General features: G+C 40.9%; 6 protein-coding genes, 1 long non-coding RNA gene and 1 pseudogene across 7 annotated transcripts; all 8 read right to left on the bottom strand.

Annotated features, from left to right (window-relative positions):
- Window positions 1-2175: 2175 nt before the first annotated feature.
- LOC132709873 (vomeronasal type-2 receptor 26-like) lies at window positions 2176-15756 on the bottom strand. The gene is made up of 6 exons (XM_060684862.2): window positions 15662-15756; window positions 12406-12697; window positions 10919-11782; window positions 9384-9611; window positions 4283-4409; window positions 2176-3217 (listed from the first exon to the last, which is right to left on the bottom strand). Exons 1-6 carry the CDS (start codon window positions 15739-15741, stop codon window positions 2316-2318), a joined length of 2493 nt encoding a protein of 830 aa, XP_060540845.2. The 5' UTR covers window positions 15742-15756; the 3' UTR covers window positions 2176-2315.
- A 2824-nt stretch (window positions 15757-18580) lies between these two features.
- Window positions 18581-34093, bottom strand: LOC132709831 (vomeronasal type-2 receptor 26-like). Its single transcript, XM_060684828.2, has 6 exons — window positions 33733-34093; window positions 30523-30814; window positions 28945-29808; window positions 23418-23645; window positions 20855-20981; window positions 18581-19648 (listed from the first exon to the last, which is right to left on the bottom strand). The coding sequence occupies exons 1-6, from the start codon at window positions 33972-33974 to the stop codon at window positions 18747-18749; spliced, it is 2655 nt and encodes an 884-aa protein (XP_060540811.2). The 5' UTR covers window positions 33975-34093; the 3' UTR covers window positions 18581-18746.
- Window positions 34094-36781: 2688 nt separating this feature from the next.
- On the bottom strand, window positions 36782-51371 carry LOC132709875 (vomeronasal type-2 receptor 26-like). The gene is made up of 6 exons (XM_087893225.1): window positions 51157-51371; window positions 47664-47955; window positions 46310-47173; window positions 44418-44645; window positions 40207-40333; window positions 36782-37841 (listed from the first exon to the last, which is right to left on the bottom strand). Exons 1-6 carry the CDS (start codon window positions 51369-51371, stop codon window positions 36940-36942), a joined length of 2628 nt encoding a protein of 875 aa, XP_087749351.1. The 3' UTR covers window positions 36782-36939.
- Window positions 51372-56248: 4877 nt separating this feature from the next.
- On the bottom strand, window positions 56249-60419 carry LOC132709876 (vomeronasal type-2 receptor 26-like). The gene is made up of 4 exons (XM_060684865.2): window positions 60357-60419; window positions 59344-59580; window positions 57781-57907; window positions 56249-57150 (listed from the first exon to the last, which is right to left on the bottom strand). The coding sequence occupies exons 1-4, from the start codon at window positions 60417-60419 to the stop codon at window positions 56249-56251; spliced, it is 1329 nt and encodes a 442-aa protein (XP_060540848.2).
- Window positions 60420-60525: 106 nt separating this feature from the next.
- On the bottom strand, window positions 60526-63389 carry LOC132709845 (uncharacterized). The gene is made up of 2 exons (XR_009620804.2): window positions 63343-63389; window positions 60526-61139 (listed from the first exon to the last, which is right to left on the bottom strand). It is a non-coding gene; the product is annotated as an uncharacterized LOC132709845 (long non-coding RNA).
- Window positions 63390-84293: 20904 nt separating this feature from the next.
- On the bottom strand, window positions 84294-93594 carry LOC132709834 (vomeronasal type-2 receptor 26-like). Its single transcript, XM_060684831.2, has 4 exons — window positions 92806-93594; window positions 90558-90785; window positions 90048-90174; window positions 84294-85192 (listed from the first exon to the last, which is right to left on the bottom strand). Exons 1-4 carry the CDS (start codon window positions 93592-93594, stop codon window positions 84294-84296), a joined length of 2043 nt encoding a protein of 680 aa, XP_060540814.2.
- LOC148113644 (uncharacterized) lies at window positions 87111-88652 on the bottom strand (annotated as a pseudogene).
- A 7468-nt stretch (window positions 93595-101062) lies between the features above and the next one.
- On the bottom strand, window positions 101063-121772 carry LOC148113643 (vomeronasal type-2 receptor 26-like). Its single transcript, XM_087893223.1, has 3 exons — window positions 121482-121772; window positions 119464-119653; window positions 101063-101964 (listed from the first exon to the last, which is right to left on the bottom strand). The coding sequence occupies exons 1-3, from the start codon at window positions 121770-121772 to the stop codon at window positions 101063-101065; spliced, it is 1383 nt and encodes a 460-aa protein (XP_087749349.1).
- Between the last annotated feature and the right edge of the window lie 8353 nt (window positions 121773-130125).

The following is a 130125-nucleotide window of genomic DNA, read 5'->3' as shown; positions in this document are numbered from 1 at the left end:
CTTTCGGCATCTGTACAGTCTGGTTCATTTCAACTGCCATTTTAATCCGCCTCTCATTGGGACCATGATCATTTTTGAGAAAAAATAGATTGGTTCCCACTTAAAAAGGAGATAAATGCAAGTCGATGTGTGTCAGCTGAGCCTGCTAACATTCTAACTTCAGATGGATATCAGTAGATTAAAAAGGAAGAGATTTGAAAAATTAACTCTTCAGAAACCCACTTACATCAGGTCCCTCCTCCCAGTTTTGAATATCAGAGGCATAATAGACATGTTCAGACTTATTTTCCCCTGAGAAATAGTTGAACAATAGGTTGGCTGTAACAAAATCGCTTTGACTAAATCCAGAGAAAGATAATTCAGAGAATAATTCTTTGAATGCTGGGTTTGGAATTCTAAATAACTTTTTTTTGCTAATAATTGTATTTTCTTTTTTCCTTCAAGTTTGGAAGGTAGTGTGGCATATTGAGTTAGCAAGTATGCTATGCCACCCATCTATGCCCATCTAGTTTTGCTGACCCAACTGCAACCACCCAGCCATACCCACCTAGCGGCTGTGAGTTGCCCCCTTCTTTCAAGAAGAGTTGGAAAGGAGGTTACGTACATGGATAGGGGTTTCCAACAAATCCTTTGGACAGCCCTTCATGTTCAATCATTGCTTGGTGACGCAATGCTAAGAAAGCAGAATTTCAGTCTAACTATGGCCACAGTCAGAAGTTTGATCCTGGTTGACTCAAGATTGACCCATCCTTCCCTCCTTCCAAGGCTGATAAAATGAAGGCTCAGATAGTTGGGGGCAAAATGCTGACGCTGCAAACCACCCTTAGAGTAATGTAACACACTATGGAGTGGCTATAATAGCCTTTGGTATTGCTATACCGGTGACTCTCTAACACAAATCAACTCCGGTGTCATTTTCTTTATTCTGATTAACTCTTAAATGGGACTCATGGCTCTTGCCTGTCATGTCAGATGATTTCAGTGTGCTTTTGTGCATGTACATCACTTTCTCTGGAGTTTTTCTATGCCACTTTCAGCCTTCTGCTTCTCATGATATGGCTACACCTTGGGCCTTATAACAACTATTACCGTATTTTTCGGACTATAAGACATACTTTTTTGTCTCCAAAAAGGGGGCAAAAATGTCTGTGTGTCTCATAGACTGAATATTGCTGAAGCCCTGCCCACCTGCTGGCCATTTTTTGGCCTCTGCATGCCCCAATTTGGGCCTTTTTTTGGTCGGTTTTCAGGGCTTTTTTCTGCCCATTTCCCCCCCAAAAAGGGCCAAAAAAAGCCTTGAAAATGGGACATAAAAGCCCCAAAAATGGGCCAAAAAAGGTCAAACCTTTGCTCAAGCAGAAAACCCTGCTAGACAAATGTTTGTCCAAACTCTTCTTAAAAACCTCCAGTGTTGGAGCAACACAATTTTTGGAGATGAGTTATTCTATTGATCAATCATTCTAACTGTCAGGAAATCACTCCTTAGTTCTACCTTGGTCCTCTCCTTGATTAGTTTCCATTCATTGTATCCTCTCCTGCCTTCAGGTGCTTTGGCATATAGGATGATGCCCAGCTTCTTTGTAGCAGCCCCTTAGATATTGGAACACTGCTATCTTGTCACCCCTTGCTCTGTCAAAATAGTTGCCTTTGTCGGTAATTTGGTATGCAGAGGATGGGGAGCTCTGAAGCAAAGCGATCTGACTCCATCATTATGTCGAGTTTTGTTGACCAGAAATATCTTCTGGAGAATGAGCACAACCCTTAGAATGCATTGATGCCAATAAAAGGAAAAACTGGAGAAAAACCAGGAGAAACATTGGAAGACGCATTTTGTAAAGCAAGCTTAGAGAGCCATATTCACAGGAAGGCTGAAAGATCTTCCCAGGTCATCTGAGAATGTCCAGACAGGACTTACCTTGGTGTTATTGATAAAGCAAATCCACAAACATGTGAAAAATGCCTTAGAACCTTTAAAGTCAGAATGCCAAGCTTTTTATAAGACTGGACTGCCTCAGGGGAGAGGTTCCAATGCTTTGTATATCCCTCTTGATAAAGAAGCTAAATATTATTAGGCAAACAGAATTGATGATAATTGATGTTTGAATCCCCAAATCTTGCCCATACTAATAAACATTGCACCAGAAAGGAAAGATATCAAATATTGTAACACTTTATTCTTATTATTTTCACCATAAATCTTGGTAAAGAAGTTGAATAATATTAGGAAATATAAATGACTTTACAATGAATTTTTGATCCCAAAATCTTACACATACTAATCAACATTGTACCAGAAAGTAAAGGAATTGAATTTTTCAGTTCTTTCTTCTTACTAGCTGATCCCTAGTATTCATCTCTGGTCTGAACAGAATGATGTAGCATTTAGGGAAAAAGATACAGCCCAGTAATCCTGCACTAGAAGCTAAAATGGAGAAGATCTCCACAGCCAACAAGGCTTTTCCTGTGGAGCTCAGGTAAGTTGGAACAAATAGCACCCAAACACTGCAAAATACTAGCATGCTAAAGGTAATGAATTTGGCTTCATTGAAGCTGTCCGGTAATCTGCGAGCACAGAAGGCCACAAAGAAGCTGGCAAGAGCCAGGAAGCCCATGTAGCCTAGGACACAGGAGAACATGACCGTAGAGCCTTCGTTACATTCATTGATGATGGCCTCGGTCACAGAATGCATGTTCAACTGTGGGAATGGAGGGAATGATCCTAGCCAGAGGGCGCAAAGGCCAACTTGGATGAGAGAGAAGAAAAGGACAATGGAAATTGCCATCCTTTTTCCCAGCCACTTCTTCATGTTGGAGCCTGGCCTGGTGGCCATGAAGGCTACAACCACAGTGAGGGTTTTGGCCAAGATGCAAGAAACAGCCACGGAGAAGATGATGCCAAAAGCTGGTTGTCGGAGAAGGCAAGTGACTTCACTGGGTCGACCAATGAACAGGAGAGGACACAGGAAGCAGAAGTGGAGGGAGATAAGGAGAATGTAGGTGAGGTCCCGGTTGTTGGCTTTGACCAGAGGGGTATCTTTGTGCTTAAGAAATATTCCTAATATGAGAGCAGTGATCACCGACAATGAAATAGAAATGGAGGCCAAAGTAAACCCTAGAAGGTCCTTGTAAGAAAGGTATGTTACAATTTTGTGAATGCAGTCATCTTTTCCTTTGGTTGGGTATTGGTCTTCTGGACATTTGAGGCATTTTTCCATATCTTTAAGACAGATAGAAAGGAAGGAAGGAAGAAGGAAATATTTCTGGTTAATTTGTGTATAGCATTTTGTCTCCCAAGGAGAGTTGTAACATCATGAGTTTGTTTGTGTCTGTGTGTATCTTTATATACAGCTATAGGTAGATAGATGGATAGATAGATAGATAGATAGATAGATAGATAGATAGATAGATAGATGGTGGGCTGCAACTGGTTTTTAAACAACCAGTTCTGTGAGCGCGTGCCTAAGACCCTTGTGCGCAGCATTCAAAATACAGCAATTTGAAGCTCAGCTGTTTACATTTTAAGGCAGCCCTGGTAAGTAGAACAGTGGAGGTGCGGAAATCAGCTATGCCGCGCAAATCAGCTGAACCAGAAAGAAGGAAATATAGGACAGGATAGGGCAGGGATGGGTGGGTGGGGCCAGCTGATCATCGGAACTACTGGTTCACCTGAACCAGTCCGAACCGGCAGCATCCTACCACTGGATGGATGGATAGATAGATAGATAGATAGATAGATAGATAGATAGATAGATGGATGTCAATTTGACCTCATGATTATGACATTCTGCAAGGAACCACAAGATTGTGAGTTCTACTCCCACCTTAGTGAAAAAGTCAGCGGGGTGACCTTCACTCAGAGCCACCAAACGTAACATGGACTGATTTGTATTTCACATAAGTCCCAAAGACCCAAAGGTACTTTTTCAAGAGGCAACTGGACTTTCTAATTTTTCTTTGAAGACGCTTTGCTTCTCCTCCAAGAAGCTTCTTCAGCTTCTTGAATGAAAAGTGAAACGCCTTGGATGACAAGTGAGTACCATATGATGGGGTGAGCTCCTGTCATTGCCCCATCTTATGCCAACCTAGCATTCGAAAGCATGCAAATGTGAGCAGATAAATAGGTACCACTTTTGTGGGAAAGTACAAGAACTCCTTGACATCATGCTGTCTTTGTTCTCAAGAGATGTTAGTTTCAGAGTTCTGGTTAGTTAACTGATGCAGCAGTTTATATTACTGCTGTTAGATGAGAAACAAGAGACTGTTATAGTAATGGATAATGTACCTGTTTTGTTTGAAATCTCCCCTTCAGGGCAAGGAACACAGTCATAGCAACAAAATTTTTCCCCTTCCTTCTTTTTCTTGTGTTTTCCACAATGGCACTGTTCATTACACACTGAAAGGGGACAGACCTAATATAAGTAGGAAAAAAAACTGGAATGAGAGCGATGCATTCAGATATCTCTATGTACAGGTGGTCTTTGACTTACAGCAGTTCATTTAGTGACTATTCAGAGTTTACAGCAGGATTGAAAAAAGTGACTTCCAGCCGTTTTTCACACTTACAACCTTTGCAAATCCCTGTAATCATGTGATCAAAATTCAGATCCTTGGCAACTGGTTCATATTTATGAGAATTTGGGGAAGGGGTGTTCCCATTTGCTCTAGCTCTACCTAGTTGGGCCAGGAGGGGGGAGTTCCCCTCGTTGAATGTGCCCACCAGGTTTCCTCGCATTCCATCAGCTGAGGTTACAAGGCAGGGGCGGGGGAGTAGTGGTTATTATTAAAGAAGGTCTGAGACCAAGGGAGGCCACTATTCCTCAGACAGCCGGCTGTGAGTCCCTCCTTGTGAAGTGGGGCCACGGGGTTCAGATGGGTTTGCTGATCATGTACCTGGCTCCCTGCCACATGGCAGCAGCCCTGCCCAAGCTACTCAACGTCATCGCCACGGTGGTGGTTGATATCCCCAGGCTTACGGTCATGGGAGATTTCAACCTGCCGCCCGTGGGTGAGATGTCTGAGGTGGCTCTGGAGTTCATGGCTTCCATGACAGCCATGGACCTGACCCAGTTAATTCATGGCCCTACCCACACGGGGGGAAACACGCTGAATCTGGTTTTTGTCTCTGGACAGTGGCTGAGTGATCTTGAGATATGGGATATAGTTACCGAGCACTTGTCATGGTCAGATCACTCTCTCCTTCATCTCGACATTCAAACCGCTGCACCCCACCGCAGAGAGGCAGAGCCGGTAAGATGGTTCCGCCCCAGGCGCCTGATGGCACCTGATAGGTTCCAGATGGGGTTTGGGCCATTTCCTGAGGCTCTGGCACATGCCTCAACTGGAGACCTAATGGCCACCTGGGATAGGGCGGCCGCTGGAGCTCTGGATTGGGTCGTGCCTTTGCGGCCTCTGACCCGGCGCCGATCTCATTTGGCTCCTTGGTTCACTGAGGAGCTGAGGGACTTGAAACGCCAGAAAAGATGCCTAGAGAGTAGTTGGAGGGCCAGTCTTTCTGAATCGGACCGGACACTGGTAAGATCTCATATTAGGAATTACCTAGTGGCGATAAAAGCAGCGAAATGTAGTTATTTTGCTGCTCTTATTGCGTCATCAGATAACTGCCCGGCCGCCCTGTTTAGGGTGACCCACTCCCTGCTCCACTAGGAAGCATGGGAGGACCCCTTGGAGGGTAGAGCCGAGGATTTTGTTCAGTATCTGTATGACAAATTCACTCAGATCCGGGAAGATCTGGACTCCGACTGGGTAGTCTCAGGGGAGGGACTGGGGCAGGTCTTGAGAATGTTATCTGGGATGAGTTTGATCCTGTGACCCCTGAGGACGTGGACAGGATTCTGGGCAGACTGAATGCGACCACTTGTTTATTGGACCCGTGTCCCTCCTGGTTAGTGCTGGCTTCCCGGGAGGTGACGCGAGGCTGGCTCCAGGGGATTATAAATGCTTCGCTGGGTGAGGGTGACTTCCCCGCTGCCTTGAAAGAGGCCGTGGTCAGGCCTCTCCTCAAGAAGCCTTCCCTGGACCCGGCAATGTTGGTTAATTACTGTCCGCTCTCCAACCTTCATTTTGTGGTGAAGGTTGTCGAGAGTGTGGTTGCGCAACAGCTTCCCCAGCACCTGGATGAAACCACGTATCAGGATCCGTTCCAGTCGGGCTTCAGGCCCGGGTACAGCACGGAAACGGCATTGGTCACATTGGTAGATGATCTCTGGAGAGCTCGGGACAGGGGGTGTTCCTCTGTCCTGGTCCTGTTAGACCTCTCAGCGGCTTTTGATACCATCAACCATGGTATCATGCTGCACTGGTTGGAAGAGTTAGGGGTGGGGGGCACTGTACTACGGTGGTTCACCTCCTTTCTCTCTGGCCAGTTGCAGTCTGTGTTGGCAGGGGGGCAGAGGTCGACCGCGAGGCCCCTCATATGTGGGGTGCCACAAGGGTCAGTCCTCTCGCCCCTTTTGTTCAACATTTATGTAAAGCCGCTGGGCAAGATCATCCGTGGTTTCGGGGTGAAGTACGCTGATGACACCCAGATGTACATCTCCACCCCGGACCACCCCCAACGATGCCCTTGAAGTGATGTCCCAGTGTCTGGAGGCCGTGTGGATCTGGATGGGGAGGAACAGGCTCAGGCTCAACCCATCCAAGACCGAGTGGCTGTGGTTTCCGATGTTCCGATATAGTCAGTTGACGCCATCACTGACTATTGGGGGCGAATCACTGGCCCCCACGGAGAGGACTCACAACTTGGGCATCCTCCTGGATTCACGGCTGTCTTTAGAAGAGCACTTGACGGCCATGACCGGGAGGATCTTTCATCAGGTTCGCCTGATTCGCCAGTTGCGTCCCTTTCTGGATTGGGACTCCCTACACACAGTCACTCATGCCCTCGTCACCTCCCGCCTGGACTATTGTAATGCTCTCTACATGGGGCTCCCCTTGAGGAGCACCTGGAGGCTCCAACTGGTGCAGAGTGCGGCCACATGGGTGGTTATGGGAGCAACATGGTGCTCCCGTGTGACACCTCTCCTGCGCGAGCTGCACTGGCTCCCGGTGGTCTTCCGGGTGCGCTTCAAGGTTTTGGTTACCACCTTTAGAGCGCTCCATGGCTTAGGACCTGGTTATTTACGCGACTGCCTACTACCACAAACAGCCTCCCACCGGCCGGTACACTCTCATAGAGGGGCTCCTCCAGGTGCCATCAGCCAAACAATGTCAACTGGCAGCCCCCAGGGGGAGGGCCTTATCTATGGGGGCACCTACTATCTGGAACGAGCTCCCCCCGGAGATACGGTGGATCCCGGATCTGCGCACTTTCTGCCGTGCTCTTAAGACTCTCCTATTCCAGCAGGCCGGCCTGGCCTAATTTTCTCCCCTTTCTTTTAAATTCTTTTAAATTTTTTAAACTGAAATTTTAATTTGTTTTTAAATTATTGGGAATTTTAATTGTCTCAGGCGAAATTATTTAATTTGGTTTTAATTATGTTTTTTAACTTTTGTATTTATGTGTTTTATTTTGTGCCTGTTCACCACCCTGAGTCCTTCAGGAGTAGGGTGGTATACAAATCTAATTAATAATAATAATAATAATAATAATAATAATAATAATAATAATAATAATAGAACTTCTTTTGTCTGGTTTAGGTGACATTTTTCCTTAACGACTTAGTTATTTGCCAAAATGTGCTTGTTCATAAGGCAACTGTCAATGCAGGAGCCATTTTTGAATGTCTTCAGGGTTGCCACAGTGAGGCTGGATGGAACTGTGGGAAAGAGAGGGGGAAGGGAGGGGGAGTATAGATAACTGAGGGGAACATGTAGCCAAAATAACATTCTTTCTTCTGGGAACCAAGGACAGTCTCAAAAGCACCTGGAGAGGCATGGAATGGAGACATCCAGAATGGGGAGACAGATCTGATTGGGGAATGTGATGGTTGTGTATGATGGGGGGGGGGAGAACTTTGGACTTTGAACTGGGTGGGGAAAACATCGGGAACTTCAGAGTCGGGTTTTACCAGCTGTGCCAATATGACATGCCTAATAAATCTCCACTTTGAGGAAACCTCTGGCTATGGAATTTTGATTTCATTTGGGCTTTTACTTGAAACCCTGACAGCAACTGGACTTTGTTTTTGTTTGAAGACATTTCGCTTCTCATTCAAGAAGCTTCTTTAAATCTTCAGTTAGAATTGAAGAGGTTTCTTGGATGAGAAGCAAAACATCTGCCTTTTGAAAAAGCACCTTTGGGACAACCATATCCTGGATGGAAGAATAGAATAGAATAGAATAGAATAGAATAGAATAGAATAGAATAGAATAGAATAGAATAGAATAGAATAGAATAGAATAGAATAGAATAGAATAGAATAGAATAGAATAGAATAGAATAAGAGAGTTGGAAGGGACCTTGGAGGAAACCCTACACCACTTCAGACAAACGGTTATCCAACATCTTCTTAAAATTTCCCAGTGTTGGGGCATTCACAACTTCTGCATGGATGACATGTGAATCTCCATAAAGACTTAGTAACTCCTTATCTATCTCCTGACGGAATCTTTTAGACAACATTCCCGGCTATCCAGCTTCTTTACATGCCTGCTTCATCTTTAGGTATGGCAGCTTCAGTCTAGTCTTACAAACTGTATGGTGATTTGCTTTACAACCTTAACAAAAATGTTGTCAAGTCAGTCACACACAACTCAACAGCTTCTTTGCTTAACAGTGGAAAATCTGGTACCAAATATGGTCATAGGTCAAGAGCTACCTGTATACAGAAATCATAATATTTTGAAAAGTAGTATTTGCAAGAATCTAGGTCCCAAGCCTATAGGATAAACAAAGCATCACATTTTTCATTTGTACTTTAATTGAAGTACAAGTCAGATTTAGAGCCTGAAAAACAGCTTATGTACATAAGCGTATGATGTACACTGAAGGTGGCATTTAATTTTGTTGTACGAGGTGCAATGACAATAAAGTAAACTTAAACTTAGAGAGGATTCTGCAGATGCTAATAAAAACAGATAGGTTGAGATTTCACTAGAAAGAAAATAAGAGGGACTGATGTTCAGCCTTATGGCATATTTGGTCTGAGTGTCCAGGTTTTGTAGTAAGGATAATAACAGTCCTATTATTTGGGGTGATGTGTATGAAAGCCACGGAGAAACCAAAATTGGGAACTGGGGAAAAGAGAAAGGACAGGCAAGGAAGCAAGTGGAATGATATGGAGAAGTGAAGGAACTCTTGCCTGAGGTCCTTCAAACATGGCAATGTTACCTATGCTAAATCCAGACCTGATTTGATGTGAAATCAATGTCGGTGATCCAACTGGAGAACATGGGCTCTCTCAAAAAACCACAAGAATACATACCTGATTGAAAGCTCTAGGCCACAAAATCCTATTGTCACTGATGACAAATTCATCTTCTTGGGGTCCATTTGGATCTATCCATCCAATTTTCACCCTCTCGAAGGACCTGTTTGGAAAAATGACTATGTGCACAACGTCAAATCCACCTCTCATTTCCTTTTGCTCATTGAAGGACACTGCGTCACCAGCAGAATTGTTGAAAGAAATCCTTTGAAGATAGGGATGGAGCTAAAGGAAAGCCAAGAGGGAAAAAAAAGAAAAGCTTACAATATTTATTATTTATTTATTATTAAAATTTATATGCCGCCCTTCTCCCATAGGACTCGGGGCGGCTCACACAATAAAAACCACAACAATAAAATATTAAAAACCAATCCGAATTTAAAATCCCCAAAGCTAAAAGCCTCATAAATGAAGCCTATCTTCATTTAGAAGAAAGAAAACAAAAGGGATGAATATTCATTAGATTTCATTTCTGCTTGCAGTTAGAATGACATAATTCTACTTCCCTAATTCCAGTCATTAATTCTGATTAAGAAATATTATGACCTTACAGACCTCAAATGAGCCTCAGGCTAATTTCTTCTCCATCACTTACCTAGAATAGAATAGAATAGAATAGAATAGAATAGAATAGAATAGAATAGAATAGAATAGAATAGAATAGAATAGAATAGAATAGAATAGAATAGAATAGAATAGAATTCTTTATTGGCCAAGTGTGATTGGACACACAAGGAATTTGTCTTTGGTGCATATACTCTCAGTGTACATAAAGAAAAAGTAAAATATATTCATCAAGCATAATAAAATACAACACTTAATAATAACACAATAAGTAATCAAATCATATTAGGAAACAATAAAAACAATATAAGTTGTAAAGATACAAGAAACATGGATATAGCCATAAGTGCGAAGAAATAGGTACTAGTAAGGATGAGGATAGGAAGAAGAGTAATACAGTCCTAGTAGTTAATTTGACAGTATTGTGGGAATTAGTTGTTTAGCAGAGTGATGGCATTTGGGAAAAAGTTGTCCTTGTGCCTTGTTGTTCTGCTGTATAGAGTCCTATAGCATTGTTTTGAGGGTAGAAGTTGAAACAATTTATGTCCAGCATGCGAAGAGTCTATAGATATTTTCACAGCCCCCTTTTTGACTCATGCAGTAAACAGGTCCTCAATGGAAGACAGGTTGGTAGTAATTGTTTTTTCTTCAGTTCTAATTATCCTCTGAAGTCTATTTCTGTCTTGTTGGGTTGCAGACCCAAACCAGACAGTTTTAGAGGTGCAGATGACAAACTCAGTAATTCCTCTGTAGAACTGAATCAGCAGCTCTTTGGGAAGTTATGAGCTTTCAAAAAGTTGCCTGTTCTCCGAATTACTCAAAATTTCCACTACCGGTTCTCCAGAACCTGTCAGAACCTGATGGATTTCATCCCTGGTCTGTGGCTAAGGGCTACTCATGGAAATACTTGAAGAGAAAAACCCAATCTGAACATGGGCATAAAAGAGTTCCATTGTTTTTACAATTACCTGCCAAGGTTGTAGCTCAAAAGGTTCAGCAATTTTCACCTTCCTGAAGGATCTCTGATGGGACTGAGATGACAACATGGCATTCAAAGCATGTGCTGCTGCATAAACACCGTTATAGATACTGTAGCTATGTACAGTGGTTCCCATCTCAAATAGAGGTCCGGGGAGGTCCTGTAATCTCTCTTTTCCAGTACACGTTTCATTCTTCTCTATTTCCATATCAGGATTTTGAAAAGTACAGGCAAATGCTCGCTCCCAAAACTCCTTCAGGAAGCCCTGACTTTTGGTACTGGATGGTTTTATGCCCTCAAGAAACTTGCTGAACCCCGGAAGTTCTCTTGAGTGAAATGTAAAGGAAATGGCACCCTGGAAAAAATCCAGGTCCCAACTTCTTTGCAGGAAGGGTAGTGTGAAATCAATGCCACTTGTCATGACCCATACTTTCATAAATGAATCTTTTAATTTATTTCTGGGGTCTTGTATGAATAGAATGGTCCTCAGCTGGGCCAGCGTCACTGATTCACCATAGAGGAGGAATACCTTGGTTTTGTGATCAATTAAAGGTTCGTCGATATATGAGGTTATTTCAATCATTTCCTCAATGTTATCCAAACGTAGGCGCTGTGGGATTTTTTGTCTGTAAGCTGTGCAGATGCCATTCTGGAAAAGCAAAGCTTCCAGAGTCTGCAGGAACTTCTGTCCGTCATCATTGTCATGAATAAAGATCCCGATCCAGGTCCATCCAAAATGTTGGAGCAATTTAAGAATCCCCAAGTATTGTTGGGCTTCGTTGGAGACCATGGAATAGAATGAAGGGACTAGAGTGGAATCAATCTTCCCAGGGACCAGGGCACCATAGGCGAGCTACAAATATAATTATAATTTTGAAAACCAGGGGACAGCTTCATTTCTGTATGTCTGATTTGTTACCATTTTTGAAACAACTTGTCAGTTCATAGAATTGGTTTGTCAATGCACAGAGAACCATGCATTAGTTTGGGAACTGTTTCTAAAGTATTAGTGCATAATGCATTTCCAGCAATATTTTTTGGTCAGATTAACAGAGTTGGAACAGACTTCATAGGTCATCTAGGTTGAATTTCTCCTTGGTCAGTTTCCATCCATTATTCCTTGTTTGGCCTTCAGGTGGTTTGGAAAAAGAGCCTGACCCCCTCCTCTCTGGGGCAGCCCCTCAAATATTGGAAGTCTGCTATCATGCCTCCCCTGGTCCTTCTCTTCACTAGACTAGCCATGCCCAGTTCCTGCAACCATTCATCTTACGTTTTAGTTTCCAGTCCCCTAATCATCCTGGTTGCACTTCTCTGCATTTTTTTCTAGAGTCTCAACATACTTTTTATAGTGTGCTGACCAAACCTGGATGCAGTTAATTAGACTTTCAATTAGCCTTTCCTCCTTTTAGAATCACCAGGAGTTTAACGTGAGAAAAAAATATGTAATTTCCATGTTTTAAAGTGCAAAACCCCTACCTGTGGAATCTTGTAGAGACCAAGGATATCTGCCATGTAAAAAGAGGTATCAGAACCAAGTCCTCCAATGATGGCTATCAGGTTCTTCTGTCTAGTACATTTGTAGTTGAGAAGAAAGCTCCTTGATTTGAAGAGCAGATCCAAGGTGGTCCGATAAGTCATCTTTGCATCATAGTAGCTGTCGTAGATATGGAATCCAAGGGTAACATTAGGCAAGATCTGGGGATCCTCATTGATCTCCTTCACAGCAAAGGCCACGGCAAGGGCATGCTGGTAGAACTTTGTCACCATACTGAAAATAGAAGTGCATTCTTTTTCCAAACATGTGCAGAAATCACGCTTCCAATGTTTACAAAGCTACAAAACGTCCTTCGCCAGCATCCTATTCATGTTTGCAAAAACACTCTTTTACCTGATGTTTTTTCTAAGCTCAATTACATAAGCCCATCTAGTTTTTAAACTGTGATTTGCAATAAAAAACTTGAGAGATTGAAATCAGTTAAATGCAACACTATAAAAAATATTATTATTTTTTGAATTGAATTTTTAATTGTAATTGTATTTTTTTTAAAAAAAGAAAAAAAACATTGTTCACCATTCAGAATTACTTGGTAAGAGAGGTTGTTGTACATATTGAATCAATTGATCAATAAATTTAAATTTTTAGCACAGAAGTCATTAAAGAGAAAAAAATGAAGACGGGATGGAGCACAGGGGCTGCAAGGACAAAAACACAATTGTTATTTTTGCAAGAAGACAAGGAAACATTGAATAGAAAGTTCCATATGCATAGAAAATTGTAACTGACGTCAAGTTTATTGCATTATTATAAATGAATGGGGGAAAAAATCCACAGCTCAAACCAACTGGCTATAAAATATGCCAGAAAAAAGGATATATTTAATAGAGTCATGCTTTATTTTATTTTATTTTATTTGTATTTTGCAAACAACGTTATTTTGTTTTGATTCAGTGGTACACGACAAATTACTTCTAAAACTAAAATCCTATGGCATTTCTGGACTCCTACATAAATGGATAGCTGCCTTCTTGTCAAACAGACAACAAGTGGTCAAAATAGGAAGCACATGTATCCTGTACATGTTAATAGCGGTGTTCCCCAAGGCAGTGTTTTAGGTCCAACATTCTTCATACTTTACATAAATGGCCTTTGTGATCATAGTAAAAGCAACTGTGTTCTCTTCGCTGATGATGTTAAACTATTCAACACCACCGACAATGCAACTACCCTTCAAAAAGACCTTGACTATGTATCAGATTGGTCTAAAAAGTGGCAAATCTCAACCAACAAATGCTCTGTCTTGCACATTGGCAAAAATAAAAAATAAAAAATAAAATACAAATTAGATGGACATGACCTTGTAGATGACCCTCACTCTGTCAAGGACCTTGGAGTACTCATTTCTAATGATCTAAGTGCCCGAGCCAACTGTAACAACATTGCCAAAAAGGCATTAAGAGTTGTTAACCTAATCTTGCGTAGTTTCTTCTCTCGTAATGTTGTACTACTAACTAGAGCATACAAAACATTTGCTAGACCAAGTCTAGAATACAGTTCATCTGTCTGGAACCCGCACTGCACATCGGACATAAATACAATCGAGAGAGTCCAGAGATATTTTACGAGAAGAGTCCTCTATTCCTCTAACCGCAATAAAATACCTTATGCCACCAGACTCCAAATTTTGGGCTTAGACAATTTAGAACTACGCCGACTTCAGTCTGACCTAAGCATAGTACATAAAATTATCTGCCACAATGTCCTTCCTGTCAATGACTACTTCAGCTTCCACCACAACAATGCACGAGCAAATAATAGATACAAACTCAAGGTAAACCGTTCCAAACTCGATTGCAGAAAATATGACTTCAGTAACAGAGTGGTCAATGCCTGGAATGGACTACCTGACTCTGTGGTTTCTTCCCCAAACCCCCAAAACTTTAACCTTAAACTGTCTACTGTTGACCTCACCCCATTCCTAAGAGGTCTGTAAGGGGCGTGCATACATGCACCAGCGTGCCTACCGTCCTTGTCCTAACATTTCTTTTTACCTACTCTTTTCATGTATTCAAATTATGTTTATATTTTCACCTGTTATCTTATATATGCTTGACAAATAAACTTATGTTTATGATTATGAAACTAGATATCGTGACTGTTTTCATGAACTGAAAAATAGATACTGTCTGGTTTTATTTTCATTTTTGCTGTTTCTTAGCAATTTACTTTTCTCTGGAATCTTAGGCCAATGCTTCAAAATAAAAGGAATGCTCCTTAAGGATGGATCAATGCACTGGTTACTTAACAGTACAGCTAATACCGAGAAAGCTATTGTAATGAAACAAGCATATGAAACATTATCTCTCACAGACAAAGCTCCTCAGTTCCACCTTTCTTGACTGTCTGGCTAATATTTGCAGGTGTAGTGACCAACATACAAAAACACAGAGACACAAACAAACAAAAACATATTCTCTCAAAGGTGCATTTTTTTTCTTGCAAAAAAACAACTGGGCTGTTTATTTATTTGAATCATCATTTTCCAAGATATCAGTGGAGATTCTCAGTCATCCAGATCATAGTTTATATAGTTGTCCAGTTGCTTTTTGAAAAAGCAGCTTTGAGATTCTTCTCCAAGAAGCTTCATCAGTTATAATGATAACCAATGAACATTATGTGTAATATATAACATAACTGTTATATAACCTATAGCATTATAACTGATGAAACTTCCTGCATAAGAAGCAAAATGTCTTAGAACATAGAATAATAGAGTTGGAAGGAAACTTGTAAGTCTTCTAGACAAACCTCCTGCTTGAGTAGGAGACCCTACAGTATATCTGTCTGTGGAGATTCTCAGGCATCAGGGTCATGATTGTCCCAACGGTGCTTTTTCAAGAGGCTGGTTTTCTGGTTTTCTGGTTTTTCTTTGAAGACATTTCACTTCTCATCCAAGAAGCTCCTTCAGAGCTTCTTGGATGAGAAGCAAATCATCTTCAAAGAAAGTGAAGAATGTCCAGTTACCTCTTGAAAAAGCACCTTTGGGGGACCGTATATCATTTTAGACATCTGGTTGTCCCGTCTCTTTTTGAAAGCCTTCAGTGATAGTTTTCCATCTACTTCCTCAAATAATAATAATAATAAAAACAACCCACTTGCCTTTTGAAAGAAATTACACCTTTGAGGCAGCTATGACCTGGATTTCTGAGAATCTCCATAGGTAAAAACACTTACTCAGAAAACTCAGCTGAGACCTGTGAAGGCATTTCCTCAAATAGATCTTCACTGAACGCATACAGAAACTGAGAGATCATCCCACCAATGAGGAGGTCAGCTGGCTGGTACCACTCATGAGGAATGGGGATAAGGTCACTCTGGTGACATTTCAGACTGGCTATATCTCCCACTAAGTTAAATATCAGAGCCAAAATCACAGACTGTTTCATCGTCTGACAGAAAATCTCAGCTTCCTGCATTTGTACAGTCTAGTCCATTTCAGCTGCCATTTTCATCAGCCCCTGATTGGGACCATTGTCATTTTTGAGAAAAATAGATTGGTTACCAGTTAACAAGGAGATAAATGCAAGTTGATGTGTATCAGCTGAACCTGCTAACATTCTAACTTTAGATGGATATCAGTAGATTAAAAAGGGAGAGATTTGAAAAATTAACTCTTCAGAAACTCACTTCAGATCCCTCCTCCCAGTTTTGAATATCAGAGGCATAATAGACATGTTCAGACTTATTTTCTCTTGGGAAATAGTTGAACAATAGGTTGTCTGAAGCAAAATTTATTTGACTAAATCCAGAGAGAGATAATTCAGAGAATAATACTTTGAATGCTGGGTTTGGAATCCTAAACAACCTTTTTGTTAATAATTGTATTTTTTCCCCTCCTTCAAGCTTGGAAAGGTATGTGTGCATCGAGTTAGTTTGTGTGGCCACCTGGCCATGACACTCATCTATGCCCACCTAGTTGTAGTGAGCCACCCAGCCATGCTCATCCAACCATACCCACCTGGCGGCTTTGAGTCATCTCATTCTATAATTAGAATTATAGAATAACAGAGTTGGAAGGCACCTTGGAGGTCTTCTAGTCCAACCCCCTGCTTAGGCAGCAAACCCTACACCACTTCAGACAAATCTCTTCTTAAAAACTTACAGTGTTGGAGCATTCACAACTTCTGGAGGCAAGTTGTTCCACTGATTAATTGTTCTAACTGTCAGGAAATTTCTCCTTAATTCTAAATTGCTTCTCCTTGATTAGTTTCCACCCATGGCTTCTTCTCCTACCCTCAGGTGCTTTGGAGAATAGCTTGACTCCCTCTTCTTTGTGGCAGCCCCTGAGATATTGGAACACTGCTATCATGTCTCCCCTAGTCCTTCTTTTCATCAAACTAGACATACTCAGTTCCTGCCACCGTCCTTTATATGTTTTAGCCTCCAGTCCCCTAAACATATTTGTTGCTCTTCTCTGCACTCCTTCTAGAGTCCCAACATCTTTTTTAAATCGTGGCAACCAAAACTGGATGCAGTACTCCAAAAGTTGCCTTAAAAAGTGGTATTAACACTTCAGGTGATCTTGATTCTATCCCTCTGTTTATGCAGCCTAGAACTGTGTTGGCTTTTTGGACAGCTGCAGCAAACAACAATGATTGTTCACTAGGACTCCAAGATCCCTCTCACAGTTACTACTATTGAGCAAGGTACCACATATACTAATTGCAAGAGAGGTTGGAATAGATGGTTATGGACAGGGCTTTCCAGCAAATCCTTTGGATAACCCTACAGGCTAAGGTTTGATCCTGGTTGACTCAAGATTGACCCATCCTTCCATCCTTCCAAGGCCAGTAAAATGAGGACTCAGATTGTTTGGGGCAAAATGCTGACACTGTAAACCACCCTTAGAGTAATGTAACACACTATGGAGTGGTATATAAGCTATAATAGCCTTTGCTATTGCTCTATCAGTGACTTTCTAACACACATCAACTCAGGTGTCATTTTATTTATTCTGATTAACTCTTAAATGGGACTCATTGCTCTTGCCTGTCATGTCAGATAATTTCAGTGTGCTTTTGTGCATGTACATCACTTTCTCTGAGTTTTTCTATGCCACTTTCAGCCTTCTGCTTCTCACAATATGCCATCACTTTGTAACATCTATTACCATATTTTTCGGACTATAAGATGCACTTTTTTGTCTCCCAAAATAGGGATGGGGGTGGGGAAATGTCTGTGTGTCTTATATTCTGTCAATATTCTGTCAAATATTGCAGAAGCCCTGCCACCCGCCAGCCATTTTTTGGCCTCTGCATGCCCCGTTTTGGGGGCTTTTTTTTTTGGGACTGTTTTTGGGGATTTTTTCAATCCAGTTTTTCAAAAAAAAAAAAGGGCAAAAAAGCCTTGAAAATAGGCCAAAAAAGCCTCTAAAATGGGCTAAAAAAGCCTCAAAAATGGGTTGAAAAAAGACCCAAAATTCATCCAGAAAAAGGCTTGAAAATGGACTGAAGAAAGCCTTGAAAATGGGCAGAAAGAAGCCTTGAAAATGGGCCAAAAGCCTCAAAAATGGGCGGAAAAAAGCCTCAAAAACAGGCCAAAAAAGGCTGAAAAATGGGCTGAAAAGAGCCTCCAAAATGGGCTGAAAAGAGCCTCAAAAATGGGCCAAAAAAAGGCTGGAAAAGGCCCGAATTTGGTAATTTGGTACCCACAGGATGGGGACCTCTGAAGCAAAGCGATTTGAATGAGCACAACCCTAAGAATGCTTTGATGCCAATAAAAGGAAAAACTGGAGAAAAACCAGGAGAAACATCTGAAGAGGCATTTTGTAAAGCAAGTGTAGGCAGCCATATTCAAAGGAAGGCTCACAGATCTTCCCAGGTCATCTGAGAATGTCCAGACAGGACTTACCTTGGTGTTATTGATAAAGCAAATCCACAAACATGTGAACAATACCTTAGAACTACTTGAAGTCAGAATGCCAAGGTTTTGATAAGACTGGACTGCCTCAGAGGAGAGATTTCAATGCATTGTATATTCTTCTTGATAAAGAAGCTAAATAATATTAGGCAAACAGAATTGATGATAATTGATGTTTGAATCCCCAAATCTTACTCATACTAGTAAACATTGCACCAGAAAAAAATCTAATATTTTAACTCTTTATTCTTTTTATCTTCACTTTGATATTCAGCTCATCAATATTGATAAAGAAGTTGAATAATATTAGGAAATATAATGGCATTACAGTGACTTTTTGATCCCAAAGTCTTACACATACTTGTTATCATTGTACCAGAAAGTAAAGGAATTGAATTCTTCAGTTCTTTCTTCTTACTAGCTGATCCTTGGCATTCATCTCAGGTCTCAACAGAATGATGTAGCATTTAGGGAAAAAGATACAGCCCAGTAATCCAGCACTAGAAGCTAAAATGGAGAAGATCTCCACAGCCAACAAGGCTTTTCCCGTGGAGCTCAGGTAAGTTGGAACAAATAGCACCCAAACACTGCAAAATACCAGCATGCTAAAGGTAATGAATTTGGCTTCATTGAAGCTGTCCGGTAATCTGCGAGCACAGAAGGCCACAAAGAAGCTGGCAAGAGCCAGGAAGCCCATGTAGCCTAGGACACAGGAGAACATGACCGTAGAGCCTTCGTTACATTCATTGATGATGGCCTCGGTCACAGAATGCATGTTCAACTGTGGGAATGGAGGGAAAGATCCTAGCCAGATGGCACAAAGGCCAACTTGGATGAGAGAGAAGAAAAGGACAATGGAGGTTGCCATCCTTCTTCCCACCCACTTCTTCATGTTGGAGTCTGGCCTGGTGGCCATGAAGGCTACAACCACAGTGAGGGTTTTGGCCAAGATGCAAGAAACAGCCACAGAGAAGATGATGCCAAAGGTTGATTGTCGGAGAAGGCAGGTGACTTCACTGGGTTGACCAATGAACAGGAGAGGACACAGGAAGCAGAAGTGGAGGGAGATAAGGAGAATGTAGGTGAGGTCCCGGTTGTTGGCTTTGACCAGAGGGGTATCTCTGTGCTTAAGAAATATTCCTAATATGAGAGCAGTGATCACCGACAATGAAACAGAAATAGAGGCCAAAGTATACCCTAGAAGTTCCTTGTAAGAAAGGAATGTTACAACTTTGTGGATGCAGACATCTTTTCCTTTGTTTGGGTATTCGTCTTCTGGACATTTGAAGCATTTTTCCATATCTTTAAGACAGATGGACAGAAAGGAAGGAAGGAAGAAAGGAAGAAAGAATTCAGGTCAATTTGTGTATAGCACTTTGTCTCCCAAGCAGAGTTGGTGTAACATCCTGTATGTTTATGTGTACATGTACCTATATGTGTGTATCTATATGTGTATGTGTGTGTGTGTGTGTATATATATATATAGATAGATAGATAGATAGATAGATAGATAGATAGATAGATAGTAAGGTAAAGGTTCCGCTCGCACATATATGCTAGTTGTTCCTGACTCTCTAGGAGGCAGTGCTCATCTCCGTTTCAAAGCTGAAGAACCAGTGCTGTCCGAAGACATCTTCGTGGTCATGTGGCCAGCATGACTAAATGCCAAAGGGGCATGGAATGCTCTTTCCATCCCACCAAAGGTAGTCCCTATTTTTCTACTTGCATTTTTTACATGCTTTTGAACTGCTAGGTTGGCAGAAGCTGGGACAAGTAATGGGAGCTCACCCTGTTACATGGCACTCGGGATTCCAACTGCTGAACTGCCAACCTTTTGATTGACAAGCTGAGTGTCTTAGTCACTGAGCCACCACATCTCTTGTATATATGTGTGTGTGTGTGTGTGCGCGCGCGCGCGTGCCTGTCTGACTGTCTGTCTCTCTCTGTCTCTCTGTCTCTCTCTCTCTGTATCAATTTGACCTCATGAGTATGACATTCAGCAAGAAACCATTGTGATAATTGTGAGTTCTACTCCCACCTGAGATGGAAAGTCAGCTGGATGACCTTCACTCAGAGCCACCAAAAATAACATGGACTGCTTTGGATTTCACATAAGTAGAAGTTCCAAAGGTGCTTTTTCAAGGGGCAACTGGACGTTCTGTTTTTTCTTTGAAGACACTTTGCTTCTCATCCAAGAAGCTTCTTCAGCTCTTCTTCAGCTTCTTGAATGAAAAGTGAAACACTTTGGATGAGAAGCGAGGCCATGTGATGAGGTGAGCTCCTGTTCTTGCCCCATCCTCTGCCAACCTAGCAGTTCAAAAGCATTCAAATGTGAGCAAATAAATAAGTACCACGTTGGTGGGAAAGTAACAGAACTCCTTGACATCATGCTGCCTATGTACTCAAGAGACATCAGTTTCAGAGTTCTGGTTAGTTAACTGATGCAGCTGCTTATATTACTGCTTTAAGATAAAAAACAAGAGACTGTTATAGCAATGGATACTGTACCTGTTTTGTTTGAAATCTCCCCTTCAGGGCAAGGAACACAGTCATAGCAACAAAATTTTTCCTCTTCCTTTTTCTTCTTGTGTTTTCCAGGATGGCACTGTTCATTACACACTGAAAGGGGACAGACCTAATACAAGTAGGAAAAAAACACTGGAATGAGAATGATACATCCAGGTATTTCTATGTACAGGTGGTCCTTGACTTACAGCAGTTCATTTAGTGGCCATTCAGAGTTTATAGCAGGGTTGAAAAAAGTGACTTACGGCTGTTTTTCACACTTACAACCTTTGCAGAATCCCTGCGATCATGTGATCAAAACCCAGATCCTTGGCAATTGATTCATATTTATGAGAATTTGGGGAGGGGGTGTTCCCATCTGTTCTAGACAAACTTCTTTTGTCTGGTTTAGGTGATACTTTTCCTTTATTTCCTTAATGACTTTGTTATTTGTCCCAAGTTTGCGTGTCCATAAGGCAACTGGATTTTGCTTTTCCCTGAAGACATATTGATCCTCATCCAAGAAGCTTCTTGAGATCTTCAGTTAGAATTGAAAACATTTCTTGGATGAGAAGCAAAACATCTGCCTTTTGAAAAAGCACCTTTGGGACAACCAAATTCTGGATGACCGTGAATCTCCGTAAAGACTTAATAACTTCTTATCTATCTCCTGAAGGAATCTTTTAGACAACATTCATGCCTACCCATGCCTGCTTCATCTTTAGGTATGGCAGCTTCAGCCTAGCCTCACAAACTGTAGCGTTTCACTTTACAACCTTAAGAAAAAAATGTTATAAATTCAGTCACACAACTCAACAGCTGCTTTGCTTAACAGTGGAAAATCTGGTACCAAATATGGTCATAAGTCAAGAGCTATCTGTATACATAAATAATATTTCCAGAAAAAATGGCTGCCAGTACTATGGGCAAGAATCTAGGTCCCAAGTCTATAAGATAAACAAAGCATCACATATTGCATTTATACTTTAATTGAGGTAGAAATCAGATTTAGAGAGGATTCTGCCGATTCTAATAAAAACAGAAAGGTTGAGGTTTCCCAAGAAAGACAGTAAGAGTGACTGATGTTCAGCCTTATGGCATATTTGGTCTGACTGCCAAGGTTCTGTAGTAAAGATTATACAGTCCTATTATTTATTTTTCAGAGTATAAGATGCACTTCCCCCCCCCCCCAAAAATGAAAATTTGAGTGTGTTTTATATTCCGAATGTAGCTTTTTCGAAGTTTTTTTTCAGCCGTAATGAGGCACTAGCAAGTGAAGTGATCTTCCGTGTTTTGCCTGCTTTTCTCATTGCTGCTCCCTCCAATAATCAGCTGTGTTTTACAAGCTTTTTTTCAGCCCTAATGAGGTGGTAGCGAGTGAAGCGATCTTCTGTGTTTTGCCTGCTTTTCTCATTCCTTCTCTCTCCAATGATCTGCTGTGCTTTAGAAGCTGTTTTTTTATCCCCAACCAGGGGATAAAAAGCAAGCATGCACACTCAAAACCAGCGAACTAATGTGCTGGAGCTGACCAGACTAAGGATGCTAGCCAGAAGAATACCTGATAGGTAGAATTCCTATTTTCCTCCCCAAAAACTAAGAAGTGTCTTATATTCTAGTGCAGTGATGACTAACATTTTTGCCATCGCGTGCCAGGAGAGGGGGGGACAGGGGAGGGTCACGCGTGCACATGTCCACGCGCATGTGTACGCAACCCCCTCCCCCCCGCTCCTGGCACATGATGGCCTGGTAGGCCCGTTTTTCTTTCTTACCTTATCCCAGATCCTCTCTGTGTATCTGGGAATGGCAAAAACAGCCTTTCCCACTCCCTTGGAGGCCCTATGGAGGCTGAAAAAGCCCATTTCCCAACTCCCAGTGGGACAGGAAGTGACATTTCTTGCTGTCCCCAGCCTCCAGAACCTCTCTAGGAGTCTCTAGGAGCCTCTCTAGGAGTCTCTGGAGGCTGGGGACAGGAAAAACCGTCACTTCCTGTCCCACCGGGAGTGGGGAAATGGGCCCTTTGAGCCTCCGTAGGGCCTCCAAGGAAGTGGGAAAGGCTGTTTTCGCCATTTCCAGATACACAGAGAGGATCTGGAGCCAGGTAAGGAAAAAAAAAACCTGGCCTTCCCCACCCCCCCCCAGGTCCTCCAGAGGCAGGAAACAGCCCGTTTCCCTACTTCTGGTGAGCCCAGAAGGCCCGAAAATCAGCTGGCCGGTGCACGCATGCGCCCCAGGTCTCAGCTGACGTGCCCACTAATATGGCTCCACGTGCCACCTGTGGCACGCGTGCCATAGGTTCGCCATCACGGTTCTAGTGCATCTTATACTCTGAAAAATATGGTAATTTGTAAAAGCCATTGAGAAACCAAAATTGGGAACTGGAGAAAAGAGAAAGTACAGGCAAGGAAGCAAGTGGAATGATATGGAGAAGTGAAGGAACACTTGCCTGAGGTCCTTCAAACATGGCAATGTTACCTATGCTAAATCCAGACCTGATTTGATGTGAAATCAATGTCAGTGATCCAACTGGAGAACATGGGCTCTCTCAAGAAGCCACAAGAATACATACCTGATTGAAAGCTCTAGGCCACAAAATCATATTGTCACTGATGACAAATTCATCTTCTTGGGGTCCATTTGGATCAATCCATCCAATTTTTACCCTCTCAAAGGACCTGTTTGGAAAAATGACCATGTGCACAATGTCAAATCCACCTCTCATTTCCTTTTGCTCATTGAAGGACACTGTCTCACCAGCAGAATTGTTGAAAGAAACCCTTTGAAGGTAGGGATGGAGCTAAAGGAAAGCCAAGAGGAAAAAAAAGAAAAGCTTACAACATTTAGAAGAAAGAAAACAAAACGGATGAATATTCATTAGATTTCATTTCTGCTTGCAGTTATGGTGACATAGTTCTACTTCCCTAATTCTAGTCATTAATTCTGATCAAGGAATATTATGACCTCACAGACTTCAAATGAGTCTCATGCTAATTTCTTCTCCATCACTTATTTAGAATAGAATAGAATAGAATAGAATAGAATAGAATAGAATAGAATAGAATAGAATAGAATAGAATAGAATAGAATAGGAGGCGAAGAGAGGCGAAGAGAGGAGAAGGGAAGGGAAGGGAAGGGAAGGGAAGGGAAGGGAAGGGAAGAGAAGAGAAGAGAAGAGAAGAGAAGAGAAGAGAAGAGAAGAGAAGAGAAGAGAAGAGAAGAGAAGAGAATTCTTTATTGGCCAAGTGTGATTGAATACACAAGGAATTTGTCTTTGGTGCATATGCTTCAAATGAGCCTCAGGCTAAATTCTTCTCTATCTCTTACCTGGAATGGAATGGAATGGAATGGAATGGAATGGAATGGAATGGAATAGAATAGAATAGAATAGAATAGAATAGAATAGAATAGAATAGAATAGAATAGAATAGAATAGAATAGAATAGAATAGAATTCTTTATTGGCCAAGTGTGATTGGACACACAAAGAATTTGTCTTTGGTGGATATGCCCTCAGTGTACAAAAAGAAAAAATAAAATATATTCGTCAAGAATCATAAGATACAACACTTAGTGATAGTCATAGGATACTAATAAGTAATCAAATCATACTAGGAAACAATAAAAACAATATAAGTTGTAAAGATACAAACAACATGGATATAGCTATAAGTGGGAAGAAATAGGTCCTAGTAAGGATGAGGAGAAGAAGAATAGTCATACAGTCCTAGTAGTTAATTTGACAGTATTGTGGGAATTAGTTGTTTAGCAGAGTGATGGCATTCGGGAAAAAGCTGTCCTTCTGCCTTTTTGTTCTGGTGTGCATTATATTTGGCAGGGGAAAAAATCAAGAATCAAAATACAGTCACTGCAAGATAGTAGAGAAAGAGGAGGATTTGGACTCCCAGATTGGGAAATTTACTATACAGCAACATCACTTATATGGATCAAAGACTAGATGGGATTACGAAACAAAAGAATTTTAACATTAGAGGGATACGATTTAGAGAGAGGGTGGCATTCTTTTTTATGGGAGGGAAAAAATAGACAACATAACTATTTTCAGCGACATCTAATCAGACAGGCACTACTACAAACAGGGAAAGGGATAGAAAAGAATCACTATGATAAAATTCCAGAATGGTTATTCACAATGGAGGCACAAATTTACCCAAATGCATTAAACATTGACAAAACGAAAAGATATAAAGATTTGTTAAATAGTCAAGGGGAATTGAAAACAAGGCAGCAATTAAAAGAACAAGGTACAGACATTGATTGGTAGCCTTACATGCAAATAAAATCTAGATATAAGACAGATTTGATACACTATGGATTCCAAAGAGAAGTACATGAATTAGATAAAATCATCCAAAACAAAAGAATTTTAACATTAGAGGGATACGATTTACAGAGAGGGTGGCATTCCTTTTTATCGGAGGGAAAAAATAACTATTTTCTTTTTTTCTTCTTTTTTTGTAAAGTTTTTTTTATTTTTTAAAACATACAAACAAACATACGATGCATCTTTTCTGACCAGAATATTTTAAATTTGTACAGATTTTTGTTCATTTTTAACACAATTTTATATATTCAATTTTTCTCATATCTTTTATTTTCTCTAAATTTAAAAAAAAACCAATATTACCCTTCATCTTTATGTTTCATGCTAGTATAATTCCTTTTTTCTTTTCCCTCCTTAAAATTTGAACCCCTAAATTTAAATTCACAGAACATAATACAATCCCCAATTATTTCCTTAAGTTCTCTTATTCTACTCACCAATAATTCTTTTATTAACTATTCCAAATAATACATTTCAACAGTTAAATATATTCAATAAAGAAAAAAATAAATTAAATATCAATCTTACTTCAATACCCCTATATTTAAATTCATATAACATAATACAATTCCCAATTATTTTCTTGAATTCTCTTATTCCAATCTCAGATAGTTTTTTCTTTACTAATTATTCCGAATAGTACATTTTGACATTTTTATCAAGACCAATTAAATATATCTAAGTAATTCATAATCCAATATCATTTCAACTTTCTTTTCTTATTTAGTTAAGTTCCAAAGATATAATTAAAAATATTCCATTTGGTACAGTACCCTTCATTAATTCTTTAAAGATACAGTTCATTTCTTCATATTAACTTAAATGGTTTATTATTTACCATTCTATTACTTCAATTATTTATACATTTGTCTCTTATACTCCAGACATCATAGTTTCACTAATTAGTTAAAGAATCAATTTAATATCAATCTTACTCCAATGTCCCTAATTTAAAATTCAAATAATATAATACAATTCCCAATTATTTTCTTAAATTCTCTTATTCCAATCTCAAATAGTTTTTTTCTTTAGTAACTATTCCAAATAATACACTTCAACCTTTTTATAACATTTTATAAAGACCAGTTAAATATATCTAATTAATCCATAATCCAATACCCTAGTAGTCATTTCCTTTACCCCATATTTCTCTTCCATTTCTTTCTCCCTTCCCATCCTTATATTTTATTTTATTTTTCTTTCCCCTTCTTCTTTTTTGTATTTTAAAATCCTGAACTCTCTTTTCCCTTTTTCTTATCTTTCCACTGTTAGTCCCAATGTAATAATTTTGTTTTTTAAAATCATAAACTCTTTTATTTTGCTGTATCTTTCCCGTTATTTTCCATCCCTTTCCCCTTTTTCTTATTTTGTCACTGATAATCCCAGTGTAATCATTTAAGTTTTTTATATATTCCTTCTAGTCCACCCTCTTTTCTTTTTTTGTTTCTTTCCCCTTTTTCTATTTTTTCCATTGTTAAGCCCCATGTAATTTTTAAAGTTCTCCTTTTTATTATTGCTACCCAAACAATGATTTAATTTTCCATAATCAGTCTCCTTGTCTTTGTCTTCTTCTTTATTATCAGTCTCTTTTTCTTGCTTCTTATTCTTTTTTTTTTCAGCTTCAGTATATCCTAAGTCAATTTTCTGATCATCAAGTTTCAATTTTCCATGCATCATTTTAGTCATTTCCCTTATTTTCAGTTTTCAGTGATAAATATATTGTTATCATCATTTCCTTCAGTTCCTGCACCGTTTTATTCTTTTTAAGTTGATATTGTTCCAATTGAAGTTATGTTATAGTCCTCTTTTTTCTCTTTTCTATTTCTCTTTTCTAATTTAAAATTCAGTCCAAATATACACAGTCCAAATTGCGCATTGCATTCCAGTTTAGTTTCAATTTAAAGTCATTAACCAGTCCTTCTATTACAATTTTTTCTTTACTCTTTTAATCTTCCTCTCTTTAAAGTTTCCAAATTAAAAATAATCTTTTCGGGTTCTTAATTCTTCTGATTTTTTTTTTAAATTCTCCAATTACTTAAATCCAAAACAAACTTCTAGTTGGATTTTATCACTTTATAATATCCGCCTTAATCTTCTTCAGTCCTTCACGCCTATTATCTGCTATTATAGCTCCAGGACTTTACAGTTATTTTAAAAGTCTTTTTTTCTTTCTTTCTGCCTATGAGTTAAATATCACTCACCCAGCTTCAATATTCTGTTCAATTCTACACTCCTGCCCATTGCTTAATCTGGTTGCCCCAGTTTACTGGTGGTCGTAATGGCCACCGCCCTCCGCTGCAAAGTCAGAGAGAAAAACCCCCGACCTCTGAGGAACTTGCCTGTTCCTCTTGGTCTTCTGAGGTGCTTCTCTTTCTTCTCTGTCCCTGCAGGACAAATCTGGTCCAAAGACCCCTCTGCAGCGGTTCATCAACCCGGGATTTCACGGGGCTCATCAGAGCCCGCTAATCCCCAACTGTCTCACCGCAATGCTTCTAGTCGAATCACAACATAATTATTTTCAACGACATTTAATCAGAGAGCCACTACTACAAGCATGGCAAGGGATAAAAAAAAGAATCACTATGATAAAATTCCAGAATGGTTATCCTTAATGGAGGCACAAATTTATCCAAATGCATTAGACATTGACAAAATGAAAAGATATAAAGATTTGTTAAATAGTCAAGGGGAATTGAAAACAAGGCAGGAATTAAAAGAACAGGGTACAAACATTGGTGGCCTTACATGCAAATAAAATCTAGATATAAGACAGATTTGATACAATATGGATTCCAAAGAAAAATACATGAATTAGATAAAATCCTCCAAGGCACAGAAGATAAATTGATAAAAAAAAATTATAACTATCTATTAAGGTACAAATTGGAAGAGAAAGGTAGTTAAGGAAAATATGATAATTTGGGCAAAAAAATTTGGATATAACATTGAATTGGATAAATGGAACAAAAATTAAAAACTGACAATGTCTGTATCCTATAAAGAAAACATGTACAAAAGATTGGCAAAGATGTTTCCCAATACTTTATCAACATGCTGGAAATGCAAACAGCAAAAGGGAACATATTACCATATGTGGCAGTCCTGTCATAAAGCAAAACAATATTGGAGTAAAATCAGATCACAATTAGAAAAAATAATCAGACAACATATAGAGATGAGACCAGAAATATTTTTACTAGGAATACTCCCAGGGTCATATGAAAAAGAAATACAATATTTAATTATTCATATTATCACAGCAGCAAAAATAATCTACACCCAGAATTGGAAAAACAGTAATGTACCAACCGAAGATAATTTGATCAGAAAAGTTTTGGAATGTGCAGAAATAGATAAATTTACAAAGGAGATACAAGAAAAAGAGGAAACAGAATATTATGTAGTGTGGGAGAAATAGTATGAATGGGTGGAGGAGAGAGATAAAAGGCAAGGAAAAATTAAATAATGGTTGAAATAGGAGTAGAAGTACAATAACAAATATGAGGAAACAAAAACTGTAGAAATGAAACTGTGTACATGGGTATTTATATGTATATATGTAAATAAATTAATTAATATTAGAAGAATATGTACAAAAGATACATTAGAATAAGGGAGAAAAAATGTATGAGTAAGAATTTTTTTACTGATGCAAAACTGTTGAAAAGGAAAAATTGTTAAAGCTTTCTTTTTGTTTTGTTTTTTTAAAATGTTTAATATTTTTTTAAAAAGTGTTCCGTTGTTTTTACAATTACCTGCCAAGGTTGCAGCTCAAAAAGTTCAGCAGTTTGAACCTTCCTGAAGGATCTCAGATGGAGCTGAGAGGACAACATGGCATTCAAAGCATGTGCTGCTGCATAAACACCATTATAGATACTGTAGCTATGTACAGTGGTTCCCATCTCAAAGAGAGGCCCAGGGAGGTCCTGTAATCTCTCTTTGCCAGTACACATTTCATTCTTCTCTATTTCCATACCAGGATCTGGAAAAGTACAGTCAAATGCTCGCTCCCAAAACTCCTTCAGGAAGCCCTGACTTTTGGTACTGGATGGTTTTATGCCCTCAAGAAACTTGCTGAACCCCGGAAGTTCTCTTGAGTGAAATGTAAAGGAAATGGCACCCTGGAAAAAATCCAGGTCCCAACTTCTTTGCAAGAAAGGTAATGTGAAATCAATTCTACTTGTCATGACCCATACTTTCATAAATGAATCTTTTAATTTATTTCTGGGGTCTTGTACAAATAGAATTGTCCTCAGCTGGACCAGCGTTATTGATTCTCCATAGAGGAGGAACACCTTGGTTTTGTGATCAGTTAAAGCTACATTGTTATATGAGGTTATTTCCATCATTTCTTCAATGTTATCCAAACGGATGCGCTGTGGGATTTTTTGTCTGTAAGATGTGCAGATGCCATTCTGGAAAAGCAAAGCTTCCAGAGTTTGTAGGAACTTCTGTCCATCGTCATTGTCATGAGTGAAAATCCCGATCCAGGTCCATCCAAAATGTTGAAGCAATTTAAGAATCCCCAAGTACTGTTGGGCTTCGTTGGAGACCATGGAATAGAACAAAGGGACGAGAGTGGAATCAATCTTCCCAGGGACCAGGGCACCATAGGTGAGCTACAAATATAATTACGATTTTTAAAGCCAGCGGACAGCTTCATCTCTGTACGTCTGATTTTTCTACCATTTTTTGAATAACTTATCATTGCATAGAAAACCATGCATTAGTTTGGGAACTGTTTCTAAAGTATTAGTTCATAATGCATTTCCAGCAATATTTTTTGGTCAGATTAACAGAATTGGAAGGGACTTCATAGATCATCTAGTCCAACCCCCTGCTCAAGCAGGAGACCCTACACAATTTCTGACAAATGGCAGTCCAATCTTTTCTTGAAAGTCTGAAGTGATGAAGCTCCCACAACTTCCGAAGGCAACTTCTGTTGAATCTCTCCTTGGTCAGTTTCCATCCATTATTCCTTGTTTGGCCTTCAGGTGCTTTGGAAAATAGCCTGACCCCCTCCTCTCTGGGGCAGCCCCTCAAATATTGGAAGACTGCTATCATGCCTCCCCTGGTCCTTCTCTTCACTAGACCAGCCAGGCCCAGTTCCTGCAACCATTCATCTTACGTTTTAGTCTCCAGTCCCCTAATCATCCTGGTTGCTCTTCTCTGCACTTTTTCTAGAGTCTCAACATCTTTTTTATAGTGTGTTGACCAAACCTGGATGCAGTTAATTAGACTTTCAATTAGCCTTTCCTCCTTTTAGAATCACCAGGAGTTTAATGTGAGAAAAAAATACGTAATTTCCATATTTTATAATGCAAAACCCTTACCTGTGGAATCTTGTAGAGACCAAGGATATCTGCCATGTAAAAAGAGGTATCAGAACCAAGTCCTCCAATGATGGCTATCAGGTTCTTCTGTCTAGTACATTTGTAGTTGAGAAGAAAGCTCCTTGATTTGAAGAGCAGATCCAAAGTGGTCCGATAAGTCATCTTTGCATCATAGTAGCTGTCGTAGATATGGAATCCAAGGGTAACATTAGGCAAGATCTGGGGATCCTCATTGATCTCCTTCACAGTAAAGGCCACGGCAAGGGCATGCTGGTAGAACTTTGTCACCATACTGAAAATAGAAGTGCATTCTTTTCCAAACATGTGCAGAAATCACGCTTCCAATGTTTACAAAGCTACAAAACGTCCTCAGCCAGCATCCTATTCATGTTTGCAAAAACACTCTTTTACTTGATGTTTCTTCTAAACTCAATTACATAAGCCCACCTAGTTTTTAAACTGTGATTTGCAATAAAAAACTTGAGAGATTGGAATCAGTTAAATGCAACACTATAACAAATATTATTATTTTTTTGAATTGAATTTATAATTGTAATTGTATTTTTTTTAAAAAAGAAAAAAAGAAAAAAAAACATTGTTCACCATTCAGAATTACTTGGTAAGAGGGTTTGTTGTACATGTTGAATTAATTGATCAATAAATTTAAAAGTTTAGCATAGAAGCCATTAAAGGGGGAAAAAATGAAGAAGGTATGGAGCACAGGGGCTGCAAGGACAAAAACACAATTGTTATTTTTGCAACGTCAAGTTTATTGCATTATTATAAATGAATGGGGGAAAAAATCCACAGCTCAAATCAACTGGCTATAAAATATGCCAGAAAAAAGGATATATTTAATAGAGTCATGCTTTATTTTATTTTATTTTTTGTATTTTGCAAACAACGTTATTTTGTTTTGATTCAGTGGTACACGACAAATTACTTCTAAAACTAAAATCCTATGGCATTTCTGGACTCCTACATAAATGGATAGCTGCCTTCTTGTCAAACAGACAACAAGTGGTCAAAATAGGAAGCACTGTATCAAATCCTGTACATGTTAATAGCGGTGTTCCCCAAGGCAGTGTTTTAGGTCCAACATTCTTCATACTTTACATAAATGGCCTTTGTGATCATAGTAAAAGCAACTGTGTTCTCTTCGCTGATGATGTTAAACTATTCAACACCACCGACAATGCAACTACCCTTCAAAAAGACCTTGACTATGTATCAGATTGGTCTAAAAAGTGGCAAATCTCAACCAACAAATGCTCTGTCTTGCACATTGGCAAAAATAAAAAATAAAAACATAAAATACAAATTAGATGGACATGACCTTGTAGATGACCCTCACTCTGTCAAGGACCTTGGAGTACTCATTTCTAATGATCTAAGTGCCCGAGCCAACTGTAACAACATTGCCAAAAAGGCATTAAGAGTTGTTAACCTAATCTTGCGTAGTTTCTTCTCTCGTAATGTTGTACTACTAACTAGAGCATACAAAACATTTGCTAGACCAAGTCTAGAATACAGTTCATCTGTCTGGAACCCGCACTGCACATCGGACATAAATACAATCGAGAGAGTCCAGAGATATTTTACGAGAAGAGTCCTCTATTCCTCTAACCGCAATAAAATACCTTATGCCACCAGACTCCAAATTTTGGGCTTAGACAATTTAGAACTACGCCGACTTCAGTCTGACCTAAGCATAGTACATAAAATTATCTGCCACAATGTCCTTCCTGTCAATGACTACTTCAGCTTCCACCACAACAATGCACGAGCAAATAATAGATACAAACTCAAGGTAAACCGTTCCAAACTCGATTGCAGAAAATATGACTTCAGTAACAGAGTGGTCAATGCCTGGAATGGACTACCTGACTCTGTGGTTTCTTCCCCAAACCCCCAAAACTTTAACCTTAAACTGTCTACTGTTGACCTCACCCCATTCCTAAGAGGTCTGTAAGGGGCGTGCATACATGCACCAGCGTGCCTACCGTCCTTGTCCTAACATTTCTTTTTACCTACTCTTTTCATGTATTCAAATTATGTTTATATTTTCACCTGTTATCTTATATATGCTTGACAAATAAACTTATGTTTATGATTATGAAACTAGATATCGTGACTGTTTTCATGAACTGAAAAATAGATACTGTCTGGTTTTATTTTCATTTTTGCTGTTTCTTAGCAATTTACTTTTCTCTGGAATCTTAGGCCAATGCTTCAAAATAAAAGGAATGCTCCTTAAGGATGGATCAATGCACTGGTTACTTAACAGTACAGCTAATACCGAGAAAGCTATTGTAATGAAACAAGCATATGAAATATTATCTCTCACAGACAAAGCTCCTCAGTTCCACCTTTCTTGACTGTCTGGCTAATATTTGCAGGTGTAGTGACCAACATACAAAAACACAAACACAGACACAAACAAACAAAAACATATTCTCTCAAAGGTGCATTTTTTTCTTGCAAAAAAACAACTGGGCTGTTTCTTTATTTGAATCATCATTTTCCAAGATATCAGTGGAGATTCTCAGTCATCCAGATCATAGTTTATATAGTTGTCCAGTTGCTTTTTGAAAAAGCAGCTTTGAGATTCTTCTCCAAGAAGCTTCATCAGTTATAATGATAACCAATGAACATTATGTGTAATATATAACATAACTTATATAACCTATAGCATTATAACTGATGAAGCTTCCTGCATAAGAAGCAAAATGTCTTAGAACATAGAATAATAGAGTTGGAAGGAAACTTGTAAGTCTTCTAGACAAACCTCCTGCTTGAGTAGGAGACCCTACAGTATATCTGTCTGTGGAGATTCTCAGTCATCAGGGTCATGATTGTCCCAACGGTGCTTTTTCAAGAGGCAATTGGACTTTCTGGTTTTTCTTTGAAGACATTTCACTTCTCATCCAAGAAGCTCCTTCAGAGCTTCTTGGATGAGAAGCAAATCATCTTCAAAGAAAGTGAAGAATGTCCAGTTACCTCTTGAAAAAGCACCTTTGGGGGACCGTATATCATTTTAGACATCTGGTTGTCCCGTCTCTTTTTGAAAGCCTTCAGTGATAGTTTTCCATCTACTTCCTCAAATAATAATAATAATAAAAACAACCCACTTGCCTTTTGAAAGAAATTACACCTTTGAGGCAGCTATGACCTGGATTTCTGAGAATCTCCATAGGTAAAAACACTTACTCAGAAAACTCAGCTGAGACCTGTGAAGGCATTTCCTCAAATAGATCTTCACTGAACGCATACAGAAACTGAGAGATCATCCCACCAATGAGGAGGTCAGCTGGCTGGTACCACTCATGAGGAATGGGGATAAGATCACTCTGGTGACATTTCAGACCGGCTATATCTCCCACTAAGTTAAATATCAGAGCCAAAATCACAGATTGTTTCATCGTCTGACAGAAAATCTCAGCTTCCTGCATTTGTACAGTCTAGTCCATTTCAGCTGCCATTTTCATCAGCCCCTGATTGGGACCATTGTCATTTTTGAGGAAAATAGATTGGTTCCCACTTAACAAGGAGATAAATGCAAGTCGATGTGTATCAGCTGAGCCTGCTAACATTCTAAATTCAGATGGATATCAATAGATTAAAAAGGGAGAGATTTGAAAAATTAACACTTCAGAAACTCACTTACTTCAGGTCCCTCCTCCCAGTTTTGAATATCAGAGGCATAATAGACATGTTCAGACTTATTTTCTCCTGGGAAATAGTTGAATAATAGGTTGTCTGAAGCAAAATTTATTTGACTAAATCCGGAGAGAGATAATTCAGAGAATAATACTTTGAATGCTGGGTTTGGAATCCTAAACAACCTTTTTGTTAATAATTGTATTTTTTCCCCTCCTTCAAGCTTGGAAAGGTATGTGTGCATCGAGTTAGTTTGTGTGGCCACCTGGCCATGACACTCATCTATGCCCACCTAGTTGTAGTGAGCCACCCAGCCATGCTCACCCAACCATACCCACCTGGCGGCTTTGAGTCATCTCATTCTATAATTAGAATTATAGAATAACAGAGTTGGAAGGCACCTTGGAGGTCTTCTAGTCCAACCCCCTGCTTAGGCAGCAAACCCTACACCACTTCAGACAAATGGTTATCCAATCTCTTCTTAAAAACTTCCAGTGTTGGAGCATTCACAACTTCTGGAGGCATGTTTTCCAACAATTAATTGTTCTAACTATAAGGGAATTTCTCCTTAGTTCTAAGTTGCTTCTCTCCTTAGAGAGGAGTTTAGTTTCCACCCATTGCTTCTTGTCCTGCCTTCAGGTGCCTTGGAAAATTGATTGACTCCCTCTTCTTTGTGGCAGCCTCTCAGATATTGGAACACTGCTATCATGTCACCCCTAGTCCTTCTTTTCATCAAACTAGACGTGCCCAAGTCAGCAACCGTTCTTTATATGTTTTAGCCTCCAGTCCCCTAAACATCTTTGCTGCTCTTCTCTGCACTCTTTCTAGAGTCTCAACATCTTTTTTACATTGTGCAACCAAAACTGGATTATTTATTTATTTATTTTGTCACATTCACAGCCTTCAGGCACCAGCACATCACATCTACTGCTTCATTGAACTGACGAGGGGTGGAGATATACAACTGGGTATCATCAGCATATTGCTGATATCCCACCCCGTGTCATCGGATGATTTCACCCAGTGGTTTCATATAGATGTTAAATAGGAGGGGAGAGAGGACTGAGCCCTGAGGCACCCCACAAACGAGGAGCCTAGGGGTCGACCTCTGTCCTTCTACCAGGACCAACTGTGATTGACCAGAGAGATAGGAGGCAAACCACCACAACACGGTGCCTCCCACTCCTAGCTCCCTATCCAGAAGGATACCATGGTCAATGGTATTGAAAGCCACTGAGAGGTCAAGTAGCACCAAGATAGAGGAATGACCCCGTCTCGGGCTCACCAGAAATAATCCCTCAGCGTGACCAACGCAGTTTCCATGCTATAGCCAGGTCTGAAACCAGACTGAAAAGGGTCCAGATATTCCGTTTCATCCAATGACTGCAGGAGTTGAAGTGCCACCACCTTCTCTACAACCTTTCCCACAAAGGGTAGGTTGGAGACTGGATAGAGTGAACTATTGAATGAAAAGGGTGAACTTAAATTAAAACAAGATTTAGAGGATCAGGGATTCAAGATGGATTGGTTTTCATATATGCAAATATTTTCTAGATATCGAGAAGATCTTAAACAAGAAGGTTTTTATAATGTTTTGACTATTTTAGATAAGATATTAATGGGCTCTGATGACCATGTAATTAAAAAGTTATATGGATATTTGTTAGAGGTAAAATTGGAAGAAGAACAAGTTAAAGAATCAATGATAGCGTGGGGGAAAAATTTTGGTTATGGTATTGATTTAGAGAAATGGCAAAAATTGTGGTCACATAATTATAAAATGACAATGTCTACAGCATATAAGGAGAATTTGTATAAGATGTTTTACAGGTGGCATTTACCCCCGATAAGGATAGCCAGAATGTTCAAGAACAAATCGGAGAAGTGCTGGAAGTGTCATCAGACCCCAGGATCCTATTACCACATGTGGTGGACGTGCGTAGAAGCAAGGAGATTTTGGACTAAGATACACACGTGGTTGGAAAAAATGACAAAGAGACATATTGACTTTAAACCAGAGACATTTTTATTAGGGATCTTACCAGAGACATTTAATAAAGAATTGCAATATTTAATTGTGAATATCTTAACAGCAGCTAGAATTGCATTTGCAAAAAATTGGAAAGGAGAGAAGATAATTACTGATGAAGAAATTATTAAAAAAATGCTGGACTGTGCTGAAATGAGTAGATTGACATTTGAAATAAGAGAACAGGAAGATAAACAATATTATTTGATATGGGAGCTATTTTATCAATGGATAGATAATAAAGAATGGAGATGAAATATTACATATGAAATGAAATTTGGATAAAATGTGTAAACACTTGTTTTTTGTTAGAGGAAAGAACATTTGTCATAATTTAAATTTTGAAAATTTTGATAGCACGACATGATTTTAACCGATCGAAACACTGTCTGTGATTGTATGGAAGGATGATGTTTTTATGTTGTTTTTGTTTAAAAAAATAAAAAAAACTTTTTTTAAAAAAAATAATAATATTAGGCAAACAGAATTGATGATAATTGATGTTTGAATCCCCAAATCTTACTCATACTAATAAACATTGCACCAGAAAGATATCTAATATTTTAACTCTTTATTCTTTTTATCTTCACTTTGATATTCAGCTCATAAATATTGATAAAAAAATTGAATAATATTAGGAAATATAATGGCATTACAGTGACTTTTTGATCCCAAAGTCTTACCCATACTAGTCACCATTGTATCCGAAAGTAAAGGAACTGAATTCTTCAGTTCTTTCTTCTTACTAGCTGATCCTTGGTATTCATCTCAGGTCTCAACAGAATGATATAGCATTTAGGGAAAAAGATACATCCCAGTAATCCAGCACTAGAAGCTAAAATGGAGAAGATCTCCACAGCCAACAAGGCTTTTCCTGTGGAGCTCAGGTAAGTTGGAACAAATAGCACCCAAACACTGCAAAATACCAGCATGCTAAAGGTAATGAATTTGGCTTCATTGAAGCTGTCCGGTAATCTGCGAGCACAGAAGGCCACAAAGAAGCTGGCAAGAGCCAGGAAGCCCATGTAGCCTAGGACACAGGAGAACATGACCAGAGAGCCTTCATTACATTCATTGATGATGGCCTTGGTCACAGAATGCATGTTCAACTGTGGGAATGGAGGGGAAGATCCTAGCCAGAGGGCGCAAAGGCCAACTTGGATGAGAGAGAAGAAAAGGACAATGGAGGTTGCCATCCTTTTTCCCACCCACTTCTTCATGTTGGAATCTGGCCTGGTAGCCATGAAGGCTACAACCACAGTGAGGGTTTTGGCCAAGATGCAAGAAACAGCCATGGAGAAGATGATGCCAAAGGTTGGTTGTCGGAGAAGGCAAGTGACTTCATTGGGTTGACCAATGAACAGGAGAGGACACAGGAAGCAGAAGTGGAGGGAGATAAGGAGAATGTAGGTGAGGTCCCGGTTGTTGGCTTTGACCAGAGGGGTATCTCTGTGCTTAAGAAATATTCCTAATATCAGAGCAGTGATCAAAGACAATGAAATAGAAATGGAGGCCAAAGTATACCCTAGAAGTTCCTTGTAAGAAAGGTATGTTACAATTTTGTGGATGCAGTCATCTTTTCCTTTGGTTGGGTATTGGTCTTCTGGACATTTGAAGCATTTTTCCATATCTTTAAGACAGATAGACAGAAAGGAAGGAAAGAAAGATAGATTTCAGGTCAATTTGTGTATAGCATTTTGTCTTCCAAGCAGAGTTGTTGTAACATCCTATGTATGTTTATGTGTACCGATACATATGCATGTGTATAAATATATGCATCAATTTGACCTCATGAATATGACATTCAACAAGAAACCAAAAGATTGTGAATTCTACTCACACCTTAGACAGAAAGTCAGCTGGGGGACCTTCACTCAGGGGCACCAAAAATAACATGGAGTACTTTGGATTTCAAAGAAGTAGAAGACCCAAAAGTGCTTTTTCAAGAGGGAACTGGGCTTTCTGGTTTTTCTTTGAAGATGCTTTTTCTTCTCACCCAGGAAGCTTCTTCAGCTCTTCTTCAGCTTCTTGGATGAGAAGTGAAACACCTTAGACAGAAAGCCAACTGGATGACCTTCACTCAGAGACATCAAACATAACATGGACTGCTTTGGATTTCATATAAGTAGAAGAGTAATTAAAATATTGCCACTTCTTGAAGGATCCCATCCATTAAAGATGTGCAACTTAGAAAGCATCAATGCATTCTATATCCAAATTCTTATATGACAATATGAAAAATAAACAGCCACAAGATGTTGTTATGCCTGCAGAAAAGTCCAAATTTTTTTTACCAAGAAGTATTTGAGGTAGCTTCAAATGTGTTTTATTTTTTCTCAGCAGCCCAGCAATTAAATCACCACTGTTTTCCTCAAAGGGCTTCAAAGGGACAAATTGCCCCCTCCTCAAAAAAGGGTTGCCTGTCCTAGTGAAAACATTAGACAACATTAGCATTACTACAACTACTCAATGTCTGAAAATGAAGCCCAGCAGTGTTACCTCTTGGGGATAAACTAGCTGGATTGATAAACTTGTCTTATGACCACAATTGAGCCCAACATTTCTGTTGCTACGGGAGTCATTTCTTAAGGTAGTTTTGCTCAATTTTATGACCTTTCTAGCAGGGGGGTATCTACTTACCTTTACTTCTGTGCAAGCACAGAAACTTCCTGATGATGTTGGGGTCAGTGGGCATACCCTCCCGCTGGTTTTACTACCGGTTCGTGCGAACCGGTCCGAACCAGGGGCAACCCACCACTGCTTTCTAGCCATGGTTGACAAGTAAATCACTGCAAATGTTAAATTAGTATCACGGTTGTTTATCAATTAAGATGATTAAAGTCCTGGAGACTTTGTAAAACATATGATGAATGGTTGTAGGATTTGGGTTTAGCTAGTCTACAGAAAAGAAGGATTGGGGGGGACGATGACACATGATAGCAGTATTCCATTATTTGAGAGGCCGCCACAAAGAGGAGGGAGTCAATTTATTTTCCAAAGCATCAGAGGGCAGAACAAGAAACAATGAATGGAAATGAATCAAGGAGAGAAACAACCTGGAATTGTGGAGAAACTTCCTAATTGAGGACAATTAACCAGTGGAACATAAGTTGCCTTCAGAAATCATGGGCATTCCATCACTGGAGGTTTTTAAGAAGAGACTGGACAGTCACTTATCTGAAATGGTATAGGTTCTTCTGTTTGAGCAGGGGGCTGGATTATTGCTATAAGATTGAGAAACAAGAGAATAGAATAAAATTACAGACTTTGGAGGTCTTCTAGTCCAACCCCCTGCTTAGTCAGGAAACCCTACGCCACTTCAGACAAATGATTATACAATCTATTCTTAAAAACTTCCAGTATTGGAGCATTTACAACTTCTAGAGGCAAGTTGTTCCACTGATTAATTGTTCTAATTGTCAGGAAATTTCTCCTTAGTTCTAAGTTGCTTCTCTCCTTGATTAATTTCCATCCGTTGCTTCTTGTCCTGCTTTCAGGTGCTTTGGAGAATAGCTTGACTCCCTCTTCTTTGTGGCATCCCCTGAGATATTGGAGCACTGCTATCATGTCTCCCCTAGTCCTTCTTTTCATTAAACTAGACATACCCAGTTCCTGCAACTGTTCTTCATATTTTTTTAGCCTCCAGTCCCCTAATCATCTTTGTTGCTCTTCTCTGCACTCTTTCTAGAGTCTCAACATCTTTTTTACATCGTGGTGACCAAAACTGGATGCAATATTCCAAGTGTGGCCTTACCAAGGCCTTATAAAGTGGTATTAACACTTCATGTGATCTTGATTCTATCCGTCTGTTTATGCAGCCTAGAACTGTGTTGGCTTTTTTGGCAGCTGCTGCACACTGCTGGCTCCTATTTAAATGGTTGTCCACTAGGACTCTCTAGATCCCTCTCATAGCTACTACTATTGAGCCAGGTACCACATAGAGTATACTGTACCTGTACATTTTGTTTTTCTTGCCTAAGACTGTTATAATGTACCTGTCCTGTTTGAAATCTCCCCTTCTGGGCAAGGAACGCAATCATAGCAGCAAAATTTCTCTCCTTCCTTCTTTTTCTTTTGATTTCCAGGATGGCACTGTTCATTGCAGACTGAAAGAGGACAGACCTAATATAAATAGAAAATGAACTGGGATAAGAAAAATGCACCCCATATGTCTCTGTACAGCCCCCCCCCAATATTTGAGCAAGCCTCAGCTTGAATCTCTAAGAAAGAACAATCCTTAACTCCATTTGTTGAGAAAGGTATATTTTACTAAAGGTCAAATGGAATATAGTAATGCAAAGCCCAAACTAAAAATCACACGACAAAATCCCCATATCTAACTTTCCCTTCCTTAGGTACCTACCAGTGCTGCCCCACCAATCTCTGTTCAAATTCAAATATGATGTTTTCAGAACGGTTGCTTCAAGTGTGGTTTGGTGTGCCGTTATGTTCTGTTCCCAGCTGGTCGACCTTGAAGTTGTGTCTCAGGGAGATACAGTGAACTTTCTGTTTCCCTCAAATCTTCCCCTCTCTCATCCATTCTCCCTAGACCAGGGGTGTCAAACTCAAGGCCCGGGGGTGGTATGTGGCCCATGAGGTGCTTAGATCTGGCCTGCGGGGCCTTCCTGGAAATGGTGAAAGACTGGTCCATGGGGCCTCAGCTAGCAAAAATGGAGCTCAGGGAGGCTGTGCAAGGCCCACCTGGGCTCCATTTTTGGACACAACAGCCTCCTGAAGCCCTCTGCCAGTGTTGTGGCCTGTCAGTGGCCTGCGTGGATCGTGGCTGATCCTGACAATGAGGAGGCTGGTGTGGTGTCGTGCCAGCAGCCTGCACAGCCTGCGCTCGTGTCAGACAGCGAGGAGGCCGAAGAGGATATGATGCCAGAGGCAGAGATTCAGCCAGGGCCTTCAGAACCTCCAGAGGCTCCTTCCAGTGGAGAGAGCGAAGTGGAGGTGCCTCTCCTCAATGCTTGGGCATGCAGGGCTGCCAAAAGGCAGGAGTGGTTACTCAGGAAGAGAAGGTCTACTCGAGAGTAGGGCTTGAGGATAATTGGCCACTCCCTTAGCCTATTTAAGTCACACGCAGCTAATGCTTTCTTGCTAGAAACAACGTCTCATTACTACAGAGCATCTTGGAGAGCGAGCGATTTCTCATATCTGGTTTTCTGGGCTGGTTGCCAACCTTTGTCAGACTTTGTTCTTAATAACTTTGATAAGGATCCTTTGCACGGGAAGCCTACATTCTTGAAAGAAGTTTGTTTGGAATTAAACAGTGTTTGCGAAGCTTGGTATGTGTCACATTCTCTGGGAATCCGAAGCTGGGGCAGAACAGCCAGTGAAAAGGGAGGCCTAGGGAGACTGTGCACTCTATTTTTGCTGGCAGAGGGCTGCAGGAGGCCATCATGGTCAAAAAAAGAGCCTTGAGAAGTAACATTGTTTTGGCTATGCCACCCTGGCCACACCCCCTGGCCACATGTCCCTCCCACCCAAGATAAAACACAACCCTGATGCAGCCCTCAATGAAATAGATTTTGACACCCCTGTGCTAGAATTATGGCAGACTGGCACCAAGTGGAAGCAAAGGGCAAACATGAGGTCACAACTGACATATACAGAAGTCATCACATTTTCAGAAATAGGCTGCAGTTGTTTGACACCTGCATTTTGCATCCATACATGAAACAGGGCTCTTGCGCTCTAGGTACTGAACCTACAAGATAAATCATTGCATAATATTTGGCATTTTCATTTTAATCGTAGTCCTCACCTGGACTACAGCAATGCTCTCTACATGGGGCTCCCCTTGAAGAGCACCCGGAGGCTCCAACTGGTCCAGAATGCGGCCGTGCGGGTAGTTACAGGAGCTGCATGGCGCTCCCACATAACACCTCTCCTGCGTGAGCTGCACTGACTCCAGTGATCTTCTGGGTGCTATTCAAGGTGTTGGTTATCACCTTTAAAGCGCTCCATGGCATAGGACCTGGATATCTTCGAGACCGCCTGCTGCTACCAATGGCCTCCCATCGACCTGTGCGCTCCCACAGAGAGGGCCTCCTCAGGGTGCCATCGGCCAAACAATGTAGACTGGTGGCCCCCAGGGGGAGGGCCTTTTCTGTGGGGGCACCTGCCCTCTGGAATCAGCTGCCCCCAGAGATACGGAGAATCCAAGACCTCGGTGCCTTCCGCCGTGCCCTGAAGACCTTTCTTTTTCAGCAAGCCGGGCTGGCTTAACACATTTTTAAATGTTTTTAATAGGTTTGTTATTGTTTTTCAATTATGGGGCCAATCGTATATATATCTTTTAAACTGTATTTTAATGTTTGTATTTATGTTTTTACTTTGGCTGTGCACCGCCCTGAGTCCTCCGGGAGAAGGGCGGTATATAAATCTGATAATAAATAAATAAATGAGTAAATAAATGAGTAAATAAATAAATAAATAAATAAATAAATAAATAAATAAATAATCAAGACCCAAATGTTCTTTAGAGAAAACCCTTCACTGGACTGGAGAATACAGGGGGAATCAGGATCAGCAAGAACATGGTTTAAGTGATTCAATGACAGCCTTTGGATATCTCTGTTAGGCTTAGATAGTAGATATACAGTAGTGGCCAAAATTGTGGAAACCTTTTGGGAAAAGTGCATTTTTGAAGTTTGATAGCTAATAACACCACTTTTTTTGGGGGGGGGAGTTTCAAGATAATCCTATTCCACTGCTGGAATGGCCTAGGAACAGCCCAGACCTTAACCCAATTGAAAATCTATGGAGCCGACTAAAGAAACTTGTTAGTCAGAAGCGACCCAGCAATAAAACCCAGTTAATAGAAGCCATCATTCCATCTTGGTTTCACATCATAACAGCTGCAGATTTAAAAGACTTGGTTCACTCCACGGGAAGACATTGTAAGGCTGTAATTCATGCTAAAGGTTACCCAACTAAGAGCCTTGGTGGTACAGTGGTCTAAGGCACCCTGTTATTAAGCTGGTTATTAAGACCAGCTGCCTGCAATTACTGCAGGTTCAAATCTCGCCAAGGCTCAAGGTTGACTCAGCCTTCCATCCTTTCTAAGGTAGGTAAATTGAGGACCCAGTTGTGGGGGCAATAAGCTGACTTTGTATAAATATACAAAAGAATGAAGGCTATTGCTTAGCGCATTGTAAACCGCCCTGAGTCTCCGGAGAAGGGTGGCATATAAATCAAATAAAATAAAATAAAATAAAATAAAAAATAAAAAACTAAGTATGAACTGACCTGGTGATAATTTTTGTATATCTCATTTTTTCTATGGTGATAATTTTTGTATATCTCGTTGTTTCTACGTGTTTCCCTTTTCTTCTTTATACTGTAACTGCTATTCTAATAGCAAATCCTTCATAGAAGTTATTGCATTACATTCCTGATTAAAGGAGCCTTGGTGGCGCAATGGATTAAGTGCTGTTAAAGTAGCACTTAGCTGCCAGCTGCCTGCAATTACTGCAAGTTCAAATCTCACCAGGCTCAAGGTTGACTCAGCCTTCCATCCTTTCGAGATAGGTAAAATGAGGACCCGGATTGTGGGGGCAATAAGCTGACTTTGTATAAAAAAAGAACACCACTTGGGGCGGGGGGGGGCGAAAGCCCTACTAAGCAGGTATATACAAAAGTATGAAGACTATTGCTTATTGCATCTCCGGAAAAGGGCGACATATAAAATCGAACTAATAAATAATAAATTATCTTTCCATTGATATATAATGTTATGGTCCCCCTCCCCAAAGAAAGAAAATAGAAAATACATTTTCCCAAAAAAGTTTTCACAATTTTGGCCACTACTGTAATATAGCACTAACAATAGCACTTAGACATATATACTGCTTCACAGTGCTTTATAGCACCTTCTAAGCAGTTTACAGAGTCAGCATAGTGCCCCCAACAATCTGGGTCCTCATTTTACCAACCTGGGAAAAATGGAAGGCTGAGTCAACCGTGAGCCAGTCAGGATCGAACTGCTGGCTGTAGGCAGAGTTAACCAGCAATGCTGCATTCTATTCACTAGGCCACCATGCTACTCGTATATGATATAGTGTAATAGTATTATGATATAATATTATCATAAGGGCAAGCATTGTCTGGAAACATCTCTGCCTCTTCCTATTATTCATAAAATAAATATTATGAACCACATGGAGAAAGGAGAGTCCTTTGCGAACCCAAAGAGTTGCACCTGATTGAAGACTCTGTGCCACAAAATCATGTTCTCATTAATTCTGAATTCTTCTCCACCGGGTGCATCTGGCTCTACCCATCCAACTTTCACTCTTTCAAAAGACCTGTTTGGAAAAGTGACCATGTTCACAATGTCAAATCCGCCTCTTATTTCCTTCCGCTCATTAAAGGACACCATGTCGTTCGCTGAATTGTTGAAGGAAACCCTTTTCAGATATGGGTGGAGCTGATTGAAAAACCAAGAGTAAGAAAACATGTATTATTTAGAAAGAGGTAAAGAAAAGAAGTTAACGATGAATTAAAGATTTCATTTATTTGTTAACAGAATAACAGAATTGGAAGGGACCTTGGAGTTCTTCTAATCCAACATTTGCTCAAGCAGGAGACTCCATACCATTCCAGACAAATGACCATCCAGTCTCTTTTTAAAAACCTCCAATCATGGACTACCCACAACTGCTGGAGGCAAGCCATTCCACTGGTTAATTGTTCTCACTGTCAGGAAATTTCTTCTTAATTCTAGGTTGCTTCTCGCCTTGATTAGTTTCCAGCCGTTGTTTCTTCTCTTGCCATCTGGTGCTTTGAAGGATAGGTTCATCCCCCTCTTCTTTGTGACATCCACTCACATATTGGAATACTGCTATCATATCAACCCTAGTCCTTCTATTTACTAGACTAGACCTGCCCAACTTCTGCAACCATTCTTCATATATTTTAGTCTCTAGCTCCCTAATCTATTTGGTTGCTGTTCTCTGCACTCTTTCCAGAATTTGTTTTAAGTTATGGTGACACTAATTCCAATGATTAAGTTCTATCAAGAAATATTAGGACCTTACAGAACTCAAATGAGTTTTGGGATAAGTTTTCTTCTATCCACCCTTGCAGTCCTTGCCCATAATAATTCAAAGAACTAAGATATTTTTGAAGAAGAGTTGTTACATTTTCCATAGCTAAGCTTCTAGAAACCTCATTTGAGTCTGTCATCTGCACCTCTATAACTGTCTGGTTTGGCTCTGTAACCCAACAAGACAGACCGAGACTTCAACGGATAATTAGAACTGCAGAAAAAACAATTGCTACCAATCTGCCTTCCATTGAGGACCTGTATACTGAACGAGTAAAAAAGAGGGCTGTGAAAATATCTACAGACCCCTCACATCCTGGACATAAATTGTTTCAACTTCTACCCTCAAAACGACGCTATAGGGAACTGCACACCAGAACAACAAGACACAAGGAGAGTTTTTTCCCCGAATGCCATCACTCTGCTAACCAACTAATTCCCACAACACTGTCAAATTAACTACTATGACTGTATTACTATTCTTCTTCTCATCCTTACTAGTATTTATCGCTTCCCACTTACGGCTATATCCATGTTGCTTGTATCTTTACAACTTATATTGTTTTTATTGTTTCCTAGTACAATTTGATTGCATCTTAGCATCCTATGACTATTACTAAGTGTTGTATCTTATGATTCTTGACGAATATATTTTATTTTTTTCTTTATGTACACTGAGAGAATATGCACCAAAGACGAATTCCTTGTGCGTCTAGTCACCCTTGGCCAAAAAAAGAATTCTATTCTATTCTATTCTATTCTATTCTATTCTATTCTATTCTATTCTATTCTATTCTATTCTATTCTATTCTATTCTATTCTATTTCACTGTCATGTGTTTTAACTCTGATAGAGAAAATAGCCATATTGTTTGATCTTGCAGAATATGTTTAAGACATCAAATCTATGAAATTGTATAGATTCATCAAGTACCCATGGAAAGGACATGTATGACTGTTCATAAATTTTCAGCTAGAGATAAAGTTCAGGAAAAGTTCAATCAGTCATTGTAACAAAAACAATCCTGTTTTAGGTGCCATTATTACCAGCCACGGCTGAAGTTCTACAAGTTCAACAGAGCCGGCCCTCTTGATAGATCTCTGGAAGGATTGAGATGAGAACATGGCATGCAAAGCATGAACTGTTGCATAAACACCATTATAGATACTGTAGCTATGTCCAATGGTATGCATTTCAAACAGGTGTCCAGGCAGATCTTCCAAATTTTCTTTCCCACTACACATTTCATCATCCTTTAATGACATATCAGGATTTGGGAGAAAACAGTCAAATGCTTGCTCCCAAAAGTCCTTAAAGAAACCATCTTCTTGGGCCCAGGAAGGTTCTATCATCTGGAGAAAAGTTTTGAATCCCTGAAGTTCTCTTAAGTGAACCATAAAAGAAATGGCTCCTTGGAATAAATCAAGATCCCAACCTCTCTGAATTCCTGGGAGTATGAAATTAATCCCACTTGTCATGATCCAGACCTTTCTGAATGAGTCCTGTTCTTTATTTGCAGGGTCTTGCACGAATACAATGGCCCTCAGCCGTGCTATTGTCACAGATTCTCCATAAATGATGAATGTATTAGCTTTATGATCAGTCAATGGAACGTGGATTTGTGATGCTTTATCAATAATGGGTTCCAAGTTATCCAAACTAATTTCATGCGGGATTCGTTCTGTGTAAGCTGTGCATATTCCATGCTGGGAAAGCAATAATTCCATGGTCTGCAAGAATTTCTCTCCATTGTTATTATCAAGGGCCATGAGCCCTATCCATGTCCACCCAAAATATTGGAGCAACTGGATGATTCCAGAGTATTGGTGAGCTTCATTTGGGACCATGGAATAAAATGAAGGGACTTGGATGTCATAAAGCTTCTGAGGGACCAATGATCCATATGTGAGCTAAACCAGAATATAACAAAGGGAAAAAACAATAAGATAAAACAGTGGTGGAATATTTATCTCTACAGAGATAATATTTAAGCAGTTTGTTCATGTAGAGAGAGCTAAAGTGAATGAGTTTTTGAGGAATATTTTAAAGGCATTAGAGCATAATGCAGCATACTCCAAAGCACCTGAAGGCAGGAAAAGAAGCATTGGATGGAACCTAATCAAGGAGATAACCAACCTAGAACTAAGGAGAATTTTTTTGACAGTTAGAACAATTAATCAATGGAATGACTTGCCTCCAACATTGGAGGTTTTTAAGAAGAAACTAGACAGTGATTTGTCTAATCACTGTCTAATTTCCTGCTTGAGCCAAGGGTTGGACTAGAAGACTTCCAAAGTCCCTTCCAACTCTACTATTCTCTCATTCAGTTTCAACTGTTTTTATTTTTTAGTCCAGTCCTGTCCTTTGACTGCTTTTTGCCTACTGCAAGCAAAATCCTACCTGTGGTAACTTGTAGAGATCCAGAATGTCCGCCATATGAAAAGAGGTATCAGAACCAAGTCCTCCAATGATGGCTATCAGATTCCTTTGCCTGGCACATTTGTAGTTGGGAAGAAAGCTAATTGATTTGAAGAGCAAATCCAAGGTGGTGCGATAAGTCATCCTTGCATCATAGTAGCTGTCGTAGATATGGAACCCAAGAGTAAGGTTAGGCAAGATCTGGGCATTCTCATTGATCTCCTTCACAGCAAAGGCCAGGGCAAGGGCGTGCTGATGGAACTTTGTGACTACACTGCAAAATAAAAATAAAAATAAAAATAAAAATAAGGTTCAACTTTTTTCATTAAGCCAGAGAGAACAAATGCATTCATAATTTACAAACTTACTCTCCAAACAAATCAATCAATAACAACTTCACTGTAATGATACTCTTTTTCTCCCTGTGTTTTCTAAAAGCTGTGATATACCATTTCTCAAATCCCTCCCCCCCAAAAAATATATATTGATGATGAAGTACCATGTCTGGATTAGAAAGACAGCTACATGAACTGGTAGAAATGTTATTATTTATTTATTTCAAAAGAAAAATGTTCATCTTCTGAATCTGTGGTCAACATTCCAGGCATTTCTTATGTCAATTGTAATTTAGAACATACAGTAGAGAATGGAACAATATTCATCTTCTTATTTTATGATCAGAAATATGGATTTTTATTCAATTTTATTTTCTTTCTTTCCATCATTTATATTGACTGTTTCCCTAGGAACTATCATTAAGTGCTGTACCTTATGATTCTTGACGAATGTATCTTTTCTTTTATGTACACTGGGAGCATATGCACCAAGACAAATTCCTTGTGTGTTCAATCACAGTTGGCCAATAAAGAATTCTATTCTATTCTATTCTATTCTATTCTATTCTATTCTATTCTATTCTATTCTATTCTATTCTATTCTATTCTATTCTATTCTATTCTATTCTATTCTACTCTACTCTACTCTACTCTACTCTACTCTACTCTACTCTACTCTACTCTATTCTATTATCTATCTTTGTGTCTGTACTGAAGAAAATTGGAAGACAATTCTTTTTTAATCATTTTTTAAGCCTTCCCCCTTTTGATGCTGTCTCCCCTAATTTTTACTTTTCTATTGTTTGCTATTTTATCTTTTTGGTTTTTAATTTAATACAGTTAAAATGTAGTTACTGTCCTTTCTCTGCTAACCCCCTGCTTAGGCAGGAAACCCTACACCACTTCAGACAAATGGTTATCCAACATCTGCTTAAAAATCTCCAATGTTGGAGCATTCACAACTTCTGGAGGCAAGTTGTTCCACTGATTAATTGTTCTAACTTTCAGGAAATTTATCCTTAGTTCAAAGTTGCTCCTCTCCTTGATTAGTTTCCATCCATTGCTCCTTGTCCTGCCCTCAGGTGCTTTGGAGAACAGTTTGACTCCCCTCTTCTTCATGGCAGCCCACTTAGATATTGGAACACTGCTCTCATGTCACTCCTAGTCCTTCTTTTCATTAAACTAGACATACCCAGTTCCTGCAATGGTTCTTCATATGTTTTAGCCTCCAGTCCCCTAATCATCTTTGTTGCTCTTCTCTACACTCTTTCTAGAGTCTCCACATCTTTTTTACATCATGGCGACCAAAACTATATGCAGGATTCCAAGTGTGGCCTTACCAAGACCTTATAAAGTGGTATTAACACTTCATCTGATCTTGATTCTATCCCTCTGTTTATGCAGCCTAGAACTGTGTTGGCTTTTTTGGAAGCTGCTGCAGACTGCTGGCTCACATTTAAATAGTTGTCCACTAGGACTCCAAGATCCCTCTCACAGTTATTACTACTGAGCAAGGTACCATATATCTGTACACTGCACGAGTCAAAAAGAGGGCTGTGAAAATATCTAGAGACCCTCACATCCTGGACATAAATTGTTTCAATTTCTACCCTCAAAATGATGCTATAGAGCACTGCACACCAAAACAACTAGACACAATTTTTTCCCCGAATGCCATCACTCTGCTTAACAATTAATTTCCACAACACTATCAAATAATTTACTAAGACTGTATTACTATTATTCTTCTCTTCTTTACTAATATCTATCTCTTTCCACTTATTACTATAACCAGCATCGACTTCCCATCGCCCGATGCGTTCCCACAGAGAGGGCCTACTCAGGGTGCCGTCAGCTAGACAATGTCGGCTGGCGACCCCCATGGGTAGAGCCTTCTCTGCGGCTGTGCCCACCTTTTGGAATCAACTTCCCGTGGGTCTTCGGCTGGCCCCCGACCTTCGTACCTTCCGCCGTGAGCTTAAGACCTGGCTGTTTAAACGCCCTAGTCAGAATTGATGGGGTCTACTGTTTTAAATTGGTTTTTAGTCTGTTTTTAGTCTGTTTTAAATTGTTATTTATTGGGATTGTTTCATTTGATGTGAGCCACCCTGAGTCCTCTGGAGAGAGGGCGACATATAAATCCAATAATAATAATAATAATAATAATAATAATAATAATAATAACAACAACAACAACAACAACAACAACAACAACAACAAAACAACCATGTTTCTTCTACCTTTCAATTTATATTGTTTTTATTTGTTTCTTAGTACAATTTGATATCTTATTAGTAACCTTGACTATCACTAAGTGTTGTATCTTTTTATTCTTGATGAATGTATTTTATTCTCCTTATGTACACTGAGAGCATACACACCAAAGAAAAATTCCTTGTGTGTCCAATCACACTTGGCCAATAAAGATTTCTATTCTATTCTATTCTATTCTATTCTATTCTATTCTATTCTATTCTATTCTATTCTATTCTATTCTATTCTATTCTTTTTTTTTTAATTTGATTTATATGCCGCCCTTCTCCGGAGACTCAGGGCGGCTTACAATGCGTTAAGCAATAGCCTTCATTCTTTTGTATATTTTATACAAAGTCAGCTTCTTGCCTCCACAAACTGGGTCCTCATTTAACCTACCTTAGAAAGGATGGAAGGCTGAGTCAACCTTGAGCCTTGGAGAGATTCGAACCAGCAGAAATTGCAGGCAGCTGTGTTAATTACAGGGTGCACTAAACCCCTGTACTATCAAGGCTCTATTCTATTCTATTCTATTCTATTCTATTCTATTCTATTCTATTCTATTCTATTCTATTCTATCATATAAGAACAGAGGAGATGCATCATAAATTATTTCTTAATTGGGGGAACTTGCTTTCTTTTCTCAGAAAACTGAGTCAGTATTGCAAAATGAAAACTGTGTTTACCCGATGGTGTCATGCTCTGGCTAATTAATTACTACCCAGTTTGATATTCTAAAAATCAATAAAACAACCCAGTCTATCATTGACTTGTCTTAAACATTCCATAACTTGTTCCCTTCACATACATAATCATGATAAGTTGCCTCGTTCTTGACAGCCTGCCTAATGCCAGCCGATGCAGAGGGACGGAGAAATGTTTCTTACTCTGAAAATTCAAATTGGCGTTGAGAAGGCTCATCATCAAATGACAATTCTCTGAATCCATAGATGATCTGAGAAATCAGCCCACCGATGAGGAAGTCACCTGGCTGGTACCATTCATGAGGAACATGAAGAACATTACTTAAGCGACATTTCAGACCACCTGTTCTTCCCACCGTGATAAGAACAAAGCCCCAAAGCATTGACTGTGTCACCATCTCATAGCAAAGGTTGGCTTTCTAGATGATTTCAACTGCCAGCTTCAGTGGTTCCTAATTTTGGCCACCAAACAAGGAAACATACAAATGCATGAATACCAACGGAGAGTGTCAGCATTTCCTTTACAGATAGGTGTTTAAAGGGTGGTGGAATTTTATAGATCAAATCCTATGAACCCTGCCTCCTGTTGGCTCCTGCTCCCACTGTCACACAGCACAACCCTAATAGACAAGTTCAGACTTACTTCTTATTTTTCTACTGAGAGATTGGTGAAGAATTTGGCTGGATGAAATTACAGTGTCTTGGTGAATTCCAGGGAGAGAACTACTTCTTCAGTATTTGAATACTAAATAGCAATTTTGGTAACAAATATGCAGTAGCTGATCACAAGAATCTTCTGCTACATGGGGCAGAAGAAAAAATGTAATTCCCCAAGAGAGCAAAGTACAATAACTTTGAGTAAACAGCACAAGAAGAATTTCTGTCTTATCAAATGATTGGACATCCAGTTGTTGTTGATTAAACCATCAACTCTGAAACTATAAATTAGTTTGTGCACATAAGTATTATTAAAATAAGTATTTTGTAAACTAATACTCAAAAAAGATAAGCTTAGTCACAGTGCCAGAGAAAGCCAAAGGTGATTTTTCAAGAGGCAACTGGACTTACTTTCTTTGAAGACGTTTCCCTTCTCATCCAGGAAGCTTCTTCAGCTCTGACTGGATGGTGGGGAATGGAAGGCTTTATACTCCTTGCAGGAGTATAAATTTGCTGTCAGAGTCCCAGCACTGACATATATATAAAGAGAGGAGAAGCTTGAACTTTTGCCTACTAAATCCCTTTGAAGATTCTGTCTCCTCGGAGATGGGAGAGGGGGGAGACATTCCTGTGATCTGACGAAGAAGAGATCAGGAAAGTGACTTGGAAGATAGCCAATGAGAAGCAGAGAATTGGGGATCGGAAAGGGAGGGATTGGGGGGGGGGCAAAGGTCAGTACTGACTGCAAAAGAGCCAGGATCAGATCGTTGTGCTCAAATAAAGAGAAAATTTCCTTAAAGATCGGCAGTTTGGAAATTCATTTATTTTGAGATAGCATCGAAACCTGACATTTGCATTATTTCATTTGGTCATTTGCATTATTTTAGAAAGTCATTGAGGCCACCTGGGGTTGTATCTGTGCCATCAGAGTCACCTTAGCAGTGCAAATGGGTGCAGAACTTTCTTGGAACTGTTGAGATGAGCTGCTAAAGAAATTGAATACATAAAGTAAGGTGAGAAAAGTAAGGTTCTACATATAGGCAAGACAAACCAAATACACAGATGTAGAATAGGTGGTACCTGGCTCAATAGTAGTAACCGTGATAAGAATCTTGTGCATAATTGCTTAAATATGAGCCAACAGTGTGCTGCAACTGCCAAAAAAGGCAACACAGCCTTGGGATGCATTAACAGAGGTATAGAATCAAGTTCACATGAAGTATTTTTTTTTTGTAAAAAGTTTTTTTTATTCTTTACACAAACATACAAACAAACATACAATGCATTTTTTCTGAACAGAGTATTAGCTGGGTCACAAATTTATACAATTTTTAGTCATCTCCAATACAATTTATATATTCACTTTTTGCCATAGTGTTTATTCTCTCTAATCTTTACAAACTAATATTGCCCTTCATCCTAATCTCTAATCTTAATAAAATTCAATTTTTCCCTTTTCGTCTCTAAGTTAAACCCTTTAAATTTAAAATCTCACAACATAATGTAATTCTCAATATTTCCTTAAATTCCCTTATTATAATCACAAATATTTTTCTTTATCAACTGTTCCAAATAATACAATCCAACATCTTAATAAAGATCAGTTAAATATATAGCATTACAATCATTCATTTCTTTTCTATTATTATGTTTATGTTTATGTTTATGTTTATGTTTTATTAAATTTGTATACCGCCCTACTCCCGATGGACTCAGGGCGGTGAACAGGCACAGAATAAAATATATAAATACAAAAGTTAGAAACAATTTAAAACCAAATTAAATAATTTAGCCCAAAACAATTAAAAATCCCAATAATTTAAAACAAATTAAAATTTCAGTTTAAAAAATTAAAAAGAAAGGGGAGAAAATTAGGCCAGGCTGGCTTGCTGGAATAGGAGGGTCTTAAGAGCGTGGCGGAAAGTGCACAGATCCGGGATCCTCCATATCTCCAGGAGGAGCTCATTCCAGATAGTGGGTGCCCTCACAGAGAAGGCCCTCCCCTGGGGGCCGCCAGTCGACACTGCTTGGCTGACGGCACCAAGAGGAGCCCCTCTCTGTGAGAGTGTACCGGCCGGTGGGAGGCTGTTTGTGGTAGTAGGCGGTCTCGTAAATAACCAGGTTCTAAGCCATGGAGCACTCTAAAGGTGGTAACCAAAACCTTGAAGACCACCAGGAGCCAGTGCAGCTCATGCAGGAGAGGTGTCACACGGGAGCGCCATGTTGCTCCCATAACCACCTGCGCGGCCGCACTCTGCGCCAGTTGGAACCTCCGGGTGCTCCTCAAGGGGAGCCCCATGTAGAGAGCATTACAATAGTCCAGGCAGGAGGTGACAAGGGCATGAATGACTGTGTGTAGGGAGTCCCGATCCAGAAAGGGACGCAACTGGCGAATCAGGCGAACCTGATGAAAAATCAGGTTCAGGATTATAATCTCTTCTTTATTATAGTACCACTTTATAATAACTTGGTAAAACCAGAGGTGGTATTTAGCCAGTTTGGACCGGTAGCGGAAATCATGGGTGGTAGATTAATCTCCCTAAGTGGCTTTTATTAAATAAAAAGAAATATTGCATATAGATGTTTCAAAATCATAGGTATTGAATTATTGTGTTTTTGTGCTCTTCCGCACTCCCGTGGATGTTGGAGAATGCAATTCTGTGGAGCATGAGATTGAAGGCCCACTTTAGAAACGAGGCCTGTGAATCCTTATTCTTCTCTTTCAAAATTTAGATTCTGTAAAGTGAAGATTTGAAGTCTTGCTTCAATAGGTCAAAAAAAAATCCCCATCTATTTATTGTCACAAGATGGCAGTAGAGGTCCAACTCAAAAGACATCAAGAAAAAAAGCAAGGCCACCAGATACTTTGGAATTGTGGCTTCTACTCCAAGGGTGAGTGATTCTTCAGCTTTTACCACAAAACCAACTGTGAAAAGATGCCTGAAGACCTACACTAGTAGCCAAAATTGTGGAAACCTTTTGGGAAAAGTGTATTTTCTAACCAATAACACAACTTTTTTTTCCGAGTAGTAGTAGTACCATAAAATGGTATATCAATGGAAAGATAATTTAATCAAGAATGTAATGCGATAGCTTTTATGAAGGATTTGCTATTAGAACAGCAGTTACAGTATAAAGAAGAAAAGAGAAACACGTAGACAAAACGAGATATACAAAAATGATCACCATATCAGTTAATACTTAGTTGGGTCACCTTTAGCGTGAATTACAGCCTTACAACGTCTTCCCGTGGAGCGAACCAAGTCTTTTAGTTCTGTTATCATGTGAAACCAAGATTGAATGATGGCTTCTGTTAACTGGGTTTTATTGCTGGGTCGCTTTCTGACTAACAAGTTTCTTTAGTCGGCTTCATAGATTTTCAATTGGGTTAAGGTCTGGGCTATTCCCAGGCCATTCCAGCAGTGGAATATTATTATCTTGAAATCCAAAAAAAAAAAGTGGTGTTATTAGCCATCAAACCTCAAAAATACAGTTTTCACAGAACTAAAACACACCAAGGAAGCTCTCAGAACATCTGGCTATCTCAAGTGAGCCTTCATCAAATCTCAAAAAAGATCCTACAGGAGCTCCTCCATAACAGACCATGAAGAGAACAATAAACAACATTGTCATTCTATAAATTGCAAGAATATTAGAAAAGCTCAGGAGGATCTGAATTTTGATCATATGACCATGTGGATGGTCATAAGTCACTTTTTTCAGTGTTGTTGTAACGTCAAACAGTCACCAAATGAACTATTGTAAGTCAAGGACTATCTGTACTGTAGGTTATTGTACTGTACTGTACCAGAGATTTTCCAGTCCTAGTCCAACATGTTAATTTTCTAGGCTGTACTGGGATGCTTTCATATATTAATACATTGTTCTAGTTCATGGAAGATCCAGTTTTGACAACAAACTTACTATAACTCTTGAAGGATGAATGAAAGGAAGTGGGGAAACGAGTGAAGGATTAACCTAAACATTCTCTGGTATTCTCTCCATCTACAGTAGTGGCCAAAATTGTGGAAACCTTTTGGGAAAAGTGTATTCTTGATGTTTGATGGCTAATAACACCACTTTTGGGGGGAAGTTTTAAGATCATCCTATTCCACTGCTGGAATGGCCTGGGAATAGCCAGCTGCAGAACTAAAAGACTTAGTTCACTCCATGTAAAGCTGTAATTCATGCTAAAGGTTACCCAACTAAGTATTAACTGACATGATAATTTTTGTATATCTTGGTTTTTTTTATGATCATTTTTGTATATATCGTTTTTTCTACGTGTTTCGCTTTTCTTCTTTATACTGTAACTGCTATTCTAATAGCAAATCCTTCATAAAAGTTATTGCATTACATTCTTGATTAAATTATCTTGCCATTAATATATAACTTTATGGTACTACTCCAAAGAAAAGTGGTGCTATTAGCTAGTTTTAGAAAATACACTTTTTCCAAAAGGTTTCCACAATTTTGGCCACTAGTGTAATGCCACCAAATACCAGCAAGGACAAAAGCCACCAGCAAAGGCAAAATGCTACACAGCTCAGAGTCAATGAAAAGAACAATAGACACACAACCAATAAAAAAGTCACACATCAATAAAACAATATTGTTTTTAGTTCTTCCTCTTTGTCAGCTGTTCTTTGCTGTTCAACTCTGGTTTGATCAGAATAATATAACATTTGGGTACAAAGATGCAACCGAGTAAACCAGCACTGGAGGCCAAGATGGAGAAGATCTCCACCGCTAGCTTCTCTTTCCCTTTGGTGCTGAGGTAGGCTGGAAGGAAAGCTAACCAAATGCTGCAAAACACCAGCATGCTGAAGGTGATGAACTTGGCTTCATTGAAACTTCCTGGAAGGTTCCTGGCTAGGAAAGCCACAATGAAGCTGATGATGGACAGAAGCGCCATATACCCCAAGACAAGGGAAAACATCACAATGGGATCTTCATTGCATTCTGCAATGATTTGTTTGGTGAATGAATGTTTGTCCAGATCTGGGAATGGGGGAAAGATTGTCATCCACACAACACAAAGAACTGCTTGAATGAAGAAACAGGAGACTACAATGGAGTTGGCCAATCTTTTCCCCACCCACTTCCTCATGTTGGACCCTGGTCTTGTTGCCATGAAAGCCACCACCACTGTGATGGTTTTGGCCAAGACACAAGAAATGGCCATTGAGAAAGTCATACCAAAAGTGGGCTGTCGCAGAAGACAGGTGATCCTCCTTGGTGGACCAAGAAAAAGCAAAGAGCAGAGGAAACAAAGCAGAAGGGAGATAAGGAGAATGTAGGAGAGATCTCGGTTGTTGGCTTTGACAATTGGAGTGTCTCTGTGCTTAATGAATATGTCAAGCACAAAGAGCATGGTGAAAGAGAAAACAAGAGCAGCAGAAGCTAAGCTGATTCCAAAAGGTTCTTCATAGGAGAGAAAAGTTATGACTTTTGGGATGCATTGAGTGTGGTTTTCATTTGGATACTGTTCTTCTGAGCATTTGAAACAGTCATTCATGTCTGAAAAAAAATAACCAAATTCCAGTTCAATTCTGACACACTGAGATTTTTTTTGTACATATTTCTTCCTGAAGGCTGTTAACATGCCACCATCTTCTACTGAAATATAGGTAGTGTTAACTTGCAAAGCTTTCAAGTTGCTATGAGCAGGAGGGAGGGAGAACTGATAGAGCTGATTGATTTCCCTAACTGAAGCTACATTCCATAGATGCTTTCTTACTGCAATCAGTAGGAGAGTGTTGGGTTTCACAGCCAGCCAAAGTGGTTAATTGGAGAATGTGATTTATGACATGGCCAGGGAGGAGGGGAGAGACAGGGTCATAGGAGAATGTAAATCTATGTGGGATTAGTTCTAACTGTATCTGAATATTGTCGAAATGGTGCTCCTAATAAATGACTGTATTTCTTTTGAAGTTTGGCTCATGGCTCATGAATTAATTAGGGCATCTTTCGGAAACTTCACAGGTAGCTAATGATCATTCTATTTGTTATATAATTCACATCTGAACCCACGTAAACATTCTGATTGTGCTTGATTTGAAGGAAACACTGCATTTTTATTAGAATAACATTCTCCAATACATGATGGTCTCTCTGTGTGGAATATGTTGTCTATACAACATCATTTACCTTTCTTGTCTGAAATCTTTTCTTCTGGGCAAGGAGCACAATCATAGCAACAAAATTTCTTCCCTTCCTTCTTCTTCTTCTGATAACCTGGTTGGCAATACTCATTACACACCGAATGAGGGGCCACCTATCCAGAAAGATGAAAATAATTGAGATGTTCTGAAAACAATAGTATCTGAAGGTACTAGGAATTCAATTGCTTCTTATATTATTAAGCATTGGTTTCTACAAATTGTGGGAAGTGTTCCCAGAACATGAGTTCACACGTGAAAGGAGATGGATAATACAAACATTAAGACCATCTTTCATTCTGAAGACACACTATTATTTCCACTTGAAATGATGTAAGATGATATTTGGGGAAGTGCTTGGTGTCTACTACTTTTTCAGATTTGTTTTTGGCCATCTCATGTCATTAACAGATTATACATATTAGTAAATGTATTATGTTGATCATGAACTCTTTTGTTCAGTGTTTACATTCACTTAAACAAGACAACAAAAGCCAAATAAATATCTAAAATACTTACCGTATTTTTCAGAGTATAAGACGCACCTTTTTTCTCTTAAAAGTGGGTGAAAATTTAGGTGTGTCTTATAGACCGAATAAGGGGACACGGTGGCACAGTAGCTAAGATGCTGAGCTTGTCGATCGAAAGGTCGGCAGTTCAGCGGTTCGAATCCCTAGTGCTGCATAACGGGGTGAGCTCCCGTTATTGTCCGAGTTCTGCCAACCTAGCAGTTCGAAAGCATGTCAAAAATGCAAGTAGAAAAATAGGGACCACCTTTGGTGGAAGGTAACAGTGTTCCGTGAGCCTTTGCCATTTAGTCATGCTGGCCACATGACCACGGAGATGTCTTCGGACAGTGCTGGCTCTTCGGCTTTGAAACAAAGATGAGCACTGCCCCCTAGAGTTGGGAACGACTAGCACATATCTGCGAGGGGAACCTTTACCTTTACAGATGAAATATGGGCATTTTGGGGCTCCCAAGCCCTCTGTGCATTGTGTTTTCACCGTCCCAGGCCCTCAAAAGCACTCTGCAGTGCTCCGCATGGACCGTTTTTCCCAAAAACGGGTCTATTTTTGGCCTGCAGAGTGCTTCTGGGGCCTGGGAGGGCAAAAATGTGATGCACAGAGGGCTTGGGAGACCAAAAATGGGCATATTTTTGGCAAAAACAGGCCATGCGGAGCACTGCAGAGTGCTTCTGGGGGCCAGGGAGGGCAAATATGTGAGGCGTGGAGGCCAAAAACTATTTTTTCTTGTTTTCCTCCTGTAAATTTAAGTGCTTCTTATAGTCTGGCATCTTATAGTCTGAAATATATGGTAATAAAGAATATAATAGATGAATATTCCTATGAAGTTGTGGGATCTTAATCTTCTGAATTTGAGACCAGACAGCTACTTTCCATGGTAGTTTCAATAACAATCTGATGCATTGCAGAGGACTGGAAGAGATGATCTTTGTGGTCCTTTCCAATTGTTCAATGTTGTACTTATATGTACAATTTTCTGCGTGTCTGATTTTAAAATAAAATAAAATAAATGAAACTAGGGTCCTACATTGTACACCTGGTTAAAAGCTTTATGCCACACTATCATATCCTGGTTAAGGGAGATTTGTTTTCCTTCTGCAGACTTGGGATCAAGCTTTCCAACTTTCACCCTCTGGAAAGTATGATTGGGGAAGGTGATCAGGTTGGTGATATCAAGTTGACTTTCTACTTCTCCTTCCACATTGAAGGACACCATTTCTCCTGCTGAGTTATTAAACGAAATGTCCTGAAGAATGCTGTGGAGCTGATAGAAACAGAAATACATAAACAAAGAAAAAAAGAAATAGTTTATCTATATATATATAAGCCAAATACCACTCACTCATCACAAAATCTTCAGAACGGTAAAGCCTACAAACTTGAAATCTGGCACATATATTCCTGGTTGAACCAATTCCTATTGGTTCTAGGTGCTTGCTAAGAAAAGATTTTTCAAAATGACCATCAGATCATTAGTATTTCATATACAGTATTATATTAATACACTCTGATGCTAAGGAGTTAGACATTCCACTCCCCCTCCCCACCTGAAAAGAACTCTGTCCCAACTGCCAGTTGCCTTATATTAACCCACTCTGATGCTAAGGAGTTAGACGTTCTACTCCTCCTCCCCCCCTGAAAGGAACTCTGTCCCAACTGCCAGTTGCCTTATATTAACATGCTCTGATGCTACCCATTTGCTAAACCAGGCGTGGCCATGGCTAGCAGGTGACTCATCCGGCCTGCAGGCTGGGACATTCTATTCCCCCTCCCCCTCTGTTCCAACTGCCAGTTGCCTTATATTAACACACTCTGATGCTACGGAGTTACACATTCTACACTAAGTTTCAGGCTTTCAGTGTCATTTTTATCACATCCAATCACATAATTTCATAGTGAAGCACGGGTGTCCAGCTAGTTGTTTATATTCATGGTATTATAAAAAGCTTAATGTGGAAAACATGGGGGAAGCATTACCCGCCAAGGCTGAAGCCTTTTTCTATCCAGTGTTGCCCTAGAACTGGCTCGAGCTGAACTTACAGATTGCAAAGCATGGGCCACAGCATGAACTCCATTGTAGATACTGTAGCTGTGCCCACTCATGGTCACTTCAAAATGTGATTCAGGGATGGATTCCGAGCTCTCCTCCCTGGTACACTTTTTCTTTCCCACTTGCTCCAAAGTTGCAAAGAGACATTTGAGTGCTTGATTCCAAAAATATTCTAGTTTATTAACCTTTGGGCTTTGGTCAGGTCTGAGGAGGTAGAGAAAAGTCTGGAATTCCTTAATCTCACTGGAATGAAGCATGAAGGAAAGAGCTCCTTGGAATATTTGAATTTTAGCATCAGGCCGTTTAGTCATTAATGAGAAATCTATCTGGTCTGTCATAATCCACACCTTTCCCCCACATGCCTTTTCATTGCATCGATCATATATGTCAACTAGTAAAGAAGCCAGGTACAATATGGTTGAGGTATCTCCATAAATGATGAAGGTACTTGCTCTGCCCTCTGTAAAATGGAGGTTCAGTTTTTCAACCAGCTCAGCAAGTTTTTTCCAACTGTTTACGCTATTTAAATGCTGCTGTGGGATTATTTGGGTAAAAGCGGAGCAGATTCTATTCTGAGAGAACAGGGCCTCCAGGGAGAGCAGGAAACATTCTGCACTGTCGCCATCCTGAGTGAAGAGGCCAATCCATGTCCATCCAAAGTTCTTTAGCAGATAAATTATACCTTGAACCTGGTGATCTTCACCAAGGGCCATACGGAAGAAGGAAGGGTTGACTCCATTTCTCCTTTCAGAAGCAAAGGATCCATAGGCCAACTAAGAGGAGAGGAGACATTTCAGAAATGAGTTAGAAGAACGTTCTCCTAGTCTGTGTGAGATATTTTAGAAATAGAAATAGAATAATAGAATTGGAAGGGTCCTTGGAGGTCTTCTAGTCCAGGGGTCACCAACCCCTAAGGAGCCTTGGTGGTGCAGCGGACTGAAGTATGTTAAGTAGCACTTAGCTGCCAGCTGCCTGCAATTACTGTGAGGTCAAATCTCACCAAGCTCAAGGTTGACTCAGCCTTCCATCCTTCCGAGGTAGGTAAAATGAGGACCCGGTTTGTGGGGGCAATAAACTGACTTTGTATAAAAAAGAACACCACTTGGGGGGGGGCGAAAGCCCTACTAAGCAGGTATATACAAAAGTATGAAGGCTATTGCTTAATGCATTGTAAGACGCCCTGAGTCTCTGGAGAAGGGCGGCATATAAATCAAACCAATAAATAAATAAATAAATAAACCTTTCGGATGCCAGGAACCACTAAATTCATAATTTTAAATCCAGCAGACCACTAATATGATCTGCCTAATGAATGTCTGGGTGGGTGTGGCAAGGTGGTCATGTGACTGGGTGGGCGTGACCAACTTGATGTCACTCACGTCGAGGGGCGCCTTGCCAGCCTCTACTCACCACTCTTTACCTGCCCAACCAGGCTCCTTAGGGCCTCAACAGGAAGCAGTTGCTGGAGCTAAGCAGCCACCACGAGAAAGAATTGCCAAAACAGCTGGCTCAGTTCAAATTGGATCTGACCGAGAAGGAGGCTCAGCAGAAGCACCTCACAGAGGATACTAGCATAGGCTTTCCAAGCAGAGCAAAGACCTGCAGAAGTGCAAGGCCAGGTGCCAGCGCCTGGAGGCTCAGCAGGCTGAGATGGTCAGCCAGTTCCAGACCATGATGCAGTCTCACTGGAACAAGGCCCTCCGGCTCTTTGCCACCAGTAGTGCTTCCCTCCAGCCTTGGCCAATGCCCCACACCAGGAGGCTGAAGCAAACCCCAAGTCGGAATTTCTGCCTCCCTCTGACCTAGAAGGAGGAGACTCTCTGCAGCAACACAAACATTCATTAAACATATCTGGCCCAGGGGCCGTAGTTTGAGGACCCCTAATTTAGTGCAATATAAAAAATGCAAATATTTTTTCTACAGACCACCAAAATTTTCTTGTGGACCACCAGTTGGTGACTGCTGTTCTAGTCCAACCCCCTGCTTAGGCAAGAAACCCTACGTCACTTCAGACAAATGGTTATCCAACATCTGCTTAAAAACTTCCAGTATTGGAGCATTCACAACTTCTGGAGGCAAGTTGTTCCACCGATTAATTGTTCTAACTGTCAAGAAATTTCTCCTTAGTTCCAAGTTGCTTTTCTCGTTGATTACTTTCCACCCATTGCTTCTTGTCCTACCCTCAGGTGCTTTGGAGAATAGCTTGACTTTCTCTTCTTTGTGGCAGATATTGGGACACTGCTATCATTTTATTTATTTATTTTATTTTATTTTTCAGATTTCTATACCGCCCTTCTCCTTTCGGACTCAGGGCAGTGAACAGCCAAGATAAAACATTTGTACACAAAAGTTAAAATAGATTTAAAATAATTAAATAAAATTTGGCCCATAATTTAAAACATTTCACTTAAAATCAATATCAATTTTAAAAACCAACCATAAAATCCGGACAGCCCGGCTAACTGAAAAAGATAGGTTTTAAGGGCCTGATGAAAAGTCCGGAGGTCTGGGATCACTCGTATCTCTTGGGGGTAGATTGTTCCAGAGGTAGGTGCCACCACAGAGAAGGGTCTCCCCCTGGGGGTCGCCAGCCGACATTGTCTGGCCGACGGCACCCTGAGGAGGCCCTCTCTGTGGGAGCGAACTGGCCGGTGGGAGGCAATTGGTGGCAGAAGGCGGTCCCGTAAGTACCCCGGCCTAAGCCATGGAGCGCTTTAAAGGTGATCACCAACACCTTGAAGCGCACCCGGAAGTCCACCGGAAGCCAATGCAGCTCCTGCAGGAGAGGAGTCACATGGGAGCGCTGTCATCATGTCTCCTCTAGTACTTCTTTTCATCAGACTAGACACACTCAGTTCCAGCAAACCATTCTTCAAATGTTTTAGCCTCCAGTCCCCTAATCATCTTTCTTGCTCTTCTCTGCACTCTTTCTAGAGTTTTTCATGAAGCCTGCTTTGTAAAGATACCTATTTGTACCTTGATCGACTTTAGTGGTCTTTAGCAGGGAATGACTTAAAGTTACTGCTGATGAGACACAATAGCGAGCTCTACCATCAAGAGAATAAGGGGTGTATGTGTATTTGTGTGTGTGTGAAAAAAATAATTACTGAGGTTGTACAGTTAATGCTCAATAACCATAAATAAGAAATAGCAAGTCGACTACATTGTTTTCATGATATTAAAAGAAAAGAAATATTTATTGTGGTGTAGGGTTTCCTGCCTAAGCAAAGGATTAGATTAGAAGACCTCCAAGGTCCCTTCCAACTCTGTTATTCTATAATTCTAATTCTAGAATGAGATGACTCACAGCCACCATGTGGGTATGACTGGGTGGGCATGGCTAGGTGGTTCACTACAACTAGGTGGGCACAGATGAGTGTCATGGCCAGGTGGGCACACCAACTAACTTGATGCACACATACCCTTCCAAGCTTGAAGAAAGAAAGAAAATACAATTATTAGCAAAAAAATAGTTGTTTAGGATTCCAATCACAGTTGGCCAATAAAGAATTCTATTCTATTCTATTCTATTCTATTCTATTCTATTCTATTCTATTCTATTCTATTCTATTCTATTCTATTCTATTCTATCCTACCCTACCCTACCCTACCCTACCCTACCCTACCCTACCCTACCCTACTCTATTCTAAATTGGAATATGATCGAGTTTAATAGCAAAATCTCCAGTATGTTTATCATTGAATTTAATTCATTATCTATGATGTATTGTGTGTAGTTTCACCGTTATTGGGTGTTCTGCAAATGTAGGTTTCTCATCACAGAGCAACACATTTCCATACATAAGCATGTGTCTTAATAAATAAATTTTATATTTTTATGCTTTGGAATTCTATGTAAAAAATGTTGTTCGATTGCAAACTGGATCCCTTAAATTCTCTGGATAGTTTGTGCATTTCTTTCCTTTTTGGAGTTTTGGGGTTGCATTTCCACCACGTATGTCAGAAATTTCCTTCTGTCTTATGCCCTCTTCGGCACTTTGTCTATATGATTTGTCTCTTTTGGCAATTATTGATTGCGTTGTACCGTGTTTCCCCAAAAATAAGACCTTGTCTTTTTTATTTATTTATTTATTTATTTATTTATTTTTGAACCCTGAAATAAGCACTTGGCCTTATTGCCATGCATTCAAAAGCCCGATTGGGCTTATTATCAGGGGATGTCTTATTTTGGGGGAAACAGGGTATATCATCTGTAAAACATTTATATACAGTTCTCTCTCAGACAGTGGTGGTATCCAGCTGGTTCAGACTAGTTCGGGCGAACTGGTAGTGTCAAACTGCTGGTCCACCCGCTGCGGCCCTATGCCGTCCTATTTAGCTATGTTTTCTAAGCCACGTGCATGCATGCAAGCCTCAAGCGTGAGTAAAGCACTCACATTTTTGGTGTGCAGTGAACGGGTGGCAAAATTATGTGAAACCCACCTCTGCTCTCCAACTATACTACTATAGTCTACTCAGACTATATTGTATACTATTTGTACCTTAGAATCAGTTTCAGATTGCTGGCCTGAACAATTCATGTGGAGAGTGACAAGCCTGTGGTCACACAATTGATTTTGTGCCTAAAGCAGGGCTAGACCTCACTGGCGTCTAAACTACTACACCAAACTGACTCTCCAACAATAGCATGGAATAAATGCTATAAGCTTGTTCCATAGTTCTTCACATGTGGCATTGTAATTGTTCTGTGAAATTTTGCATGCACATTTTTATTTCTCCTCTCTCCACTTCAGATCTAAGTAGAACTTAATATACACAGTATACTTAATAGGGGATCTTTGTTCTTTGTAAGCATTTCAAATTCTGTCTTTATTTATTTATTTTTTTAATGTCCCTTCCTATTTCTAAGGTCGGATTTTATTCTTCCAATGATTTGCAAATACATCATTCTTGCTATATCTATTCATGAGATTTGGGTATTTTGTATTTGCCTATGTAATTTAATTATTTTTTTTTTACTGTAGTTATCTCTAATATAAAAAGCTAACTAAGACATTATTGGATTTATTGTTTATGGTGCAATCAGAACAATCTTGAACTAAATACACTCAAAACCGTAGAAATGGTGGAGAATTTTAGAAGAAAACCTCCTATACTACTACCTCTTACAATACTAGACAACACAGTATCAACAGTCGAGTCCTTCAAGTTTCTAGGTTCTATCATATCTCGAGACTTAAAATGGACACCTAACATCAAAAACATCATCAAAAAAGCACAACAAAGAATGTTCTTTTTCCGCCAACTCAGAAAGCTCAAACTGCCCAAGGAGCTGCTGATTCAGTTCTACAGAGGAATTACAGAGTCTGTCATCTGCACCTCCATAAGTGTCTGGTTTGTCTCTGCAACTAAACAAGACAGACACAGACTTCAGAGGATAATTAGAATTGCAGAAAAAAACATTGCTACCAATCTGCATTCCATTGAGGACCTGTATATTGCACAAGTCAAAAGGAGGGCTGTGAAAATATCCACAGACCCCTCACATCCTGGACAGAAATTGCTTAAGCTTCTATCCTCAAAATGATGCTATAGAACACTGCACACCAGAACAACTAGAAACAAGGACAGTTTTTTCCCAAATGCCACCACTCTGCTAAACATCTAAACAACACTGTCAAATTAACTGCTAAGCCTGTATTACTATTCTTCTCATCCTTACTAGTACCTCTCTCTTCTCAATTATAGCTATATCCATGTTGCTTGTTGCTTGTATCTTTACAACTTATATTGTTTTTATTGTTTCCTAGTATGATTTGATTGCTTATTAATATCCTATGACTATCACTAAGTGTTGTATCATATGATTCTTGATGAATATATTTTATTTTTTCTTTATGTACGCTGAGAGTATATGCACCAAGGACAAATTCCTTGTGTGTCCAATCACACTTGGCCAATAAAGAATTCTATTCTATTCTATTCTATTCTATTCTATTCTATTCTATTCTATTCTATTCTATTCTATTCTATTCTATTCTATTCTATTCCATTCCATTCCATTCCATTCCATTCCATTCCATTCCATTCCATTCTATTCTATTCTATTCTCTATTCTATGGCTATTTTCTCATATTCTAAATCTCCTTCCCCAATGTGTAGTTTAGTTTAGTTTAGTTTAGTTTATTAGATTTGTATACCGCCCTACTCCCGAAGGACTCAGGGCGGTGAACAGCCATGAAATAAAACATATCAATACAAAATTTAAAATAGAAATAAAACAAGTTAGATAAATTTGGCTGAACCATATTTAAAACCCCAATAATTTAAAACCAAATTTAAAATTCCCATTTAAAAGAGAAGTTTAGGTCAGGCCGGCTTGCTGGAATAAGAACGTCTTCAGCGTGCGACGGAAGGTACGCAGATCCGGAATCCTCCGTATCTCGGGGGGGAGCTCGTTCCAGATAGTAGGTGCCCCCACAGAGAAGGCTCTCCCCCTGGGGGCCGCCAGTCGACATTGTTTGGCCGACGGCACCCGGAGGAGCCCCTCTCTATGGGAGCGTACTGGTCGGTGGGAGGCTATTGGTGGTAGCAGGCGGTCCCGTAGATAACCAGGTCCTGAGCCATGGAGCGCTCTAAAGGTGATGACCAAAACCTTGAAGCGCACTCGGAAGACCACCGGGAGCCAGTGCAGCTCGCGCAGGAGAGGCGTTACATGGGAGCGCCACGTCGCTCCCATCACCACCCGCGCGGCCGCACTCTGCGCCAGTTGGAGCCTCCGAGTGCTCCTCAAGGGGAGCCCCATGTAGAGAGCGTTACAATAGTCCAGACGGGAGTGTAGAAAGTATCTCCCCAGGTATGCAGATGTCCTTGGAACTCATATGGCTTTTATTTTCTCATTATTTAATAAAACACAATCCTGAAAAGCAAGCTGTAAAAAATAAATAAATCCCAAAGATATATCAAAGAAAAATGATTCCCGTCTAGAGACCTCACCTGTGGAATTTTGTAAAGAGTTAAGATGTCTGCCACTTGGAAGGAGATATCAGAATTTAATCCTGCAATCATGGCTATCACATTCTTCTTGGAGTCACAATTGTAATTGAAGACTGTGTTTTGCTGTGATTTGAAGAGAAGCTGCAAAATACTGTGATAGAAAGTTTTTTTGTGGTTGTAACTGTCCACAATGTAGAATCCAAGGGTGATATTGGACAAGATCTCCGGATTCCCATTGATCTCATTTAGGGCAAATGCCAAGGCTAAATTATGCTGGTAAAAATTTCTGTTTATTTTGAAAATAGAGATATATCGTTATTTTTCATGAAATCAACAACAGGATCAAAGTGCATAATTTAACAACATCCTCCCCCATTTTGAAAGACTGTGCAAGATTCTTAGCTTAAGTTTAGCTAACCACAAATGACAGATAACGTCTGGGTTGCTAAGAAATGGCATGTAGATATTGATGGAAGCTCCAGGGGTTGCATTTGACTAGAAGGAACTGTTAAATAAAGCCAACCTTCGTTGATCTGATGGTTGGACTTGATTAATTACCAAGAAATCCTAGAAGTGTAAACTAAACTGGCAGGAAAAGTCCCAGAACTAAAAGGGAAGTCAGTGCTGCAAATTAATATAATTGAGCGAGTCTAGAGGTATTTCACAAGAAGAGTCCTCCACTCCTCTGCTCACAACAGAATACCTTATGCTTGAAATTTTGAGCTTAGACAATTTAGAATTATGCTGAGTTCGGTCTGACCTAAGTGTAATACACAAAATTATCTGCTACAACATCCTACCTATCAATGACTACTTCAGCTTTAACCACAATAATACACGAACACACAATAGATACAAACTTAAAATAAACTGCTCCAAACTCGATTGCAGAAAATAGGACTTCAGCAACAGAGTGGTCAATGCCTGGAATGCACTACCTGACTCTGTGGTTATTTCCCCAAACCCCCAAAACTTTAACCTTAAACTGTCTACCGTGGACCTCACCCCATTCCTAAGAGGTCTGTAAGGGGCGTGCATAAGCGCACCATCATACCAACCATCCCTGTCCTAATGTCCCCATTTATTCATATCCATTTCCTGTATTCATAATCATGTCTATACTTATATGTGTAATCTTATACATGCTTGACAAATAAATAAATAAAATAAAATAAATAAATTTGCCAATTAGAATGCATAGTCATGAGATCATTAGAATTCAGTGTTGATTTAAGTTGGAGCAAATGGCTGTCTAATCATTAGAAAGATTCTGAGTGAGATGTGCAATTAAGAAATATGAACTGCAAACAAACAAGCAAACAATTTAAATAAAGGTTACAAGCCATTCTAACCGTAACCTGATACTCCATCACTTCAACAACTGTGATGGATTTTGAACTGCTAAGTAGCATCAGAACTATCTAGTTCTAAACAGAGGGATAGAATCAAGATTACGTGACGTGTTAATACCACTTTATAACGCGTTGGTAAGGCCACACTTGGAATACTGCATCCAGTTTTGGTTGCCATGATGTAAAAAAGATGTTGAGACTCTCGAAAGAGTGCAGAGAAGAGCAACAAAGATGTTTAGGGAACTGGAGGCTAAAACATATGAAGAACGGTTGCTGTAACTGGATATGTCTAGTGTGATAAAAAGAAGGACTAGGGGAGACATGATAGCAGTGTTCCAATATCTCAGGGGCTGCCACAAAGAAGAGGGAGTCAAGCTATTCTCCAAAGCACCTGAGGGTATACCAAACAAGAAGCAATGGGTGGAAACTAATCAAGGAGAGAAGCAACTTAGAACTAAGGAGAAATTTCCTGACACTGAGAACAATTAATCAGTGGAACAACTTGCCTGCAGAAGTTGTGAATGCTCCAACACTGGAAGTTTTTAAGAAGATGTTGGATAACCATTTATCTGAAGTGGTGTAGGGTTTCCTGCCTAAGCAGGGGGTTGGACTAGAAGACCTCCAAGGTCCCTTCCAACTCTGTTATTCTATTCTATTCTATTCTATTCTATTCTATTCTATTCTATTCTATTCTATTCTATTCTACTCTACTCTACTCTACTCTACTCTACTCTACTCTATTCTATTCTATTCTATTCTATTCTATTCTATTCTATTCTAAGAAATATGAACTGCAAACACACAAGCAAGCAAACAAACAAACAAATAAACAAATAAGTAAAGGTTTCAGACATTCTAATCCTAACCTGATACTCCATCACTGCAACCATTGTGATGGATTTTGAACTGCTGAGTAGCATCAGAACTGTCTAGTTATTTGGATGAGAGATAACCAAGAAAACCAGCAGCTACAGGCTGGACTTTGAGTTTTAAAGAGGAAAAGAAAAATGTCCATTAAAAAAAACTCCCATTGTGTTGTTTGAAACAAAATTGCATGCATGTTTCTATTTCATCGTGCAAAGGCATTAAAACAATCATTTTTAAAAATAACTTGTATTTTCTCACACTGACATTTCAAAATAGAAAGAGAGAGATTCTCAAATATCGCAAGGATGGGACATACAAATTTCAGGATGTATTTAACAGTAACTTATTCAGTGACAAGCAAATTTCCTACCCTCGGATATCCCTATGTTCTGAAAAAGGAGATCTCTGGAAAGAATGCAAGGAAAAAATCGAAGAGACTTGGGATGTGATCCCACCAATGACATAATCTCCAGGCAAATAAAACTCATGTGAAAGATGTCTGGGCTCAGTCCATCCCATTTCTTTGCTCACTAAATGAGGAAACATAAGTAGAAATATCATGTGCTGCACCGTTTGAACATTCCTTCCTCTCTTTAGGCACATTTCTGGAATCATATATTGTTTGCTGACTTCTAACAAGGCTTCAACGGACGCGGTGGCTCAGTGGCTAAGATGCTGAGCTTGTCGATCGAAAGGTCAGCAGTTCAGTAGTTCAAATCCCTAGTGCTGCGTAATGAGGTGAGCTCCCGTTTCTTGTCCCAGCTTCTGCCAACCCAGCAGTTCGAATGCACGTAAAAAATGCAAGTGGAAAAATAGGGACCCCCTTTGGTGGGAAGGTAACAGCGTTCTGTGCACCTTTGGTGTTGAGTCATGCCAGCCACATGACCACAAAGATGTCTTCAGACAGCGCTGGCCCTTCGGCTTTGAAATGGAGATGAGCACCGCCTCCTAGAGTCAGGAACGACTGGTACATATGTGCGAGGGGAACCTTTACCTTTACCTAACAAGGCTTCAGATGAAGTAGTGAATTCTTCTTTGCTAGAGGCCTTTCAAGAGAAGATAGCTGATGATTTGCAAGAGAGGTGCAAAATATACTGCCTGTGAAGTGAGTTGGGTTAGATGACTTCAAAGCTTCTCTCTGACTTTGAGAGTCATTTACTTTAAGTGGAGATCATCAAGAGGAAAATTTCTCTCTTGATTTACCAGAGAGAAATGTGGAAACCAGGAAGTGCTGTTTAAGCTATCTGAATAGGAACTTTGCTCCACTCTTCCACATCAGCACTGAAGGGGCTTTCTAAATTACATATAGTCAATGTACACATAATCATTATTTCATGGGCTTCAGAAATCTCCTAACATAACCAAGAAAAAACAAATGATAGTGATTTCAGTAATGACAGGAAAGATAACTAGCATCAACCAAGGTCAAGTTGGAGTAATGGCTTTGGTTGTAAACATGTTCTCTACTCCCACCCATCCTCCTCTTCCAGTTGAGTTAATAATAATGTTTTCCTTTAAACATGGGGGGGGATCATCTTGTCTCCATAGAAAAGAAATGCAAGCTTTTAAAAGAAATATTTGAAGGCTAGTCTAGAAAAGATTGAGGGCATACAAAAAAAGATTGTAAAAATGAGGAGGCAGAGGACAATTATTTATGGATTAAAATGTTGATACTTGAATATTCATAAACGCGCAATACTGATAGTAATTTGATCATGTCTTATTCTCTACCCATGTCTAAAATATAATAATGTGACCAAAAATGAACTTGAAATAAGTTATAAGATAACTTTATTGTCATTTTTTTTTTACCGTGAGCACACTGGCCCGCATTAAAAATGAAATTCTATTGTCTGCTCTCAAGAGAAAGTATATATCTACCCAAACATCTACATAAACACACATATACACTGTCCAATTCCAATGAATGTACTCATTACAAGTGGAATTCCGAGGCATTGCAATTCCTCAAAGAACAAATTTCTTTAGATACATCATCTTGGCACTTCTGGTGAAAAGCCAGTACTGAAGTTCCCATGCTTTTCACCCAATATAAGTATTAGTTTCTCAATTTTCCAAAACAAACTGTCACATTGTCCAACCAAGATGGGAGGTGGTTGCTTGGTGACTTTTCTCCTCCTCCAGTCAGCCAGCCATTGGAACGCGCTTTTTTTAAAAAAATTTTTTTTAATTTTTTTTAATTTTTTTTTTATTGAAAAGTTTTAAAAAGTTTTACAAACATTTCCCCTTCCCCCTCCCTCCTCCCCTTCCAACCCTCCCCTCCCTCCCCCCCCCACTTCCCAGAGCAAAATACAGGGTATAACATTTGACAATCATAAACTAACATAAGCTAATTATCTATAGCCTCCTATCCCCCTCTTGAACTTTTAACTCCCCTTTTACTAAACTAAATTTAAGTACTTTATAAAATCTCTTTGATCATTCATAAGCTATTTGAAATTTTTTAGACCGATATTTGCCTTGAATATAATCAATCCATCTTCTCCATTCTAACATATATTTCTCATTTGAATGGTCCTTTAGATATGCTGAAATTTTCACAATTTCTGCTAAATTTACTACTTTTAATGTCCATTCTTGAATAGTAGGTAAATCTTCCTTCTTCCAGTACTGCGCCACCAAGAGTCTTGCTGCAGTTATTAGGTTCAAAATCAAATTAGTCTCTATAGCCATACAATCTGTAATTATATCTAACAAAAACAACTGTGGAGTAAACTTTATCCTTTTTAAAAAAATATTTTGAATAATCCACCATATTTTTATCCAAACTGCTTTAACTTTTTTACAAGTCCACCAGACATGAAAATAGGTAGCATCAACACAATCACATCTCCAACATTTGGGTTGTAGGTTTGGGTACATACAAGCTAACTTTTTGGGATCCAAATGCCATCTATAAAACATTTTATAAAAAATTTCTCTCAGATGTTGAGCTTGTGTAAATTTTACATTTCTTACCCAGATCCCATGTTTCCATCATTATTGGTTCCTCAAAATTTTGTGCCCATTTTATCATACAATCTTTAACTCTGTCTCCGAGTCTATTTCTATCAAAATATTATACAACCTTTTTATGTGCATTCTACTCTGGTCCCTAATTTGTTTTATTAAATTTTCTTCACTTTGTGTAATACCAATTTTCTGATCTTTTTTCCATCTATTCTGCAGCTGTATGTACTGAAACCAGGTTTGAATTGCCCTTTCCTGTCTTAATACATTCAAAGACTTTAACTGTAGTACATTTCTTTCTGTAATCAGAAGTTCTTTATAAGTAATTACATCCTGTCTTTGTTCTATACCGTTGGAATGTGCTTGACTCATCAGCTAGCTATGTTGTTTTGGCTGAAGGTTCTCTAGATATACCTACACCCTGTACACATATATACTGTACATATACAAACACATACATACATTATATCTATATATGCATATATATGTGTGTGTGTATTCATGAGGTTGATGCTAAATGGAACTAAATTGCGACTGAATCTAGATCAGGGGTGTCAAATTCAATTTCATTGAAGGCCACATCAGAGTTGTATTTGTCCTGGGGGCCAGGGTGGGCATGGTCAGGGTAGGCGTGGCCAGCTTGACGTTACTTGTGTCAGGGGCACCTGTGGCGGCCCAGGTGCTCTGCCAGCAAAAACAGGCCAAAAGCTCTGTTTTTGGCTGCAATGGTCTCATGCAACCCTCTACTAGCAAAAATGGAACTCAGGAGGGTTGTCTGCGGACCTCCTGAGCTCCATTTTTGCTGGCAGAGGCACCACAGGCCATTCCTTTGCTGTTTCAGGGGGGCCACCCATGGGCCAGATCTAATCACCCCATGGGCCAGATCCAAGCCCCAGGGCCTTGAGTTTGACACCCCAATCTAGATGTTCTGCCTCAGTTACCACAAAGTCTCCTCCCAGAAGGTAATAAGGAAAACAAGTCATGAAGAGGATGTGTCATGTCCCAGACAATCCTGAGGACCCTGGGCAAGCATCACTTATGTCCTGGATAGAAGGAAGTGAACTGCCAATGATGTTTTCTCAAGCTCAAGACAACACAGTGGAAGACTTAAGGAAGAAAGTTATGAGCCTCACAAGCAACATCACAATGGCCAGGGAGAAGGGGCAGGGCTTGAATGAGAATACTGGTGTCATCCATCTGCTCTCCCATCATATATGCAGAAACACTTACTACACTGGATGTACTGGATTTTTCTCCTAGTTGGTGTTGAAACATAAAGACAGTTTTCTGGTCAAATACCCCTATATGTATTTGGGACGAGTGTAAGATTTCCCACACAATGGTAGTTAAAATAGAAGACTGGTTTTAGTTCATATAATTTCTAGCAGATGTGAAAAGCATGCCGAACAATGTTTTCTCTTTAGATTCAACTGCAACCCTTGGATTTAGGTTCCAGAGTCTTCCACCAAATTGCATATAATTATAAAGTTTAAAAATGAGAATGAACAAAAGAGACCAGGTGCAGGAATCTAAGATTGATTTACTCATTTCTGTCACTTTTTTTCAGGACTATAGTTACTTCAAAGTTGCCACCTTGTTTTCCCCAAAATAAAACATTCCCAGATAATAAGCCCAATCGGGCTTTTGAGTGCATGGCAATAAGGCCAAGTGCTCATTTCAGGGTTCAAAAAAAAATACAAGACAGAGTCTTATTTTTGGAGAAACACGATAAATGTATGGTTATAGGATGAGTACTACCTGTAATTCAACACAGCCAGCTATTTCTATAAAAGTTGTTAATTTAGGAAATAATAGCTCATACTTTGAATTACACTCAATATCCTGTATGTCAACTCATTCAAATAAAAACTTTATTATTGTAAACTTCCAAAATTTGGTACAAAGCATAAATTTGAATCCTAATAACTATAGGAATAAGGGACCTGGTGGCTCAGTGGCTAAGACACTGAGCTTGTCAATCAAAAGGTTGGCAGTTCAGCAGTTCACATCCCTAGTGCTGCATAACAGGGTGAGCTCCTGTTACTTGTCCCAGCTTCTGCCCACCTAGCAGATCAAAAGCACGTAAAAAATGCAACTAGAAAAATAGGGACCACCTTTGGTGGAAAGGTAACAGTGTTCCGTGCGCCTTTGGCATTGAGTCATGCCGACCACATGATCATGGAGACATCTTCGGACAGCACTGGCTCTTTGGCTTTGAAATGGAGATGAGCACCACCCCCTAGAGTCAGGAACGACTAGCACATATGTGTAAGGGGAACCTTTACCTTTAACTATATGAAGGTGAACATGCTTAGTCGATTGGATGAATGAGAAATTTAATATAAATTATTATAGATCCACCAAGTATAAATAAATAAAGTAAAATAAGGAGCACATATCAAAAGGAAAATATAGTAAAAAAAATGAGAAAAATGTACTATTCTAATAGTCTTACCAATAACCATATCAATTTTAATTGACCCACAATTAATTTCCATTTAGTAAAACATATGTTTAACAGGCTCATAATCCAAACCTAGCATCAACTTGTGTTAAAGTCCATCAGAGGGACATTTATATATATTCAATTAAACTGAGAAGCGTAAATGCTTTCCAGCCTTTAATATAAACACATTGTAAAAGAGAGGCGTTGTTCTATAAATTAAAAATTCAATAAAAGTGGAACAAATATATGCAGATTCAGAGGGCAGAGTTTTGATGGCGGAGATAATTGATAATAATATGAAGATACTCTTAGTTGCAATATACGGGCCAAATAATAACCAGAGTGATTTCTATCGAAATTTACATACGAAAATAATTGAAATGGACTATGATAATATATGTATGATGGGAGATTTTAATGGAATAGTAGATAAAAAACTGGATTATAAAACAATAAAAATAGAAAGATATAATAGAAAAACACTGCTGAATTCTTTTTTTAAAATGATAGAGGAAACAAATCTGAAAGATATATGGAGAGTCAGAAATGGGGAGAATAGACAATACACTTTTTACTCAAACAGGCATTCATCTTGGTCAAGGTTAGATATGATATGGACAACAATGGACTTGATTTCGAAAATTGAGCAGGTGGAAATAGACACTAATCTATGGGCTGATCATAATCCAGTGATAGTAACCTGGAAAGGCCAAAAAAGGAAAGCTAGATGGACTTTGAATAATACAATCTTAAAAGAAAAAGAATTTGTACAGAAAATGCAAAGAGAGCTGGAGTTTTTTTTAAGGAGAATAAAAAGGAAGATACATCGATACAAAACCGTTGGGATACAATGAAGGCTTACACTAGAGGCATAATAATAAATTATACAAAGAAAAGGAATGTGAAAAAAAGACAAACTTTTATAATATTAAAGGATGAATATAAGAGATTTGAAAAGGAACTCCAGAAAGATCCACATAAGAAAGATGTAAAAATGAAAATGGACATGTTGAAAAATAAAATGGACTTACTGGAGAAGGAAGAGCTAGCCCAAAAAATAAGAAGTGCTAAACAGAATTATTTTGAAAATGTGAATAAACCAGGAAGATGGCTAGCATATGAATTGAAAAAAGAAAGGAAATAAAAAAAATAATAATAATGCAACTAATTGATGATCAAGGACAAAGTAAATCTGGAAATAAAGAGATGGGAAAAATAATACAAGAATATTATAGGCAACTTTATAAAAGAAAGTTGGTTGGAGAGGGGAAAGTTAAAAAATATCTACAGAATGCAAAATTACTTTTGATCCCCAAGGAAGAAATGCTAGATGGGCGTATAACAATGATGGAATTAACAGAAGCACTTAAGAAACAAAATAATGGAAAGACACCAGGACCAGATGGCTTGCCTGTTGAATACTATAAGACATTACAAGAATCTTTATGCCTTCCACTTTTGGATGTTATGAATGAAGTAATGATAAATAAAACAATACCCCAATCATGGACTGAGGCTTATATCACACTGATTCACAAAGAAGACACAGATCCACAGCAAATTAAAAACTATAGGCCTATATCCCTGCTAAACTCGGACTATAAAATTTTTGCTTCAATACTAGCAGAAAGACTTAAGAGATACTTGAATAACTTTATACACTCAGATCAAAATGGATTTCTTCCAAAAAGACAAATTAGAGACAATATAAGAATAATTTTGAATACCTTAGAATATTATGAAGCACACCCTGAAAAACAAATGGCTTTGATATTCCTAGACGCACAAAAAGCATTTGATAATGTGAACTGGCGATTTATGATGTTACAAATGGAAGAGATGGGCTTCGGAAGGAAATCTATTCAGGCAATTGAAGCTATATATTCGAAACAGATGGCAAAGGTAATCTCAGAACCACTGAATTATACCTTTCAAAGATCCTGGAGCACAGGGGAACTGCCAGAAGATTGGAAAAGAGCTGATGTAGTTCCCATCTTCAAAGAAGGGGGGAAAATAGATCCAGGAAACTACAGACCTATCAGCCTGATCTCAATACCAGGGAAGATTCTGGAAAAGATAATCAAACAATGAATCATCAAACACCTAGAAGCAAACCAAGTAATAACCAAAAGCCAACATGGTTTTGTCAAAAACAGATTATGCCAAACTAATCTTATTGCATTCTTTGACAAAGTAACAAAATTAGTGGATCAGAGGAATGCTGTCGATATAATTTACTTGGACTTCAATTAAGCATTTGATAAAGCAGACCATAACATACTACTAGATAAAGTAGAAAAATGTGAGTTAGACAGCATCACCACCAGATGGATTCGTAACTGGCTGACCAACTGCACTCAACGTGTAGTCCTCAATGGAACTGCATCTACATGGAGGGAAGTATGCAGTGGAGTACCCCAGGGCTCTGTTTTAGACCCAGTGCTCTTCAACATCTTCATCAATGACTTGGACAAGGGGATAGATGGGGGAACTCATCAGATTTGCAGATGACACCAAGCTGGCAGGAATAGCCAACACTCCAGAAGATAGGCTCAAGATACAGAAGGATCTTGACAGAATTGAACATTGGGCACTATCTAACAAAATGAAATTCAACAGTGAAAAAAGCAAGGTTCTACATTTAGGGAAGAAAAACAAAATGCACAGGTACCGTATATGTGGTACCTTGCTCAATAGTAGTAACTGTGAGAGGGAACTTGGAGTCCTAGTGGACAACCATTTAGATATGAGCCAGCAATGTGCAGCAGCTGCCAAAAAAGCGAACACAGTTCTGGGCTGCATAAACAGAGGTAGAATCAAGATGATGTGAAGTGTTAATACCACTTTATAATGCTAAAGTTCCAATAGCAGTGTTCCAATATCTCAGGGGTTGCCACAAAGAAGAGGGAGTCAAACTATTCTTCAAAGCACTTGAGGGTAAAACAAGAAGCAATGGGTGGAAACTAATCAAGGAGAGAAGCAATTTAGAACTAAGGAGAAATTTCCTGACAGTTAGAACAATTAATAAGTGGAACAACTTGCCTGCAGAAGTTGAGAATGCTCCAACACTGGAAATTTTTAAGAAGATGTTGGATAACCATTTGTCTGAAGTGGTGTAGGGTTTCCTGCCTGGTAGGGGGTTGGACTAGAAGACCTCCAAGGTCCCTTCCAACTCTGTTATTCTGTTCTATTCTATTCTATTCTGTTCTGTTCTGTTCTGTTCTGTTCTGTTCTGTTCTGTTCTATTCTATTCTACTTAAGAGATCACTAAGAAATCCTATAACTCTAGTCTATACTTGGGGGCGGGGGGGGAAGTCCCAGAAGAAAATGAAGGTCATGGCTTTCTTGCGACTGGAATTACAAGTTAATGTGGTCATGAAAAATCACAGATAAGATAAGTCAAGGTTGATCAAATTAGCTACCTTTCAAAGCTTATTGAAATTCTAATCCCCTCCCAAGATCATCGTGCAATTGTGACAATTTTAACATATTTCAAAGGTTACTGTTTGGATGGCATACAACCAAGAAACCAGTGGTGGGATCCTTCCAGTTTAACAATCGGTTCGGTGATTGTGTGTTGTGTGCGCAGTTTGAAGAAATCTTCACTTCCGAGTTTCTTCGGAGGAGTAAAACAGCTGATTTGCATAGCAATCGGCACTGCCGTGCGAATCAGCTGAGAGATAAAGGTAGGAAAATGGTGCGGGTGGGTGGGTGGGCCCCTCTAATCATCAGGGTGAACCGGTTCGCTCCCAGATGATCATCAGAGCTACCGGTTCGCCTGAACTGGTCCAAACCAGTAGGATCCCACCATTGCACTTACAGCTACAACTTGTACTAGGGAGTTCAAAAATGAAAAAAAAAAAAGTCTTCCCACTAAATTGTTTACAAGAAAAATTGCCTCAGTGTGTCCAAAGTTCTATGACATATCATCAATGTATTTGAGTTCACATGCAGTTAGAGAAAAACATCTCCCATTTAGTCACACCAATACACGAAAACGGAAAGAAGGAGATTTCCAAACATAACGTTAGAAGGCCAAGGGTATTTTAAAATAGTAAAACCTTTTGAAGGAATTTGAGAGGAATTGCCTTACCTGTTCCTCATCATATATTCTGATGAAGGAGACAACTTGAAATTAGGCAAGAGGCAGATTTGAATAACCTGAGATGTGATCGCACCAACGACATAATCCCCAGGCTGAAAGGACTCATGTGGAAAAGAAATGAGCTCAATCCTACCCATTACTTTGCATGCTAAGTGAGGCAACGTCAGTAGGAATATCATGTGCTGCACCATATGAACATTCCCTCTTCTCTTTAGGTACATTTCTGGAATCCTATGGTGTGTGTTGTGCTCTTAAAAAGGCTTCCACAGAAAGTCATGTATTCTCTTTCACTAGAGGTCTTAAGGGACGCAGTGGCTCAGTGGCTAAGATGCTGAGCTTGTCGATAGAAAGGTTGGCAGTTCAGCGGTTTGAATCCCTAGCACCGCGTCACGGGGTGAGCTCCCATTACTTGTCCCAGCTTCTGCCAACCTAGCAGTTCGAAAGCACATTAAAAAATGCAAGTTGAAAAATAGGAACCACCTTTGGTGGGAAGGTAAAAGTGTTCTGTGCACCTTTGGCATTGAGTCATGCTGGCCACATGACCACGGAGACATCTTCAAACAGCACTGGCTCTTTGGCTTTGAAACGGAGATGAGCACCACCCGCTAGAGTCAGGAACGACTAGCACATATGTGCGAGATGGAACCTTTACCTTTGCCTTAGAGGTCTTAAGATGGATGATGGTCTACCAGAAGAAGAAGATGCAAAAGTCCCTTCCCTATGAAGTGGGTTGGATTACGTGAATTTTAACCTTCCCTCCAACTCTGCTATTCTTTTACTTTAAGTAGAGATCATCAGCAGGAAACAATCTACAACATCTGGAGGCAAGTTATTCCACTGATTAATTGCTCTAACTGTCAGGAAATTTCTCCTTAGTTCTAGATTGGTTCTCTTATTGATTATTTCCATCCATTGCTTCTTGTTCTGCCTTCAGGTGGTTTGGAAAATAGGTGGACCCCTCTTCTTTGTGACAGTTTGTTAGGTATTGCAGCACTGCTATCATGTCATGCCTAGTTCTTCTTTTCATTAAACTAGACATACCCAAATCCTTCCTCCAGTCCCTTAATCATCTTTGTTGCTCTTCTCTGCACTCTTTCTAGAGTCTCAACATCTTTTTTATATCGTGGTGATTAAAACTGGATACAATATTCCAAGTGTGGCCTTACCAAGGCATTATAAAGTGGTATTAACCACATGATCTTGATTCTATCCCTCTATTAATGCAGCCAAGGATTGCATTGGCTTTTTTTGGCAGCTGCAGCACATGGCTGGCTCATGTTTAAGTGATTGTCCACTAGGGCTCTAAGATCCCTCTTGCAGTCACTACTTTTAAGTCAGGTACCACCTATTCTGTACCTGTGCATTGGTTTTCATTGCCTAAATGTAGAACCCTACTTTTCTCACCATTACATTTCATTTTGTTAGATAGAGCCCAGTCTTCAAGTCTGTCAAGATCCTTCTGTATCTTCAGCCTATCTTTTGGAGTGTCAGCTATTCCTGCCAGATTGCTGTCATCTCCAGATTTGATGAGTTCCCCTTCTATAAAAGGTAAAGGTAAAGGTTCCCCTCACACATATGTGCTAGTCATTCCCAACAATAAGGGGCAGTGCTCATCTCTGTTTCAAAACCAAGGAGCCAGTGCTGTCCAAAGACGTCTCCGTGGTCATGTAGTTGGCATGACTAAATGCCAAAGGTGCATGGAATTCTGTTACCTTCCCATCAAAGGTGGTCCCTATTTTTTCTACTTGCATTTTTTACGTGCTTTCGAACTGCTAGGTTGGCAGAAGCTGGGACAAGTAACAGGATCTCAGCCCGTTACGTGGCACTAGGGATTCGAACTGCTGAACTGCCGACCTTTCAATCAACAAACTCAGCATCTTAGCCACTGAGCCACCATGTCCATTCTATACCCCTTCTACACCCTAAATCATTGAAGAAGATATTGAAGAGTATTGGGCTTAAGGCAGAGCCTTGGGTATCTCATACTTCCCTCCATGTAGAAGCAGTTCCATTAAGGACTAATGTCAGCATTCCAGAACAACCCAACTCCAATCAAGAACTCTGAGACAGGTATCATCTCAAATCTTCCATTTATCAGTAGGTATACTGGCACATCTGGGAAAACCCGAATCTGAGAGTTCTGGGTTTTCCTTCAATAAATCAAAATCCGAAATCCAGTCCCTGCTTCCACACTGTCAACTACATGTTGAGTACTGTTGATCAGACAGTTACAAATCTATCTGGTGGTGATGCTGTCTAACTCATATTTTTTTTTTTTTATCAAGTAGTAGATTGTGGCTTACTTTATCAAATGCCTATTTTATAAATGCAATTTATATCTGCAGCATTGCCTCAGCATTTTCACTAATTTTCCACTAATTTTATCACTAGTCAGCTCAAGACAACATGCAACAGACTGGAAGATTATTCGTTGCATTTGACTATGCATCCAGAATCAGATTCATCACTCTCCTTCTGGTCAACTTAAGGAAAAAAGTAATGGGACATGAATACAACATCGCAATGCCTATGGGAAAGGCTCAGGCATTGAATGAAAATACTGCTGTCATTCACCTGCCTTCCTAAGACACATGCTCAAACATACACCACAATAGATGTATGGCATATTTCTCCTGAATTGTCTTCAAATATAAAGATTTTTTTTTTATCTAAGACCATTTGGAACAACTATTACTTTTTCCCCAAACAATAGTAATTAAAATAGTAGATTGGGATTAGGTCACATAATTTCCAACAGCGATGTTTTTTTCTCTAGATTGGGTACAAACCTTGGATGTAATTCCCCAAGCCCTCCCCCAAATGACCAGGTAATTCTAAAGTTTAGAATAGAATAGAATAGAATAGAATAGAATAGAATAGAATAGAATAGAATAGAATAGAATAGAATAGAATAGAATAGAATAGAATAGAATAACAGAGTTGGAAGGGACCTTGGAGGTCTTCTAGTCCAACCCCCTGCTTAGGCAGGAAACCCTACACCACTTCAGACAAATGGTTATCCAGCATCTTCCTTAAAACCTCCAGTGTTGGAGCATTCACAACTTCTAGAGGCAAGTTGTTCCACTGACTAATTGTTCTCAGTGTCAGGAAATTTCTCCTTAGTTCTAAATTGCTTCTCTCCTTGATTAGTTTCCACTCATTGCTTCTTGTCCTACCCTCGGGTGCTTTGGAGAATAGCTTGACTCTCTCTTCTTTGTGGCAGCCCCTCAGATATTGGAACATGGCTATCATGTCTCCCCTAGTCCTTCTTTTCAATAAACTAGACATACCCCGTTCCTGCAACTGTTCTTCATATGTTTTAGCCTCCAGTCCCTTAATCCTCCTTGTTGCTCTTCTCTGCACTCTTTCTAGAGTCTCAACATCTTTTTTACATCGTAGCGACCAAAACTGAATGCAGTATTTCAAATGTGGCCTTATAAAGTGATATTAACATCTCACGTGATTAATGAGAAAGAAAGTAAGAGATCATATGAGAAATCTCAAGATTGGTTTAATGGGTATAGTCACATTTTTTCCCCCAGGATTGTTATAACTTCACACAGCCGCTAAACGAATGGTTATAAGTTGAGGATTACCTGTAACTCAACACACTACAGTATATATTTCTACAGAAGGAATTAAGCATATGGAATAATAGCAAATACTTTGAACTGCACTATTTCCTTCTGCACAGAATGTTTGATACTTCAGGCTAAGAGAAGTTCCGGCAGATAAAACAGGAGGAAGAGAATCTGTGGAAATAAACCTCATGAAGTCACCCCTTTGTGCCCTCATGTGGCTCTAGAAGTAATTATATGGGTTGTTTCTCCATTCCTATTCCCTTTTGCTTTGATGGTTTTGGCCTACTGTGGACTACTAAATCCACAGGTCTAGTGGATTTGCCACTACCAGCAAATTAGTCTTATTAGCCAACAATAGGCAGGGTGGGCTGGAGGTAGATCTCTCATGTCACCATCAGGAGGCTATGAGTTCAATCATTGGTAGCGGCAGTGTTGTGGCATGTCAGCTTCTGGCTCCTCCAGCAGCCAAATCAGAGGAGGGGGAGGCATGAGAGTTAGGGCCAGCATCAAGGCAACCTAGGAGTTCTGAGGGGGAAGAGGGAATGGAGCTGGCAGAGACAGAGACAGAGGAGGAGCCTGGGCCATCCGTCAGCCCTCAGATGGAGAGTCAACAGCCCCCAGGTCTGGAGATGGTTGATGAGGAAGAGGAGGAACAGCTAAGTCCAGTGCCTGAAGCATGGATGCTCAGAAAGCAGAGGAGAGGAGAGCAGTGGAAATCTGTGGGCTGATCCTTGGGACGGAGGAGCCACCACTGCTAGTGAAGTGCCACCCTAGCTTTGGGAATAAAAGGCAGGGGGCGGAGATGAATAGATGTGCCAGACAACTATTCATCTCCCTGCCGGACAGACTTGTTAGCTTGCGTTGATAGATAAACTTTTTGCCGGGGCTTCTGGTGCTCCTAATAAAGGAATCATTGATTTAAATACAGAAAGTTTGTCGTCTTTGGGGAACTGGTTCAGAACACACAGATACTTCTCTCTCTGGGAACAAACAGAAAATATCTGCTGTGAGCTCTGCATAGGCATCAGGAATAGCACCTGGCCAGTAAATGGTCAGCTCCATTAAGTGGCCTTGACTCCACCCCGATGCAAGGGATTACAGGGTTGTGAAAAAGAACAAAAGGAGATACCAGAATAGAAGAAAAGGAACTGGAGAAGACAGCAAAATACAAAGACATGCAAATAGAAATAGAACGTCTGTGAGAAAAGAAAGCAAAGGTAATAGTAGTAATAATAATAATATGTGCTTTGGGTGCAATCCCAGAGCACGTGAAGATTCACTTAAACACCATCGGCATTGACAAATACACCAGCAGTCAATTGCAAAAGGCAATTTTATTCAGAAAAGCTTACAACATGCAATGATACATTTAAACACCACCAAACATCCACATCCACCATTCCCAGGTCCTTGGGAAGGATTTGATATGGGGAACAAATTGCCAAAGTCAGTTTGAACATCTAACCATGTGACAAACCATAATAATAATAATAATAATAATAATAATAATAATAATAATAATAATAATAATAGTCCCCCATAAATCCTTCTTTGGCAAAAATCAAACTACATGGTTCCTGTAAAAAGCAAATGGTCCTTTAATCTTTTTGGTCAGCATTTTTTCTTAGCAAGAGAGATCATATGAGGTCCTATTTTGTCTTTATGAGTTGCTCCCTATGGTTGAGGTCAGGACGCAAAACAATAATGTAGCATTTTGGGAGGAATATGCATCCCAGTAATGCAATGCTGGAGGCCAAGATGGAGAAGACCTCCACAGCTACCATGGCTTTGCCTTTTGTGCTCAAATAGGCTGGAAAGAAGGAGATCCACACACTGCAAAAGGCCAACATGCTGAAGGTGATGAACTTGGCTTCATTAAAGCTGTCAGGTAATTTACGGGCAAGAAAAGCCACAATAAAGCTGGCGATGGCCAAGATACCCATGTAGCCCATGACACAGTAGAAGAATGAAGCTGATCCCTCATTGCACTGTAAAATCATTTCTTGGATCTCTGAGTGCATGTTCAACTCAGGGAATGGGGGAGATGTTGACAACCAAATTATAGAAATACATACTTGTAATAGAGAGCATGAAAGGACAATAGAAAAGGCCAATCTTTTCCCCACCCATTTCCTCATCTGAGATCCTGGTTTAGTGGCCATGAAAGCTACAACCACAGTGATGGTTTTGGCCAGGACGCTAGAAATGGCCACTGAGAAGGTGATGCCAAAAGTTGGTTGTCGGAGAAGGCAGGTCACCTTGTCAGGTTGGCTGAGGAAGACTAAAGAGGAAAGAAAACAGAGCAGAAGAGAGACAAGGAGGGTGTAGGTGAGGGACCGGTTGTTGGCTTTGACAATGGGAGTCTCCCTGTGCTTAATAAAAGTTCCAAGTACCCAAGATGTCAAGAGGAAGAAACAAAGAGCAGTTGAGGCCAAACCAATTCCTAAGGTATCTTCAAAAGTTAGAAAGACCAGCAGTTTCAGGATGCATCCTTTCTTTTCTTTATTTGGATAATGATCTTGTGAACATTCAAAACAGTCATCCATATCTGGAAGAAAAGTGAAGAATTTGTCATCTATGCTATCCATGTTTTTGAAAATCATAGTGGATGTCTGTTGTGATTCATCTTGACTTGTTTCCATTAAGCACTAGTGGGATCATTTGTCAATGAAAATGCAGTTCTTCCTCTGCTGTATGCTTTAGAATTCACAAGTAAAGTGGGAAAGGCAATTATCCATTGAAATCATTAAGGACCATTATTGCTTTATTAATTTTTCCAAAGCATAGATAAGAAAACTGTAATGATAGTAAGAGGAGCAGAGATACTAACTCTGAAGTAAAAAGGTAAAGGGTAGGTTCCCCTTGTACATATGTGCTAGTCGTTCTACATTGAGTCATGTGACCAGCATGACTCAATGGAAAAGGCACACGGAACACTGTTACCTTATTTATTTATTTATTTATTTATTTATTTATTTATTTATTTATTTATTTATTTTACTCAATTTGTATACCGCCCTTCTCCTAGTGGACTCAGGGCGGTGCACAGCCAGAACTAAAACACATAACAATACAAAATTTAAAATTATTAAAAGAATTATATACTTTGGCCCAAATTTAAAACAATTCGAATTAAAACCCATTAACAGATTAAAAGCTAAAAAACTAAAAAACTAAAAAAAAAAAAGGGGGGGGTTCACGCCAGCACTGCTTGATGGAAAAGAAAAGTTTTCAGGGCAGGGCGAAAAACCCGGAGATCCGATATCCTTCTTATCTCCAGGGGCAAATCGTTCCAGAGGGTGGGAGCTGCCACAGAGAAGGCCCTCCCCCTGGAGGTCGCCAGCCGACATTGCCTGGCTGACGGCACCCTGAGGAGTCCCTCTCTGTGGGAGCGTACTGGCCGGTGGGAGGCTATCGGCGGCAGAAGGCGGTCCCGCAAATACCCAGGTCCTTTGCCATGGAGCGCTTTAAAGGTGGTGACCAATACCTTGAAGCGCACCCGGAAGACCACTGTAAGCCAATGCAGCTCACGCAGGAGAGGTGTCACATGGGAGCGACCCCTTGCTCCCATAATCCCCCGCGCGGCCACATTCTGCACCAGTTGGAGCCTCCAGGTACTCCTCAAGGGGAGCCCTATGTAGAGAGCATTGCAATAGTCCAGGCGAGAAGTGACGAGTGCCTGAGTGACTGTGCATAAGGAATCCCGATCTAGAAAGGGACGCAACTGGCGAATCAGGCGAACCTGATAAAAAGCCCCCCTTGCCACGGCCGTCATATGCTCTTCTAAAGACAGCCGTGCATCCAGGAGGATGCCCAAGTTGCGAGCCCTATCCATGGAGGCCAATAACTCACCCCCAATAGCCAGCGATGGCGCCAGCTGGCTATATCGGGACGCCGGAAGCCACAGCCACTCGGTCTTGGAAGGGTTGAGTCGGAGCCTGTTACTCCCCATCCAGATCTGCACGGCCTCCAGGCACTGGGACATCACTTTAAGGGCATCGTTGGGATGGCCTGGGGTGGAGATGTACAGCTGCATATCATCAGCATACTGATGGAACTCCACCCCAAAGCCACAGATGATCTCACCCAGTGGCTTCACATAAATGTTGAACAGAAGGGGCAAGAGGACCGACCCCTGAGGCACCCCACAAACAAGGCGCCTCGGGGTCGACCTCTGCCCTCCTGCCAACACCGACTGCGACCGGTCGGAGAGATAGGAGGTGAACCACCGCAGAACGGTGCCCCCCACTCCCAACCCCTCCAACCGGTGCAGCAGGATACCATGGTCGATGGTATCAAAAGCCGCTGAGATCTAACAGGACCAGGACAGAGGAACAACCCCTATTCCGAGCCTTCCAGAGATCATCCACCAACGCGACCAGTGCCGTTTCTGTGCTGTGCCCAGGCCTGAAGCCAGACTGGAGCGGATCCAGATAGACAGGTTCATCCAGGTACCCAGGAAGCTGTCACGCCACCACACTCTCAACAACCTTCGCCAAGAAGGGAAGGTTGGAGACCGGATGATAGTTAGCCAAAACAGCCGGATCCAGAGCAGGCTACTTGAGGTGGGGACTCACCACTGCCTCTTTCAAGGCAGATGGCAAGACACCCTCACTCAAGGAAGCGTTGATAATCCCCTGGAGCCAGCCTCGCGTAACCTCCTGGGAGGCCAGCACCAACCAGGAGGGACACGGGTCCAATAAACATGTGGTCACGTTCAGCCACCCCAGTATCCTGTCCATGTCCTCGGGAGCAACAGGGTCGAACTCCTCCCAAATGGCAGTCTCAAGACCGGCACCCATCATCCCACCTGTATCTACCCAGTCAGAGACCAAGCCTTCCCGAATCTGAGTGATTTTATTGTGCAGATACTGGACAAAATCCTCGGCACGACCCTGCAAGGGATCCTCCCGCGCTCCCAGATGGAGGAGGGAATGGGTCACCCTAAACAGGGCAGCCAGGTGATTATCTGCTGATGCGATAAGAGCGGAAAAATAGTTACATTTTGCTGCTTTTATCGCCACTAGGTAAGTCTTAATATGAGATCTTACCAGTGTTCGGTCGGTTTCGGAGCGACTAGATCTCCAACTGCTCTCTAGGCGTCTTTTCTGGCGCTTCATCTCCCTCAGCTCCTCAGAAAACCAAGGAGCCAGGTAGACTCGGCGACAGGTCAGAGGCTGCACAGGCACGACTTGGTCCAAAGCGTCAGCGGCCGCCCTATCCCAGGCGGCCACAAGCTCCTCAGCCGAGCCATGAGTCAGAGCCTTAGGAAATGGCCCAAGCTCCATCTGGAACCTATCAGGATCCATGGGGTGCCTGGGGCAGAACCATCTGGTCTGTTCCGCCTCCCTGCGGCGGGGTGTGGTGGTTAGAAAGTCAAGCCTAAGAAGGGAATGATCCGACCATGACAAGGGCTCAATCACTATCTCCCCTATCTCAAGATCATTCATCCACTGCCCAGAAACAAAAATCAGATCTAGAGTGTGTCCTCCCATGTGTGTGGGTCCACAAATTAATTGGGTCAGGTCCATGGCCGTCATGGAAGCCATGAACTCCTGAGCCGCCTCAGACGCTTCACCGACAGACGGCAGGTTAAAGTCCCCAATGACCATAAGCCTGGGGGTCTCCACCACCACCTCGGCAATCATGTTGAGGAGCTTGGGCAGGGCCGCCGACACGTGGCAGGGAACCAGGTACGTAATCAGCAAGCCCATCTGCCTCCCTTGTCCCCACTTCACAAGGAGGGACTCACATCCGGCTATCTGAGGTACAGTGGCCTCCCTTGGGATGAGACTTTCCTTTACTAGAACCGCCACCCCCCCACCCCTCCCCTGGGACCTCGGCTGATGGAATGTATAGAAACCCGGAGGGCACATCTCAACGAGGGGGACCCCCCCTTCCTGGCCCAACCAGGTCTCCGTAATCCCTACCAGGTCCACACACCCCTCCTGAACCAGATCACAAATGAGGGGGGCTTTATTTACCACAGACCTGGCATTGCACAACATCAACCGAAGGCCCAGGGCCTGAGGATCTGAACAACCCGGGGTGTGAGACGAGCATTAAGGGCCAGAGCACGCAAATGCTCGCAGGTAGCGAGTGCGTCCTCCCCTAACACGATATGCCCCCCTGCTCCTGCCATATGTGCCCCTCCCACCCATGATGTCAATGGCAACACCCTCCCCAATATAGGAACTACCTTCCCACCAAAGGTGGTCCTTATTTTTCTACTTGCATTTTTTACATACTTTCGAACTGGTAGGTTGGCAGAAGTAACGGGAGCTCACCCTGTGATACGGCACTAGGGATTTGAACCACTGAACTGCTGACATTTTGATCAACAAGCTCAGCATCTTAGCCACTGAGCCACCCTGTCCCTTAACTCTGAAGTACAATCAATATAATCTTTTTAACTTCTTCTAAATTTTAAACTCTAAAATGTGAGCAAGCTAATGAAAAATTAGTCTTTTTATTAGAAAATAAAAGGTTGGGTCGAAGGAACAAAATAATTCACCTACATTTACCATCAAAACAAGATATTAGCCTGAACTATGGCCCAACCTTTTGTGTGCTTCTGTGTTCTATATAGAAAGTATTAATTGGTTCTAAAAACACCCACCCTATATCCCTTTGAGGTTGGAATATCTAATCCATTCACAAATCTTAATTTATTTGCTGAAGCTCTTTTCTCTTGCTTTCAGGTTTTAGTGGAAGATAAGATCTAGAAAATGGCAGATCAAGAGGCAAAATGCCTTAGTTCTCTCATGGTTAAAATGGACCTCAGCGTCTCAAAGGGTTTGGTTGCAATTTTATACTATCATTTGTAAAAAAACAAACAAAAAAATCTGTCATTCTTTATTTCAATTTGAAATAGAGTCTTTGAAGAGTGGACATTAATGGTCCTTCAATCATACTTTTAGGGGATGCAGTGGCTCAGTGGCTAAGAGATGAGCTTGTTGATCAGAAATGTCAGCAGTTCAGCAGTTCGAATCCCTTGTGCCGCATTACTCTGGCAGGTTCGGCAGAATTAGCCTGCAATGTTACATTCTAACCACTGCACCATCACAGCTCAGTCTCGCCTATCAATTTGCTAACAATCTTAGGGAAAAGAACAGCAAATGAGGTTGAAAATGTGGAAAGTAAATAAATAGATAAGAGATCACGTGATGATAGACAATCTATGGCTGAATGGATATATATTTTGGGCCTCCATTTGGAAAGACTACCTCTTAGAATCTTATAGGCAAACTTTGACTCCTGAACGACGGACTGTAATCCACAGTGCAGAAATATATTTCCAGCCTGAAGAATTTGTGAAAACTATTCTTTATATGCATCCCAATGTAGTGCATTACAATTTGCTTAAATCTATCTAATGAAACTTGATGGAACGTCTAACTTACCCTTTTGATTTGAAATCTTCCCTTCTGGACATGGAACACAGTCATAGCAACAGAATTGTTTTCCTTCCATTCCTTTCTTCCAGTATCCGGGGGAGCAATGGTCATTACACAGAGAAATTGGAAGTACCTGGTCATAAACACGAAAGCTTTTGCAAAGGAGGTTTTTAAAAGAGTTTCTAATTCTTCTCCAATATGGCAGGAAGCAACATTTGACTTCTTAATGTGTTAGTGAATTTTATCAAATTGATATACAATTTAAAGAGATTCAACATCTTTTCAATTGATAATTGCAATCGAAATTTGAAATGTTTTGTCTTTGTAATGTCAGTTTTGTAAATGGAGAGGTTTTTTTTTTTTTTCAGAATATGCCTTTCTTCTTTCAAAAACAAAAAATAGGTTTATAAATTATATATATTTATACAGAGATGATATTCAATATGGCTTTACAAATGAAGGCATTTTCCTGGTATCATAATGGACTATAATACAATCCATTAAATGTGTCCATACCTGATTAAAAGCTGGGTGCCACACAATCATATCTTCATCAATGAATAATTCTTTCCCTTTTGGAGCACTGGGATCTACTTTTCCAACTCTAACTCTCTGAAAGGACCTGTTTGGAAAAGTGATCAAGTTGGTGATGTCGAATCCACCTGTTGCTTCCCCTTTCTCATTTAGGAACACTCTCTCCCCAGCTGAATTGTTGAAAGAAATGCCTTGAAGAAATGGATGGAGCTGCTTGAAATAGAATGAAAGAGAGAGGGAGCATATAACAATGTAATAGAGAAGAGACCATCATATTCAAGTTTCATTCACTCATTCTTCCCTTTCCTACAGTAATGCTCAAATAACTACATTGAGATTATTGATAGTCTATATTGCATGGAACTGTACAGATCTTCTCTATTAATGATTTTAAGGAAAGATAGGAAAAATTGTCAATCAATAAAAACAAAATGGAAACAATCTATTTCTAATATGATTCAGATTTATATTGACTATTTAAACAATGAATCAAATCAATGATCGTATACTCTACATATCCTTCTTCATTGGTACAAAGGGATTTGAAATCCTAGGATATAATAAATTTCCTTTAACCAGCTTTTAGTATCTGAGACCCAAGAGGTTCTTGGTAGACTTATATGGAGCAAAAGTATTTTCCCCCCTCACTTGTCTATGTGCCTGTCCATCCATCCGTTCAACCATCCATCCATCCATCCACCATCCATCCATCTATCTTCTATCTATCTATCTGTCTATCTATCTATCTATCTATCTATCTATCTATCTATCTATCCATCCATCCATCCATCCATCCATCCATCCATCCATCCATCTATCTACCTATCTCAATCTAATATGATCTGATCTGATCTAATCTTGAACTATACGTAAAACTAATAACCCCAAAACCAGGAAAAGCAGATTACCCATAATTACCCATAAGGAAGCTTCAATTTAAAAAAAAAAATCTTTGGCGAAAAAACAAAACTGGCTACTGGCTTGAAATATGGAAGAAAAACTGTTGACTCACAAAGAAATATCCATAATTGTGATATGTGACTTTTTTTTTTGTTTTATTAATTAATGATTAAGAGTACTTTAAAGCACAAACTCAACAATTCTCTTGGTAGTTTATCCTGTCTCAAAACCAACACCCCTTCATGGAAATAATAAAGGTATAGTAGCAGAAGTCTTCATAAATTCTAAGTCCTCAGCCTAAAAGCCCTGACTTAACTAAATTGCAAAAAACAGTTAAGAAGAATGAAATATTCACATTAACAATAAGAAAGAAAGAAAGAAAGAAAGAAGGAAGGAAAGAAAGAAAGAAAGAAAGAAAGAAAGAAAGAAAGAAAGAAAGAAAGAAAGATAAAAAAATTGCTTTCAAAGATGTCCCCATTGAATTCTTCTTGGAACCAGGCTGAAAAAATCTAAAAGAGAGGAAAAGTCTACATACAAATAAAATGGTTATTTATGGAATCAAGGATGATGTAAAACCACCATTGGCTAGACTGAAATTTGCAAAAGGCATGTTTTATTTTCATCTCTACCCCGCCAGGGATTATAGGGTCATTAAATGAAGATGATGATGTTTTATTTTTATCTCCTTTTATTCTGTAACACAGAATGACCTCTTAAATTAATCACAGTGTTTCTTCGACGACAGCAAAATGAAAACAATCTATTTTGAATATGATTTGGAGTCACTATTTAAACAATGAAACAAACCTACACCGTCCATAATCTTGTTCTTCAGATATCCTTATCTATCTATCTATCTATCTATCTATCTATCTATCTATCTATCTATCTATCTAACTTCTATCTATCTAATCTAATCTTTCATCAGAATGGAGGTGGAAGGGACCTTGGAGGTCTTCTAGTCCAACCCTCTGGGATTCGAACTGCCAAACTGCCCACCAGCTCAACCAGGAGATCCTATACCAGTGACCATCCAGTCCCTTCTTAGAAACCTCCAGTGATGGAACGCCCACGATTTCTAGTGGCAAGCTGTTCCACTGGTTAATTATCCTTGCTGTTAGGAAGTTTCTCCTTAATTCCAGGTTGCTTATCCAGATCTGATCTAAGATTATCTAGATTAATATTTTCCGATACATAAATAAGACATTAATAGTACTGTTATGGAGAACGTCTTTCAAAATATAGATTTTTGTTTAAACAATAACTGAAATTAAGAGTTAAACTAAATTTGAGTAAGATGTACAATGTAAGTATATCATGTAAGCATCACCTGCCAAGGCTTCAGAGTTTGAAATTCAAACCTTTGACTTTCTCTGTGTGGGGCTTTTGATCTCACTGCCTCATGCAATGAATGTGCCACTGCATAAAGAGCATTGTAGATACTGTAGCTTTGGCCAGTCATCTGCAACTCAAACAGAGGCGCAGGCAGATTCTCCAAATTCTCTTCTCCACTGCAAGTTTCATCAGCCATTGAGGGTAATTTTTCATTTGAAAGGGAACAGTCGAATATTTGCTCCCAAACTTCTTGAAGAAATCCATCTTCGTGGGTTGAAGGTTTGATGACTTGAAGAAATTCTTTGAAGCCTTGAACGTCTCTTGAATGAACAGTAAAGGAAAGAGCCCCATGGTACAACTGGAGATCCCAACTCCTTTGAAGTCCTGTCAGTGCGAAATCAATTGGGAACATCAGGATCCAAACCTTCCTAAATGACACACTCTCTTTGTTTTCATATTCACATAAAAACACAATATTTCTGAGCCACAGAATCGTGAATGGTTCGCCATAGACAAGGAAAACATTGGCTTTCTGATCTATCAGTCTATTAACAATAGTTATGATTAGATCAGTATATTCTGATAGGTTCTGAAATAGGGCTTGCTGTGGAATCTTTTGTGTGAAGGCTAAACAGATCCCATTTTGGGAAAGCAATGAATTCAGTTTCTGCAAGAAATGTTCTCCCTTCTTCTTATCAAAAGTGAAGACTCCAATCCACGTCCATCCAAAATAGTGGAGAAGCTGTATAATTCCATTGTATTGATGTTCCTCTTTTGGGACCATGCAATAAAGTGAAGATAACTTAGTAGCCTGGAGCTCTTCTTGGGCAAAGGAGCCATAGGTCAGCTGAACAAAAAACAAAGAGAGAGAGAGTCATTATTTAGGAGAAGTATTATTATTATTATTATTATTATTATTATTATTATTATTATTATTATATTTTATTTGTCAAGCACCTATTAGATAACAGATATAAGTATAAACATGATTATGAATAGATGAAATGGATACAAATACAAGGGGACATTAGGACAGGGACAGTAGGCATGTTGGTGAGCTTATGCATACCCTTTACACACCTCTTAGGAATGGGGTGAGGTCAACAGTAGACAGTCAAAGGTTAAAATTTTGGGGGTTTTGGGATGTAACCATAGAGTCAGGTAGTGCATTCCAGGCATTGACTACTCTGTTGCTGAAGTCCTATTTTCTGCAATAGAGTTTGGAGCATTTTACCTTAAGTTTGTATCTATTGTGTGCTCATGTATTGTTGTGGTTGAAGCTGAAGTAATCATTGACATGTAAGATTTTGTAGCAGATAATTTTGTGTACTACAGTTAGGTCAGACCGAAGGCAGCATAGTTCTAAGTTGTCTAAGCCCAAAATTTCAAGCCTGGTAGCATAAGGTATTCTGTTGTGAGCAGAGGAGTGGAGGACTCTTCTCGTGAAATATCTCTGGACTCGTTCAATTGTATTAATGTCTAATACGCAGTGCGGGTTCCAGCAGATTCTGTATTCAAGAATTGGTCTAGCAAAGGTATTGTATGCCCTAGTTTGCAGTACAATATTACCAGAGAAGAAGCTTCGCAAGATTAGGTTAACTACTCTTAATGCCTTTTTGGCAATGCTGTTACAGTGAGCTCTGGCACTTAGATCATTAGAGATGAGTACTCCAAGGTCCTTGACAATGAAGGGGAAAATCCAGAAACGGAATGATCTCTAATGTTCATTACAAAAGAAGACCAATTTATCTCTTCCTGCTCTCCCCAAATTACCTGCGGAATCTTGAAGAGATTTATACTTTCTGCCATAAAGGAAGAAGTAGAAGCATCTAATCCTCCAATAATGGCCATGAGATTCTTCTGGTTATTGCATTTGTAGTTAGGAAAAAATCCCTTAGATTTGAAAAGCAGGTCCAGAGTGGTGCGATAAGTCATCCTTGGATTGTAGTAACTGTCATAGATGTGGAACCCAAAAGTGACATTAGGTAAGATCTGGGAGTCTTCATTGATCTCCTTCACAGCAAAGGCCAAGGCGAGGGCGTGTTGATAGAATTTGGTGACTACACTGCCAATAAGTTTTAAAAAATCCTATTGATTAATACATTTAAACATTGTTATAATTTGGCATCATTTCCAAATGAATAATATGCGTTTTTGTATTTGATGGAAGTAGGACAATGAGAATTGCAAATCATAAAATACTGGAGTAATCTATAGAGTGTTTCCATGTATTTCCATGCCTTACAATAAATAAGCATTATAGCCAAGAGAATAATAAGCTATTTTCCAAGCGACTACTTTTATTTTCTTTCAGCTTCGCATAAAACAGAATATGAACAGATTCAACAAATATCATTCATTTACTGCTTGCATGTTTTGTGAGGAGTCATAATGCAGATCTTTTTTTTCTTTTTTAAAAAAATTACATTCCATTCACTGAATATTCTTTAAAAAAACTTATTTTGGCAAACATTTAATATATGAGTGAAAAAGACTGTTAGACTTTAAAGTATTTACACAAGAAAGACATTAACTTAAAGATAATATTTCTTCTCCCACAACCAGATACACTCAAAAGACAAAGAAATTACTTTAAAATAGATACAACATCTGCATTATGCTCATACAGCTTTTAATCATATAATAAATTTTTGGAGAGCTGGCTAAAATTGGGGAAACACTGAAGGAAAAAAAAATATTACACTGGTAAGGGATAAGGATTTAGAGAAGGATGGTCCTTAAATTCAATTTCATCAAAGTTGTAAAATATTTGAGACACCATCCCACCAATGATGAGGTCACCAGGCTGGAACCACTCATGTGGAACAGGGAAAGCTTCGCTTGCAGGACATCTTAGAGTAGCTACTCTGTGCACCAAGAACATCAGAAGAAACAACATCTCCACTCTATTATTATGGAGAAAATGTCCGAGTCTATCAGTCAAAGAGAAGTTCTGGCAGATAAAACAGGAGGAAGAGAATTTGTGGAAATAAATCTACAAAGCAATCCCTTTGTGCCCTCATGTGGCTCAAAAAGTAATTATATAGGTTGTTTTTCAATTCCTATTCCCTTCAGCTGAGAACTTTTGATGGTTTTGGCCTCCTTGGATAATAGATTGATTTCAGTTATTTGTAACATATATAATTACGTTTGAAAGATTTGCAACCTTGTGGATTATACTGTTCTATATATAAATATGTAAATATAGATATAGATATGAATAGAGAAAGATAAGAGGAATAGAAAAATAATGCACCGATGTGATATTTTTAAGAGTCAGTCATAAAACTGAATCGATGTTTGTTTGTTTTGTAGGTTGTCTTAATGTATTTATGTTTGTTTGTATACTTTTTATCAATAAAAACTTTTTTTTTTTAAAAAAAGAAAGATTTGCAACTTTGCAATTTTTATTTATACACCTGATCTAGAAATGGATCTATTTAGGTCTCCCACCTAGCAGTAAGAGCTTGCTAGCTGTTAGAAAAGAAAAAAGCTCAGAATCGAGTGGATGTGATTCTACTGAGCTGGAGCTACAAAAAAACCTTGGTTACGTAGGGAAAACCTGGCTAGAAGAAAAACACACATAAACCCTACGAAGAAGTAAGAAAATTGATATTGTACCTTTACAGGGAGGATACATAAGATATGGGTGTGGCCTACTGATGAAAGCAAATGAGCTAGAAATGGATCTATTTAGGTCTCCCACCTAGCAGTGGGATCTAGATCAAGGCATATACGAAATCCCGTGTGCTTCCTGCCCATCAACATACATTGGACAGACCAACAGAAGAATGAGTGTGCGCATCGAGGAACACAAAAACTCAATACAAAAACAAGAACACACATCATCATTAGTTCAACACATAAATACAACAGGACACAATATTAATTTTAATAACACAAAAACAGTTGCAAAAATAGAACATCTCAATGGCAGGATAATCAGAGAAGCAATTGAAATAGAATAAAGACCATATTGCATGAATAAACGGGATGACACTTCACGTCTGCCTACTATTTGGAAACCTGCTCTCATAGATAGACAAATCTTAACACCAAATATAAAACATAGACCAAACATTAATCAAAAAACAAATCCCAACCAAATCATATTCAAACCAGCCACAAAGATGAAGCCCTGCCACCTAGTGGAGAAAAACCAACCATACACCCGAAGCCAAGCCAATAAACACATACTGGGACTCCCAACCAATCAGAATGAAAAGGTGGAGCCATCCCAGAATACCAGCACCAGATTTGAAATAGCAACGGCAGTTACTGCAAAAGACTGCTGATATAAGTCTGATGATGGCAGATAGGATTCTGTCGAAACGTCGCTTCTACCCTTTTAGGGATATATCCACAATTACACGGGAAGAAACCCAAAATATTAACTACACACACACACACACATACACACACACACATATATATATATATTCAATTAAACTGAGAAGCGTAAATGCTTTCCAGCCCTTAATATAAACACATCATAAAAGAAAGATGTTGTTCTATAAATTAAAAATTAAATAAAAGCAGAACAAATATATGCAGATTCAGAGGGCAGAGTTTTGATGGTGTAGATAATTGATAATAATATGAAGATTCTCTTAGTTGTAATATATGCGCCAAATAATAACCAGAGTGATTTCTATCAAAATTTACATACGAAAATAATTGAAATGGACTATGATAATATATGTATGATGGGAGATTTTAATGGAATAGTAGATGAAAAACTGGATTATAAAACAATAAAAATAGAAAGATATAATAGAAAAACACTGCTGAATTCTTTTTTTAAAATGATAGAGGAAACAAATCTGAAAGATATATGGAGAGTCAGAAATGGGGAGAATAGACAATACACTTTTTACTCAAACAGGCATTCATCTTGGTCAAGGTTAGATATGATATGGACAACAATGGACTTGATTTCGAAAATTGAGCAGGTGGAAATAGACACTAATCTATGGGCTGATCATAATCCAGTGATAGTAACCTGGAAAGGCCAAAAAAGGAAAGCTAGATGGACTTTGAATAATACAATCTTAAAAGAAAAAGAATTTGTACAGAAAATGCAAAGAGAGCTGGAGTTTTTTTTTAAGGAGAATAAAAAGGAAGATACATCGATACAAAACTGTTGGGATACAATGAAGGCTTACACTAGAGGCATAATAATAGATTATACAAAGAAAAGGAATGTGAAAAAAAGACAAACTTTTATAATATTAAAGGATGAATATAAGAGATTTGAAAAGGAACTCCAGAAAGATCCACATAAGAAAGATGTAAAAATGAAAATGGACATGTTGAAACATAAAATGGACTTACTGGAGAAGGAAGAGCTAGCCCAAAAAATAAGAAGTGCTAAACAGAATTATTTTGAAAATGCGAATAAACCAGGAAGATGGCTAGCATATGAATTGAAAAAAGAAAGGAAATCAAAATAATAATAATAATAATGCAACTAATTGATGATCAAGGACAAAGTAAATCTGGAAATAAAGAGATGGGAAAAATAATACAAGAATATTATAGGCAACTTTATAAAAGAGAGTTGGTTGGAGAGGGGAAAGTTAAAAAATATCTACAGAATGCAAAATTACCTTTGATCCCCAAGGACATTGAAGAAATGCTAGATGAGTGTATAACAATGATGGAATTAACAGAAGCACTTAAGAAACAAAATAATGGAAAGACACCAGGACCAGATGGCTTGCCTGTTGAATACTATAAGACATTACAAGAATCTTTATGCCTTCCACTTTTAGATGTTATGAATGAAGTAATGATAAATAAAACAATACCCCAATCATGGACTGAGGCTTATATCACACTGATTCACAAAGAAGACACAGACCCACAGCAAATTAAAAACTATAGGCCTATATCCCTACTAAACTCAGACTATAACATTTTTGCTTCAATACTAGCAGAAAGACTTAAGAGATACTTGAATAACTTTATACACTCAGATCAAAATGGATTTCTTCCAAAAAGACAAATTAGAGACAATATAAGAATAATTTTGAATACCTTAGAATATTATGAAGCACACCCTGAAAAACAAATGGCTTTGATATTCCTAGACGCACAAAAAGCATTTGATAATGTGAATTGGCGATTTATGATGCTACAAATGGAAGAGATGGGCTTCGGAAAGAAATTTATTCAGGCAATTGAAGCTATATATTCGAAACAGACGGCAAAGGTAATGATTAATGGAGAATTGACTGATGCTATTGAAATAGAAAAAGGTACTCGACAAGGATGTCCTCTATCCCCATTGCTATTTATCTTGACTTTGGAAGTGTTGAATAGAAATGCCAGAGAAGAAAAAGAAATAAAAGGAATGAAAATTAGAAAGGAAGAATATAAATTACAAGCTTTTGCTGATGACCTGGTCTTTATTATTGAAGAATAATTAACATCAATAAATAAATTGACAGAAAAAATAGGTGAATTTGGGGAGGTTGCTGGTTTGAAAATTAATAAAGAAAAGATGAAGATAATGACTAAAAATATGTTTAAAAAAACAAAAAGAAGAACTGAGGGAGATTTCAAAGATGCAGGTCACAAATAAGGTAAAGGACTTGGGGATTCAACTAACAACAAGATGTAGTTCTCTTAAAGAAAATAATTATAATAAGCTTAAGCAACAGATAGGACAAGATTTGGTGAAATGGGGAAATTTGCAGTTATCTTTGATTGGTAGAATTGCAACTATTAAGATAAATATCTTACCTAAAATCTTATACCTTTTTCAGACAATTCCTATAAAGCTGGGTAAGGAATTCTTTGCAGATTTAAATAGGGAAAGAAGGCAAGGATAAAACTCAAACTGTTACAAGATGCTAAGACGAGGGGTGGTTTTGGTTTACCGAATTTTGAATTATATTATCAAGCGGTAACATGGAAAAACACTAGATTATTAAATTTGGAGGGACATGTTTTGTTGATGGGATGGCACGCTTTCTTATGGTATAAAGGAACTAAAATTCAGGGGTATTTTAGAAGACATCAGATACGTGAAGCTCTGTTTTTGACATGGGAGAGGATTAAAAAAATACCATTATTTGAAGATTCCAGTCTGCGTATCTACAATTGAAGCTTTTTCTTATCCAGTGGTATTTAGAGGGGAACAAATTGTTAGATATAGTGAATTATTGGATAAAAAGGGTGAATTTAAATTAAAACAAGATTTAGAAGACCAGGGAATTAAGATGGATTGGTTCTCATACATGCAAATACTTTCCAGATATCGAGAAGACTTTTAACAAGAAGGTATTTATAGTGTTTTGACTGGTTTAGACAAGATATTAATGGGTTCTGATGACCATGTAATTAAAAAGCTATATGGATATTTACTTGAAGTAAAATTGGAAGAAGAACAAGTTAAAGAATCAATGATAGCATGGGGGAAAAATTTTGGTTATAGTATTGATTTAGAGAAATGGCAAAAATTGTGGTCACATAACTATAAAATGACAATCTCGACATCATATAAAGAGAATTTGTATAAGATGTTTTACAGGTGGCATTTACCCCCAACGAGAAGTGTCATCAAACTCCAGGATCTTATTACCATATGTGGTGGATATGCGTGGAAGCAAGGAGATTTTGGATTAAGATACATACGTGGTTAGAAAAAATGACAAAGAGACATATTGACTTTAAACCAGAGATATTTTTATTAGGGATTTTACCAGAGACATTTAATAAAGAATTACAATATTTAATTGTGAATATTTTAACAGCGGCCAGAATTGTATTTGCCAAAAACTGGAAAGGAGAGAAGATAATTACTGATGAAGAAATTATTAAGAAAATATTGGATTGTGCTGAAATGAGTAGATTGACATTTGAAATAAGAGAACAGGAAGATAAACAATATTATTTGATATGGGAGATATTTTATCAATGGTTTGACAAAAAAGTATGGAGATGAGATAGCATATATGAAATGAAACTTTGATGAAATCTTTAAATATTTACCTTCTGTTCAAGTAAAGAATAATTGTTATAAGATAAGACTTGGAAAATTGTAAGCACGAAATGATTTTAACCGATTGAGATCCTGTCTATAATTGTTTGTAAAGATGATATTTTTAAGTTGTTTTTTATTTTAATTTAAAATAAAAAAATTTTTTTTAAAAAAATATATAAACACATCATGTAACATTAAATAAATAATGACCACAAGGATAAGAGAGAGCAAAGCTATGATCATTCAATAATATATCAGTTCCTTAATTCTTTCTCTTTGTCAGCTGTTCTTTGCTGTTCAGCTCTGGTTTGATCAGAATAATATAACATTTGGGTACAAAGATGAAACCGAGTAAACCAGCACTGGAGGCCAAGATGGAGAAGATCTCCACCGCTAGCTTCTCTTTCCCTTTGGTGCTGAGGTAGGCTGGAAGGAAAGCTAACCAAATGCTGCAAAACACCAACATGCTGAAGGTGATGAACTTGGCTTCATTGAAACTCTCTGGAAGGTTCCTAGCTAGGAAGGCCACAATGAAGCTGATGATGGACAGAAGCGCCATATACCCCAAGACAAGGAAAAACATCACAATGGGCTCCTCATTACATTCTGCAATGATACGTTTGGTGAATGACTGTTTGTCCAGATCTGGGAAAGGGGGAAAGATTGTCATCCACACAACACAAATAATTGCTTGAATGAGGAAACAGCAGAGAACAATGGAGTTGGCTAGTCTTTTCCCAATCCACTTCCTCATGTTAGATCCTGGTCTTGTTGCCACGAAAGCCACCACCACAGTGATGGTTTTGGCCAAGATACAAGAAATGACCATTGTGAAAGTGATGCCAAAAGTGGGCTGTCGCAAAAGACAGGTGACTCTCCTTGGCTGGCCAAGAAAGAGCAAAGAGCAGAGGAAACAGAGCAGAAGAGAGACGAGGAGAATGTAGGAGAGTTCTCGGTTGTTGGCTTTGACAATCAGAGTATCTCTGTGCTTAAAGAATGTTCCAAGAACAAACACTGTGGTCAGGGAGAAAACCAGAGAAGCAGAAGCTAAGCTGATTCCTAAAGGTTCCTCATAAGAGAGAAAAATTATGACTTTGGGCATGCATTGAGTGTGGCCTTTATTTGCATATTGATCTTCTGAACAACTGAAACACTCATTCATATCTTGAAGAAAAAGACCAGATATCAGAAAATGACCACATTCAATTCTGACACATTGACAATTTTTGTTCTCAAAGGCTGATACAATCTTCTACTGAAACATAAACATATGTGCTAGTCATTCCCGACTCTAGGGGGTGGTGCTCATCTCCGTTCCAAAGCCAAAGTGCCAGTGCTGTCGGAAGACATCTCGGTGGTCACGTGGCTGGCATGACTAAATGCCAAAGGCGCACGGAACACTGTTACTTTCCCACCAAAGGTAGTCCCTATTTTTCAACAATTCAACTTCAATTTTTTATGTGCTTTTCAACAGCTAGGTTGGCAGAAGCTGGGACAAGTAATGGGAGCTCACCCCATTACATGGTACTAGGGATTCAAACCGCTGAACTGCCGACCTTTCGATCAACAAGCTCAGTGTCTTAGCCACTGAGCCGTAGCTTGTATGTAATGGACATCCTAGCTTGTATACTATTCACATCTGAACCTGATATCTGAAGTGACCATTCTAAATGAAGTAGACATTACATTTTTATCTGAATAACATTCTCTGATGAACGATGTTCCCTCTCTTTGGAATACTGGCTATACAGCTTCACCTACCCTTCTGGTCTGAAATCTTCCCATCTGGATATGGGGCACAGTCATAACAACAAAATTTATATCCTTCTCTCTTCTTCTTCTGATAGCCTGGTTGGCAATATTCATTGCATACAGAATGCAGTACCACCTATTCAGAATAAAGATAATTTAGAATCAAATTATATCCATCAATACCGTGTTTCCCCAAAAAGAAGAGCCTGTCTTATATTTTTTTGAACCCTGAAATAAATGATTGGCCATATTGCTCTCAAAAGCCCAATTGGGCTTATTATCAGGGGATGGCTTATTTTGGGGGGAAACAGGATGTATCTATCAATCCATCCCTATGCCTCCAGGCTTAAAATTTTGTGCTTGAAGAATCTGGAACTGCGCCACCTGTGGCCCAATTTAAGTATAGTACACAAAATTGTTTGCTATAATGACTTGCCTGTCAACAACTTCTTCAGCTTCAACCAAATAATACACAGGCAAACAATCGATACAAACTGAAGGCAAACCGCTTCAAACTTGATTGCAGAAAATACAACTTCAGCAACAGAGTGGTCAATGCCTGGAATGCTCTACCTGTTCTGTCCCCCCACCTCACATAGGCAGACACACGAGCAAAAGACGTCTACAGTAATTTATTTTTACAAGCCGACCTGAATCCCTTTGGCAGATACAAATTCTGGCAGCTACTTTCCAAATGCCTGCCAAGTTTCTTATCACCTCTAGAAACAGGAGTCAGCGTATCTGTAGTCTGTTGCTGGGGCAACCAAGAGTTCAAAGAGTAGTCAGAAGTCATTCACAAAGTCCAAGCCTTAATTCCGAAAAGTATCCCATCCGAAGCTCAAGATATGCAGTTTTTGTCCGTCACAGAGCCTGCAGAGCAACCCCACCCACTTTTATCCACTGTGGGGCATAGCTCAGTGACTCAGCAATCTCTGGCCCTTCCCCACCTCTTCCTTTGCTGCGCACGCCTCTCCCTCCGACGCTGCCTGGGATCAATCCAAGATTGATCTTCATCACTCCCTATTAGAGGGTACCCTGACATGCTTTCCTCCTGGCCTTCGGCTGGAACCTGAGGCATTGCCAGAAAGGAGGGTCCTGGAGAGGGAGTCCTTGTCAGTTCCTCCCCATCACTTTCAGAGTCATCTTCCTCCATGAGGACAGGCTCGGGAGCCGGAGTCACAACACTACCTGACTCCATTGTTACAGCCTCAAACCCCTCACAGCTTCAATCTCAAACTGTCTACCGTGGACCTCACCCCATTCTTAAGAGGTCCGTAAAGGGGGCGTGCATAAGCGCACTAGTGTGCCTACCGTCCCTGTCTTACTGTTCCTATTTATCTCTATTTACTTCCTTTGTTCATGTTCATGTTCATACCTATACTTGTTATCTTGTACATGTTTGACAAACAAATAAAATAAAATAAATAAATAAATAAAAATATTCAAGAGATAAGCTTTTCTCTTTTATAGTGGACTCGGAATTAAGAAGGGAACACGAGCCAGCTAATAAAATCCTTGGTTATATAAACAGAGGCATAGAATAAAAATCATGTGAAGCAGGGGTGAAATCCAGCAGGTACTGACAGGTTCTGGAGAACCAGTAGCGGAAATTTTGAGCAGTTCAGAGAATGGGCAAATACCACCTCTGGCTAGCCCCAGAGTGGGGTGGGAATGGAGATTGCAGTAACCTTTCCCTGCCATGCCCACCAAGACACGCCCACAGAACCGGTAATAAAAAAAATTGGATTTCACCACTGATGTGAAGTATTAGTACCACTTTATAAAACCTTAGTAAAACCACAACTGGAATACTGCATCCAGTTTTGGTCACCACATTACAAAAAAGATGATGAGGCTTTGGAAAAAGAGCAGAGAAGACCAACTAAGATGATTAAAGGCCTGGAGACTAAAACATATGGAGATCAGTTGCAGGAACTAGGTATGGCTAGACTGGAGAAAAGAACTAGGGGAGACATGACAGCAGTATTCCAGTACTTGAGGGGCTGCCACAAAGAAGAGGGAGGTCAACTTATTTTCCAAAGCATCAGAAGGCAAGACGAGAAACAATGGATGGAAACTGATCAAGGAGAGAAGCAACCTGGAATTAAGGAGAAACTTGCTAACAGTGAAAACAATTAACCAGTGGAACAGCTGGCCTTCAGAAGTTGTGGATGCTTCAACACTGGAGGTTTTTAAGAAGAGACTGGACAGTCACTTGTTTGAAATGGTATAGGTTCGCCTACTTGAGCAGGGGGTTGGACTAGAAGATCTCCAAGGTCCCTTCCAACTATTCTATTCTATTCCATCCCTTACCATCCCATCCCATCCCATCCCATCCCATCCCATCCCATCCCACTCTATTCTGATTGATTGATTGATTGGTTGATTGATGAGTTCTATCTTTTATGATCCACACTAATGAGTTTGTAATTAAAAAAATAAAACAAAACTAGGATCCTATGTTGTGCACCTGGTTAAAAGCTGTATGCCACACTATCGCATCCTTATTAAGGGAGATTGGATTTCCTTCCATAGTCTTGGGATCAAGCTTTCCAACTTTCAGCCTCTGGAAAGTATGATTGGGGAAGGTGAGCAGATTGGTGATGTCAAATTGGCTTTCCACTTCCCCTTCCGTGTTGAAGGACACAGTTTCTCCTGCTGAGTTGTTAAAGGAAATGCCTTGGAGAAAGAAGTGGAGCTGATGGAAAAGGAAATAGATAGCTTGTAGGTAGACAGGCAGGGAGGCAGATATCTTTCTCTGAAACTCTTGGGGTATATTATGTAAATCATTACATAATTTAAATTATCATGGCAGATATTTGGCCCAAGTAATGTTTGCAAGTGTCTTAAAGATAAAGGTAAAGGTTCCCCCGCACATATGTGCTAGTCGTTCCTGACTCTAGGGAGTGGTGCTCATCTCCGTTTCTAAGCTGAAGAGCCAGCGCTGCCTAAAGACGTCTCCATGGTCATGTGGCTGGCATGACTCAACTGCAAAGGCGCACGGAACACTGTTACTTTTCCCACCAAAGATGGTCCCAATTTTTCTACTTGCATTTTTTATGTGCTTTCCAACTGCTAGATTGGCAGAAGCTGGGACAAGTAACGGGAGCTCACTCCATTACGCGGCGCTAGAGATTCGACTCGCCGAACTGCCGACCTATCTGATCAACAAGCTCGACAAGCGTCTTAGCCACTGACCCACCGCATCCCTCTTTGCAAGTGTCTTACATGTATCTTATTTACTTTTATCTCAAATCTGGTAAAACATAGATTCCATTGCTGACAATAGAGGAGGAGCCTTGGTGGTGCAGCGGACTAAGTGCTGTTATGTAGCACTTAGCTGCCAGCTGCCTGCAATTAGTGGGAATTCAACTCTCACCAGGCTCAAAGTTGACTCAGCCTTCCATCCTTCCGAGGTAGGTAAATTGAGGACCTGGATTGTGGGGGCAATAAGCTGACTTTGTAGAAACACGGCTTATGGGGGGCCAAAAGCCCTAATAAGCAGGTATATACAAAACAATGAGGGCTATTGCTATAAGTGTATTGTAAGCCACTCTGAGTCTTCGGAGGAGCGCGACATATAAATTGAACTAATAAATAAATAAATAAATAAATGAATGAATGAATGAATGAATGAATGAATGAATAAATAAATAAATAAATAAATAAATAAATAAATAAATAAATAGCAAATGTCAATTTTCAATATTTTGGAAAACAGCTTTTTATTCCTTCTTGATGTTCTACCACCCATTATTGAATCAAATTTATAGATTCCTACTTTTCTATACAGAGACTGTGTATGTGTAAACGATTCAGACCATACTCTCATAATTAAGTGATTTCATTCACTAATGGGGTTGTTGTGGACTCACAGCTTCTGCTGGAAAAGCAGGTGGAAACTGTGGCTTAGAGGAACTTCATTTCAACATGAAAGAGGGGGACAGGGACAGGGGTGGGTTCTAAATTTTTTTACTACCGGTTCTGTGGGCGTGGCTTATTTTGTGGGTGTGGCTTGGAGGTCATGTGACTAGGTGGGCATGGCTAGCTGGTCAGTCATTTCTGGAAGGTCCTCGCACTTATGACCAAGTCCTCGCACTTACGACCCAACTCATTTGTTTGCTTTTAACACTGATCAGCTGTAGGACGGCCCTTTGAAGCCCCGCGGCAAGAGTTTAAACAGTTTTTTTCCCTCTAGTCATCAGCTGGGACTCAGGAGGCAGCAATAGATTGGGGGTGGGACCAAATAAAAGGTAAGAATAACGTGGGTGCGGGGGTGGGGGGGTGGGAGGGCGGGGGGGAGAACCGGTTCAGTGACATCATATCGTCACCGCTACCGGCTCGGCCGAACTGGACCAAACCAGGAGGAACCCACCACTGGACAGGGAGTTCCTTCAACGTTTTCCCAGCTTCTCCTATATTTTAAGACAGATAAATACATTGGAATAAAAATTATGTAATGGTAATGTTGCAGTAGGTAAGTGTTGGACTAGGTCAGGGGTGTCAAACTCAAGGCCCAGGGGCTGGATCTGGTCTGTGTGGTACTTAGATCTGGCCCGTGGAACTGCCCTGGAAACAGCAAAGGACCAGCCCGCATGGCCTCTGCCAGAAAAAAACTTGGGAGAGTTTGTGGATGGCCATTCCAAGCTCTGTTTTTGCTGGCAGAGGGTTGCAGGAGGCTGTCACAGCTGAAAATGGAGTGTGGGAGCCTATTTTCACCAGCAGAGTGCTCGGGCCACCTATGGCCAACACAAGTGATGTCGAGCTGGCCATGACTACTCCAGCCCCCCAAGGTCAAACACAACTCTGATGCTGCCCTCAATGAAATCGAGTTTTTCACCCCTGGAATAGATTATTACCAAGCTCCCTTCCAACTTCCATGAACATTTCCCCACTGATTTTCAACTCCCCACCCACACAAGTTTCTATGTTATTATTCATCCTTCTACATGGAAAATTGCAGGGGTGAAATTCAGCAGGTTCTGACAGGTTCTGGAGAACCAGTAGCAGAAATTTTGAGTTGTTCATAGAACTAGCAAATACCACCACTGGCTGGCCCCAGAGTGGGGTGGGAATGGAGATTTTGCAATATCCTTCCCCCAGGAATGGGGATTTTGCAGTATCCTTCCCCTGGAGTGGGGAGGGAATGGAGATTTTGCAGTATCCTTCCCCTGCCATGCCCACCAAGCCACACCACGCCCACCAAGCCACACCCACAGAACTGGTAGTAAAAAAAAAATTGAATTCCACCATGGGAAAATTGTATTAATAATATTATTGTCAGCGTTCCAAATTAGGCTTTCTTCCAGCACTGACATAACAAGTTGAAACAGAAAGAGCGGAAGCTTGATTTATTGCTGAGATGAACTTTTACCTAGTTTTGTATATACAGATAGGGTTTCCTGGGAGACGAGGGTGGGGGCTGCATTCCTGTGAAAAGAACGTGCCGGGATGTAGAGATGGATCTGTATGATGGCCAATGGGACGTGGGGGCTGGAGAGCGGAAGAGGAGGGGGTTGGAAGGAGGGGCCAGTTTGGCTGCAAATTTGAGTCAGAAATGTCGGATTCTGCTATGCTTAAAAATAAAATGTTTCATTAGACAGCTTGCGCTTGAGAATGAAGTTTATTCAAGATAGCACCGAAACCTGACAGACAGCCAAACTCTCCTCCAAATCCAGGCTGGCTGAGTTTAAATCATCCCGTTCCCTCCCAGACATCTGGTCGGACGGACTATGGCTGAAGCCAAGCTCTCAGAGGAAAGCCTGCTTCAAGAAACGGGAGGAGCAGAAGCGGTCGTGATTCCAGCCAACTTGGAAAATACAAAGGTAAAAGATAAAGAAAAACCCCTAAGTGAATTGGGAAGGGCGAGCTGGGGATGGGAATGGCAGCGAAGCCCAGACAAGGCAGCACCTCCCCACCCCACAATGAGAGACGAGGCAGAGGACTACCATCACCAAGGCTGGCCCTCCAGAGCTCAGCACAGAGAGGAGAGGGCAGAGAGGGAGGAACCACCCCAGTTCAGAGGGAAATTCGATGGTGACCCAGACAACCTCGCCCAATTCCTCGATTCAGCTGAGATATACATAGAGCGGTTCGGACACCTCTACCCTTTCCCCAGAGCCCTAGTGAATGCTATCTCGGAAGGGCTGGAGGGAGAAGCAAAGAGGTGGTCAGCATCACTCTACAAATACAGGGCCCCCCAGCTACAAAATGCGGATGGGTTCTTGCAACTATTGAGAGCCCGTTATGAGGAGGAGGAGGAGGACCCCTATGTGGAAGACGAGCTCAGAAACCTAATGCAGAGGGGGAAGCCTATCAGAGAGCATATCCGTGAATTCAGGAGAGTCATTGGGACACTGCCTCCCCTACCAGAGCGATTGCTGGTGTATTTTTTTAGAACAAGCCTAGATAAAAGAATTTCCCAAGTGACTGCCTATCGTGACATCCCAAACCGACTCGCTGAATGGTTCCGGGTAGCGATAAAAGTCGACAGAGGGCTGCGGGCGAGTGACACGTCAAAACCACCAGAGGGAAAGGAGAGAGGCCAACCAGTCCAGGGGCCACTCAATAGACGAGAAACCCCAACATCACAGCCCTCCTACAGACCAACTGCCCCACGGAGCCCACTGAAATGCTACAGATGTGGGGGAAGCGGCCACATAGCAGCAAGATGTGGAACGCCTAGACCGGGACCCGATCCACCACCCAAAGCACGGCCGGAACGAGGGCCCAAGCGCGTCACCCACGTACTGCAGGAAGCTCCCCAAATCCCTGAGTTTTTCGCTCATCTGACCGAAACCAGAGGAATCCCAGACGAGAGAGATCAGTTCCCCGAACCCTATGACATGGAAGACGAAGGCGAGGATGACCCGATGGTGAGTGGACCCGTCCACCCTTTTCTTTTCCCCATACGCCTAACAGCCCCCAAAACAGGGGCCCAAGAGACTTTCCAAGCCCTAATAGACTCGGGTAGCACACGGTGCCTAATCAACCTACCCACAGTTCTAAAATTGGGAATCCGAGCTAAACAGCTCAAACAACCAATTCGCTTCGAGCAAGTTGATGGGTCCCTAGTGGGAGGAACGTATGCCACACATTTGACTGAACCCGTGAGACTAGAACTCGCAGATCACTGGGAGACGATCCGCTTCATAATAGCCCCCAAGATGACAGAACCAGTCATATTGGGACTCTCATGGCTCGACAAATGGGGCCCAATCATTTGGTGGCAAGAGGGAACCCGCAGGCTGAGAATAGCAAAGGGGCCCCAACCCCTGCCGCCCCGACCAGAAGAATTCCCTCCCACGCTGAAACCCCAAAGCAGCCCTCCACTACAGAAGAAAACACCACCAACACAAGGGCCCCTCCCAGAAGGTGCAGCAAAACAATTGGCAGCCGCACCCACCACCGCTTGTAACGCAAACCAGATCCCAAGGGACTACCAAGACCTTGCTGGGGTATTCAGCGAGGCCGAGTGTGACATTCTGCCCCCCCACCGCGAGACCGATTGTGCCATCGAGATTATCCCAGGAGCGAAACTACCCAAACCTAAAATGTATGCTATGACGCCCCGAGAAATGCAGGAAATGCGAGACTACATAGACAAAAACTTACAAAGGGGATTTATTGAGCCAGTGAAACCAAGGGTAGCGGCGCTGGTCATGTTTAAAGAGAAAAAGGACGGCTCCATGAGACTGGTGGTCGACTTTCGAAGTATCAATGCTGTTTGCGTACACAACTTGTACCCCCTCCCCCTCATGAAAGACATGTTAGCCCACCTAGCTAAAGGGAAGGTTTTCACCAAACTAGACCTTCGAGAAGCTTATTACCGAGTACGCATAAGGGCAGGAGATGAATGGAAAACAGCATTCAACTGCCCCCTGGGTAGTTTCCAGTTTAAAGTAATGCCTTTTGGATTGCAAGGAGCCCCGGCAGTATTCATGCAGTTAATAAACGAAGTCTTACATGAACACCTTTACAAAGGGGTCCTCGTCTACCTGGACGATATTCTTATCTACACGGAGACCATAGACGAACATATACCCCTCGTCCGCCAAGTACTGGAAAAACTGCTACGGGCAAACCTATATGTCAAACTGCCAAAATGCGATTTCCACCAATCACGGCTAGACTACCTGGGCTACCGAGTATCAAATGAGGGGATAGAGATGGACCCAGCCAAGGTCCAATCAGTTCTACAATGGCAGCCCCCTCGCACCCGCAGACAACTGCAAAGTTTTCTAGGTTTTGCGAATTTCTACAGACAATTCATCCCCTCGTTTGCGAAAATTGCCAAACCTTTGACAGACCTCCTAAAGACAGGAAGCCCAGCGATGAAACCTCACCCGGGACAACCCCTACAGTGGGACCTGACCTGCCAACAGGCATTTGAGATGCTAAAAGGACTGTTCGCGAAAGAACCTGTCTTAAAACACCCGGATCCAGAACAGCCTTTTGTCATCCAAGCAGACGCAAGTGATGTGGCAGTAGGAGCCGTGTTACTCCAAAAGAACAACCAAGGGGATCTACAACCCTGCGCCTACACCTCCCGCAAACTCACTGATACGGAGAGGCGATGGGCGGCGTGGGAGAAGGAAGCGTTTGCAGTAAGGTGGGCCTTGTTGACCTGGCGGCACCTTCTAGAGGGAGGCCAGAAACCATTTGAAGTCTGGACTGATCATAAAAACCTAGAGGCCCTAAAAACCCCATGAAAACTGTCGCCCAGGCAAGTGCGGTGGGCACAATACTTCAATCGTTTCAATTTCGAGCTTAAGCACATCCCAGGTGGGAGAAATTTCCTGGCTGATGCCCTCTCCCGGATGCCCCAATACAACAGTGAGCGGGAGCAGGTAGTGAATGCCATCATCCCCTCCACCCAAGCTGCGGCCCAAGTGATCACCAGACGGCAACGACGTGACCAGCAAGGCCAACTTGCAAGTGATTTAACTGCAAAATTAAAAAATGAAACACTGACAGACCCCTGGTATCGGGACAATCAACATCTCTTGACAAAAAGAGATGAACTAGCATGGAGGGGGACAAAGCTCTATGTCCCACAGAGTTTACGCATCCTGATTCTCAAGAGGAGCCATGATGTTAAACCAGCAGGACACTTCGGGTTCCTAAAGACTCTGCACCTAGTACGGAGGCAGTTCTGGTGGCCACATATGAGAAAGGACGTAGACAGTTATGTAAAAAGCTGCACCATTTGTGCCACGATGAAGACAAGGCCAGGGTGCCCGCCTGGATTGTTGCAACCAGTAGCCAAGCCAACAAGACCATGGGAGGAGATTGCAATGGACTTTATAGTAGACCTACCGAGGAGCAGTGGAAATACAGTGATCTGGACTGTAATAGACTTATTCTCCAAACAGGCACACTTCATTCCTTGTAGTGGACTGCCTTCAGCCCGTCAGTTATCCAAACTGTTCCTGAAACACATTTACCGCCTACATGGAGTCCCCAGGAGAATCATTTCCGACAGAGGGGTCCAGTTCACAGCAAAGTTCTGGAGGGAGTTTCTACGGTCCATAGGTTCATCCCAAGGGCTCAGCTCAGCATTTCACCCGAGCACCAATGGGGGGGGCAGAAAGACTGAACGCTATGATAGAACAGTATTTAAGATGCTACGTCAACTACCAGCAGTCCAATTGGGCAGACCTCCTATCTTTTGCGGAGGTTGCATATAATAATGCTGTCCACAGCAGCACGGGGCTAACCCCGTTCAAAATAGTGAGTGGCATGGATTTTGTTCCCATGCCAGAATACCCGAGGGAGCCCCCTTCCTCAGTCAGTTTGACCGACTGGATGGCAATGTTGAGACAAACATGGGAAAATGTTAAGAGGGCGCTGGCAAAGGTGGCTCAATCTTATAAGGACCAAGCAGACAAGCACCGAACTCCCCAAAGACCATTTCAGCTAGGAGAGAAAGTTTACCTCTCCACCAAGTACTTGAGACTTAGACTCCCGAGCAGGAAATTGGGCCCAAAATTTATAGGACCATTTCCTATAATAAAAATAATCAACCCCGTTACAGTGCAATTGCAGTTGCCACGGCTTTTGGGGAAAATTCACCCCATTTTTCACAGTAGCCTTCTAAAACCTGTAGTGGGGTCTACTTTAAGGCCAACGCCACGTGAACCTCCTGGGCCCCTGGTTGTTGGGGGCCAAACGCACTACGAAGTGCAGCAGATTCTTGATTCAAGATGGCACAGGGGGCGCCTTCAGTACTTAATTAAATGGAAGGGTTACCCATTGTCAGAGGCTTCCTGGGTGAAGAGCGCAAACATCCAAGCTGATCGCCTTATAGCAAAATTCCATGCAGATCACCCGGGAAAGCCGGGAGGGGGGGTGCACAGCCAGGGAGGGGCTGATGAGACTAATCTTGTTGTGTTTTCCCTATGGGATAGGTGATGTTGCAGAAGTGAAGGGAGAGAGGCCGGATGTCAGCGTTCCAAATTAGGCTTTCTTCCAGCGCTGACATAACAAGTTGAAGCAGAAAGAGCGGAAGCTTGATTTATTGCTGAGATGAACTTTTACCTAGTTTTGTATATACAGATAGGGTTTCCTGGGAGACGAGGGTGGGGGCTGCATTCCTGTGAAAAGAACGTGCCGGGATGTAGAGATGGATCTGTATGATGGCCAATGGGACGTGGGGGCTGGAGAGCGGAAGAGGAGGGGGTTGGAAGGAGGGGCCAGTTTGGCTGCAAATTTGAGTCAGAAATGTCGGATTCTGCTATGCTTAAAAATAAAATGTTTCATTAGACAGCTTGTGCTTGAGAATGAAGTTTATTCAAGATAGCACCGAAACCTGACAATTATCATATTATGCAATGGTTCACCTGGAAAATATAAATTGAAATGTTACCTGCCATGGCTGAAGTCTTTTGCTGCCCAATGTTCCCCTGGAAACAGCTTGAGATGAGGCTGCAGAATGCAAAGCGTGGGCCACAGCATGAACTGCATTGTAGATACTGTAGCTCTGCCCACTCATGGCCATTTCAAAAGTTGTGGCAGGAAGGATGTCCAAGCTCTCCTTCCCACTACATGATTTCGCCCCCAATTTCTCTGAATTTGAAAAATGGCATTTAAAAGCTTTCTCCCAAAAACCTTTAAGAATCCTGTCTTGCGGGCTGTGGCCAGGTTTGAAGTGCTTGAGAAAATTTTGGTACCCAGTAATCTCTATAGAATGAAGCATGAAGGAAAGAGACCCTTGAAACAAATCCAATGAAGTTCCTACCTGTTGACTCATTAATGCAACATCTATCTGGGCTGTCATAAACCACACTTTTCCATCACATGCTTTTTCACTGCATCTATCATTTTCTTCAGATAGTAAGTTGTCCAGCCATATCAGGGTCCATGTATCTCCATAAACAACCAGTATGCTTGCTCTGCTCTGCGTAAAATGGAGACGAATTCTTCCCATCAGGTCCGCTGATCTTATGCCAATCAGTCACACTCTGTTTCTCCCTCTGGGGCACTCTTTGAGTGAAAGCTGAACAGATTCCATTCTGAGAGAACAGAGCCTCCAGGGTTAGCAGAAAATTCTCTCCATGGTCACCATCCTCAGCAAAGAGGCCAATCCAGGTCCATCCAAAATACTTGAGCAGGGAAATGATGCCTTGGACCTGGGGGTCTTCACTGAGGGCCATACGGAAGAAGGAAGGATCCAGCCCATTTCTCTCTTCAGAGGGAAAGGATCCATATGCCAGCTAAGTAGAGAGGAGATGTTTCAGAAATAAGTGAGAAGATAGCAAAGAGTCAGGATGTCAACTCTCAAAGCATCCCTGGCCTGCTCTCAAGTTGCCATAGGCCAGGGGGATGGGAAACGGCAGGGCAGCCAAAGATAGATGCACATTCCAGACATATCTCTTTCAAAGCTGTATCCCAGGGTTACCCTCAGCAGCTGGAGGGGAGTGACCTCTACAACCCACGAAATTGCTCCGTTGGCGAATGTGATTGATAACACACCCTGGGGGAAGGGGGGGGAAACAGGGTCATAACTGAGGTGTAAATTACGTAGGGTCAGAGCTGGCTTCACTTGGGAATGTGCTGACAAGAAGCGCCTAATAAATAACTGGATTTCTTTTGAAGCTTGGCTCGAGGCTCATGATTTAATTAGGGCATCCATTAGAACCCTGACACAGGATACATGAGAGTTTACATGACAGAACATACTGATTTTGGAAGACAATACAAAACTTCAATTCTATAGCTTAAATTCAGGGAACTAATAGAGAGATGAAAATGGTTAAGAAAAAAACATATAGGAAAAATTATGAAACTTTGAGAAATTGTCTCAGGAGCAACCGTCCAGTCAGGAATATATACCCCTCCGTGTAATACACACACACTAGAACATCTACATACATAAAAAATACTTTTACACAGAGTGTGTGAGACACAGGCAGACAGACAGACAGACAGATCACCTGAATAGAACAGAACAGGTAACAAATAAGAGGAGCAAAGCTCCTGTCCAACAAGAAGGATGCATGAACAAGAGGTAGATAAGCTCTACTCCACCAATTGTTCTGCCCAAGCTACGGACCCCAAAGAATGCAGTACACACAAAGTCCGTTCAAAACCTAGTTTACTAAATAAACCAGTCTTTTACAACAATGGCTGTTAATTAACTGCATTAACAGCCGCAAAGAATTCAAAGAATAATAACTGAAAGCTTACTGTGGTTGGCAGAATGCCCAGAAGCAATTTGCAGGAAGCTGATAAGATAAGCAAGATTTTTTATTTTATTTTATTTTATTTTATTTTATTTTTTATACCGCCCTTCTCCAACAGGACTCAGGGCGGTGAACAGCCGAGATAAAATATAACATATAAAATTTAAAAAAACAGTTTAAAAGACATTAAATAATTTTGGCCCTCAATTTAAAACAACCCAGTTAAAACCAATTTCAAATTAAAATTGAAAGGATGGGATCAAGCCAGCCCAGCTTGATGAAATAAATGAGTTTTCAGGGCCCGACGAAAATTCCGGAGGTCTGGTATCGTGCGTATCTCTGGGGGTAGATCGTTCCAGAGGGCAGGTACCACCCCCTGGGGGTCACCAACCGACATTGTCTGGCCGACAGCACCCTGAGGAGGCCCTCTCTGTGCGAGCGAACTGGCCGGTGGGAAGCTATTGGCGGCAGAAGGCGGTCTCGTAGATATCCTGGCCCTAAGCCATGGAGTGCTTTAAAGGTGGTCACCAACACCTTGAAGCGCACCCGGAAGACCACCAGAAGGCAGTGCAGCTCGCGCAGGAGAGGTGTCACATGGAAGCGCCCCATTGCTCCCATAATCCCCCGCGCAGCCACATTCTGGACCAACTGGAGCCTCCGGGTGCACCCCAAGGGGAGCCCCATATAGAGAGCATTTCAATAGTCCAGGCGGGAAGGGACGAGTGCCTGAGTGACCGTGTGTAGGGAGTCCTGATCCAGAAAGGGACGCAATTGGCGTATCAGGCAAACCTGATAAAAAGCCCCCTGGCCACGGCCGTCATATGCTCTTCTAAAGACAGCCGTGCATCCAGGATGCCCAAGTTGCGAGCCCTCTCCGTGTGGGCCAGTGATTCACCCCCAATAACCAGCAATGGCACCAGCTGGCTATATTGGGATGCCGGAAGCCACAGCCACTCAGTCTTGGAAGGGTTGAGTCAGAGCCTGTTTCTCCCCATCCAGGCCCACATGGCCTCCAGGCACCGGGACATCACTTCAAGGGCATCGTTGGGGTGGCCTGGGGTGGAGATGTACAGCTGAGTGTCATCAGCATACTGATGGAACTCCACCCCAAAGCCACGGATGACTCACCCAGCAGCTTTACATAAATGTTGAACAGAAGGGGCGAGAAGACTGACCCTTGCGGCACCCCACAAACAAGGTGCCTCGGGGTCGACCGCTGCCCCCCTGCCAACACAGATTGCGACAGATCAGAGAGGTAGGAGGAGAACCACCGCAAAACGGTGCCCCCCATCCCCAACCCCTCCAACCGGTGTAACATGATACCATGGTCGATGGTATCAAAAGTCGCTGAGAGATCTAACAGGACCAGGATAGAAGAACAACCCCTATCCCGAGCCCTCCAGAGATCATCTACCAATGCGACCAATGCCATTTCCGTGCTGTACCCAGGCCTGAAGCCGGACTGGAGCGGATCTAGATAGACAGCTTCATCCAGGTACTGTGGAAGTTGCCGCGCCACCACACTCTCAACAACCTTCTCAATAAAACAAAAGTTGGAGACTGGATGATAGTTAACCAAAACAGCTGGATCCAGAGAGGGCTTCTTGTGGAGGGGCCTCACCACCGCCTCTTTCAAGGCGGCCAGCAGGACACCCTCGCTCAAAGAAGCGTTAATAATCCTCTGGAGCCAGCCTCGTGTAACCTCCCGGGAAGCCAGCACCAACCAGGAGGGACACGAGTCCAATAAACATGTGGTCGCGTTCAGCTGTCCCAGAATCCTGTCCACGTCTTCAGGAGCCACAGGATCAAACTCCTCCCAGATAACACTCTCAAGACCTGCCTCAATCATCCAGTCCAGATTTACCCAGTCAGAGGCCAGGCCTTCCTGAATCTGAGCAATCTTATCGTACAGATACTGCACAAAATCCTCAGCTCGACCCTGCAAGGGATCATCCCGCGCTCCCAGATGGAGGAGGGAGCGGGTCACCCTAAACAGGGTGGCTGGGCAATTATCTGATGACACAGTAAGGGTGGCAAAATAGCTAGATTTTGCTGCTTTTATCGCCACTAGGTAGGTCTTAATATGAGACTTCACCAGTGTTCGGTCGGATTCGGAATGGCCGGTCCTCCAACCGTTCTCCAGGCGTCTTTTCCGGCGCTTCATCTCCCTCAGCTCCTTGGAGAACCAAGGAGCTAGGTGAGTTTGGTGCCGGGTCAGAGGCCGCAAAGGCACGATGTGGTCCAAAGCCCCAGCAGCTGCACTGTCCCAGGTGGCCACCAGGTCTTCAGCCGAGTCATGAGCCAGAGTCTCAGGAAATGGCCCAAGCTCCATCTGGAACCTATCAGGATCCATCAGGCACCTGGAGCGGAACCACCTAGTCGGTCCCGCCTCCCTGCGGTGGGGTGTAGCGGTTAGAAAGTCAAGTCGAAGGAGCGAGTGGTCAGACCATGACAAGGGTTCGATGATTATATCCCCTGTATCAAGGCCACTTGACTACTGACCAGAGATAAAAACTAAGTCCAGAGTGTGCCCGCCCGTGTGAGTAGGGCCATGAATTAACTGAGTCAGGTCCATGGCCGTCATGGAAGCCATGAACTCCCGAGCCACCTCAGACGTTTCACAGATGGATGGCAGGTTGAAATCCCCCATGACCAAAAGTCTGGGGGTATCAACCACCACCTCAGCTATGACATTGAGCAGCTCAGGCAGGGCCGTTGCCACGTGGCAGGGAGCCAGGTACGTGATCAACAAGCACATCTGCACTCCACGGCCCCACTTCACAAGAAGGGACTCACATCCGGCTATCTGTGGAACAGTGGTCTCCCTCAGATCAAGACCTTCCTTTATAATAACCACCACCACCCCCTGCCCCTGCCCGAGCTCTCGGCTGGTGGAATGCACGGAAGCCTGGTGGGCACATATCTACAAGGGGAACTCCCCCCCTCCTGCCCCAACCAGGTCTCCGTAATACCTGCCAGGTCCGCTCCCCCTCCTGAATAAGATCGCAAATGAGGGGGGCTTTATTTACCATGGACCTGGCATTGCACAACAACAGCCGAAGGCTCGGCCCTGAGAGTCTGAACAGCCTGGGGAACGAGAAGGGCTATGGGGCCCGGGGCATGCCACCGCTCGAAGATAGCGACTGTGCGCCCCCACCACATGATATGGCCCTCAGCAGAATGAACTCTAATGCCCCCCTTACCCCTGGAATCCGCACCCTCTGTGGCCCGACTGGCAGCTGGGCCAGACCCCTTCCCCCATGGGTTAACCAGCAAACCCACACAACCCTCCCGCCCCCTAGAACCCCTTAAAAATCTATCTAAAAATTTCCCCAGAAAACCCCTCAATCCCCTTTTTGCGACATGCCACCTCTCGGGGTGCCAAAGCCCATCATAAAGGTAGGCCTTCGATAGAGTGGAGGGCCACACCTGCGAGAGGGGGGAATCTCACAGAATAAGAAACTCCACTGGTGAATACATCTAAATAATCGGGGGAAGCCCACGGCCAGGGGGTTAATCAAGTTGGTCCAAATTCCGGAAAAGGGGTATCCAGTCAGGTCCAAGTCAATAAACTCCAATGCTCTCTCACAGCAATGGATGGAGTCTTAAGCCATTTCGGGGCCAGATGTCGACACCAGCCTCCCTCTCACGAAAGCTGGGAAGGGCCAAGAACCGCAGTCATCATCCGACTCCATACCAGACTTGAGATCCAGGGTATATCCCTCTACAATTGGGAAGCATTGATGACAACCACCAACCTGCAGGACCACAGGCCAGGAAGAGACTCCGGTGGCTGCACCTTAGGTGAATCAGGAGGCCATAAAAAAGTCCATGGGAGGCAGATGTCACATTGTTCAGAGGCCACCTCCAGATGATAAATAGCCTCACAGAGGCTAATAGACCACACGAGGCACAGAAGACCTGGCCAGCGATCTTTCATGGCCAATGGGGTCAACAATGCCTCTAGCTCACCCCCATCCACATGAGGGAGGGGGAAGAGCCTCTGGAATGACCAGGGATGAGTCCTCTCCAAGTGGGTCACCCCCCCATGGCTGCAACAGGCAGTCCCAAAAACAAACATTGGTAGCATAGTTGGTATAATAGTCAGAGTGCCCCTCGCTCTCCCAATGCAGGCCTCCTGTCCCTCTTCGCCCTCTCTGATGTCATCCCCCGCAGCTGTTCATCCCAGCCAGTGCCAACATTGATGTCGCCAGCCCTCCGAAGTCACCTCCATCCACTGCTGGGTCTCGCAGGAAACTCCTACCATCCCCATGGATTCCCCTGGAGTGCCAACGAGGGGCAGCATCGCCAATGCCATCACTGCTGTTCCGGCAGCCGTGGGGACATGCTGAGGCCGCTCTCACCTGGCTGCAAAGCCGCAGCATAGCCGCCTCCACCTTTGTCCTGGCCGTCGCATCCTGGAGAGCAACGAGCTCTCAAGATGTCAGAAGAGATCGGTGGGAAGCTCCCCTCACCGGGCATGGGGCATAACTAGCTGGTTATAAGACACGAAGGTATGTGAACGAAATTGTTCCCTGCAAATTGCTTCAGTCAGCGTTCCTTCTTAAATAGGCTAAGGGAGTGTCCAATTAGCCCCAAGCCTTACTCTCGAGGAGACCTCCTCCTGAGGAGCCACTCCTGCCTTTTGGCAGCTCTGCACACCTGTGCATCGAGAAGAGACTCCTCCTCTTCGTTCTCTTCACTTAAGGGAGCTTCTGGAGGTTCTGAAGGCCCTGGCTGAATCCCCGCCTCTGGTACCACATCTTCTCCAGCCTCCTCATTGTCCGACTCGAGTGCCAGCTGCACAAGCTGCTAGCGCAGCACACACCAGCCTCCTCGCTGTCAGAATCAGCTACTAGCTGCACAGGCCGCGTACAGGCCACAACACTTAGCTGCCCTGAGTCTTCAGAGAGGGGTGGCATATAAATTGAATTAATTAAATTAAATTAAATTAAACACCAATTGGTACACAATAGAGAAGCTACCATACGTATAACACATGGAAAGAAGGGATCACCCATAAATCATGACTCAAAATATTAATGGAACATCATGACTTCTGCTCCCATTGCCCACTATATTTTACTCTTAAAACAATCCAAGCAAAATGTTTAGTTGAAATTTCACCTCTTCTGAGTTGGCTTGATGAAGTTGCTTTAAGAGTGCTGGCTTCCCTCTTGGTGAAGATTAGAGCTTGGTTCCAAGCATTAAGAAAAGTTAAATCAGCATGGACAAGATATAGACATGAATGCCCCAGCAAAGAGTATACCTTTATTATCCATTTATATAGCTCAACTCCAGCTATCCTATGCATATGTTTTAGATGAGAAGTGAATATTATTGTGCTTAAAACAATTAATCATTTCCTATACAGTAGTGGCCAAAATTGTGGAAACCTTTTGGGGGAAAGTGTATTTTCTAAAACTAGCTAATAACACCACTTTTTTTTTTTTGAAGTAGTACCATAAAATTATATATCAATGGAAAGATAATTTAATCACAAATGTAATACAATAACTTTTATGAAGGATTTGCTATTAGAATAGCAGTTACAGTATAAAGAAGAAAAGGGAAACACGTAGAAAAAAAGAGATGTACAAAAATTATCACCATAGAAAAAATGAGACATAGAAAAATGATCACCATGTCAGTTAATACTTCATTGGGTCACCTTTAGCATGAATTACAGCCTTACAACATCTTCCCATGGAGTGAACCAAATCTTTTAGTTCTGCAGCTGTTATCATGTGAAACCAAGATTGAATGATGGCTTCTATTAACTGGGCTTTATTGCTGGCTCACTTCTGACTAACAAGTTTCTTTAGTCGGCTCCATAGATTTTCAATTGGGTGAAGGTCTGGGCTATTCCCAGGCCATTCCAGCAATGGAATAGGATGATCTTAAAACTCTCTTTTTAAAAAGTGGTGTTATTAGCCAACAGACCTCAAAAATACACTTTTCCCAAAATTTATTTATTTATTTATTTGTTCAACTTGTATGCCGCCTTTCTCCGAAGACTCAAGGCGGCTTACAATCCATTTGAAAACCATATATAAAACATTAAAAGTTTTATATATGGTTTCCACAATTTTGGCCACTACTGTATATTTGTGTAACTGTCAAGAATATGATCTGGCTTTTGTTGGAACACCACACAGAGACAAAGCACATAAAAACAGCAGAAGAAATGTGTAAATATCTCAAACCAAAGCACTTCAAGGGGTCCCCAAACTACAGAGGCCTGACCTGTGGGATCTTGTACATCCTTAAAATGTCTGCTGCCTGGAAGGAAATATCAGACGTTAATCCTGCAATCACAGCTATCACATTCTTTTGGGAGTCACATTTATAGTTGAGGACAACTCTATGTGACTTGAGGAGAAGCTGCAGAAGGCTGTGATAGAACAGATTTTCCTGGCAGTAGCTGTCCACGATGTAGAATCCAAGGGTGATGTTGGGCAAGATCTTTAGATTCCCATTGATCTCACTGATAGCAAATTGGATGGCTAAATTGTGCTGGTAAAAAACTGGAATCATTCTGAAAGTAAAAGGATACACATAATTCATATGAAAACACCACAAGGGGCAAACACCTTGCACGTTCTTCAAGGAAACCCATGATTCCCAGCCAAGAATATCTGATGTTTATGCCCAATTCATGGCTGGGCTGTGATAAAATAGAAATGGAGAAGATCAAAAGAAGGTCCAAGAGTTGAGTTTTACAGGACCTTCAATATGGACTATGACAATTTGCCATGGCCAGCTCGCCACAGCGAGGAGAAACAGAGGAGAAAGGTAGTGGCCCGCGCCTCTAGCAGAGTTTAGCCAACTCACCATGGCTAACTTGCCACAGTCAACTTGCCACAGTCAACAGGACAAGAGTTAAACTAATATCAAAGAATGAGTGGAATTGAACCATTAACAAAAAGGATGAAAAAGGAGGGACAGAATGACATGTGAATGGCAAAAATTCAAATATTTTTTATTTATTTTTAATAGAATTGTTAAAATTATTCCACGGTGAGTTTTCCCATGGTGAGTTGGCCATCGCAAGTTGTCCTGCAGTGAATTGGCCATGACGGGTTCGCTGTTGTGAGTCAGCTGTGGCAACCTGGCCATGATGAGTTGGCCGCAGGAAGTTGGCTGTGTTGGCAAGTTGTCCCATTCCCCTTCAATGAAGCCAGCCTTGGACAAACTGCATGATTACTTGCCTTCATTACATTGCCTTCATTACATTTTCATTACCTTCAAACTTGCCTTCATTACATTTTCACTTCACAGGAGCTAGGGGGAGGAGCAACTGTCTGTGAGGGGGGAGTCTGAGAGTGAGTACAATGGAGAAAGGAGCTATGGGGAGGAGCAACTGTCTGTGAGGGGGGAGTCTGAGAGTGAGTACAGAGGAGAAAGGAGCTAGGGGGAGGAGCAACTGTCTGTGAGGGGGGAGTCTGAGAGTGAGTACAGAGGAGAAAGGTAGTGGCCCGCGCGCCTAACGGCGTGCGAATCATAAAACTATAAACCAAAAATAGCAATAATATATTCAGGATTAGTGCACTTGAGATTATGATTTTGTTCTATTTCAAAATGACCGGTTTAGTTCAGTGTAATACTTGTTTTGCAGCTGTCTTTTGCAGTACTCTTTTCAAATTTGGGTACTGTCCTCTTTGTAAACAAATTAGTAGTCTACTTAGACAGATTATCTATCTAGAATCACTAATCTGTGCTGTACTAATCTGCTCTCCAAGCAGAAATTAGGTGCCCAATTCAGCCATTCTACTCTATTAAGCTGCCGCGCCATCAGTCCCCTCTACCACAAAGATCCTGCAGGAGAAGGGCAGTATGGACAACCGTGGGATCTGGCAGGGTGAGAGCTGTGAACCAAAAACACAAAGCTTTTGCTGTGTCCCAGCATAACAGATACAGTGTCCTTGCTGACCTTAATAGGGACACTAAAGTGACAGGTCAAGGTAGTTGTGATACTGATAACTCAAATAAGCAGGGGATCATGGTCCGAGATGAAGAACTTACTTTGGAAAGGGGAAAGTGTGAACCAGGTATTACATATCGGTCACACACAAGAAGAGCACGGTATCCAAAAAGAGAAGCCACCTTCTGGCTGATGATTCAATGGTAAGGGATGTAAATTTAGGAAAAGATACGGAGGTTTTGAAAGAGGTCAGATGTCTGCCAGGTGCTACTGCCAGCAGAGACAAGAGGCGTATTCTTAAGATAGTCAAGAATGCCAGTAAGGACTGCAATGTTGATGCTATTACATCTTGGCACAAATGATCTGTCCCAAAAGGATGTACTTTCTGTGCAGAATGATTTCCAGAGCTTGGGGTATGAACTCAGTAGCATAGGTTGTAGGTTTATCTTTTCAGAGGTTTTACAGGTATATAAGGAACAAAAAGGGAAAGGCCAGCATGTAGCAGAGTTTAATTTGTGGCTAAAGGAGTGGTGTAGAAGGGAAGGCTTTGGTTTTATTAGTCATGATGTCTGCAACCGGTCCAATGAAGAACTGTACAAAAGAGATGGATTGCATCCATCAAAGAAAGGGACTGAGTTACTTAGCAATAAATTCACAGGTTTTCTGGATAAACATTTAAACTGAACAGCGGGGACAGAGAATTAATTGATGCAGAACATTTCTGTCCCCAGCATTCCAAAATTAATAGGGCTATCAGTGCATGTAACATAGATGTCTGTGCGAGTAAGATTATCACCCCTGCTGTCAAGCAAAACCAAGCATTTGATAGTGAGTGCCATACCATGTGCACTAATCAAAGAGGTGGCAAGAAAGTAGGAGCAGTCAGGCACAACACAGGTTATGTAGACAGTAAACACAGGGTCAATCAAAATGGACTCAAATGTCTATACACCAATGCACAGCGTATGAGGAATAAACAGGGTGAATTAGAAATTCAAGTAAATGAGGGCAGATATGATATTGTTGCCATTACGGAAACTTGGTGGGATGAAACCCACAAATGGAACATAGAGCTAGAGGGATATAAATTATTTAAAAGAAATAGATCAAATAAAAGAGGAGGTGGAGTTGCACTATATATAAGAAATAACTACAAGAAATTCTGTAGAAATAGAGCACAACAATGATGAAAATTATCTTGAACGCATTTGGGTCAATATTAAAGAGGGGGGGGGAAATGACATTGCCATAGCTCTATGCTATAGGCCAAACAACCAAACAGAGGAAGTAGATGAACTTTTTGCTAGTCAGCTAACTAAGGTATGTAGGAAGCACATCACAATAGTAATGGGGGATTTTAACTACCCTGACATCAACTGGGAGACAGGTTCCTAACAAACCTAGCAGACAACTTTGTTTCCCAAAAAGTAGAAAAGGGAACAAGGGGGTCAGCCATATTGAACTTAATTCTCACTAACGGAGATGAAATGATAGAAGGTGTTGAAGCTACAGGAACCTTGGGGGCAAGTGATCATGCAATATTGGAATTCAACATTATGCAAACACTAGTAGTAGAACAAAGTCAAACTAGAGTCTTGGACTTTAAGAGAGCTAATTTCAATAAACTTAGAGAGAACTTGAGAAGGATTCCATGGATGAGAATCCTCAAAGGGAAAACAACTCAAGAAACTTGGGAAATTTTGAAAAGTGAGATTATAAAAGCCCAGTCTAGCAAAATACCAATGAAGAAGAAAAATAATAGATCTCAAAAGAAACCAGCATGGCTGCATAAAGAACTCTCTAACAAATTGAAAGACAAAAAGGACAAGTATAAAAAGTGGAAAGAGGGGCAAATAACTAAGGCAGAATATCAGCAAATAGCCCGAGCCTGTAAAGATGAAGTGAGGAAAGCTAAGGCTCACAATGAACAAAGGCTTGTGACTAAAGTAAAAAATAACAAAAAAAGTTTCTTCCAACATATTAAAAACAAGAAAAAAGTCAAGGAAACAATTGGCCCATTGCTGGGAGAAAGTGACAAGAAGGTGGCAAACTACAGGGAGAAAGCAGAACTACTTAACTCTTTACACAAAAGGAAAAAAAAAAACAGTCCAACCTATCAAAAACAGCACCACAAAATACAGATTAGGAACACAAGTTAAAATAGGGAAGAAAATGGTAAGTGAACACCTGTCTATCCTAGACGAGTTCAAATCACCAGGACTAGATGGCTTACACCCCAATGTTCTGAAGGAACTGGCAGACGAGATCTCAGAACCACTGAACTATATCTTTTAAAAGATCCTGGAGCACAGGAACTGCCAGAAGATTGGAAAAGAGCTGATGTAGTTCCCATCTTCAAAAAAGGAAAAAAAAATAGATCCAGGAAACTAAAGACCTATCAGCCTGATCTCAATACCAGGGACGATTCTGGAAAAGATAATCAAACAACAAATCACCAAACACCTAGAAGCAAACAAAGTAATAACCAAAACGACATCCACATGTACACAAACATTCTCTCTCTCTCTCTCTCTCTCTCTCTCTCTCTCTCTCTCTCTCTCTCTCTCTATATATATATATATATATATATATATATATATATATTCTCTCAGGTTTTCGCGGGTGTTTGTATGTAGGTCTTTGGTTATTCGGGTCTTCTCCCACATAAAATTGGAAGTGTCTTGGCGACGTTTCGACGAAGTCTCATTCGTCATCTTCAGGCTGGTGTTCTCGGCTTCGTGCTTCCAGGAGCAATGTGAGATCGCAGCTGTCTCTTCCTTTTAACTGCTAGTGGAGGTGTGAGCTGATTGGGTGGGAACTTGGCTGTGTTCTGATTGGGTGGAGGTGTGTTCTGATTGGTTAGGGGCTTGGCTGTGCTCTGATTGGCTGGGGGTGTGTTCTGTTTGGGTGGGGGCTTGGTTGTGCTCAGCTTAGTCTGAGTTGCAGGGGGATTTGAGCTGGAGAGCTGCGTTGTTGTTGTTTGGCTTCGTGTTTGTGGCCGTGCGAGCTCTTCATGGTGGGTGTCAGTCTGCTTCATGTATGGATTGGAAGGGTTTAAAGTGGCTAATGATGCAGCTGCGGTCTGGCTTCTGGTCCTTGGTCGTGGCTCATTATCAGTGTGGGTTTGAGTCTGCTTTCTGCGTGGATGTGTGGTGGTGACATCCTGTGTGGCTCTCGTGAGTGTGGGTCTGGTGTCATTCGTCGTGTTAGGGACTTGTTTGTCAATAAGGGCGGGTTTCCAAATGGCTGGTAGGCAGGAGGTATCGTCTCGTTTGTTCATGCTGTGTGGGCGTTTTTCTATCTCGATGGCTTCTCTGATTATTCTGTTGTTAAAGTGTTCGGTTTTGGCGATAGTTCTGGTCTTTTTAAAGTCAATATCATGTCCTGTGGCTTTAAGGTGTTGGACCAGGGAAGAAGTTGGTTCCTCTTTTCTGACTGAGTTCTTGTGTTCTTCTATGCGTGCACTTATTCGTCTGTTGGTTTGTCCGATGTATGTGGTGGGGCAGGTGGTGCATGGGATTTCATATACTCCTTGATTTTCTAACTCAATTTTGTCTTTGGGGTTCCTTAGGATGGTGGATATTTTTCGGTTTGTGCAGAATGCTGTCTTGATGTTATGTTTGTGGAGGATTTTGCTTATTCTGTCTGTGGTGCCTTTTATGTATGGGAGGAGGGCTTTGCCGTTTTCTTGTTCTCTGTCTTGGATTTTAGTGGGGGTTTCTTTTTGGATTAGGTTGGTGATCTTATTTCTTTGGAATCCATTGGATGTTAGTACGTTAGTGAGAGTGTGTAGTTCGGTTTTTAGGTGTTGTTCGTCAGCTAAGCGTTTTGTTCTGGAAATGAGTGTCTTGGCTACAGAGTTGATCTGGGCAAAGTGGTGGTGTGAGAGTGCGTGCAGATAGCGGTTTGTGTGTGTTTTCTTCTGGTAGATAGTGTGTCCTAGGGAGCCATTGGATTTTCTGTAGACTAAGACATCCAGGAAGGGAAGTTGGTTGTTCGCTTCTGTTTCCATGGTGAACTGTATTTTGGGGTGTAGGCTGTTGAGGTGTGTGAGGAAGTTGTCCAGTTTTTCTTTCCCATGTGGCCAGATTATGAAGATGTCATCTACATATCTGAGCCAGAGTTTGAGTTTGTGATCGGATTTTTCTAGAGCTTGGGTTTCAAAGTATTCCATATAGAGGTTGGCAATGACAGGTGAGAGGGGTGATCCCATGGGTGCTCCTTCTATTTGTTTGTATTTCTGTCCATTATAGATGAAGTATGTGTTGGATAGGCAGTGGTTGGTCAGATCTAAGATGTGCTTGGGGGGGTTATATTTGTTTTGGATAACTGTCAAGGCTTCTTTGATTGGTACTTGGGTGAAGAGGGATATGACATCGAAGCTCACGAGTAGGTCACTGGGCTGTAAGTTTTGTTGCTTTATGATGTCTATGAACTGGAATGAGTTTTTTACGTATGAGGTGATGGATTCTGCATAGGGCTGTAGTTGTTTGGCGAGAAATTTGGCTAGGTTTTGTAGAGGTGAGCCTATGGAGCTGACTATGGTCTAAGTGGGGTTCCTTCTTTGTGTATCTTGGGGAGACCATAAAGCTTAGGGCATCTGGATGATTTCTCTCTGGGAATGATTCTTTGCTGAATCTCTTCGCTGATGGGGGAGGCTTTTATTTTGGATCTGGTGGTTTTTTCCAGGTAGGTGGTGGGGTCTGTGTTTAGGGGTTTGTATATGGAGTCTTGGAGTAGGTTGGTTAATTTGGTTTGGTAGTCAGATGTGTTCATAACCACCGTGGCGTTTCCCTTGTCTGCTGGTAGGATTATTATGCTCGTGTCTTCTTTCAGGTTAAGTAGTGCTGTCTGTTCCTCTTTGGGTAAGTTACTTTTGGGTGGCTTGCTGGTGCAGAGGATGTTGGTGATTTCGAGTCTGATTCTGTTAGCGTCGTCGGGGTTGACTTTGGTCAGGCTGGTTTCAACTCCTCATATAATGGTTTCAGTGGGGATGTGTTTGGGAGCGACTGCAAAGTTGAATCCTTTGGAAAGGACATTGGTTTCGACTGTGGTGAGGATCCTATCTGAGATGTTATGCACTGTTTGTTTCATGTATGGCTGTGGGGGGGGGGAGAGGTTTGTTTCTGGCATTCTTGTAGTCTTCGGAGTTTGTTAGTGTATGTGTCTGTCTTGAGGGATATATATATAGAGATATATATGACAAGCCTGAAAGTGATGATTTGAGATATCATCCCACTATGGCCATTTAACAACTTGATCTACATAGAAAAAAAACCCTGACTACAAAAATATCATACATTTGAACCTATGAATTAAAAAGAATACATATATATATTTGTTTTCTCAGGTTTTCGCGGGTGTTTGTATGTAGGCATTTTTCTATCTAAAACTACACACCCTCACTAACGTACTCACATCCAATGGATTCCAAAGAAACAAGATCACCAACCTAATCCAAAAAGAAACCCCCACTAAAATCCAAGACAGAGAACAAGAAAACGGCAAGGCCCTCCTCCCATACATAAAAGGCACCACAGACAGAATAAGCAAAATCCTCCACAAACATAACATCAAGACAGCATTCTGCACAAACCGAAAAATATCCACCATCCTAAGGAACCCCAAAGACAAAATTGAGTTAGAAAATCAAGGAGTATATGAAATCCCATGCACCGCCTGCCCCACCACATACATCGGACAAACCAACAGACGAATAAGTGCACGCATAGAAGAACACAAGAACTCAGTCAGAAAAGAGGAACCAACTTCTTCCCTGGTCCAACACCTTAAAGCCACAGGACATGATATTGACTTTAAAAAGACCAGAACTATCGCCAAAACCGAACACTTTAACAACAGAATAATCAGAGAAGCCATCGAGATAGAAAAACGCCCACACAGCATGAACAAACGAGACGATACCTCCTGCCTACCAGCCATTTGGAAACCCGCCCTTATTGACAAACAAGTCCCTAACACGACGAATGACACCAGACCCACACTCACGAGAGCCACACAGGATGTCACCACCACACATCCACGCAGAAAGCAGACTCAAACCCACACTGATAATGAGCCACGACCAAGGACCAGAAGCCAGACTGCAGCTGCATCATTAGCCACTTTAAACCCCTCCAATCCATACATGAAGCAGACTGACACCCACCATGAAGAGCTCGCACGGCCACAAACACGAAGCCAAACAACAACAACGCAGCTCTCCAGCTCAAATCCCCCTGCAACTCAGACTAAGCTGAGCACAACCAAGCCCCCACCCAAACAGAACACACCCCCAGCCAATCAGAGCACAGCCAAGTTCCCACCCAATCAGCTCACACCTCCACTAGCAGTTAAAAGGAAGAGACAGCTGCGATCTCACATTGCTCCTGGAAGCACGAAGCCGAGAACACCAGCCTGAAGATGACGAATGAGACTTCGTCGAAACGTCGCCAAGACACTTCCAATTTTACGTGGGAGAAGACCCGAATAACCAAAGACCTACATATATATATATATATATATATATATATATATATATATATATATGTGTGTGTGTGTGTGTGTGTGTGTGTGTGTGTGTGTGTGTGTGTGTTTTCTCAGGTTTTCGCGGGTGTTTGTATGTAGGTCTTTGGTTATTCGGGTCTTCTCCCACGTAAAATTGGAAGTGTCTTGGCGACGTCTCGACGAAGTCTCATTCGTCATCTTCAGGCTGGTGTTCTCGGCTTCGTGCTTCCAGGAGCAAATTTGCTCCTGGAAGCACGAAGCCGAGAACACCAGCCTGAAGATGACGAATGAGACTTCGTCGAGACGTCGCCAAGACACTTCCAATTTTACGTGGGAGAAGACCCGAATAACCAAAGACCTACATATATATATATATATATATATATATATATATATATATATATATACATATATATATATATATATATATATCTTTGTGTGTGTGTGTATGTATGTATG

The sequence above is a fragment of the Pantherophis guttatus genome, chromosome 4 (genome assembly GCF_059756535.1).
Source record: "Pantherophis guttatus breed Tessera chromosome 4, ASM5975653v1, whole genome shotgun sequence".
Classification (NCBI taxonomy): Eukaryota; Metazoa; Chordata; class Lepidosauria; order Squamata; family Colubridae; genus Pantherophis; species Pantherophis guttatus.
Note: the sequence above shows the minus strand (reverse complement) of the source record. Positions and strands in the feature narration are given on the sequence as shown.

Excerpts from the sequence above, each read along its gene's own strand:
- LOC132709873 (XM_060684862.2), bottom strand. The coding sequence starts at position 15,741 with ATGATCTCTCAGTTTCTGTATGCGTTCAGTGAAGATCTATTTGAGGAA. Across the intron at positions 12,698-15,661 it reads GTCTCAGCTGAGTTTTCTGA|TATGGTGACAAAGTTCTACC; the intron begins GTAAGTGTTTTT and ends TTCTATTTTCAG. Across the intron at positions 11,783-12,405 it reads GTCTCTACAAGATTCCACAG|CTCGCCTATGGTGCCCTGGT; the intron begins GTAGGGGTTTTG and ends TTATATTTGTAG.
- LOC132709876 (XM_060684865.2), bottom strand. The coding sequence starts at position 60,419 with ATGAGTGGGCACAGCTACAGTATCTACAATGGAGTTCATGCTGTGGCC. Across the intron at positions 59,581-60,356 it reads TGGCCCATGCTTTGCAATCT|CTCCACAGCATTCTTCAGGA; the intron begins GTAAGTTCAGCT and ends TGTTTCTATCAG. Across the intron at positions 57,908-59,343 it reads CTTTTAACCAGGTGTACAAT|GTGGCCCCTCATTCGGTGTG; the intron begins GTAGGACCCTAG and ends CTTTCTGGATAG.
- LOC132709875 (XM_087893225.1), bottom strand. The coding sequence starts at position 51,371 with ATGGTGACACAGTCAATGCTTTGGGGCTTTGTTCTTATCACGGTGGGA. Across the intron at positions 44,646-46,309 it reads TAGAACTTCAGCCGTGGCTG|CTCCACCCATATCTGAAAAG; the intron begins GTAATAATGGCA and ends TTTTTCAATCAG. Across the intron at positions 40,334-44,417 it reads GGCACAGAGTCTTCAATCAG|GTCTGTCCTCTTTCAGTCTG; the intron begins GTGCAACTCTTT and ends TATTTATATTAG.
- LOC132709834 (XM_060684831.2), bottom strand. The coding sequence starts at position 93,594 with ATGGTCCCAAAAGAGGAACATCAATACAATGGAATTATACAGCTTCTC. Across the intron at positions 90,786-92,805 it reads AAACTCTGAAGCCTTGGCAG|CTCCATCCATTTCTTCAAGG; the intron begins GTGATGCTTACA and ends TATTTCAAGCAG. Across the intron at positions 90,175-90,557 it reads GGCACCCAGCTTTTAATCAG|GTACTTCCAATTTCTCTGTG; the intron begins GTATGGACACAT and ends GTTTATGACCAG.
- LOC148113643 (XM_087893223.1), bottom strand. The coding sequence starts at position 121,772 with ATGATTCCAGTTTTTTACCAGCACAATTTAGCCATCCAATTTGCTATC. Across the intron at positions 119,654-121,481 it reads GGATGTACAAGATCCCACAG|GATGCGACGGCCAGGACAAA; the intron begins GTCAGGCCTCTG and ends GTTGCTCTCCAG. Across the intron at positions 101,965-119,463 it reads AGACCCAGCAGTGGATGGAG|ATATGAATGAGTGTTTCAGT; the intron begins GTGACTTCGGAG and ends TTTTTCTTCAAG.
- LOC132709831 (XM_060684828.2), bottom strand. The coding sequence starts at position 33,974 with ATGCAGGAAGCTGAGATTTTCTGTCAGACGATGAAACAATCTGTGATT. Across the intron at positions 30,815-33,732 it reads GTCTCAGCTGAGTTTTCTGA|TATGGTGACAAAGTTCTACC; the intron begins GTAAGTGTTTTT and ends TTCTATTTTCAG. Across the intron at positions 19,649-20,854 it reads GGAGATTTCAAACAAAACAG|ATATGGAAAAATGCTTCAAA; the intron begins GTACAGTATCCA and ends TCTGTCTTAAAG.